At 37.3% G+C, this 121,896-nt stretch overlaps 2 protein-coding genes, 1 non-coding gene and 1 pseudogene across 25 annotated transcripts; 3 read left to right on the top strand and 1 right to left on the bottom strand.

Moving 5' to 3' along the window:
* Positions 1 to 313: 313 nt before the first annotated feature.
* On the bottom strand, positions 314 to 22,963 carry RO60 (Ro60, Y RNA binding protein). 3 transcript variants are annotated; one of them, XM_033199022.1, is made up of 9 exons: positions 22,614 to 22,963; positions 13,365 to 13,966; positions 9,481 to 9,701; positions 8,884 to 9,030; positions 8,472 to 8,609; positions 4,086 to 4,202; positions 3,267 to 3,380; positions 2,857 to 3,003; positions 314 to 993 (listed from the first exon to the last, which is right to left on the bottom strand). In XM_033199022.1, exons 2-9 carry the CDS (start codon positions 13,942 to 13,944, stop codon positions 841 to 843), a joined length of 1,617 nt encoding a protein of 538 aa, XP_033054913.1. In that variant the 5' UTR covers positions 13,945 to 13,966; positions 22,614 to 22,963; the 3' UTR covers positions 314 to 840. The 3 variants fall into 3 exon arrangements, with proteins under 3 accessions (XP_033054913.1, XP_033054914.1, XP_033054912.1); XM_033199023.1 differs by having other exon boundaries at positions 22,837 to 22,858; XM_033199021.1 differs by lacking the exon at positions 22,614 to 22,963 and adding an exon at positions 22,162 to 22,507 and having other exon boundaries at positions 665 to 993.
* UCHL5 (ubiquitin C-terminal hydrolase L5) lies at positions 22,276 to 79,156 on the top strand. Of its 21 annotated transcripts, none has more exons than XR_004434219.1 (14): positions 22,302 to 22,756; positions 22,875 to 23,205; positions 30,707 to 30,770; positions 33,294 to 33,399; positions 54,054 to 54,179; positions 54,262 to 54,323; positions 54,402 to 54,532; positions 55,584 to 55,647; positions 55,778 to 55,858; positions 66,147 to 66,249; positions 67,062 to 67,172; positions 71,083 to 71,181; positions 71,904 to 71,976; positions 76,974 to 79,156. XR_004434219.1 is itself a non-coding variant. In XM_033199033.1 (13 exons), the coding sequence occupies exons 1-13, from the start codon at positions 22,604 to 22,606 to the stop codon at positions 77,016 to 77,018; spliced, it is 1,251 nt and encodes a 416-aa protein (XP_033054924.1). In that variant the 5' UTR covers positions 22,302 to 22,603; the 3' UTR covers positions 77,019 to 79,156. The 21 variants fall into 21 exon arrangements, 16 of the variants coding, with proteins under 16 accessions (XP_033054928.1, XP_033054924.1, XP_033054916.1 ...); XR_004434217.1 differs by having other exon boundaries at positions 67,059 to 67,172; XR_004434218.1 differs by lacking the exon at positions 76,974 to 79,156 and adding an exon at positions 74,609 to 75,016 and having other exon boundaries at positions 67,059 to 67,172.
* On the top strand, positions 24,968 to 25,102 carry LOC117077115. Its single transcript, XR_004434691.1, has one exon. It is a non-coding gene; the product is annotated as a small nucleolar RNA U109 (small nucleolar RNA).
* Positions 79,157 to 97,363: 18,207 nt separating the features above from the next.
* LOC117074285 lies at positions 97,364 to 98,664 on the top strand (annotated as a pseudogene).
* The last annotated feature ends 23,232 nt before the right edge of the window (positions 98,665 to 121,896 follow it).

Genomic DNA, 121,896 nt, shown 5'->3' with positions numbered 1-121,896 from the left:
AAAAAGTGTGAGACTACAACTGGCTACGTTATAATTCAGAGGAAATCATTATATCATTATCAAGTCACACCCCTTGTGGCAATAAAATATAACAAAGCAAAAAAAAAAAAAAAAAAAGCAAACCAAACAGATTTCCTCAGCCAACACAAACTTAGTCTATTCTTAGGGGTTGCCATGATGTTTCTGATTAATGGTAACATGTTCTACAAGTCCAAATAAAACATCAGAAAGAAAATATTTTTTTCACTGAATAAGAAAGCTGTTATTTGTGTGATCTTAGTAAAACTCTGACAGGAATTTGTAAAACTCATTCATAATTTAATCAAATGTCTTTTTTTTTTTTTTTTTTTTTACCCCCTTGGTATAAAAGTTTACAGAGAGTTTCATATTCCATCACAGTTACATGGTCTAGTGCATTTCAGAGTATTTGGACATTATCAAAGCTGTCCTTTCCCAATGGAAACGTTTAAGAAAACATTAAGCACTTCTCAAGTGACATGATGTGGAATTATACTTTTTGCTCTTACCTCTTTTAAATACACATGTATTATTCAACAAAGCAAAACTATTTTACAGTGTCTATTAACAAAAAGTTCTCTATCAGATAGAGGAAACTACAGTATCCTGAAGCTATTTCCCCAAGAGCTAGTTTAGTAGACAGACCTTTGGGCCCATCTTATTTTTCCTTCTTTTTTTTTTTTTTTCCGGTAAGGTAACTTTCCATTATGCACATACTATACTATCATCATTCATTGGGTGGGGATTAGCTGGGAAGTAGCTGTATATTTTTAGTGAGATCACTGATGGCAATGGATCTCTGGATTGTGCTGCTGCTTATGGTTAAATCATATCTAACGTGAAATTTCGAATTACATCCAAAGCTCCAGTATCAAAGCCACACATATCCAACATGCCTCTATCATCTGGGTCTGCAATGGTAAAACCATTTGATGTCATTCCACAAACAATCAGTTTAGCTGGAATATCCATTTTCTGTAGAAAAATACCAAAATACGTATTAGAAACATGTATGTAAGGAAACACAAAATACCTCCAAAATTAAATCACTTTAACATTTCTCTACCAGAGCTTTTTAATTACAAAGTCCATTTTTTTGGGGGGGGGGAGTCAATCTTTTAAGGCTAGAATATGGGAATTTTAGAAGAATGGACAATAAAATTGTATTAGACTCTGCCTGAAATTTCTACTTCTCTCATCAATTACTTTACTTGTTCTATGGGCTGCAGCATACATTATTGAGCAGCCTAGGCACTTTGTACTTACGAAACTTGTCAGGGTATTAAGGGTGCCAGATATTTTTATCAACATATCAAGTGCTGGGGCAGTGTGTATGAGTATATATAAATATAAGGACATAGCTCTCTGGGATGATCAACTTTTGGCTGATGACTGATATGTGCGATATATACATGTTCCATGTAAGAACCTGTCCTCTACAGCTACATGTAAGATTAAAATAATTGAGTTTTTGAGAAAAACCTACAATTGCTGAATGTATACACGTGAGAAACTACAATGAACTCTTTAAATAATACATCTAACGTAATTGTTAAAACAAATGTTAAGAGGTAAGGACTATAACTTACTATGATGTAGATCAGTAATAATTTGCTCAGGTCCACACAGAGTAAGAGAAAGACTCGGGACTCATACCCAAACAGTCTTTACATTCTATCCTGGTTGGGCAGTGCCTCATGGCTGTAATCTCAGTGCTTTGGGAGGCCAGGATTTCAAGTTACAGTAAGCTATGATAGCACCATTGCACTCCAGTGATGGAGATCCCATTTCTTAAAAAAAAAAAAAAAAAAATTCTACTCCCTCACCTGTAGCTTTCAAACTTAGGCCTGCATCAGAATGCTCCAGAGGGCTTGTTAAAACACAGTCCCAATGTCAGAGTTTCTGATTCAGCAGATCTCTGTTGGGCCTCAGGAATTTGCATTTCTATTAAGGTCGCAGGTGAGGCTAAGACTGCTGGTAGGGAAACCACACTTTGAGAACCACTGCTCTTCATCAACAAGTTCTATTTCTACTAGTCACACCAGCCATATTTTAAGTGCTCAAAAGTCCCATGTGACTAGTGGCAACACATATTGGAGAATGACGATTTATGTCATTTCAGAAAGCTCAACAGGAGTATACTGATTAGAACACAGATATGTCCATAAAACGTAGAGCATAGATTATAGCTTTAATTTTATGTAATCCTTTTCGAAAACTCACTAATACTTTCAATTTTTCAAGGAGCACACTGAATTATTAAAAAAAACTTACAGCTAAGGTAAAACAAATATTCTGATTATTACCAAAAATACTGTTTGCAAAGGATATTCTTGGTAATGTTTAGCAATGGAAACTGGTTAAATTATATATGTGTAACCAATACTTTTTCTTATTGTAAGTACTGCTGAGTCTATAACGGACATTGGCTCCTATATAAGATACAGAACTACTTGTAGTAACATTTTTTGAAAACCTTAAGTGAATAAGACTCAAGAATGGCCAGGTGTGGTGGCTGTAATCCCAGCACTTTGGGAAGCCGAGGCTGGAGAATCACTTGAGCCTAGGAGTTTGAGACCAGCCTGGGCAACATGGTGAAACCCCATCCCCACAAAAAATTAAGTAGGCATGGTGGCACGCTCCTGTAGTCCCAGCTACTTGGGAGGCTGTGGTGGGGCAATCACTTAAGCTTGGGAGGTTGAGGTTGCAGTGAGCTATGACTGAGCCACTGCACTCCAGCCTGGGCAACAGAATGAGGTCCTGTCTCAAAAAAAAAAAAAAAAAAATCAAGTATTAAAATATTATTTGGATGAGGAACCATATTAGAATTTGTTTTACCTTTCGATACTCCCTCAGAGCAATAGCAGGATGGACACCTCCAGCAAAGGTCTCATTATCAGTGAATACAATGAAGACATCAGCAGGTGTGTTTGTCTTCTGAGCCCAGATCATTGGAAGAGAGCAATCAGTTCCACCTGCTGGGATCTAATTCGGAACAAAAGCATGAATAAATAAGTAAATAAGTCCTTAAAAATACTAGTTTTTGCAGTCTCATTTTGTTTAGCACCAATATATACAGCCTTCCCAAAGCCTGCATATATATTTTCGGTTTTTGTACTTGTCATGAGAAATTTAAGACAAAAAAATTTTTGTTCTCACAGATTAATACCATACATGACATCAATATAAAATCATTCTACATGTTATGTAAACTTAACTAAGTAAACTTAAAAAACACAGTTTCTTACCTGACTCATAGCCATTAAAACCTGTTGTAAGGTCATATCTGTAGTCACTGGACATGGTACCATTTCATCAGAAAAAGCAACTACGTAAGAATCTTTTTCTGTTCTTGTGACAACCTGAAAAATTCAATGGCAGTAATTTTCAGCAAATTTGGCAGAAAATAACAGTATTTTGAATTTTATCCAACTTCATGTTTAAAAGAAACACTGATTTTATTTCTTAACTTTTTATTAGTGTGTTTTAGAACTATACAGTAACTGTAGTACAGCTTTCAAAGTACTTTCACAAAAAACTGGCTGTCATGACTATCCTTTGAAGCAAATACAGTAAATATTCTTCTCATTTTATTAGGTAAGAAATAAAGCCCCAGTAAAGAAGCTAAAAAGTCTGCCTGCTATTCATCTGTTTGTTATTCACTGACAGTCAAGATAGAACTAAAGTCTCCTAGACACTCTATTAGTTCCCAGATCTTTTAAGTTTCATATCATTAATTTAAGCATTATTTTTAAAATAAATTTTAAAAAATTTTTGTCTTTTTTTCATTTTATCTAAGCATTATCTACTTCCTAAAAAATCCATTAATATTTCATCTTTTGTTGTAAAAATTAAAATTTCTATTCTGCTTATTCTCTAGACATACTTTTTCAACATACTTAACACTTTGGCTTTACACCATTATCTTTAAATATAAAATAAAAAATGTGACAAGCTGAAAGGACAGAAGAAAGTGAAAATGTAATTCTTAATCACTATTTAACTTATAGTTTTGTTCTACAGTAAACATGTTTTTAGAGTGGCAAAATTGTCTTAGGTGTTCTCACCATGCACATTGCTGCAGCAACTGTACTAGCGTTGAGTATACTACCCAAAACTCTTTGGTTCATAGAAGCACTGACATCAACAGCTAGTAAGAAACGTTTTCCAGTTGGTTCAACTGTCTACAGAGAAAACAAAACAATCATTAAAAGCATAATAGAAATTATGAGTAGATTAAATTTCTAAATCATATTTACTATCTTACATTAAAAAGACTATAATAAAAGGCCTTCAGATTTGTGATATACCAATTGACAACTACTTAAAAATGCTCATCTGGCATAGCAGCTATGATTGAAAATTTAAAAAATAATAAAAATGCTTAGCTTTTACAGGTAAAACAAACGAAGAACCTATTCAATAATTTTAAATAAGTTACCATCCTATTTTTAAAATCTTTCCTCATTGAAGTAAAATCAGAGTTTTTAGTAAGAAATTTTTATTGTGGTAAAATGTAACATAAATTTGACCTTTTTAACCATTTTTAGATGTATAATTCAGTGGCATTAAGCACATTCACAATGTTGTATAACTATCACCTCTATCTATTTCTAGAACTTTTTCATCATCCCAAATAGAACTTGTACCAATTAGGTAATAACTCCCCAGTGCCATGTCTCTCCCTAGCCCCTAACAACTTCTATTCCACATTCTGTCTCTATAAATTTGCCTACTGTAGATACCTCGTATAATGCAATCATACAATACTTGTCCTTGTTTGTCTGGCTTATTTTACTTACTGTAATCTTTTCAAGATTTATCCATGGTATAGCATGTATCAAATGTAATTCTTTTCTAAGGCTGAATAATATTCCATTATATATACCACATTTTGCTTATCCATCTGCTGATGAACATTTGGTTGTTCATCAAAATCAGTTGTATTTCTATATACTAGCAATGAACAATTCAAAAAAGAAAATTAAGAAAATATTTGTTCACAATAGCATCAAAAATAAAAGACAAGAATACATTTAACTCTTGGCTATTGTGAATAATGCTACTGTGAATATTGGTAAACAAATATCTGTTTAATACCTGTTTTCAATTCTTTTGGGTATATACCTAGAAATGGAATTGCTGGATGGTATGGTAATTCTACGTTTAACCTTTTGAGAACTGCCAAATTGTTTTCCACAGGGGCTACACCATTTTACATTCCCACCATACACTATGTTTCCAATTTCTCCACATCTTCCCCAATTCTTGTTTTCTGCTTTTTTGGTATTAGCTATCCAACTAGATGTGAAGTGGTATCACACTGTCATCTTGATTTGCATTTCTCTGATTGTTAATGATGTTGAGTATTTTTCATGTTTTTTTTTGAGATGGAGTTTCGCTCTTGTTGCCCAGGCTGGAGTGCAATAGCACAATCTCAGCTCACTGCAACCTCTGCCTCCTGGGTTCAAGAGATTCTCCTGCCTCAACCTCATGAGTACCTGGGATTACAGGCGCCCGCCACCACATCCAGCTAATTTTTTTTTTTTTTTTTTGTAGAGATGGGGTGTCACCATATTGGCCAGGCTGGTCTCGAACTCCTGACCTCAGGTGATCAACCCATCTTGGCCTCCCAAAGTGCTGGGATTATAGGGCACCTGGCCCTTTTCATATTCTTATTACTCATTTGTATATCATTAGAAAAATGTCTATTCAAGTATTTTGCCCATTTTTAAACTGGGTTGTTTGTACTTTTGCTGAATTTGTAGTTTTCAGTATTCTGGATATTAGGCACTTATCGGATATATGGTCTGCAAATATTTTCTCCCATTGTGTAGATTATCTTTTAGCTTTCTCAGTAGTATCCTTTAATACACAAAATTTTTAAGTTTGATGAAGTTCAATTTATTTTTTCTTCTGCTGCCTGTGTTTTTGGTGTTTTCTAGTTTTAGCTCTTAAATTTAGGTCACTGATCCACTTTGAACTAATTCTTGTATTGGTGTAAGATAATGGTCCAACTTCATTCTTTTGTATTTGAATATGCAGTTTTCCCAACACCATTTGTTGAAGATTGTCCTTTTCCCAGTGAATCATCTTGGCACCCTCATCAAAAGTCAACTGACATCCTGGTGCAGTGGCTCACGCCTGTAATCCTAGCAGTTTGGGAGGCCAAGGTGGGTGGATCACTTGAGGCAAGGAGTTCAAGACGAGCCTGGCTAACACAGTGAAACCCTGTCCCAACTAAAAATGGAATAAATTAGCTGAGTGTGATGGTGCATGCCTGTAATCCCAGCTACTTGGGAGGCTGAGGCATGAGAATCACTTGAACTCAGGAGGCGGAGGTTGCAGTGAACTGATTGCACCACTGCACTTCAAACTGGGTGGCACAGTGAGACTCTGTCTCAAAAAAAAAAAAAGTCAACTGAACATATACGCAAGGTTTTAACTCTGGACTCTCTATTTCATTGGTCTATATGTTTATTCTTTTGCCAGTGCCACACTGTTTCAATTACTGCAGGTTTGTAGTAACTGAAAGAGTTACCGAAGAGTCCTCCAGACTTTGTTCTTTTTTTAAAGATTGTTTTGGCTATTTGGGGTCACTTGAAATTTCTTAGGAATTTTAGAATGGGTGTTCCTATTTCTGTAAAACATGCCATTGGGATTTTGAAAGAGATTGCATTAAATCTGTAGATTGGCTGCTTTGGATAGTATTGTCATCTTAACAATATTAAGTCTTCCAATCTGCAAACACAGATGTGTTTCTATTTATTCATGACTTAATTTCTTTTAGCTGTGTTTTGTAGTTCTCAGTGTATAAGTCTTGCAGCTTCTTAAATTTACTCCTTTTATTTTTTGATGATATTGTAAATGGAAATGTTTTCTTAATTTCTTTTTTTGGATTGTTCATTGCTAGTATATAGAAATACAACTGATTTTTTATGTGTTGGTTTTATACCCTGTAACTTTGTTGAATTCATTTTTTAACTTTAGAGTTTTTGGTGGATTCTTTAGCATTTTTTCTAAATACAAGATCATGGCATCTGAGGATAATTTTACTTCTTTATTTCCAATTGAGATGTCTTTCATTATTTCATTTTCTTGCCTTACTCTTACTAGAACTTCCAATACTATGTGGAATTAAAGTGGAAAAACTGGGCATCCTTGTCTTTTTCTTGATTTTAGGGGAAAACATTACAATCATTCACCATTATGACATTAGCTATGGGGTTTAAACATTTTTGTTTTTTAAATCTCTGGCCTTTATCATGTTGAGGGAGTTAATTTCAGGTTTATATAGTGGTTTTCTTTTTATCACGAAGGAATGTTGAAATTTGTGAAATGCTTTTTCTGCATCAATAAGATGATCATGTGGTTTTTATCACTTCATTCTACTAATGTGATGTATTACATTGATTGGCTGTCATATGTTGTACTATCCTTGTATGCCACGGATAAATATCACTTGGTTATGGTATGTAATCCTTTTATTTTGCTGCTGAATTTGGTTGCATTTTGTTATACAGCAAGACTTTTTAGCTTCTGTCTTTGATGTGAGATTTCCATGACTAAAAACCTCATTTTTTATCAAGACTGATGAGATGTATCTACCAATTAATGGGGAAAACAGAGGACCAAGTCATAGGACCTGATAGGAAGGCAAATTTCTAAAGTTAGTAACACGGGTTGGATTTGTGTCTCCACACAAATCTTATGTGCACTGTAATCCCCAGTGTTGAAGGTGGGACCTGGGGGGAGGCGATTGGATCATGGGGGCAGTCTAATAGCTTAGCACCATATCCCCCCTTCTGCCATGATTGTTGATATGGTTTGGCTGTGTCCCCACCCAAATCTCATCTTGAATTATAGTTCCCATAATCCCCACGTGTTCAAGGGTGGGATCAGGTAGAGATAACTGAATCATGGGGGTGATTTCCCCTATACTGTTCTTGTGATAGTGAATGAGTTCAGACGAGATCTGAAGGAGCTTCCCCCACTTTTGCTCATCACTTCTTCCTGCCGCCATGTGAAGAAGAACGTGTTTGCTTCCCCTTCTGCCATGATTTTAAGTTTCCCAAGGCATCCTCAGAAGCAAGGCAGTAGCCACTGTGCTTCCTATAAAACCTGTGGAACCATGAGCCAATTAAATCTCTCTTGTTTACAAACTGCTCAGTCTCAGGTACTTCTTTATAGCACTGCAAGAACAAACTAATACAGTTAGTAACTTAAGTTACCAAAATGATCTTAGAATAATTAGTTGCTACCCAAAGGTAAAGAGAAATACTTTACTCATAAACTTACACGATATTAATTATATACCCACCTCATATGAACTAAAAAAAAATGAATACCTAATTAAAAAATGATTAAACTATTAATACTACCTTTAAAATGTATTATTACAAAAGATACTAAGTCTTGAGTCATTTGTTTTAAAACAAAAATCATATCACTACCTTAAATGTTTTATAAAAAGCAGCATCCAATGCTTTCAAAATTTCTTCATCAGGGCGCCACTTCAGTTTTCCTCTCAGCCCATGACCTGTCTTGTAAGTTTCTAATGCGATCAAAATATGAAATGGATGTATACGAGCCTAGAAACAAAACAAAGTATAAGGAAAATTTTAGCAAAAAATAGTGATTATGTATACTCCTTAGATTTTTGTGTTACTGTAGCTAATAACTACATTTCATACAGCAAAGAGAAAAATGAAAATGTATTAAACTTACTTACACTTAAGAGCCATAATGCAATTTGGTATAATGAACATCTCGAAATACCTTAAAAATGCACTGACTACATTTCTAAAATTTAGGAGCCACTTTTTCAGTTAGTAGTAGCTAACAAAGAACACTGATAATGCTTACCTTTTTTAATAGTTTTTCATTACACAGTTTTTCACATACTAAAGATACTTCTGAATTTCCTGGTTCAAGTACTGAATTAGCAGTCATCTTTCCTAGATTCCTTAGTAATGCAGTAAGAGGCATTTCTTGTAACAAAGCCTTCCATACCTATTGCAATAACAGGTAGAAATACCAGGAATTAAGGGAAAATAAATCAGTATAACACACCTATATCAATAAATATTCATAATATAGTCTCAGGCTTTCATCTGGGGTTCAGAGTGCTTTCAGAATGAAAATGTCTAAGTCAAAGGCTTATCAAATAAGCTAAGTTTTTTTACTAGAAAAAGGAAGTGAAGTATATTTTATGAAGGAAATGCATAGATGATTTTTTTTTTAATTAGCAAGGCAGATTTTCTGGAGTGAAACTAACACAAATGCCACCTACATCATGTTGAACATCATGGTAGGTGTTTTAAATAGACATTAATTTCAAGATATATTTTAAATAATTTCTTTTTAGAAGTATAAATATATAGCTACCCCAAGTTTATCCTTTTAGCACCTACAGTAAATTACTCATGTTTAATCACATGCTGTAACATGTAATTCACTCACCTCTTTCGACTTTAAGTGATTTGTTAAAAGATGTTCTCTAACTAATCTATGTTCTTCTATTAGATGAATGACTTCTAGCTCATCTCTTGTGCGCTTCACTTTCTCTACAGCCTCCAGATACTTTAATAATTTTTCAGTCTCCACAGAGAGTGCTTTTTCTTTATACAATTCATGAACTTCTTTCCAGCCCTTTGTAATATATTTGGTCACAATTGCAAGTCCTTTAACAAGATAAAGAATTGAAAAAGCATGCAGGATTACCAAGTAAAAAAATAGAACATGTTTCCTCAAAATGCATTCTATAACTAGACACACAAGAGTTAATGCCCTTACACTGGGATGCTGCTTTTCATGATATAACAATTAAGCAAATGGGGTGAATTAATTTTCTTATTCAGTTATTACTATTTAAATATGAGACTTTGGAGTAAAAAAATCTGTATCCTGAGTAATTTTGTTACAGAGGCTTTTCTTTCTTTTCAAAGACACCAGCATTAGAAAGTTTCAGGTCCATAATCTCAGAACAACTCACAAGAGTACAGATGTATCTCAATTAATATTGTATTATATTAATTATATTCATTTGTCTCTCTTTGCTTTTGAATAAAATATGTCTATTTACGAACAGCAGAAGTAAGTAGAAGTGGACAGGTAGGTAGGTTCTTTTACACTGTGTTTTAATAGCTGAGAAGTATTACTGGTCCAAAGAAAAAAAAAAGAAGAAGAAAACAGTAACTTGTTGATTCCCTCCACAATTTCTTCTAACAGAAGAAAGAGCCTTGGATCGGGGGTGAGAAAATCTGGGTTCTAGGTTCTAGCCTATACTCTGCCAATAAATGGTGGTCTTTCTAGGTCTTAGTTTCACCACTTCTGTAACACAGCAGGGACTGGATTACAACATTAAAATGTCTATGAGGGAAGGGCAAATAAAATAAAGAAATAAAACCAGCACAGTGAGGCCGAGCGCCATGGCTCACACCTGTAATCCTAGTACTTTGGGAGGTCAAGGTGTGTGAATCACCTGAGGTCAGGGGTTCGAGAACAGACTGCCCAACATGGCAAAACTCCGTCTCTACTAAAAATTTAAAAATTAGCTGGCCGTGGTGGCGCATGCCTGTAATACCAGCTACTCAGGAGGCTGAGGCAGGAAAATCACTTGAACCCAGGAGGCAGAGGTTGCAGTGCGCCAAGATCACGCCACTGTACTTCAGCCCAGGCAACAGAGTGAGACTCTGTCTCAAAAAAAAAAAACAAAAAACAAAAAAACAAAACACCACCACAGTGATGTAATAGACAGTTGTGAGGGTGTGGTGACTGAACAGCGTGCGCCCTGACAAGTGGTGTAGCCATGTATCGACTTCGTGCTGCCAAAATAAAAAAAAAATTACTTTCAAGAGAAGCCAGAATATGAGTTTTTATGTTTTCTGATTTTTAAAGATGATGACAAAGAATTCATTTTTACCCTAAAATACTGTATAGGCCATATGAAACACATCTCTATGCCAATTGAGCCTATTATGTTATTTTTGAATTCTAAATAACTTGATCAAAAGTTAACACTAACATGCAGGAACTTCTCAAGTATTGTGACTCTTGCTATCTTCCAGATTTTGGTACAAAATCATCTTAAATGAGTAAATGTTTCATGTGAGTATATCTTCTATTTTGTTTTTCCAATGAAAATAAAAATTCCTTAAAGCAGTTTTATCCTACCCAGTTATGTAATTGTGCTGGCCCCACAGTGGGTGCACAATAAAAATACCATACCTGATTACTTGAATCACATTGTGACTTGTTTTATCGGTTATAAATACACATTACAGTTAAGATATTAAAATACTATTAATTCTGTTGCTTACAGTTTTTCCAAATTTTTAAACTTCGAAATGCTAGGGATTCTCCATGTCCAATGTGATATTACTATTACTAACATGGTTTCAATTACGAGTTCTGCCCTCGACAGTTTCAAATTAAAGAATCCTATGTGTGGAAGTAAGTTTAGGGAACATGTACTAATTCCTCATTATATAGACCAAAAAAACAAAGCACAGAATAATTATTTTCACAAGTTCAGAAACTGGTCCAATTAGACTAGTAATGGGCAGTCTTTCTCTTAGTCTATAGAACTTGCTCCACACTTCCAAGACACATCTCAACAAACGAATAAATAAAGCTGGATGCCTAAGTCCTTCTTAACGCTGGATCAAATATTTGGATAAAAAATTTAAATGTAAAAAACAATGTTTCTTAACCATGAAAATGTTAGGAAAAAACCACAGATAAATATTTTAGGTTGGAAAAGGCCCTTCTAATCCTAACACAAAACATAAACCTATGAAGACACTGATAAGTTTGACTACATTAAAATTCCAAACTTTTAGTGTGCCAGAAATGTCTCCCAACCAAAAAAAAAAAAAAGACAAAGGAAAAAAAAGAAGAAAAAATGCATGCACTGTACATAATAATCAACTCCTGTAATATGAACCCCAAGTTCTTAGAACAGTGTCTATCCCTAGTAGGTGCTCAATAAATATTTGCTGAGGGCCAGGCACCGTGGTTCATGCCTGTAATCCCAGCACTTTGGGGAGGCCAAGGCAGGCGGATCAACTGATGTCAGGAGTTTGAGACCAGCATTACCAACATGGTGAAATCCTGTCTCTACTAAAAATACAAAATATATATATAATATTTTTATATATAAAAATACAAAAAACATTTCATTTGAAAAATTCCACTTATAATTAAAATGGTAAGTTAGGAATTACTGAAGAGATTCTGTACATAAAGATATGTGTGGAAGGGAGAAAGAGAGAACCAAAGTATACTTCTGCTATATGTTAGGTGCTGGGACATTTAGTCTCAATAATTGTAAGCTTATTCTCCTTACCCTCCTTTTTAGATGAAGGTACAGAAACTCAGCTTGTTACTTGGCTTAGGGCCACAGAACTGAAATGTGAACCCACCCTTCTGAGTGGCTGTCTTTTCAAGTTTCACTTCCGGTTGAAAAAAAAAAAAGTCAAATTTTGTACATGTTGATTTTTGTGGAACTTCACACTTCAAATTACTCTTGCCCAAGAGTTTTTCTTATTTCTTTCCTTGAAAGGACTAGTAATTATTATGGAGTCAACTAACTTTTCAAAAGTCGACTTCTTCCCATAGATACAGAAAAACTGCTCCAAGTTATCAGGTCCCCTGACTGACTGCCTGAAAACAATTAACTTCCTTTAAGTTCAGCACTATATAAGGTATAAACACATGTCCTAGGAAGATGGGGAGGAAAAAAAAAGAATGGGCTAGAGAAGTGGGTACAGCATGGCCATCTGTCACCTACTGGCAAGGAGCTGTTTTGCTTATTGCAACTTTTTTTTTTTTTACTTTTCTACTTAGCATTTCATTGGTTACAGAGCAGTTTTCTATATATGATCTTATGGAATAGCTGTGTACAGTTACCTAAGTTTTACAAACGATTATACTGAGACCAAATTTGAATATCTGCTGAGTAACTGGCAAAGCTGGAACTCAAAAGCAGTTCCTTCTAATGATCGTACCCATATCCAAGGATTATTGCAACTTTTAATCTGTCCATGCTACTTACACAGTCCATAATCACTTGGGTGAGCATTCCAGTTAGGACAGTGGCACTTTAAGATTCAGATTATTAATCTATAAACCCATCATTTGATTCTTGATTATTAATGTCTGGATCGCCTGTGGTAGGTGTGTAATCCCAGGAAGGCATTAAACATATTTGAATTAATGCATGTTTTGAGAATGAAAGGCTATTTCTAGAAAATATTACACACTTGTCTTATGTTAAATAAAAATTTGCTATTTATTGGATATCCCTTACCCACCCTTCTTCCCAATGAAGATCTTATGCTTACCTTCACTGGAAGGTTTAAGATGTGACAATCTTAATAGATCTTTGTGAGACCAGCCATTTCTCTGTTTATATTTTGTAACTGCCAGAGCAAGGGCCATGCCACCTTTCTCGTTGTACCAGTCCGCTATAGCCTTCCGGAGGGCACGACCCCACATGCCACATTTCATGCTTTCCTTCAGATCTTTCTTAAACTGGATAAAAGTAAAGAGATGGGTAGGAATGCGGCAAACTTCAGAAACAGCTTTAAATGCTGCTTGTTTTGTGCTTATGTCGGAGCACTGGGAACAAATGGCAAGTGCAAAGAGCATAGGCTCTTGCTTTGTGGTTCTGCCTTCTTGACTGAATGACTTTATTTCTTGTATCACTTCACATCCTCTGCCATCTTCAATCAATCTAATTAAAGCTTCAGCATTTTCAAGGCCCAACTTCTGTTCTTTGATATAATAAGTCCCACCTTCAGAACCGAAACATAAGAACCGGTGTAGTCGATTCATGTCAGTGACTTGCCATACATATCCATCCTGAGAATTGGCTATCTGCTTCTCATTCAATGGCTGCATTTGGTTTACGGATTCCTCCATTTTTTTTTTGTCTTTAGGAAACCTATCAAAAAGGCAAAATGTTACTACAACTAGATGGGCACAATAACATTAAGAAAGGAAAACAAAATGTAGGTTTACTGAAATGTTATTAACTCTTTTAACAATATCTTTTAAGTTTGATAGTTTTTCCCTTAGTACAAAATCAATATAAATGTCCTGAAGAAAAATCAGGAAAGGCAGAAAATGAAAGAAAAAAACCATATCTGAATATTTTGAAATGACTACTGGTAATATCTTAAGTTTTTAAAATGTTTTTGTTTTATATTCCTATTTTTATAATCTAAAGAAACTAAAAGCCCTTCACAGCAAACAAACAAGATTATAGCCACAGTGGTGTGATAATCAGAAGCAACTGAGGAGTCATCTTTTTGAGATACAGTGTGCTGCTTCAGAGATTAAGCAGGCAGGTCAGTATGGCGTCTTGAGGCCCACACAGAGAATAAAAGAAGGGAGGGCAGCAATAGTAGCGGGTACTAAGAAAGATCGTACTCCCTGAAGAATTATGTAAACATTTTTGGTTGCTGATCTAACATTCATTCTTCCCCCTTCTCCTCTTGTTGGCCTCATATCCTTCAAAGGAGGCTAGGTCTTTCCCTAGCCCCAAGGGATGGATCTTTATTGCTCTAAGCCAGTGGTCCTCAAACTCAGTGTACATCAAAATTACTAGAAGTACTAACTGAAACACAGATTGCTGGGTCAGCCATCCCAGGCACTGCCCGAGTTTCTTCTATAATTTATAGGTCTCCAGTGAGGCCTAAGCATGTATACTTATCACAAGTTCTCAGGTGATGCTGCTGCTGCTGCTCGACCCAGGCCCAATAATCATGGTGCTCTCCTTGCCGCATGACTGGTATAGGGAGTTGGGCATGTGTCATGACTCTGGCCAGTACAACATGGTAAATCAGGTGAGAACACTTTCGAGGTTTTCTTCATTCTCAAAAGGGGGCTCAGGCTCTTAAAAAAAAAGAAATGTTCCCTTTTCTGCCTTCTGACATTTTCATTTGCAAGTCATGCCTGGAGTGGTAACAAACATCTTGAGACTTTGAGATAAGCCAGCTTAAAATGGCACACCAATATATAAAGATGGCAGAACAGAAAAAAACAAAGTACCTAGGTCCTTGATATTGGGTTACCTGAAACTGCCCTGCTTATACATTTCCTATTATGTCATAAATGTATCTTACTCTTTAAGCCATTTTTAGGTTTATTGTTTTATGTCATCTGTAACTACCCTCAGTCTACTCCTTCCATTAGCTCTAAAACTCCTAGAACTAGCTATCTGGAAACAATATCCCTCTTTATCCTTCTAGTGGAGGACCCACAATTGTCACTTCATCATCAGTCCACCACTATTCTTAGTACAGTATCACTGTTTATTGAGGTCCTTCAATCTGTCATGTTATTTCGGTGCACTGGGCTTCTGTCCATGGCAAACAAAACAGCACAACCAGCAAAAACTTCAACCAGCATTTACTGAATAGATACTATGTATAAGACATGAAGGCAATTTCTCTGCCATTAAAGAAACTGAAAAAAAAAATTGTTCTCCTGATTGCAGGGAAATCACACTCATTTGTGGAGACAGAATCACAATGCAAACTGTAATTAAGTGCTGTAGTAGAAAAGTATTATGAGTGAGCAAGGGAGTATAAAATAATACTGTCTAAATAATCCAGAAAGATTTGAGCCGAGAAGGCAAACTAAAAAACTGATAAAGTTTAGGGAAGGCGCTCCAGGAAGAGGTTTCTGAAATCCTGATCTGTCTTTATATTCTAGAAAAGAAACTAAGCATCCTGTAGAGCCATACAGACATGTTGACAGATATGGCCATAACTTAAAGAGGAACACAAGGTAAAATAAGTTTTGTTTTGAAGACCATCCTTACTTGACCATCTTTATATATTATGAGGAAGGCTAAGGATAAAATCTTGGTGAATATTAACAACTAAGAACTAATGAGAGAGAAGGGCTTTTTAAAGAGAGACAGAAAAGGAGGTGCACAGAGTTGAAGAAAACTAATGGACCACGAGGAAGAGAACTTCAAAAGAGTGAATGGTTGGTAATTTTAAATGGTCAGAGGAAAAGTAAATAAAAGGCTAGCAAATGATCACTGGATTTAGCAAGTAGGAGTGACTAGTGAGAGTAAGCAGTAGAGTGGTACAAGAAGTAGCTTGATTACAGTGAGATCAGGAGGATATGCAGTGAGGAGGAAACTTCACAGCTAGACTACTCTTGTACACAAAAACTATGAATGAAAGTAAGAGAAAGGATGGGACTTAGAGGAAAAATCTTTTTACCTTTTTCAACGGGAAGATGCTAAGATTGAAAGATTCAATTTGGAGAGCTGAAGATACAGTAGAGAAGGGGGACAACTGAAGGAAGTAGATTCCTGAAAGAAATGAGACAGAATGAGCTTAGAGCATCCAGGTTGAGACTGGCCTACTAACAGCAAAAGAGATACTTCTTTTATCTTTTAAGGGTAAAGAGTATAGGTAAAGATAGATTTGAGGGAGTGAGGGATAAGGAAATTGAAGACATTCCCCTCTGACAGGAGATGTAGAATGCCAAATAGTATGTGGAGAAATTTGGTAGAGATGGGAGGAATGAAAGACTGGGTCTCAGAGAGGGGAACACATAGTGGTGTAGGGGGATAAGTGCATGGAAGAATGAAGAACCTCACATTGTGAATGTGACTGAGGTGTACAGTGATCTGAATTGTGTTGGGAATATTAGTGTCAATATTCCAACTAAGATTCTAGTACAAATTTGCTTATGTTAGTGGAAGCCTGGGTCTCAGGTGGTATCAGAGATGTAATGATCATATTAGTCATTAGGCACAAATTTATAGTTACTGAATACAGCACAGGCTGAAACTCCTGGTGCAGTGGATGCCTCTTCTCCTATTCATTATTATCCTCTTTTCAATTTGGCTTTTATTTCTACCTTTTGATCCAAAACACTTTAAGAAGACTAACATGCTTCACAAAGACTGATACCTTAATTGCCAATTCCAGTAGAAAATACTATGTTTTTCTGATCTTCACATTGCATAGACTCTGCTAGTCTCTCCCTTAGCTTTCATAAAAACAGTCTCTGGTGGCATTTCAACCTGTGTACTTCTGCTTATTAGTTATATTTGTTAGATGAGTAACACTGAAATGACATCTAATATCAGATAATTCTACTACACCTGCTTTCCTGTACCAAGGACCAACTGGTGGGATTTAAAAGGTCCCAAACCAAACCTCAAAATTCCCTCTCCCTTCAAATTCTTTTCTTTGTATTATTCATTGTGACCACATGTAGCTACATTATTGGTTCCCTTGAGAGTAGAAACCAAATCTTATCATTTTTGTCTCCTCTTTTGTATTGCTTTTATGTAATTAGTAATACATACTTAAAGCCAAATATCATTAAAGTTGACTTTCTGAATCATTTCCCAAATAATCATGCACAATTGGTTTCTCTTTCCCATAACACATTTTGAGAATAAAAGCCTCAATATGTGTAATGCAATATATAATACAAGTCTTTAAGATAAATTCTGTAATCAGAATGATAAATGTACTATATGTACTAAATGTCATCTTAGAACAATATTTCTGTTTTTCCAATATATTTAATACAAGGTATTCAAGTACTTTTCTAGAGCAAGCAGCAAAATGAACTTCTAAATCTATAAAGGATGTCTAAGAGGTAATCTCTAAGTGTAATCCTTATAATCCCTATTAGAAGAAATCAAGTTATTTATTCACAGACTCTTCCTTTTGCATATTATGATATAAATGACAACCCTGAGGACATACCCTTTCAGTTTTTTTGCAGCAGAAAATGCTTAGCTTTTCCTATGCTTCTGCGACTGTACTTTCCAGAGTGCAACATAAAACAGTGGAACAGATAACATTATTAGCAGCCAGGACACCTTTCTACTTTATTGTATAAATTTACCAGAGTCATATTCATATTTTTAAAGACAGAAAAGAGAATAACATGTCTCAGGCTACTCTCCTTCTTGTCACTGAGTGTGATACACAAATAAACTCAAAATTTGGCAAAGTGATAGGATACTGTGGCATCTTATAAGAGAGAGTATCTGGTCTTTGTACATAATAAGCAGAAAGTTTCAAAAACCCTTGGTATTTCCTGAGAAACAGGAGTGTCTTTGTTACATTAATGAGGCAACATGGGCCCCTAGGTAGCTTCAGGATGGGGGCTAGTCACTAGAAAGACCAACTATATGTTTAGAGGAATAAACTGGTCAGGCTAACCTTCTAGGAAAGGAAGAGGACTTGAGATCGAATTCAGTTACGCAGCTAATGATTTAATCAATCATGCCCATGTGACAAAACCTCATAAAAACTCTGTTCATCAATACTCAGTGGAGCATCCTTGGTGAACAAAAACTGATGTGCTGGGAAAGTGATGTGCCCACATTTCACAAGGATGGCATGGAAGTTCTGCATCCTTTCCTTGCCCCAAACCTTGCCATATGTGTCTACTTCCTGTTTGGCTGTTCCTGAGTTGTATCTCTTATAATAAAACTGTAATTGCAAGTAAAGCACTTTCAGTGAGTTATGTGACTCATTCTAGCGAATTATCAGCCTTGAGGGGATTATGGGGAGTCTTGAAATTGTTATGCACAGGGCAGAAGTGTGAGTAGCCTAGGGACCCCATTTACAGCTGGCGTCCAAATTAACGGCATTCTTAGTGGGGACCTTGTCCTTTAATTTGTGGGATCTGATGCCAACCCTGGGTAGCTAGTGTCAGAACTAAACGGAAGTGGGGGACACCCAGCTGGTGTTACAGAATTAGTGTTGGAACGTAGACACCAAAGGCAAAAGTGACAAAATAAAAAAATAAACTGGACTTTATAAAAATTTAAAACTTGTATTTCCAAGGACACCATCAAGAAAATGAAAAGACAATCCAAGAATAGAGAAGATATTTGCAAATCATACATACGATAAGGGACTTGTATCTAGAATATACTAAGAACACTTACAACTTAATAAAATGATAAATAACCCAAGTAAAAATAGGCAAAAGATGTGAATATTACTCCAAAGACACACAAATGGGTAAAGAATCTGAAAAGGTGTTTTTCCAAAGAAAATTATCCAATGGCCAGTAAACACATAAAAAGACGATAAACGTCATTAGTTATCAGGGAAATGCAAATCAAAACCACAATAAGATACCACTTCACATCCACTAGGATGGCTATAATCAAAACAATAATATTAAGTGTTGGTGAGGATTTAGAGAAAATGAAACGCTCATATACTGCTGGTGGGAATGTAAAATAACACAGCCACTTTGGGAAACAGTCTGGCAGTTTCTCAAAAGGTTAAATATAGTTAGTATATGACCCAGGAATTCCACCACACACCTAAGAAAAATGAATACATGTATCTATACCAAAAGTTGTACACAGATGTTTTTATCAACATTATTCATAACAGTCAAAAAGTAGAAGCAACCCAAATGTCCATCGACTGATGAAGGGATGAAAAAATATGGTATATCCACACAATGGACTATTATTAGACAATAAAAAGGGATGAAGTACTGATACATGACACAATGTAAACAAACGTTGAAAACATTACGCCAAGTGAAAGAAGCCAGTCACAAGAGGCCACATATTGTATTACAATTCCATTTATATGAATTTTCCAGAGTAGGTAAATTCAGAGAAATAAGTACATTAGTCTAAGGTTGTCAGAGGCCATGGGGAAGAAACACTGGGAAGTGACTGCTAATGGGTAGGAGATTTCTTTCTGGGTGATGAAAATGTTCTGAAATTAGTGGTGATGACTGCACAACTCTGTGAATATACTAGAAACCAATGCACTGGATACTTTAAAATGGTAAACTTCATGATATGTGAATTATATTCTAAAAATCTATTATTAAAAACACAAAAACTGGCCAGGCAAAATATATTTGGAAAGTTATTTAAATAAACAAGCACTTAAATAACCCTGCTATTATCTATATCATAACGGAGAGCACCAATACAATGGATTACACGAAAATTATATTTAGCCCTACAATTTTTATATTTGACTTTTAAAAGCAATTTGAGATACACACAGACATACACAGCAACTTAATTTCTTCTTTCTCCAACTGCCATCATCTCCTGCCTCAAAGCTTAAGCTCCATTATCAGTGGTTTAGAAGGCAAGTGGGCAGTGAGTGAGGTCAGAACCTGGTCATCAGTTAATCCATTCCTGGATAATCAAGTGTTGTAAATCCAGATTAACAACAAAAAATATATAGTTAATTCTTTGGATGGGCCTGACCTATCTATCTAGTGCTCTTAAAACACACCATACAACTAATGTTGTATTAAATCTCTATAAATTAAATTCTTGAGAACTTAAATATTACAATACTATAATATTAAAAGCATGGCCACATTTGTCTTTTTTTTTTTTTTTGAAACGGAGTCTCACTCTGTCGCCCAGGCTGGAGTGCAGTAGCGTAATCTTGTCTCACTGTAACCGCCGCCCTCCAAGTTCAAGCGATTCTCCTGTCTCAGCCTCCCAGTAGCTGGGATTACAGGCACCTGCCACTGTGCCCGGCTAATTTTTTGTATGTTTAGTAGAGACTGGGTTTCACCATGTTGGCCAGGCGGGTCTTGAACTCCTGACCTCGTGATCCACCTGCCTGGGCCTCCCAAAGTGCTCGGATTACAGGTGTGAGCCACTGCACCCAGCCAAGCATGGCCACATTTTAAATTGGTTGTGGATATTTTATGCATTGTTCATTTCTCTACTTTTAAAATTTAATTTAGAATGCAAATCATGCTAATAACACACATTATATAATAGCACTTGTTTCACAATTATCAGAACTACAGCATGTACAGTATCTTCTATCAGTACTAATACGTTATTTCCAAGGAACCCTACATTTTTCTTGAACTTACACATCTCAACATCTTTCCAAAGTCTCTTGATAATTTGAAAATGCTGCCTTTCATCTCAAGAAGTCAAAGACATTTGCAGATTATTCCTTTTTAAACGAAGTCAAAGATTTGTCAATCTATGAGAGTGCACGACAAATGTAAAGAAACAATACTACAAAAATGGGCCCATGATAGAGGTTTGCTTACCCATGATACAGCTATTTGAATCCACTGATCAATGTGACGCTATAAAAACTGATGAGGAAGGAACTGTGGCAAAAATGACAGCATGCTAGTCTGAGGGGAGCTGCCAACCGGTTGCCACGTGGTATGGAACTAGTAGTTGCCAGATCTCATTTTTCTCAAAGATCCAGAAATCTGGCTTTTTATGGAAACTCTCAGGTTCAAATGTTAACATAATGAAAGACATTTTAACCCCCTCCTCTGCTTCTAGATTGTGCCAAAGGCTAAATTTTCAGTTTGGTCTGCAATAGGTCATGTTAATTAAGTTGGGTATCAAATAAATTTTAGTTTTGATACATTCTGCACAGAAAACAGTTTCAAGTTCATAGCAATATTACAGATTTAAAAAAATACCACAAACTACTTCGGGCTCTGATGCCAATCATTCTGGACTCTTGTGCCTCTTAAACCTTTCCAATTAAGTGTCTCAAGGAAATACACTGAACAGAATCCCCCCACTCTCCAAGTTGAGGGCAGAGTTTCCGGAGATAAACTTCAAGAAAGTTACAAAAAAAAATTTTTTTAAACCAATACTTCATACAAATTTTGGCTTCTACCCCATAACGTACTCAGACTTCTTTCAACACAAAAGCTGCTCTGTTGCTTCCCTCATAAAATTTACCATGTTTGTTTCGAGGCTTCACATAATCCGTAGCACAAGGCTCCCTAACTCCAGGGCACAGGTCACCTATTTGAGAAGGAAGGAGTCAGAGTTTTATCCACTAAAACTTTTTTTTTTTTTTTTTCTGGAAGCCAAAAGTTTTTCTTGGAATATGCAGCTTTTAAGGAGTAAATATACACTTAAAGACTTTAACAAATACACTCTTAAAAACTTCAATCTTAACACTATAGTACTCTGTGAAAGCTTGTTGAATGAGGGCAATTTAGTAAATGTTGGGTTTTAACACATCATCCAATTTTAGAATCATTCCAAATGTTTTTAGATTAATACACGACATTTGTTTTCAACCTAATTTTCCCTTGATGCATCGCATCCCCTTCCACCAGTCTAGCAGCCCCATGGATTGTAGGACAGACCTTTCTCCTCTCCCTCGTTATTCCCTCTGTGATAAATTCGCCTTGTCTTCCCACAAAGATCCTTCTTCCAAAACCCAGATCCCGGGCGACGCCTCTCCGCGCAGAAGCCGCGGGAGGAGGAGAAAGAGGAGGAGTAAAGCAGGCCCTCTCGACGTCGGCCTGCGGGGAGCGACGCCGACAAGCAGGAGCGGTCCGGCTTCGGAAAGGGCCCACCCTCAGGAATGGTCCGGCCAGGCCTAGCGAGGATGTCCCTACCGCGATGCTGGTTCCGTTTCCCAGGGTGGGCAGGCGCGGAAGCGAGGCGGGGAAGAGCGATAGTTTCGCGGCGTTTGCCCAGCCTCAGCCCCTGGGATGCGGGTGAGAGACATGGAGGACTGGTCAGACTTTGCGCGTTCCTGGGGCCGCTCACACAGCACAAAAGGCTCCCAGCCGGCTTCCCGCAATGTCCTCACCTGTGCCTGGCAGCCGACCCCCCACCTGGACCCGCAGCGCCGCCAGGAGAAGTCCTGCGCAGCGCTGGGAAACGACAAGAGACGGCAGACCGATAGGCAGCAACAGCGACAGCAACCGCCCCACTGCCGCCGGGGAATTCCAGGTTCGGTTACCGGGAACGAGTCCCGCCCCTCTTCTTTTGCCCCGCCTCCGCCCCAGTGGGGCGAGGATCCCGGATGTTACCTCCCTCGGCGCTCTGAATCTCCGCCCTTTCTTCTCAGGCCCCAGCCCTTCCGAATCCGCTACGGGTGCTGCAAGGCCTGGGAAGAGTTTCGATGTCTCTAGGGTGGCTAGAGCGTCCTCGCGCGCTCCGTCGCGCTGCAGGTGACGGCGCCCGGAGGCTGTCGGGAAGTAGGCGGGGTGACGTGTGGTGGACGAGCTCGGCGGCGGGTTTGCTGAGATCTGTTTCTGGCCGCAGCTGGTGCGGGGGGCGGCCAAGAGCGAGAGGTGGATCGGGGCGGTGTGTGGCCGGGGCCATGACGGGCAATGCCGGGGAGTGGTGCCTCATGGAAAGCGACCCCGGGGTCTTCACCGAGCTCATTAAAGGATTCGGTGAGAACCAAGGGGACCGTCCTGGGCCTGGGGTCATGGGAGGAGGCCCAAGCTGGGCATGGAGTGGTTCCCTGCGGCCACCGCCGCCTCGCATCTGGAGAGGTGACTTCAGGAACCTGGAGTCCGGGTGGGGGAAATGTAGGTTTTCTGCCCTCAGCTCGAGACAGTCGTTTCCACAGTAATTTGAAGAGCCACACCACGAGGGCAAGGATCGTGTCTGTCTTGTGCCTGCTGTATCCTCAGGACCTGGCACCCAAATCCTGTAATTGACTTGAGGACCCTCGCTCCCCAAGCTCTTAAAGCACATACTGTCCTTTCCACTGCCCCTTCTCTGCGGCGCGCACCTTATCCCGGGCTGGTGTGGTCAAGTGCATTGCTCAGGCCATTAGTCCTGCAGAAGCCACCCTAGGGTGTGCCTTCTCAAGGGTGAGGTGTCTGCGGCCTAAGCCGCCCAGGAACTCGAGATTCTGGTTACTCAAAGCAGAACGCCCTGAATGTGTGAATAGCTCTTCGGGACATCCACACACGCCGACTGCGTGGGCCTGAAAGGCCACTTCACTGGTTCCGCTCTCTGCTCATTTCTGGCTTCCGGTGAAGTGAGTTTTCTTGAGCTAGTGTTCTAGACTAGAGGCCACATGCTTTCCTCACAGTTTCTCTCTGGCTGTGTTTAATGCCTTCCGTCCTAAATAATCAGCACATTTGACTTTTTATCCTTCCCTATTTATCTTCTTAGTCTCTTCTTTGGACAGTACGTTTTTATCTGTTACATTTCCCAAGTATTACTGATTCTACGATGTTAAAACTTTCACGCGGGATAGCAAACGCTGATGTAGATATTGCCTATTGTACATAGCTTAATATTTGGAATGTCATTTATCAAGCATATGTTGTTCATCTGTATCTCAGGCACAGTAGTAAGGATTGGGAAATTTTCTTTTCTTTTCTTTTTTTTTTTTTTGAGACAGAATCTCACTCTGTCGCCCAGGCTGGAGTGCAGTGGCGCGATCTTGGCTCACTGCAAACTCCATCTCTCGGGGTCAAGCGATTTTTCTACCTCAGCCTCCCGAGTAGCTGGGATTACAGGCACGCGCCACCAGGCCGGGTAATTTTTTTCTATTTTTAGTAGAGACAGGGTTTCACCATGCTGGCCACGCTGGTCTCGAGCTCCTGACCTCGTGATCCACCCAACTCGGCCTCCCAAAGTGCTGGGATTACAGGCGTCAGCCTCTGCTCCCAGCCAAGGATTGGATAATTTCCATGTGAATAAACTATAACTGCTGTTTTGAAGAATTGATAGACTATAATATGGTGTGTTAATTGCTATATTAGAGTATATACAAAATGTTATAAGTACACAGGTCGTGGAGGAGCACAGGCAGAAGGATAAACATAAACAGTCGTGATGTTAAAGTATATGCTTAGCGAACAGCTAGCAAAGTGACTAGAACATAATGTAACAGACTGGAGGAATATTTATTTGGATCTGAAACTGAAAAGATAAACCGAGGCCAGATTGTATCTCATGTTGTATAGTTTGAATTACCCTGTAGTGACTGGGGATTTACCTATCAAATATATTTTAATGCTGAAATGACATTCATAATTAAGGTTTATTGTGCTTGTAAGTGTGCAGGGCAGGTTGGAATAAAGTGAGGGAAGCTAGACATCTCTTAAAATGGTTGGAGTCCGAGATGACTGTCTAAACTAGTGGGTTAGGAAGGAGGAGTTAGATTCAATAAGTTTGCTATATTTAAATCAGTAGTTGCATGTGGAAATGTCTGCTCTTCATTCCTTTGGGAGCAGAAATACATCCATAACATGCTAAATTAAAAAAGGAGTTCTCAGGGCTGCCAACCTTACAGTAGAGGTTGAGTGGTAGTATATTACTCCTACATGAGAGAAAAAAAATCAAAAGGACTGCTTACTAGACGTTGGGGAAAAAAGAGGCAAAAATAACTCCCTGGTTTCTAGGCTGGTGAAACGCAATTACAAGTGAAAAGCAGGCTTGATGGACAAGAAAATGGATTCAGATTTGGACAGACACTGAGTTTGACATGTCTGCAGATTTAGCAATATATTTCACCCTCAAAACCTTAACAATATGTTAAAGTTAACTTTCAGAAATGTTGTACTAGGTAAGTTTGTTTACTCCTTCAATTTCATATGTGCAGAAAAATTGGAGATCATGCACGAAAGAATGATATATAAAATCATCTTCTGTACATGCACATATGAAAAAGCAGTAGCTATTAATTGGCTTCATTAGCAGAAGAACCTGCAAAAAGTTAAATGATGGTAGTTTTATGTCACCATCGGATGCTTCAAAGAGAAAATCAATTTATTCCAATTATTTCCATCATTTTCATTTTTTTCACTCAATTTATACATTTAAAAAAGCTTTTGGCTGTTGATTCTTTCAAAAGTGAAATATCTGTATTGTGAATGCTGTCATAAATTCATTTCAAAAGTTCCATCATTGAAAGGGAAATGAATTGTAGATGCAGTAAGTATGTAAATACAGAGTTTGGTGGAATATAGTATCTTTAAATTAAGAAACTGGTGGAGCAGAACTGTACTTTTAATTGGTATGGTCCATACATAATAACAAATGTGTGCCAAAACAAACTGTGATGGTCTGTTAATAAAAACAGAAGCTATAAACATTTGGTTACAGTCAAGATAGAGTGATGGGGACTGGATTCATTTTTCTTACAACAAACCAATGATCCCAGCTTTCATTTTATTATAAGAAAGTAGAAGACGAGAGCACACTAAACCTAAAGTAAGCAGATGATAAAGTAAGGAAATAATAAAGATCGCAGTTGAAATTAGTGGAACAGAAAAGAGGGAAAAAATGGAGAAAATACATGAAACTAAGAGCTGTTTTTTGGGGAAGATCAATAGAATCACTGTAACCAGACTGAGCAGAAAAAAGAAATGTTCCTGTATTTCAGTGTAGGAATGAGAGAGGTGACATCATTACAGATGCTACAGATACTAAAAATAATATTATGAACAATTTTATGCCAATAAATTTGACAATTTAGATGAAATGTACAAATTCCTTTAAAGACACAAATTGCCAATGTTCACTTAAGAAATAGATAACCAGTATATGCCCTGTATTTATTAAAGAAATGGAAATTGTAGTTTAAAATTTTCCCACAAAGAAATTCTAGCCAAGGTGGATTCACTGGTAAATTCTATCAAATATTTAATAATATCAATAACACCAATTCTACACAAACTCTTCCAAACTAATTGGAGAGGAAGGAATGCTTCCCAATTCATTTTCTGAGGACCAGCATTATCCTGACACCAAACCAGACAAAGATATTACTAGAAAAGAAAATTACAGACCTATATCCATCATTAATTTAAATGTACAAATTTTAAACCATTTTACGAAATTGAATTTAATAATTCATTCAGTGGACAATACATGACTAAGTGGGATTTACCCCAGGAATTTACCAGGAATTTAGGATTGGTTTAACATTTAAAAATCAATGTAATGCACATATTAATAAGCCAAAAAAATCAAAAATATGATTATGTCAATAGATGGAAAAGGCATTTGACAAAATCTAACATCTATTAAGAATTATGAAGTGTTAGATTTTATCCTGCTTGCCAGCAAATAAGTTGGCTTGCCAGTTTCATAGATGCTAGCAGACAACTTTTGGTTTAAAGATAAGGGTTGTATTACTCATAGCATAATAGGCAGCAGGAGATTCATTTTCACATTGGTTCCCATTTCCTCCGAGTCCATGAGGATGGAGGTGGGCTCTGGTGGATGCTGCATAAGTAGTGAGGCTGTATTACAGCTGAGGAACTCTTGAGATAGAGAACTAATCTTACAAGGAAGCTGCTAGCAAACCTGCTCAACTTTTGCCTTTAGGGACATATTATCTTTATTATCCTGAACAGCAAATCAGCCTTCCCTCTGCCTCAAAAAAAGGTGCTATCTCTGTCTTCCAACTCTGTTTACTGTATGAACATCCTTGAAAAGATGGTCCAGAGCAAAACTGCTAATTCCTGGCAGAAGATGTGCAGAAACAGGAGAAACTCATTGGAAGACGATTCTTCCAACAATATCCAGCCTTCTTTCTACACTGAATAGCCATTCCCTCAGCCATTCAGCTCAGTATGACCTGACCAACAGGGTTGGTGCCAACTCTGTTTAATTTGTGTCTTTATAATGTTTACAGTAAAAAACCAGATGACTTTCTTGGATTTTTGTATTGACATTTCCTCTTGGCTCAAAGCTTTAATCCCGGGACAGCAAGATATGTAAGTGATTTTGCAGACTCCACCTTGTCATGCAAGGAGGAAGAGTAATTCCGTCATCTATAACAACTCTGACCCGTGAGTTAGGGCAGATTTGAATGACTTTTGGGTCCAACATGGTGTTTCCTTAACATGAAGGTCTATTATGACTGCTCCTAAGGTGCATTTCACCTTGTTTTGAGGAGAGAGATAATGCCTGGCTTTCACACAGGAAGTCTTGGGGTGCACATGGTGCCCCTGGAAGCAAGTGTTGCTTACAATTGTTACAGCCCCTAAAATGGTACCAGCTAAGTTTAGGGGTACAAGGTAACAGTGCCTGCAATTTAGGGCTCCCACTTTAGTTAAAATAATTGGGTATAGTCTTTGTTTAAGGAGAGACTACCTGAGTGCTGTCAATCCAGTTTTTCCTATTTGGTCACATCATCAGCCAAATGGAGTTTATCTGTACCATGGAATGACTGAGAGTGGGATTGTGGAAGACATATAGGAGTGTTTTTTTGCAGAGGTGCAGAAGCTGGGGCCATTCTTGCTGCTTCTGATAGATTTATCGGTAGAGTTAGGGGAATGACAAATTGTCAAAATTGTCTGTTGGAAGATAGCATACCTAGCAGTCAGTTAAATGTAACATATTGACAACAGTTTGGGAGAACTCCACGAGCGTTTTCCTTGGGGCTCCAGGTTGATTTTTAAGACAGTTATTTTTGAAATTTGTTTCTGAATTGAACGATTTTATAGACCCATCGATATAATGCAGATGTGTTAGTTAATAAATAAATATTTCAAAGCATTTTAACATTAGCATCCCCTTTCGCTTTGGAGCAGTGTTCTGGTTTAGATGACAAATCATATGATCATTTTTTAAAAGACCTAGTTCATTTATCCATGACCTTTTTTTTTTTTTTTTTTTTTTTTGTAACCAGTACAGGTAGTAATGATCTCTCTTACCTCCGAACTTCCAGAACATGTTCTATGTATGCTTCATATGTAATTTATGCATACTATACAGTTTTTGCATTGTATGTGCTTGTCTCCTACCAGATTGTGACTTTTTAAGTATTGTGACAATATTAATTTCTGTCCTTGCCAGGGCCTGGTAGCATGCTTGGCACACAAAAAATATTTGGTAAATACCGTTTTAAAACCTTCCCCCCTCCTCAACTTTTTATTTAATATATATTATTGGGGAGTCTGTATTAAGTGATTCTTGGTGTTTACTGTTTGATAATCTCATATACCTCACAAGAATTTTGTGGCTTGGATGAAGCAGGTAAATATCCTTGTTTTATGTATACATGGCAAAAGTTGAGGCTCAAAGAAATCGTGTTCTTTCTCAAGGTTAAGACCTTTACAACAGTTCTGGGATCAGAATGTAGGTCTCTGGAATCATCGCTTATTTCTCTTTCCATTATACCATGCTGTATTAGATATTTAATTTATATAAGGAGATAGATGCTAAATTGAGTATTATGTTTTCCTTACATGAAGAGATGTGTTTGTGTTTAATGTGAGATTATTTAAGCAGTGTCGCTACTTGAAATTCTACCTGTGCAGAAGGCTTTGAGGCACTTTTATTCAGTGTACTTTTTTTTTGTTGTGGTATGATGTAGAATGGTTTAATGTTTGGCCTGTTTTTTTATTTCCAATAGAAGTAACCAGTGTTAACAGTTACATTAACATCCTTCCATGCCCTTCTTGACACTGATAGAAACATAGGTTTACATTTATAAGGTTTTTATCTAATTTGATATGTGTGAATGTCTATTATTCTTAATCTGTTGCTAGATATTCAGATTTTTTTCTGGTTCTCCTCTACCACAAACCATGTAGTAACTCTCTTTATACATATATCTTTAATACCAGAATGGGCACTTCATAGATATTTGCTGAATAGAGCAAACTGAGGCACAGAATGGCATGAATGCCCAGTAACATTGTTAGTTTACCCAACTTTTTTTTTCTTTTGTAATCACTGTTTTTTGCAGGAGTCTAAAGGCTTCTCTAGCTTTCACTTGAAAATAATCTGAAAAATTAGAAAGCACCCAGACTTTGAAACCTGATGTGGGTTTTAGTTAGTTTTCTGGCACACACTAGCTATAGTGAATGAATATAGACAAACTGATTTATATCCAAAGCCTCTTGCATTAAATTCTTACCTTGCAGAGATTAGAGAAAAGACATTTAAAGCACTTTATGTAGAGGACGTAAAAAACTTTGGTAAATATGGTTGTTTTTTGTATTGTGATAATAATACTGGCTAATAGTTAGTGGACCGTTAAAGTGTGCTGGGCACTGAATTAAATTTATCTTCTACATTATCTCATTAATTCCTCCAAACAACTCTATGAGGGTGAGGAATGGAGAGGTTAAATGGCTATATTCCTAGTAAATGTAGGAGCCAGGATTCAAACTCTGGCAGTTTGGAGGCCAAACTCTTAACCACTACACTATTACTACCATATGCTAGAGCAGATTCTGAACCTTGGCACTGTTGATATTTTGGGCCAGGTATTCCTTTGTTGTCAGGGGTTGTCCTGTGCAATGCAGGATATCTATCAGCATCCCTGGCCTCTACCAAATAGATGCTAGTAGCATGTCCCCTACCCCCCACACCAGTGAAAATAATGACAATTTAAAAAAAAAAAAAAGGCCTATCATTGCCAAATGTTCCCTGGGGAGCAAAATCACCCTAGTTGAGAACTGCTGTCCTAGAAAGACATTTGGGAGGGGAGGAGGAGACGTGACTCTGAAGTAGTTGAAAATATACAGTTGGAATTCAGGATAAGGATCAGAACTAAAGATGTATTTGAAATATTTGACAGTTACTCTTAAGTGGTATTTACTTTCCCAGAAAAAAAAATACACAGTAAGAAAAAAATAATAATAATACAGGGCTAAAGACAGAGCTGGAGAAATGGAACAGTTGAGTGAAAAGAGTGGATAGAGGAGCCAGAGATTGAGAGAGAGAGAAGGAACCGTCATAGAGTGGTAATTCAATGAAAATAAACTCTTGAAATTTTTTAAATTATAAATATACTCCCACTATAAATAATTGGGATATATTAAAGGAAGTAATGAGATTTGGCTGTGAGCTTTATTGGTTTTACCATTTTGTTTTGTCATGTCTTGCATTTCCTTTAGTTAATATTTTATTTCATGTTGAAGGAAAAAATGAATTATTCTGTTTACTGAAGAGAATAATTTATTATTTCAGGTTGCCGAGGAGCCCAAGTAGAAGAAATATGGAGTTTAGAGCCTGAGAATTTTGAAAAATTAAAGTAAGTATAATTTTAGTTGTGTTAATAATATGTATATTCTTTAGCAAACTTAAAGGATATTCAGATTTGTTTGTTTATTTTACTTGAATTACTCTAGGTTTAATAAGTTATGTCCTTTAAGTCTGTTCAATCCTGTGAGATAGATATTATTATTCTCTTTTTATAACCAAGAACCTGAGGCTGATAGGTAACTTGCAAGGGAGTCAAACCTAAGTCTCTGTAGTTCCATATCCACAAAGTACTGGTTGGCTGATTTTTTTTTTTTTTTAACAAAATTCCGTCATATATCAATAGTGTTAGAACATGGAACACATTTAACATAAAAAGCAAGAACAATAGGTCAGTGTACTAAAGCATATTTAGTACATAATGTATATTTATAATAATCCAGAACTTGCCTACACACTATCACATTGCCTCTTGGGAAAGTTATATTTAAAGTTCCAAATGTTGATGCCAGAAACAGCTTTTATCCTTCCCCCATCTTTCTGACCAGAATCACCTCTCTTAACTTCTCCTTACCCCTGACCACCATGCCCTCAAACATTGACCCTTTGTCTGCAAATAGAGGGCTAGAGGAATTTTCACTGCTGGGAGACTTGGAGTCTCGGAATAGGGTCAAGGAATAATCTTTTTTTTTTTTTTTTTTTTTTTGAGGCGGAGTCTCGCTTTGTCGCCCGGACTGGAGTGCAGTGGCCGGATCTCAGCTCACTGCAAGCTCCGCCTCCCGGGTTTACGCCATTCTCCTGCCTCAGCCTCCCGAGTAGCTGGGACTACAGGCGCCTGCCACCTCGCCCGGCTAGTTTTTTTTTTGTATTTTTAGTAGAGACGGGGTTTCACCGTGTTAGCCAGGATGGTCTCGATCTCCTGACCTCGTGATCCACCCGTCTCGGCCTCCCAAAGTGCTGGGATTACAGGCTTGAGCCACCGCGCCCGGCCAGGAATAATCTTTTAAAAGGGAAAATAGGGGCCGGGTGCGGTGGCTCAAGCCTGTAATCCCAGCACTTTGGGAGGCCGAGACGGGCGGATCACGAGGTCAGGAGATCGAGACCATCCTGGCTAACACTGTGAAACCCCGTCTCTACTAAAAAATACAAAAAACTAGCCGGGCGAGGTGGCGGGCGCCTGTAGTCCCAGCTACTCGGGAGGCTGAGGCAGGAGAATGGCGTGAACCGGGAGGCGGAGCTTGCAGTGAGCTGAGATCCGGCCACTGCACTCCAGCCCGGGCGACAGAGCAAGACTCCATCTCAAAAAAAAAAAAAAAAAGAAAAGCGAAAATAGGAACTTAGGGATATGCCAACTGTTGTTAATAGAAGGAGATAGGTAGTTTTCTTCTTCCTACCTTTCTCCTCCCCGTAAAAAGAGCAGTCACTTTAGATGAAATGAGATCATTTGTGGCTAACATCAGGGAAGGTTAATTAAAAATGCATCATTTGAACTGTCTTTAAAAAGATAGGAGCCCCACATGGTGGCATATGCTTGTAGTTGTAGCTACCCAGGAGGTTGAGGCGGGGAGATCACTTGAGCCCTGGGCTCAAGTCCAGCCCAGGCAACATAGTGAGAACCCGTGTCTAAAATAAAATTGAATCAAATAAAAAGGAGGAAGTTTTGGTTTTTGTTTGTTTGTTTGTTTTAAACTGTCTCACTGTGTCACCTATGTTGGAGTGCAGTGGTGTGATCTCAGCTCACTGCAACCTCTGCCTCCCGGGTTCAAGTGATTTTTCTGCCTCAGCCTCCCAAGTATCTGGGATTACAGGCACGCTTTGCCAGGCCTGGCTAATTTCTTTGCTTGGTTTTGTTTTTTTTTTTTTTAGTAGAGATGTGGTTTCACTATGTTGTCCAGGCTGGTCTCAAACTCCTGGCCTCAAGTAATCTGCCCGCCTTAGCCTCCCAAAGTGCTGGAATTACAGGCTTGAGACAAAACACCCAGCCCTGAGGACAGGAAAAGTTTTTTTGTGGGGTGGGAGGCAGTTGTGATAGATAGACTAGAAGGAATTTCAAAGTAGTGATTTAATGTTTTGTGCTCAAAAACAGTTTCTTTAGGAAAGTGGATGATTTCATTATGTATGAGATGGTAGCATCAATTCATACTGCAATATGAGGATTTTTCATGAATAATATATGAAGGTTACTTCCTATATTTAATATAGAGAATATATGCTATCAGCCATTTATCTATAAACATGTTACATGAACTTTATATATTTTGGAGTTCAACCAGCTTCTGGTTTTACTATATTCTTATTTTTTTAATTGAGGTGATATTGGGTAGAAATGAATAGTCTACAGATTTGAGAGTAAACCTTTCACTATGATTTTATTTTAACTGATATAATTTTAAGTTGTATTAGCGTCTTCTAAGGCAACAGTCTAGTGACTATGAATGGCAATAGTGATCTTTTAAAATTTCCCATATTTACTTCATTTGCATTATATTTGTTAAATAACTGACAACATTTTATAGATTAACAATGTATTATGAAAGGAGCAGGGTTTGTCACTAATTTGTATTTTGTTTTGTAGGCCAGTTCATGGGTTAATTTTTCTTTTCAAGTGGCAGCCAGGAGAAGAACCAGCAGGCTCTGTGGTTCAGGACTCCCGACTTGACACGATATTTTTTGCTAAGCAGGTATGGTCCTTGGATACTCTGAAAAGTCTCAAGAGCAACCCTTTTTATAAACAAGACTCTAGTTTACTACTATTTGCTACTAGTATAGTAGTCTTCAAACTCTTACACTCTTAAAAATTATTGACATCTCCACTTACACTCTTAAAAATTATTGACATCCCAAAAGAGCTTTTGTTTCTAGGATTATCTATCAATATTTGCCATATTAGACATTAAAACCGAAACATTTTATTAATATTTAGGCCAGGAATAGTGGCTTATAACTGTAATCCCAGCACTTTGGGAGGCCAAGGCAGGAGGATCCCTTGAGCCCAGGAATTTGTTTTTTCTGTTTCTGAGATGGAGTCTTGCTCTGTCGCCCATGCTCAAGTGCAATGGTGCAAGGCTCGCTGCAACCTCCACCTCCCAGGTTCAAGCAGTCCTCCTGCCTCAGCCTCCCAAGAAGCTAGGATTACAGGCACACGCCACCACACCAGGCTATTTTGTGTTTTTGGAGAGACGGGGTTTCACCATGTTGGCCAGGCTGGTCTCAAACTCCTGATCTCTCAGGTGATCCACCCGCCTTGGCCTCCCAAAGTGCTAGGATTACAGACGTGTGCCACTGTGCCCAGCCAAGCCCAGGAATTTGACACCAGCCTGGGAAACATGAAGAGACCCATCTCTGTAAAATGAAAACAAAAAAATAAATTAGCTGGGCATGGTGGTGGCATGCCTGTGGTCCCAGCTACTTGGGAGGCTGAGGTGGGAGGACTGCATGAGCCCAGGATATAGAGGCTGAGTCAGCTATGTTCACATCACTACACTCCAGCCTGGGCAATAGATCTTGACCCTGTCTCAAAAAAAAAAAAAAAAAGAAAATAAGAATTATGAATAGATTTGAAAGTAACAATAATAAACTTGTTATATGTTAACATAATCACATTTTTTAATGAAAAATAACTATAGTTAGCCAAAAAAGTTAGCTAGTAGATTGCATTGTTTTACATTTTTGCAAATCTTTTAAATGTCTGCCTTAATAGCACAGATGGATCCTACATGCTTCTTCATTCAATCTGTTGCAATGTTTTTGTTTTGTTTTGCTTTTGGTTGAAATCAATGAAAAAAGTTCTGTCTCACACATATGTGTAGTTGGAAAAGGAGAAATATTGTATTTTTCAGGTAAATATGATATTCTTTGACAATATGTCAAAACTTTAAAAGTATTGCTTTCTCAAAGGTTAGTTGTAATGTTAAATTTGTACTTTGTTATGGTCAAATCCTTTGGACCCCTTCAAATGGATCTTTTATTCCTGTATGATTTTGTAACATTATACATTTACTGATTTGTGAATGTCTAAGTGTTGACACATTAGATATGATATTATCAGAGAAGTTAAGTTACCTACGGCAAACCTTTTAAGCTCACAGTGGCAGATCTAAGTTTTACAAAATTTTAATTTTTAAATTTGCACTTGAAAATTCAAATTTTATCAACAACAACAAATATTATTAGGTGTTTGTTCACAAAGCCACAGACTGATTTAACTCATTTTTAAGAAAATATCTGCCAGATATGCTTATCTGGAAAATCACATTTGTCTCTCATTTGTTATTTCAAGCAAAAATGATGTTCCAAGGAAAAAAGCTAACAATTTAGCTTACAAATCAATTGCTGAAGTACTTTCTTCAAGATAACTAGCATATTTTGGTATACAGCAGTAGTTCTTTATTTGTACTTCCTGTTTCATTCCACAGAATATTAAAGACTTGTACTCCAAAGTCAAAGTTTGATAAAAATAAGTTTTACTGCTTTGTCAAAGACTTTTTTTTAGTAAAACTTGCTCTTATTTTATTTCTTTTTTTTGAAATTCTTATGTATGTCAGTGAAATAGTTTAATGTCATTGCCTAGATTCATGCTAAAATACCAGCAGTTTTACACACTGTTGCTTTTATGCCAACAGTGCAGATGGAAAAGAAGAGGAAAAGGTGAAAACTATCTTAGAATTACGATGGAAACCATTTTGAGCTCACAAACTCCTTGAAAAGGGTCTTAGGGATTCTTAGAGAGCCATAGATAATACTTTGATTGCATTTGTTTGAAAATTGCACTTGTTTCTGAGACCCAAAAAATTGCTTAGAATAATCTGAATAACCTTTGGAAAGGTGGAAAATAAAACTGCTTATTCTCATTACTGCCCTTGAGATAAAGCCTTTGCTTAAAGTAGCTTGTTTTCCTTTTTCTTTTATTTTATTGCTGCTTTCCATTTTCCTCTGACTTTTTTGAATTGAGCATTCTTAGAGAAATTAGAACTTCTTGCTTTTACTTTAAGGAAAATAAGGTTTTTTTATAGTGTAGTTAAAAATGTATCATTTGGTTTTTTTTCTGATAGCAGAACTTACCATTACAGAAATACATAGTGATGAACATGAATATCCTTGTAATCCCATACCCATCTCTACTAACCATTTAACAGTTTGACTCATTCATTTAATCAACAAGTAATCATTGAGCACCTACTTTGCTAGGCATTGTTTTAGATACTGCATATATAATAGTTGACAAGAGAGGCATGCTCAACAACTATAATAATAATAATAATAGTAATAATACAACAGTAGGCAACATTTACTGCTCTTGTTGTGTGCCAGATATTGTAATTTAGGTATATTATTTAATCTTTGCAACAACCCCATGAGGTTGTCTTTATCTCACAAATGAAGAAATTGAGGCCTAGAAAAATTATTTGCCTGAGATCACACAGATAATATTTAGTAGATCTAGAACTTAAATCCAAGTATAAAACCCAGGTTTGTGATTTTATATGTCATACTTCCTCCCGTTTTCTATTCATATGTTAACATGTTTTCCTTATAATTTTGTTTGCTAAAATTGGATTATTATGCAAAATATTTTGTTTTTTTTTTACTTAGTAATGAAAGTTTGACTGTTTCATTTCAATACACATAATAAATATTACTTAACATTTATTGAAGGTTTACTAAGTACTTTTATATATTTTAAATTTTAAATTTATATTATTTATATATTCTATAAATAAATTATTATATTTAAATATATTTAATATTTAAAATTATTAATCTGATCCCTTACAACAGTTATCTGGTTTTGCAGTTTCCTCATCATTTTACAGATGTAGAAACCGAGTCCTAGAGAGGATAAGAAACTTGATCATGTTATGTAGTTAGTCAGTGGCAGAGCTAGGGTGCAAACCCAGGCACTGTGGCTCTGAGGTCTGTACTGTTAACCTTATTACAGCACTGCCTCCTTTAGTGTTCTTGATATAGATATCCTATAATTTGATTAATCTTTTAGTAGTCAACATTTTGAGTTTCTAATTATTTCCCTAATCTAAATAATCTGGTCGGGCATGGTGGCTCATGTTTGTAATCCTATCATTTTGGAAGGCTGAGGTGGGAGGATCACTTGAGTCCAGGAGTTTGAGACCAGCCTGGGCAATGTAGGCAACCCTGTCTCTAAAAAAAGTAAAAAGCCAGACTTGTTAGCATACGCCTACCAAGTCTTAGCTAGTCTGGAGACTGTCCAGACTAGCTTGAGCCCAGGAGGTTGAGGCTGCAGTAAGCTATGGTCATGCCACTGCACGCCAGCCTGGAGAGCAGAGCAAGACCTGTCTCAAAAACAAAACAAAAAGTCCAAATAGTCCATTTATATAATATTTTTGTACTTATGTATCATTATATATATAGCAACTATAATTTTGAAATCCACAGTTGTTTGTGAATTTTAAGATCTAGGTAGTAGAGAAAAGCTAGGGGATAGATGAGTTTAAAAGTCTGTCAGGTGATTTTTCTCCTTTTTAAAAATGTTATTATTTTTTCAATGTATATAAGTATATATGCCATTATAAAAATTGTAAACATTATAAAACAGATGCTGTAGAAAATAAAAATGTCTTGTAATTTCTGCTTTAGACATAACCACTGAAAACAATTTATATTTTTACAGATTTTTTTCCCATGTATGTTTTTGTATATTTGCGTTAGGTTATTCTTATATTGCTATAAAGAAATACCAGAGACTGGGTAATTTATAAAGAAAAGATTTAATTGACTAGAGTTCTCCAGGCTTTATAGGAAGCCTGGTGGTGACATCTGGTCAGCTTCTTGGGAGGCCTCAGGAAGCTTTTACTCATGGTGGTAAGCAAAGCAGGAAGAGACATCTCACATGGCTGAGCTGGAGCGAGAGAGAAAGAGAGAATGGGGGACACACTTTTGAATGATCAGATTTTGAGCAAGAGCTCACTTAACATCAAGGGGATGGCCTAAGCCATTCATAAAGGATCTACCCTCTTGATCCAAACACCTCCCACCAGGCCCCACCTTCGGCATTGAGGATTACATTTCACCATGAGGTTTGGTCAGGGACAGATTTACAAACTGTATCAGTAAATTAATTAATTGTGTTTCTTCCACACTAAATTGTAAACCTGGGAGTTAGGGATTTTGTTTTTATATTCAGTACTTGGTACATGAAAGGTATCCAATAAATGCAGACCAAACTGTTCATCTCTAAGAATATTATTGTTAAAGAGTGCTAGAATTTACTAACACTGGGATACTAATGATGTCTGATTTATGGAGACCTAGCAATTTTTAAGGTATAAGAAAGTACTCTAGACACAAAGAAAAAAATGATAGTAGAGTATGACTTTATAATTTCTGGAGTCCCTTGATATTTTTTAGTTCTGTGTTACATTTTTCTCTTACAGAGTTTTATTTGTATTATTCCAGTTGTGTTTATGAAAGTGTCAGATTAGTGATTCCCCATATCATTGTTGGTACTTTATTTTGCTAACAGTTCATATTAAATTGACAGGTTAATAATTCCCTATTAATATGTCAGTCTTTTTAGTATATGCCTCCTATAAGCCTATGCTAGGAGAGTTATAATATATATTACATCAATATGTAATAGTTGATTTTAGGTTTCAAGGACTTACAGTAATAATTTCCAATCCAGGATGTCTGGAGTATTTTCAGAAATTTGAAAAAATTTAATGAAATCATATTTATTTGATAAGGTTATACAGATTAACTAAATGGCATTTATAATGGGATTACCTCAATATAGAGAGGTATTTTGTGCTGATCATATACTCTAATTTCAAGGGGGTTGTGTGTCTGTGTGTCTGTGTATCATTGGTTAATAAAATATTGAGGAAAGAAATATATCCTAGTAATCGCAATTTGTATATAAGGATCCAGAAATGAAATTTAGATAACTGTTCTCCCTCCACAAAATATTGTAGTCTTGTTATTTCACTGATGAGAGAACTGAGGTGTGATTTACTTGCTTAAAATCATGCTGCAGTGGTACTGAATTTGTGTGACTCCATCTGTTCAGTCTTTCAGAAAAGAATGATTGAATACCTACAATGTGCCAGATACTGTGGTGCTTCGAGAATGCAAAAGTACCATGATTCCTGCCCTCAAATGTGCTTAAAGTGTAGTGGAAGCAACTGATATGAATCAATTAAATATAAAATTACAATGATGATAAGTGCTGAATGGAGTGAAATGAGAACTATATTACGAAGTTTAGGAACTATCCACGAAACTACCCTCACTTTGAACACCAACTGTAGAGTTCGGGATCCTCAGGACCACCTTCATTTCTGACAGCATTGCAGCCTTGTGATGGGGGGGTCCCCAGATCATCCTCAGATTCTATAATTGGTTAGAAGGCTCATAGATGTCACTGAAAGCTGCTATACTCGTGATTATGGCTTACTACAACAAAAGAATGTAGATTAAAATTAGCCAAGTGAAGAGCCACGTGGGGCAGAGTTCAGGAAAGTTCCATGTGCAGAGCTTCCAGTTGTCTTCTCCCAGTAGTGTCACAGACAGTGCACTATTCTGGCAATGCTGTGTGACAATATGCAGAGTATTGCCATCCAAGGAACCTCATCCGATTCTTGGTGTCCAAAGTTTTTATTGGGCCTTGGTCACATAGACCTGGTTGGCCACCCATGTGGCTGACCTTAGTCTCCAGCCCCACAGGAGGTTGAGCTGATAATCTTGACCCAATATGGCCCCCCGGCCCAAGTCACATTGTTAGACTATCAGTGTGGCCCAAAGCTCCCAGGTAAACAAAGACACTCTTAGGCATGACTTTTCAAGGACTTAGAGCTCATCTCCCAGAAACCAAGGGCAAAGCCATGACCTCTCTTTGGGCAAGGTTAATTTCTTTACTATATTCATAAAAGTGGGACTTCACCTTGTCAGAGAGAAAGCCTCTCTGAGTAAGTGACAGTTCAGCTGAAATCTAAAGGTTAAGTAGGTATTAACTAGGGGAGAGAGGTTCAGGATCATTCCAGATTAATTACAGCTTTATAGCAAAAGTGAATAAGACTAGTAAAAGGTACTGGAAGAAGACCAATGTAGCTGAACTGTGCACAGCAAAGGGGAGATGTCATGAGATATGAAGCGAACAGGAAATATGTTAGCCAGGATTAGGTACAGTTAGGCATAGGCATAGAGAAAAAAATATAAGACATAGTTTTGTTGGTTTTTTTTTTAAGTAATATTTAAGAGCTGTCAAGGCTCCAGGCACTTTTGTTTTGCTCCTATGTGTATGTTTTCTGTTCCAAAGGTTATCTCATGGTCCAAGATGATCTCTGGAGCTTCAGCCATTCTTTCTCAATTCTGTATTCAGACAGGAGGAAGGGGAAAGCACACTCCCTTCCCTTTTATAGAATTTGCCCATGTCACATGCATACTTGTCTCTGGCCAAAAGTCAGTCATTTGAGTTAGCAGTAGAAGACACTAAGAAAGTTGTCTTCATTCCAGGTGGTCATGAGCCTAGATAAAATTTATATACTCTAGCCTACAGATGCAGAGGCCAGATCTTACAGGGCATTTTAGGCTGTGATTGAGACTTTTGTTTGTATCTTTAGAGTAATAGAAAGTTACTGAAGTGAGTGTCATGAACAGATTTTCACTTAGAAGAGGCCATTTTGGCTCCAGCGTTGGGATTGCATTTGAGAAGTAGTGTAGGACATGAGTAGATGTAAGTTAGGAGACTTTTGCAGAAGTCCATGTGATAGTAAACAAAAAATTGGAATAGATTTGAATAATATTTAGAGATCAAGTATTAGCACCTTTAATGTGTAATAGATTAGATGTGAGGACGGAGGAGGAAGACATTATGATGATGGCTGTTTTTCTTTTTTCCTAAAAAGTTGCTCTTAAGGTACCCAGAATGGGATTATAAGAATCCTTGGTTAATAACACATATATATGATTGGTTTACTCACAGGCTCCTTTTATTTATTTGATTATTTTAAGAAACAAAGTAAGTGCCTAAGAACCTACCACTGAAATAAACTTTATCTATGTGATTTCCTTCTGTCCCACCCATCGTTCAGTGTACTTCTCATTTTCCCTCTTTCCATCCAGTGTAAGTAACCTTTATGTTGAATTCTGTTTACCATTTCCTCTTTATGTATATTTTTTGTAATCCTGAAAAAGGTGTTTGTAAATAAAATTTTAACTTGATAAAAGTATCGTGCTCTATATAAATTTTGGGAGTGTTTTTTGTTTGTTTGTTTGTTTTTGGAGACAGGATCTCAGTCACCCAGGCTGGAGTGCAGTGGTGTGATCGCAGCTCATTGTAGCCTTAACCTCCTGCTTTAGGCTTCTGAGTAGCTGGGACTATGGATGCACACCACCATGCCCTGCTAATTTTTTATATTTTTTGTAGAGACAGAATCTCATTATGTTACCCAGGCTGGTCTCTAACTCCTAGAATCAAATGATTCTCCCACCTTTGCCCTCACAGAGTGCTGGGATTACAGATGTGTACCATTATGCCTAGCCTACTTTTTTCACTTAATATTATATTGTTAAGATTCATCCGTAAGTTTATTATGATAGTTAATTTATTTTGCATGCTGTATGATACCAACTGCACTAACATGCTACGGTTTACTTACTCTTCTGTAGTTTGTTCTTTGGGTTTTCAATTTGAGTTACTGTGAATTGTGTTGCTGTAAACATTTTTTGTACATTTGCAAGTTTCTCCTGGTATATACCTAGAAGTAGAATGACTATTTCATCTAATATGTAAATGTGCAACTTTTGGAGGAAATATCTAAACGTTTTCTGAAGTAGCTGTTCAAATTTGCACTTCCACTAGCAATATGTAAGAGTTGTTACAAAGCCACATATTACAACACGTGGCATTGCTAGGGTTTTAAATTTTTGTCAGCTAATTGGTTTCAAAATGCTGCTTCATTTTTGTCTTGGCTTATGTCTCCCTGAACACTAATCATGTTGAAATGATCTTCATGTGCTTAGTGGCCAATATGTATTTCCTCTGTGAAATTCTTGTTTATTTTATTTTTCAGTGGGGTTAATCTTGCTTTTTTAAAAAAAAAAAATTTTGTTGATACATAGTAGATGTACATATTTTGGGGATACATGTGATAATTTAATACATTTATATAATTTATAAAGATCAAATTAGTGTAATTGGGATATCAATCCCTTAAATATTTGTCTTTATGCTAGAAACATTCAAATTATCCTCTTATAGCTATTTTGAAATATATGATAGATGATTGTAAACAATAGGCACCTTACTGATTTGTCAAACATTAGGTCTTCTTTCTTCTATCAAACTATATATTTGTACCCATTAATCAAACTCCCTTCATCCCCTTCACCACCCCACCCTTCCCAGCCTCTGGCAACCATTAGTCTACTTTCTATCCTGAAGATTCGCTGTTTTAGCTTTCACATGTGAGTGAGAACATGAGATATTTGTCTTTCTGTACTTGGCTTATTTCATTTAACGTAATGACCTCCATTTCCATATTGCTCCAAATAACAGGATTTCATTCTTTTTTATGGCTGAATAATCTCACATTGTGTGTGTGTGTGTGTATGTATATATGTGTGTGTGTGTGTGTGTATATATATACTACATTTTCTTTATCCATTCATCCATTGATGGACACTTAAGTTGATTATATATTTTGGCTATTATTAATAGTGCCATAATAAAAACATAGGAGTGCAGATATCTCTTTGATATATTTATTTCCCTTCTTTTGGATCTGTATACCCAGTAGTGGATTGCTGGATTATACAGTAGTTCTCTTTTTAGTTTTTAATAACCTCCAGACAGTTTTCCACGGTAGCTATACTAATTTACATTTCTACCAATAGTGTTTATGAGGGTTCCCCTTTCTCCACATCCTCACTACTTACCTGTCATTCCCTTTTTGTTAAAAGCCATTTTAACTTGGGTGAGATGATAACATTGTAGTTTTGATTTGCATTGCTCTGATGATTAATGCTGTTGAGCATTTTTTTTTATATACCTGCTGGCCATTTGTATGTCTTTTGGGAAATGTCTATTCAGATTTTCTGCCCATTTTTAAATCTGATTTTTTAATATTTTCCTATTGAGTTGCTTGAGCTTCTTATATATCCTGGTTGTTAATCCCTTGTAAAATGGGTAGTTTGCACATATTTTCTCCCATTCTGTGGGTTGTCTCTTTACTTTGTTGATTGGTTCCTTTGTTATGCAGAAGCTTCTTAGTTTGGTATAATCCTATTCATTTATTTTTGATTTTGTTGTTTGTGTTTTTTTGAGGTCTTACTAAAAATTTTTTGCCCTGACCAACGTCCTGGAAATTTTCCCCAATGCTTTCTTGTAGTAGTTTCATAGTTTCAAGTCTTATGTTTAAGTCTTTAATCCACTTTGATTTGATTTTTGTGTATAGTGGGGTAGTGGGATCTAGTTTGTTTTTTCTGCAATGGTTATCCAGTTTTCCCAGAACCATTTATTGGAGAGGCTACCCTTTCTCTATTGTATATTCTTGGCACCTTTGTTGAAAATGATTCATCTGTAAATGTATGGATTTATATCTGGATTCTCTATTCTGTTCCATTGTTCTATGTGTCTATTTATGCTACAATCCTGTTGATTTGGTTATCACAGCTTTGTAGTCTATTTTGAAGTCAGATAATGTGATTCTTCTAATTTTGTTCTTTTTGCTCAGGATTGCTTTGGCCATCCTGGGTCTTTTGTGTTCCGTATAAATTTTGGAATTGCTTTTTCTGTTTCTGTGAAGAATGCCGTTGATATTTTGATAGGGAGTGCATTGAATCTGTCCATTGCTTTCAGTAGAATTGTCATTTTAACAATATTAATTCTTCCAGTTCATGGGCATGGAATATCCAGTTTTTGGTAAACTCTTCATTAGTACTTTATACTTGTCCTTGTGTAGATCTTGTACTTCTTAGGTTAAATTGATTCCTAGGTATTTTATATTCTTCTTTTTTTTTGAGACATAATCTCACTCAATCACCCACACTGGAGTGTAGTGACACAATCTTGGCTCATCTCTGCCTCACCTCCCAAGTTCAAGCTATTCTCGTGCCTCAGCCTCCTGAGTAGCTGGGATTACAGGCATGTGCCACATGCCAGGCTAATTTTTGTATTTTTAGTAGAGACAGGATGTTGCCATATTGGCCAGGTTGGTCTCAAACTCCTGGCCTCAAGTGATCTGCCTGCCTTGGGCTCCCAAAGTACTGGGATTATAGGCTTGAGCCACTGCACCTGGCCTATTTTGTGGTCTTTGTAGGTCTTTTAAATAGGATTTTTTTTCTTAATTTCTTTTTCGGATTCACTGTTTGTATATATGATAGCAGCTGATTTTTGTATGCTGACTTTATATCCTGCAACTTTTTGTTTTTGAGACAGGGTCTTGCTCTGTCATTCAGGCTGGAGTAAAGTAGCACAGTCATAGCTCACTATAACCGCCTGCTCCTGGGCTCAAGCCATCCTCCTGCCTCAGCATCCTGAGTAGCTAGGACTACAAGTGTTCACTAGCACATGTGGCTAATTTTTAGAATCGTAGAGACAGGGTCTCATTATGTTGCCCAGCTGGTCTTAAACTCCTGGGCTCAAGCATTCCTCCTGCCTCAGCCTTCCAAAGTGCTGGGATTACAGGTGTGAGCTACTGTGCTTGGTTATATCCTGCAACTTTACTGAACTCGTTTATCAGTTCCAAGAGTTTTTTGGTGGTCTTTAGATTTTTCTAAGATTATGTCAGCTATGAACAGTGCTAGTTTGACTTCTTCCTTTCCAGTTTGGATGCCCTTTATTTCCTTCTCTTGCCTGGTTGCTCTAGGCAGGACTTGCAGTATTACGTTGAATAAAATGGTAAAAATGATCATCCTTGTCTTGTTCCTGATCTTAAAGAAAAGACTTCCTTTTTTTTTTTTTTTTTTTTTTTTGAGACAGAGTCTTGCTCTGTCACCCAGACTGGACTGCAGTGGCATGATCTCAGCTCACTGCAAGCTCTGCCTTGCTGGTTCATGCCATTAGCCTCCTAAGTTCCTGCCTTAGCCTCCTAAGTAGCTGGGACCTTAGGTGTCCGCCACCATACCCAGCTAATTTTTTGTATTTTGAATGGAGACAGCCAGGAAGGTCTCGATCTCCTGACCTCGTGATCCACCTGCCACGGCTTTCCAAAGTGTTAGGATTACAGGCGTGAGCCACCACACCTGGCCTAAGACTTTCATTTTTTTTTTTTGGTATGATATTAGCTGTGAATCTGTTTTATGTGGCTTTTATTGTATTGAGGTATGTACCTTCCATATCCAGTGTATTGAGGATTTTTGTCATAAAGAGATGTTAAATTTTATCAAATGCTTTTTCAGCAACTGTTGAAATAATTAGGTAGTTTTTTTCTTGGTATCACATTTCTTGATTAGCGTATACTGAAGCATCTTGCATCCCTGGATGACTCTTACTTAATCATGGTAAATGATCTTTTTAATGTGGTACTATCAAATTTGGTTTGTTACTATTTAATTTGGTTTGTTACTATTTAGTTGAAGATTTTTGCATCTGTTATCATCAGTGATATTTGTCTGTAGTTTTTTTGTTGTGGCCTTGCCTGGTTTTGGTATCAGAATAATACTGGTTTTGTAGAATGGGTTTGAAAGCATTCCTCCTTCTTCAATTTTTTTGAAGAGTTTGAGTAAAATTAGCATTCATTCTTTAAATGTTGGGTAGAATTTAGTAATGAAGTTGTCAAGTCCTGGGCTTTGCTTTACTTTTAATTATGGCTCTGATCTCATTACTTATTAGTTTGTTGAGATTTTTTATCCCCTCCTGGTTCAGTCTTGGTAGGTTGTGTGTGTCTAGGAATTTATCCATTTCTAGGTTTTCCAAATTTTTTTTGTATATGGCTGTTCATAATAGTTTCTAATTCTTCTTTGTATTTCTGTGATCTCAGATATTATGTGTCCTGTTTTGTTTCTGATTTTATGTATTTGGATCTTCTTTCTTTTTTCTTAGCCTGGGTAAAGGTGTGTCAATTTTGTTTACCTTTCCTGAAAATGTTCCATTTCCTTGATCTTCATATTGTTTTTTTAGGTCTCAATTTCATTGATTTCTGCTCTGCTCTTTATTATTTCTTTCCTTCTAATAATTTTGGGTTTGGTTTGTTCCTGCTTTTCTAGTTCCTTGGGGTATATAATTAAGTGGTTTATTTGGAGTCTTTCTACTTTTTTGATATTTTCGCTATGAATTTCCCTCTTAGTATGCTTTTGCCGTGTCTCACAGATTTTGGTATGCTGTATTTCCATTTTTATTTGTTTCAATGCATTTTAACAATTTTTTTCTTATTTTCTTTATTGGCCTATTCATTATTCAGTAGCATGTTGTTTAATCTCTATGTGTTTGTGTATTTTCCAAGGTTTCTTTTATTAATTCCTAGTTTTATTCCATCGTGGTCTGAAAAGAAACTTGGTATTTTTTTTTTTTTTTACTATAAATCATACCATTCAGTGATTTATTGAGACTTGTTTTGTGGACTAACATGGTCTATCCTGGATATATGCTGGATATCCATATGCTGATGAAAATAATGAAAATAATGTGTATTTTGCAGCAGCTGGGTGAAACGTTCTATAAATGTCAGGTTTATTTGGTTTAGTCTGTAGTTAAATTCTGATGTTTATTTTTTGGTTTTCTGTCTGCATGATCTGTCAGAGTAGATATTATTTGCTTTAGATCTATAAACGCTTGCTTTGTATTTATACACTTGGGAACTCAGGTGTTACATGTATACATATTTATAATAGTTATATTCTCTTGCTAGATTGACCCCTTTATCATTATGTAGTGACCTTCTCTGTCTGTTTTTATAGTCTTTGATTTGTAGTCTGTTTTATCTGATACAAGGATAGGTACTCCTGTTCTTTTTTTTTTCTTTTTTTTTGGTTTCCAGTTGCACAGAATATCTTCTTCCACCCTTTCCCTTTTGGTCTATATATCTTTATAGGTGAAGTGGGTTATTTGTAGGCACCATATTATGGAGTTTTATATCCTTATGAACTGAGAGACTCTATGCCTTTTAATTGAAGAATTGAGCCCGTTTACATTCAGTGTTACTATTGATAAGCGAGGACTTATTACTGCCATTTTGTTGCTTGTTTTCTGGTTGTTTTGTAATTGGTCTCTTCCTTTCTTACAGTCTTCCTTTGTTGTTAAGAAATTTTCTCAGGTACTATGTTTTAATTTGTTATTTTTTATTTTTAGTGAATCTATTACAAGTTTTTGCATTGCACTTACCATGAAGCTTACAAAACATATACATATAACATGTTATTATAAAGAGATAACAACTTAGATTATAAAGAAAAGAATAGAAGCAAAGTAAAAAACTCTATGCTTTAACTTTTTACCCCCTATATTTTGACTTTCTGTTTTGTCAATATACATATTTCTTATATTGTCTGTTTCAACAGGTTGCTATTGGTATTATTATTTGTCTTTTGGGCTTTATACCAGAGTTATGAGCAGACTGCATACCACAGTGACAATATTATTCTAGATTTGTTTGTGATTTACTTTTACCAGTGGATTTTAGACCTTAAAATGTTTTGGTTTTGCACATTAGTGTTTTTTTCTGTTCAGATTGAAGAACTGCCCTTAGCATTTCTTGTAAGACAGGTCTCGTGGTGTCCACTTCTCTCAGCTCTTGTATGGGAAAGACTTTACTTCTCCTTCATATTTGAAGGATAGCTTTGCTGGAGAGAGTATTCTTGAGTGGCCTTTTTTTTTTCTTTTAGAATTTGAAAATTTTATCCCGCTCCCTCCTGGCCTATATGGTTTCTGTTGAGAACCCCGTTGCTAGATGAATTGAAGCACCTTTATATTTTGTTTGCTTGTTTTACCTTACTGCCTTTAGGATCCTCTCTTTGTCTTTAACCTTTGAGAGTTTGATTATTATATGACTTGGAGTAGTTTTCTTTGGGTAGTTTTATTTTTTTTAGGTTGTTGCCTTTGGCATAAAGACAGGCAATTCACTTTCGTCTATTAATATTATATTTAGCCATCCTGCTAAACTTTTCTATTATCACTAATAATTTGTTTTTTTTCTTGAGTGGGTGTGTTTTTATCAAAATGACCATATCAGGTATAAATAATGATAGTTTTATTTCTTCCTTTATAATCCTTTTGACTCTAATTTATTTTTCTTGTTTTAGTTCCTGGCTAAGACTCTGCAGTAAAACCATTTGCAACTTAAAAGGGAATGCCTTTTACGATTTCTCCATTTAGGATGATGTTTACTCCAGCTTTTTTATTTTTAATGTTCTGTTATTAATTAGTGTGTTTATTATGAAAGTATATTAAATTTTTTCAATTCCTTTTTCTGCCTCTATTGAGATGATCTTCTGTATTTTCTTCCTTTTCTAGGTTAATGCAGTTAATTATGTTTGGATTTTTCTAATATTAAATTATTCTTCCAAACCTAGGATAAGCCCACTTGGTCAAGGTGTATTCTCTTTTTATGCACTGTTGAGTTAAATATAGTAGTATTTTGTTTAGTTTTTGCATTTAAATTTTTGAATGAAATGTATCTTAATTTTTCCTCTTGAGTAATGGCTTTGACTTGTTTTAGTATTAAGGTTATCCTGGCTTCATGAAATGAGTTGGAATTTTCTCTTATTTTTGTCTTGAAGAATTCGTATAAAATTAAGGTGATATATTTCTTCAAAATTTTTGTAGAATTGACCTGTATATCCATGTAGGCCTGGTATTTTCTTTGTGAGAATGTTTTGAAATACTGCTTCAGTTCAATAGTTAAGGGACTATTGTGGTTCTTTATTTCTTCTTGAGTTGGTTCTGGTAAGATGTATTTTTTAAAAAGTTTTCTTCATTTCAGCTTAAATTTTCAAAATCATTTCATATGGTTGTTATTAATAGTCTTTTGTTTTTAATCTTATTTTATTTTCAGTTATATTTCTTATTCCTAGATTTCTCACTTACATGTTTGTGTGATAGTGGTTTTATGTATTATATTAACCTACCACTCTTTATTATTTCATACTTTTATTAGGGTAGGAACCTGGCTGATCTTGTTTCTCCTTTTTGCCACCTTCAGTCCTTCCTGTAAATTGACTTAAACTGAATCTTTCTGAACCACTGTTTTGATTATTTTATTTCTGTATTCAAAATGTCTTACTCTTTGGGTAAACTAATTCCTCAAGGCCAGTGACTTAACAAGGTAAATAGTAACCCCCACTGTGACTATAACCACACTAGTACAAATGACCAATGTGCTCATTGTCTCTTGAACAACAAGCACATCAAACATCTTAATTTGTTCTTTTGTTCAAACTGTTCTCACTTTTTAAAATGAATTTACTTCTCTATTCTCTAGTTCCTACCAAACTTTCAAACCCCTATTAAAATTTCACATTCGTAAAAAACTTTCTCTGATACTCCAGTATAAAATGATTTTTTCCTTTACTATTTTATTTTTGTGGTGTTCATCTCTTTTTTCTGTGTATCTTTCTTTATAGAGTCTTCATGAGCAAAACATTTATTTTTTTTTCAGTATCACTTTCTTGTGGGAAAGCTACTGTTACAATCTCAAACTTTTTCCTTGACTATTAAAAAAATTAAAAATTTATGAATTTATATTGCAGTAGCTATGACTCAATGAAGATTGACAATAATTTTTTTGTGTTTAACTTAATATATATGTATATATTTTATATACTTTAAGTTATGGGATACATGTGCAGAATGTGCAGGTTTGTTACACAGGTATACATGTGCCATGGTGGTTTACTGCACTCATCAACCCATCATCTACATTAGGTATTTCTCCTAATGCTATCCCTCCCCTAGCCCCTCACCCACCTCCCTGTGCCCATATGTTCTCATTGTTCAACTCCCACTTACAAGTGAGAACATGCGGTGTTTGGTTTTCTATTCCTCAGTGTTCTCACTGAGTGGTTCGCACTCAGTGGTTCGCACTCAGTGGTTCTCAGTGTTCAACTCCCACTTACGAGTGAGAACATGCAGTGTTTGGTTTTCTATTCCTGTGTTAGTTTACTGAGAATTCCTGTGTTAGTTTACTGAGAATGTTTGGTTTTCTATTCCTGTGTTAGTTTACTGAGAATGATGGTTTCCAGCTTCCTCCATGTCCCCACAAAGGACATGAACTCATCCTTTTTTATGGCTGCATAGTAGTCCATGGTATATAAGTGGTCTAACATTGATGGACATTTGGGTTGGTTCCAAGTCTTTGCTATTGTGAATAGTGCTGCAATAAACATATGTGTGCATGTGTCTTTATAGTAATGATTTGTAATGCTTTGGGTATATACCCAGTAATGGGATTGGTGGGTCAAATGGTATTTCTAGTTCCAGATCCTTGAGGAATTGCCACACTGTCTTCCACAATGGTTGAAGTAATTTACACTCCCACCAACAATGTAAAAGCTTTCCTATTTCTCCACATCCTCTTCAGTATCTGTTGTTTCCTGACTTTAAATGATCACCATTCTAACTGGCGTGAGATGGTATCTCATTGTGGTTTTGATTTGCATGTCTCTAATGACTAGAGATGATGAGCTTTCTTTCATATGTTTTTTGGCCGCATAAATGTCTTCTTTTGAAAAGTGTCTGTTCATATACTTCGTCTACTTTCTGATGGGGTTGTTTTTTTCTTCTATATTTGTTTAAGTTCCTTGTATATTCTGGATATTAGCCCTTTTTCAGATGGATAGATTGCAAAAATTTTCTTCCATTCTGTAGGTTGCCCGTTCACTCCAATGATAGTTTCTTTTGCTGTGCAGAAGCTCTTCAGTTTAATTGGATCCCCATTTGTCAATTTTGTTTTTTGTTGCAATTGCTTTTGGTGTTTTAGTCATGAAGTCTGCCCATGCCTGTGTCCTGAATCGTATTGCCTAGGTTTTCTTCTAGGGTTTTTATGGTTTTAGGTCTTACTCTTAAAATTTTAATCCGTCTTGAGTTAATTTTTGTATATGGTGTAAGGAAGGGGTCCAGTTTCAGTTTTCTGCATATGGCTAGCCAGTTTTTCCAACATAATTTATTAAATAGGGAATCCTTTCCCCTTGCTTGTTTTTTGATTGACTATAATTTATATAGGCAGTACTGTAAGCTATTTTTGTATTATCCCTCCGGACATCTACTCTTCTTTTGTATAAGCTTTGAAAAGAAATTATTCTCTAGTCTGGGGATTACAAAATCAAATGCCTTCAATATCAGATTGTCATCATGAATGTGTGAATTGGATTGTGTGTAAGAAATAGGGAGTAGAAGTGTCCTGATTAACTAAAGACTATATATCCTGGCAAAGGAATTCAAACCAAACTCTTAAGGTTCTGGGTCAGTCCTCCTTGAGACCCTGTGCTGTATAGCCTCATTTCTTTTTTTTTTTTTTTTTTTTTTTTTGAGACGGAGTCTCGCTCTGTCGCCCATGCTGGAGTGCAGTGGCCGGATCTCAGCTCACTGCAAGCTCCGCCTCCCGGGTTCACGCCATTCTCCTGCCTCAGCCTCCGGAGTAGCTGGGACTACAGGCGCCCGCCACCGCGCCCGGCTAGTTTTTTGTATTTTTTTAGTAGAGACGGGGTTTCACCGTGTTAGCCAGGATGGTCTCGATCTCCTGACCTCGTGATCCGCCCGTCTCGGCCTCCCAAAGTGCTGGGATTACAGGCTTGAGCCACCGCGCCCGGCCTGTAGCCTCATTTCTATTGAACTCTACTGCTTTATTTTAAAATACCTTAAAAGCGAGAGTTAAAATAGGACACTTAGAATAAGCTAAAGATTTTTAAAGTTGGCCGGGCGAGGTGGCTCAAGCCTGTAATCCCAGCACTTTGGGAGGCCGAGACGGGCGGATCACGAGGTCAGGAGATCGAGACCATCCTGGCTAACACGGGGAAACCTCGTCTCTACTAAAAAATACAAAAAACTATCTGGGCGAGGTGGCGGGTGCTTGTAGTCCCAGCTACTCGGGAGGCTGAGGCAGGAGAATGGCGTAAACCCGGGAGGCGGAGCTTGCAGTGAGCTGAGATCCGGCCACTGCACTCCAGCCTGAGAGACAAAGCTAGACTCCGTCTCAAAAAAAAAAAAACATGATTTTTAAAGTTGAGAACTACCTAAATAGTTCATACTGCAATAGATTTTTTGTGACATGAGTTAAAGTTATTTCAAATAGAACTTTATTTGACTATATATAAGATTATTTTTATGTGAGATTTATGAGGACAAGGACCACATCTTTCTTATCCACTATTCAGCATTTATTACAATGTCCGGCACATAGTAGTTGCTCAGTTAAGTATTATTTGAATGAATGAATGAATGGCTATACACTTTAAAATTTTTTTTTCTGTTTTTTATTAATTTTGTACTATGTATAGCATAACCACTTGGTGGCACTAAACTCATTTTAAAACTTGAAGACAATATTCTCATACGCTTGTACATTGTAACTTTTCTTCTCACACACACATACAAAATGAGCTTTGATATATCATGGACAGTGTAAATTATTATTGACATCAAAAAAGCAAATAACCACAAGAATTTTTTCTACTTCTTAAAATCCTAAAATAATGGATTACAGATTCAAAGTCCTTAGATTATAGAAATGTTTGATAATATTTTTTGCTGTAGCCTCACTGCCTAGTTTAACATTGGGTATATATTATATCTTTAAGGTGTCTTGATTTTGAAAGAATGTGTTAATAAGTATAAATTGTAACTTCTAACTTGACTCCTCCCACTGTGCTATCCTCAGATAATTTCACCTAAGATAAGGGAGTACTAAGTGTTACAGTGTTTTAGTTAACCACATTTATGAAGTCCTCTTTCATCATTAAAGTTTCCATCCAAATTTACTGAAAAACTGTGATTCAGGTCAAAATATTTACTCGTATAAATCAGCAGCAATGTTAATTGGATTCTGGATCTATCACTACTTTTTCCTGATTTATCAATTTTAAGACAGTTTTGAATACAAAATGCTTAAAGAGAAGAATTATAGAAGCATGGTGATGTTATTATAGTTATTGAGAAGTAGGAGTACGAGACTGTTCTGTACTGTGGAGAGTGCAGTCTTATCAAGGAATTTCTCAAATATACTTCAGTCAGCAGTTCAGGAACTCGTAGATAGTCATAAGACCTTAAAAACCTCTACCAACATGGGAAATAGAGAATTATAAGAATTAAAGAAGGAAAATAACTGAATTTTTTTCTTCTGAAATCAGGCAGGATAAAAAGAGATAATTTACTAAAATGTAAAATCATAAGCTAATTAGCATTATTGGAAAGACTAATTACAATGTAGTAACATAATACTGTAGTAGGACTAAGCTGTAATTTAAAAAATTATTCAGCTCTATGATTAACCTTGCTGGTGTTCACACTGATCATCTGAGGTTCTTTCCAGCTTCATGATCAGTACTGTAGTTACTTAGGCAATGTGGAAGAAACTGCTGTTCATAAAGTGGTTTATAATCTTGTTGGAGAGACCACATGTATGTGCAGAGACAGCCTAGCATGATGGCTACGTACACAAATTCTGGAACCAGATTGGCTGTGTGCCCCTGGGCACTTAACTTCTGTGCCTCAGCTTCTAGAAATTTAAAATGAAGATGATAATATTACTCCTTCTTCATAAGTCGTTGACAGGATTAAAAGAAATAATACATGTGAAGTGCCTAGAAAAGTAACTGGCACATAGTAAATGCTATCTAAATGTTTTTTCCTTTGGCTAGAATGTAAGATCCAGATAATTTGTTAAATGAACAATTAACAGCTAGATGATAGCAATGTAAGGACTGTACATGATTGAGTGAAAAAAATATGTGGACATTATATACCCTGTTTGGGAATTCAAATGAGGGTAGAAACTAATGTGAGTTGTTTCAGAATTTCTCTAAAATCACATAGGTGACTTGAAGCTTATGCTCAGTAATAAAATACGAATTGAATTTGAATAGGTAGAAATGAGTCTAGGAAGAAATGAATAGGAGAGGAGGACAAGCTCTGTTGGCTTAATCAGCTATGTTTTCGATCAGGATGATTGGTCTTGTTACCCTAACTGGATTGGTTTTTGGTAATGAGTTCATTGAGTTCATTTGGTTTCCTAGAATCTTCAACTCCAGAATTGCAGCAAATTTCTGAAAATAGATTAGGATAGACATTAAACATATTTATTCTGTTTATGCTGAGACTTTATAAAATATAATTTGAAAACTGTTCATGTTTTGGGATCATTGTCACCGGTTAAAAACCATTTTTTGTTTTTTTTAAACACATTGATATCTTCACTTTTATATTTTCTAGGTAATTAATAATGCTTGTGCTACTCAAGCCATAGTGAGTGTGTTATTGAACTGCACCCACCAGGATGTCCATTTAGGCGAGACATTATCGGAGTTTAAAGAATTTTCACAAAGTTTTGATGCAGCTGTGAGTACAACCTTTTTATTCCTAAAATGTCATATTTGTGAAAGTTTGTATATTAATAGGCTACTTTAAAAAATTATTTTAGATGAAAGGCTTGGCACTGAGCAATTCAGATGTGATTCGACAAGTACACAACAGTTTCGCCAGGTAAAGAGACTTTATGTTAAATAAATACTGTTTCTTTCTTTGCTTCTTTGAGTCTCACTATTTTTTTATTTACTGTAGACAGCAAATGTTTGAATTTGATACGAAGACATCAGCAAAAGAAGAAGATGCTTTTCATTTTGTCAGTTATGTTCCTGTTAATGGAAGACTGTATGAATTAGATGGATTAAGAGAAGGACCGATTGATTTAGGTAATGCAGTTCCTGTCCCTCATGTTTCACTTTTGACAGAGGAAAATCTGTTGGGTATTTACCCTCATTTTAGTCACAGTGCTGCTTAAATTTTCAAGGTAAAAGTGACTATGAGGCAACATAAAATAATGAAGGCCTTAAGGTCTTCAGTATGTTATATTAATATACAGGAAGGACATGTTGACTACCATAGTTCAGTTGAGGCCTTTGAATTTTTCCCAAGTAAAATTAGTTTTTAACCTATAGGTTACATAATTTATATTTTATTTTCCATTTAGCATTTAAAAACTACCCTTAGTGAACTTAAATAGTTATTCTTGTCATTTTTAACCCATTCATAAAGGATAGCAAACATTTCTTGTCATCTGTATTGAAGTATTTTCCTTTGGAAGTGGATAAGGTTTATTGTTTTGCAATCAAGAAAATATTTTTCTTAAAAGTTCTCTATTTAAATAGTGCGTGAATGTGTTATCCTTTGTGCCAAAGCATAGATTTGTTCTGATCCCACCCCATCTCTAATGCTGAGCAAAAAATGATAAACACTTATCAAAGTTGAGGGTACAATCTGTGGCTCTGAAAGATTACTGAAATAATAGGTTCACAAAATAATTTTAACTCCTTGTTTTGACTTCGTTAAATTTTGTTTTTCTTTTTTTAATATTAGGTTTGAAGTCCAACACAACTTGTTTTAGTTGAATCTAATGTTACAGGCTCTTCATAAAACTGTTCGATTTTAAAACTGTTTTAGATTTTTAAAAAATTAACATGGGTTCATTTTGTTTGTACTTTTTGCCATTCCACATGTGTGGAACCAATAGTTTATCTAACGCAGATTTACCTGCTGCCTCTATATTTTCAAATGCCTTCTTTTCTATGTCTGTTATAAAAATTTATTTATGGAATTGAAACAACATAATTATACTAAGAAGAGTTTTACTGCTCTAAATTTGTTAAAATATTTGTAGAAAAATATTTGGGGCCAAACTTCTGCATGTTAAAGTTGATTGTTCTTATTTTTATTTGTGTTAACTGTTTTAAAATTTCTTTCTAGGTGCATGCAATCAAGATGATTGGATCAGTGCAGTAAGGCCTGTCATAGAAAAAAGGATACAAAAGTAAATGCTCAGCTAATCTTATTGGCATAATATTCTGTTTTTTAAGTATTTTTTAAACTTGTATTTTATTGTTATTTTAGCAGTGTGCATTGAACATCTACTTTTTTTTTTTTTTTTTAATTTTTTGTAGAGACGGGTTTTCACCATGTTGCCCAGGCTGGTCTCAGACTCCTGAGCTCAAGCCATCCGCATGCCTCGACCTCCCAAAGTGGTAGGATTACAGGCGTGAGCCACTGTGCCCAGCCAAACATCTACTTTTGATTGGGTTAATGCGTTTAAGAAGTCTATTTCAGAAAATCTCTAAATTTCATGTAGTAGTATGTCATCTTGTCTTTAGAGAAGTTAAACATACAGATTTCCATTAAGTTAAATAATTATTTATTTATTTTTTTTATTTTTTGAGACAGTATCTCACTCGGTTGCCCAGGCTGGAGGGCAGTGGTGCAATCTCGGCTTACTGCAACCTCTGCCTCCCGGGTTCAAGCGATTCTCGTGTCTCAGCATCCCGAGTAGCTGGGATTATGGGCATATGCCACCACACCCAGCTAATTTTTGTATTTTCAGTAGAGATGGGGTTTCACCATGTTGTCCAGGCTTGTCTCAAACTCCTGACCTCAAGTGATCTGCCAGCCTTGGCCTCCCAAAGTGCTGAGATTACAGGCATGAGCCGCTGTACCCGGCTAGATATTTTGTACTGTTGGATAATTGTATAGCTATTTTGTAGAGTTTTGTTTTTGAGGGTTTATTTTTAATATTAAGCTCTTTATTTTTGGGTAATTATATATTCAATTTCAGATGATTATATACATTCAGTTGTAAGAAATAATACAGAGACATGATGTGTGTTTTTTATCTTTCAATGACAACATCTTGCAAAACTATAGTATAATATCACAGCCAAGATACTGGCATTGATGTAGTCAAGATACAGCAAAATTTGCTCTCCACAAAGATCCCTTATGTTGTTCTTTTTAGGCACAACCACTTGTCTCCCCTACTGCCTTTCCCTTTCCTTCACTCCTTAATCCCTAATTCTATAATTTTTGTGATTTAAAGAAAGCTATATACGAATTTTACAATATGTAACCTTTTTGCATTAGCTTTTTTGCTCAGTTTAATTCTCTGGAGATTCATCCAAGTTATTAAGTGTATCAGTAGTTCATTTTTTATTCATAAATGGTATTCTGTGATATGGATATACCATTTTTTTGCCTGTTCATCCATTGAAGGACATCTGGATTGTTTTCTATTTTTTGGCTACTGCGAATAAAACTACAAGAAACGTTTTTGTGCAGATTTTTTGTGACTACAGATTTTCATTTCTCTGGGATAAATGCCTATGAGTGTCATTGCTGGGTTGCATCGTAAATGGGTATTTATTTTTTTAAGGAACTACCACATTCTTTTCCGGAGTGATTGGATCATTTTATATTTCTACCAGCAATATATTAATGGTCTAGTTCCTCTGCGTCCTTTTTAGCATTTGATGCTATCACCATTTTTATTTTAACCATTCTGACAGATGTATAGTGATACTTTATTGTGGTTTTAATCTGCATTTCCCCAGTGACTAATGATGTTGAAAATCTTTTTGTGCCTTTAGCTCATTCTCTGATTGGATTGTTTTTTTGACTCTTGAGCCTGAAGTTCTTTACGTATTTTAGATACTAATCCTTCATCAAACACATTGCCTGCAAATATTTTTTCCCAGTCTGTAGCCCATCCCCTCGTACTCCCAAAATGGTCTTTCACAGAGCAAAAGATCTTAATCATGATGAAGTACAGTTTATCAATATTTCACACAATGAATTATGTTTTTGTTGTCAAGTCTAAGAATTCTTTGTCTCGATGTAGAGACCAAATATTTTTTTCCTGTGTTATTTTCTTAAAAGTTTATAGTTTAATGTTTTACGTGTAAGTCTATGATGTATTTTGAGTTAATTTTTGTATATGGTATGACATTTAGGTCAAGGGTCATTTTTTTTTTTTGCCTGTGCATATTCAATTACTCAGGCACCAATAGTTGAAAAGGCTATCCATCCTCCACTGAATTCCTCCTGCACCTTTGCAAAAATGGAGCATATTTGTGTGGGTCTATTTCTGGGCTCACTGTTCTGTCCATTGTTCCATTTATCTGTTCCTCTGCAAGTACTACATTGTGTAGATTACTGTAACTATAAGTCTTGAAATCAGGTAGATGGATGCCTTTCATTGTATTCTTCTCTAGAAAATTGTTTTAACTATTATAGTTCCTCTGCCTTCCCATATAAATTTTATTATAATTTTCTCTATATCTATAAAAGTAAGACTTTGGATCTTTTTTTTTTTTTCATACTTTAAATTCTAGGGTACATATGCACAACATGCAGGTTTGTTAGATATGTATACATGTGCCATGTTGGTGTGCTGCACCCATTAATTTGTCATTTACATTAGGTATATCTCCTAATGCTATCCCTCCCCGCTACCCCATCCCCATAATGGGCCCCGGTGTGTGATATTCCCCTTCCTGTGTCCAAGTGATCTCGTTCAATTCCCACCTATGAGTGAGAACATGCGATGTTTGGTTTTCTGTTCTTGCCATAGTTTGCTGAGAATGATGGTTTCCAGCTGCATCCATGTCCCTACAAAGGACACGAACTCATCCTTTTTTATGGCTGCATAGTATTCCATGGTGTATATGTGCCACATTTTCTTAATCCAGTCTGTCACTGATGGACATTTGGGTTGATTCCACGTCTTTGCTATTGTGAATAGTGCTGCAATAAACATATGTGTGCATGTATCTTTATAGCAGGATGATTTATAATCCTTTGGGTACATACCCAGTAATGGGATGACTGGGTCAAATGGTATTTCTAGTTCTAGATCCTTGAGGAATCACCACACTGTTTTCCACAATGGTTGAACTACTTTACAGTCCCACCAACAGTGTAAAAGTGTTCTTATTTCTCTACATCCTCTCCAGCACCTGTTGTTTCCTGATTTTTTAATGATTGCCATTCTCACTGGTGTGAGATGGTATCTCATTGTGGTTTTGATTTGCATTTCTCTGATGGCGAGTGATGATGAGCATTTTTTCATGTGTCTGTTGGCTATATGAATGTCTTTTGAGAAGTGTCTGTTCATATCCTTTGCCCACTTTTTGATGGGTTGTTTTTTTTCTTGTAAATTTATTTGAGTTCTTTGTAGGTTCTGGATATTAGATGGATATTAGCCCTTTTGCAGATGAGTAGATTGCAAAAATTTTCTCCCATTCTGTAGGTTGCCTCTTCACTCTGATGATAGTTTCTTTTGCTGTACAGAAGCTCTTTAGTTTAATTAGATCCCATTTGTCAATTTTGACTTTTGTTGCCATTGCTTTTGGTGTTTTAGACATGAAGTCCTTGTCCATGCCTATGTCCTGAATGGTATTACCTAGGTTTTCTTCTAGGGTTTTTATGGTTTTAGGTCTAACATTTAAGTCTGTAATCCATCTTGAATTAATTTTCGTATAAGGAGTAAGGAAGGGATCCAGTTTCAGCTTTCTACTTATGGCTAGCCAGTTTTCCCAGCACCATTTATTAAATGGGGAATCCTTTCCCCATTTCTTGTTTTTGTCAGGTCTGTCAAAGATCAGATGGCTGTAGATGTGTGGTATTATTTCTGAGGACTCTGTTCTGTTCCATTGGTCTATATCTCTGTTTTGGTACCACTACCATGCTGTTTTGGTTACAATAGCCTTGTAGTATAGTTTGAAGTCAGGTAGCATGATGCCTCTAGCTTTGTTCTTTTGGCTTAGGATCGTCTTGGCAATGCGGGGTCTTTTTTGGTTCCATATGAACTTTAAAGCAGTTTTTTCCAATTCTGTGAAGAAAGTCATTGGTAGCTTAATGGGGATGGCATTGAATCTATAAATTACCTGATTTTTTAATGATTGCCATTCTAACTGGTGTGAGATGGTATCTCATTGTGGTTTTGATTTGCATTTCTCTGATGGCGATTGATGATGAGCATTTTTTCATGTCTGTTGGCGATATAAATGTCTTTTGAGAAGTGTCTGTTCATATCCTTTGCCCACTTTTTGATGGGGTTGTTTTTTTTGAATCTATAAATGGCAGCATGAATTGAATCTATAAATGGCAGCATGGCCATTTTCACAATATTGATTCTTCCTATCCATGACCATGGTATGTTCTTCCATTTCTTTGTGTCCTCTTTGATTTCATTGAGCAGTGGTTTGTAGTTTTCCTTGAAGAGGTCCTTTACATCCCTTGTAAGTTGGATTCCTAGGTATTTTATTCTCTTTGAAGCTATTGTGAATGGGAGTTCATTCATGATTTGGCTCTCTGTTTGTCTGTTACTGGTGTATAAGAATGCTTGTGATTTTTGCACATTGATTTTGTATCCTGAGACTTTGCTGAAGTTGCTTGAGATTTTGGACTGAGACGATGGGGTTTTCTAAATATACAATCATGTCATCTGCAAACAGGAACAATTTGACTTCTTCTTTTCCTAATTGAATACCCTTTATTTCTTTCTCTTGCCTGATTGCCCTAGCTAGAACTTCCAACACTATATTGAGTAAGAGTGGTGAGAGAGGGCATCCCTGTCTTGTGCCAGTTTTCAAAGGGAATGCTTCCAGTTTTTGCCCATTCAGTATGATATTGGCTGTGGGTTTGTCATAAATAGCTCTTATTATTTTGAGATACGTTCCATCAATACCGAATTTGTTGAGAATTTTTAGCATGAAGGACTGTTGAATTTTGTCAGAGGCCTTTTCTGCATCTATTGAGATAATCATGTGTTTTTTGTCTTTGGTTCTGTTTATGTGCTGGATTATGTTTATTGATTTGCGTATGTTGAACCAGCCTTGCATCCCAGGGATGAAGCCCACTGGATCATGGTGGATAAGCTTTTTGATGTTCTGCTGGATTTGGTTTGCCAGTATTTTATTGAGTATTTTTGTGTCGCTGTTCATCAGGGATATTGGTCAAAAATTCTTTTTTTTTGTTGTATCTCTGCCAGGCTTTGGTATCAGGATGACGTTGTCCTCATACAATGAGTTAGGAAGGATTCCCTCTTTTTCTATTGATTGGAATAGTTTCAGAAGGAATGGTACCAGCCCCTCCTTGTACCTCGGTAGAATTCGGCTGTGAATCCATCTGGTCCTGGACTTTTTTTGGTTGGTAGCCTATTGATTATTGCTTCAATTTCAGAGCCTGCTATTGGTCTATTCAGGGATTCAAGTTCTTCCTGGTTTAGTCTTGGGAGAGTGTAAGTGTCCCAGAAATTATCCATTTCTTCTAGGTTTTCTAGTTTATTTGCTTAGAGGTGTTTATAGTATTCTCTGATGGTAGTTTGTATTTCTGTGGGGTTGGTGGTGATTTCCCCTTATCGTTTTTTATTGCATCTTCTCTCTTTTCTTCTTTATTAGTCTTGCTAGTGGTCTATCAATTTTGTTGATCTTTTCAGAAAACCAGCTCCTGGATTCATTGATTTTTTTGGAGGGGTTTTGTGTCTCTCTCTTCTTCAGTTCTGCTCTGATCTTAGTTATTTCTTGCCTTCTGCTTTTGAATGTGTTTGCTCTTGCTTCTCTAGTTCTTTTAATTGTGATGTTAGGGTGTCAATTTTAGATCTTTCCTGCTTTCTTTTGTGGGCATTTAGTGCTATAAATTTCCCTCTACACACTGTTTTAAATGTGTCCCAGAGATTCTGGTATGTTGTATCTTTGTTCTCATTGGTTTCAAAGAACATCTTTATTTCTGCCTTCATTTCGTTATGTACCCAGTAGTCATTCAGGAGCAGGTTGTTCAGTTTCCATGTAGTTGAGCGGTTTTGATTGAGTTTCTTAGTCCTGAGTTCTAGTTTGATTGGACTGTGGTCTGTGAGACAGTTTGTTATAATTTCTGTTGTTTAACATTTGCTGAGGAGTGCTTTACTTCCAACTATGTGGTCAATTTTGGAATAAGTGTGATGTGGTGCTAAGAAGAATGTATATTCTATTGATTTGGGGTGGAGAGTTCTGTAGATGTCTATTATGTCCGCTTGGTGCAGAGCTGAGTTCAATTCTTGGATATCCTTGTTAACTTTCTGCCTCGTTGATCTGTCTAATGTTGACAGTGAGGTGTTAAAGTCTCCCATTATTATTGTATGGGAGTCTAGGTCTCTTTGTAAGTCTCTAGGGACTTGCTTTATGAATCTGGGTGCTCCTGTATTGGGTGCGTATATATTTAGGATAGTTAGCTCTTCCTGATGAATTGATCCCTTTACCATTATATAATGGCCTTCTTTGTCTCTTTTGATCTTTGATGGTTTAAAAGTCTGTGTTATCAGAGACTAGGATTGCAACCCCTGCTTTTTTTTGTTTTTAATTTGCTTGGTAGATCTTCCTTCATCCCTTTATTTTGAGCCTATGTGTGTCTCTGCATGTGCGATGGATCTCCTGAATACAGCACACTGATGTGTCTTGACTCTTTTTCCAGTTTGCCAGTCTGTGTCTTTTAATTGGAGCATTTAGTCCATTTACATTTAAGGTTAATATTGTTATGTGTGAACTTGATCCTGTCATTATGATATTAGCTGGTTATTTTGCTCGCTAGTTGATGCAGTTTCTTCCTACCATCGATGGACTTTACATTTTGACATGTTTTTTCAACGGCTGGGACCCTTTGTTCCTTTCCATGTTTAGTGCTTCCTTCAGGATCTCTTGTAGGGCAGGCCTGGTGTTGACAAAATCTCTAAGCATTTGCTTATCTGTGAAGGATTTTATTTCTCCTTCACTTATGAAACTTCGTTTGGCTGGATATGAAATTCTGGATGAAAATTCTTTTCTTTAGGAATGTTGAATATTGGTCCCCACTCTTCTGGCTTGGAGAGTTTCTGCTGAGAGATCTGCTGTTAGTCTGATGGGCTTCCCTTTGTGTGTAACCTGACCTTTCTCTCTGGCTGCCCTTAACATTTTTTCCTTCATTTCAACTTTGGTGAATCTGACAATTATGTGTCTTGGAGTTGCTCTTCTCGAGGAGTATCTTTGTGGCATTCTCTGTATTTCCTGAATTTGAATGTTGGCCTGCCTTACTAGGTTGGGGAAGTTCTCCTGGATGATATCCTGCAGAGTGTTTTCCAACTTGATTCCATTGTCCCCGTCACTTTCAGGCATACCAGTCAGATGTAGATTTGGTCTTTTCACATAATCCCATATTACTTGAAGGCTTTGTTCATTTCTTTTTACTCTTTTTTCTCTACACTTCTCTTCTCGCTTCTTTTCATTCATGTGATCTTCACTCACTGATACTCTTTCTTACAGTTCATTGAGTCGGTTACTGAAGCTTGTGCATTTGTCACGTAGTTCTTGTGTCATGGTTTTCATCTCTATCAGTTCTTTTATGGTCTTCTCTGCATTGATTATTCTAGTTATCCATTCATCCATTCTTTTTTCAAGGTTTTTAGTTTCTTTGCCCTGGGTACATAGTTCCTCCTTTAGCTTTGAGAAGTTTGATGGACTGAAGCCTTCTGTCAGCTTGTCAAAGTCATTCTCCGTCCATCTTTGTTCCGTTGCTGGCGATGAGCTGCATTCCTTTGGAGGGGGAGATGTGCTCTGATTTTTTGAATTTCCAGCTTTTCTGCCCTGCTTTTTCCCCATCTTTGTGGTTTTATCTGCCTTTGGTCTTTGATGATGGTGAAGTATTGATGGGGTTTTGGTGTGGGTGTCCTTTCTGTTTGTTAGTTTTCCTTCTAACAGTGAGGACCCTCAGCTGCAGGTCTGTTGGAGTTTGCTTGAGGTCCACTCCAGACCCTGTTTGCCTGGGTATCAGCAGCAGAGGCTGCAGAAAATAGAATATTGCTGAACAGCGAGTGTTGCTGTCTGAATCTTGCTTTGAAAGCTTCGTCTCAGAGGTGTACCCAGCCGTGTGAGGTGTGAGGTGTCGGTCTGCACCTAGTGGGGGATGTCTCCCAGTTAGGCTACTCGGGTTAGGGACCCACTTGAGCAGGCAGTCTGTCCGTTCTCAGATCTCAACCTCCATGCTGGGAGAACCACTGCTCTCTTCATAGCTGTCAGACAGGGACATTTACATCTGCAGAAGTTTCTGCTGCTTTTTTTTTTGCCTATGTCCTGTCCCCAGAGGTAGAGTCTACAGAGGCAGACAGGCCTCCTTGAGCTGTGGTGGGCACCCAATTCAAGCTTCTGAGAGGCTTTGTTTACCTACTTAAGCCTCCGAAATGGTGGGCGCCCCTCCCCCAGCCTCACTGCCAGCTTGCAGTTAGATCTCAGACTGCTGTGCTACCTATGAGGAAGTCTCCGTGGGCGTGGGACCCTCCGGGCCAGGTGTGGGATGTAATCTCCTGGTGTGCCGTTTGCTAAGACCCTTGGTAAAGCATAGTATTAGGGTGGGAGTTACCTGATTTTCCAGGTGTTGTGTGTCTCAGTTTCCCTTGGCTAGGAAAAGGAATTCCCTTCCCCCTTGCGCTTCCCAGGTGAGGCGATGTCTTGCCCTGCTTCAGCTCTCACTGGTCAGGCTGCACCCGCTGACCAGCATCTACTCTCTGACACGCCCCAGTGAGATGAACCTGGTACCTCACTTGAAAATGCAGAAATCACCCGTCTTCTGTGTTGCTCACGCTGGGAGCTGGAGGCTGGAGTTGTTCTATTCATCCATCTTGTGCGCCCCCCTCGACTTTGGATCTTATTTAAAATTTCTGTGTGAGCTGGTTTTTATGGACATGGCTCTGACAGGGTAAATTGTGGGTGCCACCTCATTACTTCCAGATGAGAGTAGAAGTCCAGCTTCCCTACTAGGCCTTCAGTGACAACTGAAATGGAATAAGGCTTCTTGTTATTGCTGGGCAGAGATAGGAGTTCTAGCCCCCAGCAAGGTTTCTATTGATACCACTCTGGCTGAGAGGGGTAGAAGTGCCTTGCTATTGCTTTCCACTCATACTGAAGTGGGAGAGGCTACTTTGCCACTGGATGGTAGTGGCAGTTTTAGCTTCCCATTCTGTGTCCTCTGATACCACAAATGGGTGTTGTCATTATCACATGGCGGGGATAAAAGTCCCCATTCCCTACCCAGCCTTTTTTAATACCAACCTAGGAGTCTTGTTAAAGGTTGGAAACAAGGTTGGAAGTCCAGGCTCTCTATTCGACTTTTACTGGTTTTGAGTAGGGGTGAGGTCACAGATTTTTCAGTCATATTTGGCTATAGTAGAATGATTATTGTCTTAAAGTTTTCTGTCTTCTGAGGCTGCGCCTTTTCTATTTGGCTAGAGAGAGCAGACTTTTGTTGGGGCTTTTTTGTCTGTGTCTGTTGGTATTTCTGGGTTTCTGGTTTCTTCAGCTCCAAGTCTGGGATATATGAGGCAGAAAAAAACTTCAGGGAATTCACTATTGTATCATTCTTGGTTCCTGAGTTCCCCACCTTGTCTGCCTTTTTCTGTCTTTCAGAATGTTCTTGCTTGCTTGCTCTTTTTAAAAAACATATTATGTCCAGGGTTTTTAGTTGTACTTAATGTCAGGAATAGGAACATGAGGTCCCACAATCAGTGTTTTAAAAACATTTTTACATAGTTCAAAGCACTATAGTTATATTCTTTTCAGTGAATAGAGCTGTGTATGAGAAACTCTTAGAGATAAACCAATGCAAAATGGGCTTACATTTTCTATATATTTTCATCTTAATGCCATTTACATAGTGTTGCAAATAATGCTTTTAACGTCAGTTACTACCATGAAACAAGCTTATGTTATGAGATGCTTCATGATATCAGAGTAGTGAAAATCAAACATTTGAAAGTTTTACTATACGATATAATTATACATTATATTAAAATATGTTATATTTATTTACATATGATAAGATAGAATTTAAAACATGTAAATTAAAAATAGAAAGTTCATCATGACTTGGAAAAAATTATATAAAGGAGCATAGTTAATTCCGATCAAGATGCCAGTCTAATTAATTTAACAAATGTGGAGTATTCATTTGTGTTTTTCTGAGCTCTTAAGTTAATGAGTTGCCATATTTCTTATAAAGGTAGGGAAACTGATTAAAGTATTTTTTATTTTACATGTTTTAAGTGATACTAACATTATTTTAGAACATTTGAAAAACATTTGTGATTGATGAAATTTAACTAAGTTTTTTTTTTTTTTTTTTTTTTTTTTTGCTATAGTTGTCTTTCCTATATGAAAGCTTTTTTTTTTTTTTTTTTAGAGACAGAGTCTTGTTCTGTTCCCCAGGCTGGAGTATAGTGCTCTATCATAGCTCACTGCAGCCTCCAACTTCTAAACTCAAAGGATCCTCCCCGTTTCTGAGCCTCCCAAGTAGCTGGGACCACAGATGCACACCTATGTGCCTGACCTGAAAGCTTTTTAAAAGTGTCCATTTTTATTGTTAGCCAATTGATAGATTTTTGTTTATACTAGAAAATCAAGAGGGGAATCACAATGGATTATCTTAATGGTAATAGTTGTACAATTCTTTATTACATTATAAACTTAAATAATTTTCTTCTAGGTACAGTGAAGGTGAAATTCGATTTAATTTAATGGCCATTGTGTCTGACAGAAAAATGATATATGAACAGAAGATAGCAGAGTTACAAAGACAACTTGCAGAGGTTCGTGGCCATGTTTCTAAGTACAAAGTTCTAGCTTGGTTATTCTCTCAGGAATAGTATTTGCTTTAAATATATATATAGAATGAAGTGGTCTGAATGGCGGTTAAGCGAATACACACTCTGGAATCAGGCTGCCTAGATTCATTCGGTTCCTCACTTTGCACTTAGTGGATATAGGAATTTGAGTATATTTCCTTGTGCCTCAGTTTCTTCATATAGCATAAAGATAATAAGTAGTATTTACTTTATAAGACTGTCATGAGGAGTAAATGAGGTATTATATGTGAATCACTTAATGACTAACAAATGGTAAATGCTAAATAAGTGTTAGGAATGAACTATTTTAACTATTTTCTGTGATTTCATTATATAATTAAGCAAGTTAATTCTCAAAGAGTTAACTGAGTACATTTAGAGTCACATGTAGTCTTTACTAGTCTATGGTTATCTTTCCTTAGTAAATGTCATTGGAGAAGAGATTTAGTAGACAAAAGTTTATTTACCATCCTTTAATCACATTTTCTTAAGAGTATATTTAAGAAAATTTATTTTATAGTGTATTAGGAGAATATGGCAATATAGTATATTACAGTGTAAGTTGTTTTTAGATGAAAATTCATATTATTAAAACAAATATGGAAGGTACGATTTTGGAGCTTTTATCCTTTAATGCTGCTGTTAGGCTGGCATGCTGCTATCAATATGAAGAGTAGAAATTCGAAAATAGTCATACTGTGTTTATTATTTTAAAGTATTCTGAATGTAAGCCTCAATTATTAGGGTGTGCTATTTCTTTTCCTTCCCCCAAGGAGGAACCCATGGATACAGATCAAGGTAATAGTATGTTAAGTGCTATTCAGTCAGAAGTTGCCAAAAATCAGATGCTTATTGAAGAAGAAGTACAGAAATTAAAAAGATACAAGGTATGTTTTTAAAAATGTGTTCTTTTAATGTTTTAATATAGAGCAGTATATTTCAAGATGAAGGTACATTGAATATCTGATGGCTTTCCCTCCTATCTTTTACCAGATTTCAAATAATATGTTGATTCTCTGATACCCTGCAAAGATAAGTAGTGAGATGTCTTTCATTTTTGTTTTCATAAAGTATTACTAGGAACAGAATTTTAACCTATTTGATGTTTCAGTTCACTGTAGTTATTCTTCTTTTTTTTTTTTTTTTTGGACGGAGTCTCGCCCTGTCGCCAGGACTGGAATGCAGTGGTGCAGTCTTGGCTCACTGCAACCTCCACCTCCCAGGTTCAAGCAATTCTCCTGCCTCAGCCTCCCAAGTAGCTGGGATTACAGGTGTGCACCACCATGCCTGGCTACGCTAATTTTTGTATTTTTAGTAGAGGCAGGGTTTTGCTATGTTGGCCAGGCTGATCTTGAACTCCTGACCTCAAGTGATCTGCCCGCCTCGGCCTCCCAAAGTGCTTGGATTACAGGCATGAGCCACTGCACCAAGCCTGTTATTATTCTTATTGATTAGTTTCTGGATAGCTTCTTTGCTTTTTTTTTTTTTTTTGAGATGAAGTCTCACTTTGTCGCCCAAGCTGGAGTGCAGTGAGGCAATCTTGGCTCACTGCAACCTCTGCCTCCCAGTTCAAGCAATTCTCCTGCCTCAGCCTCCCGAGTAGGTAGGATTACTGGCCCACGCCAGCACACCCAGCTAATTTTTGTATTTTTAGTAGAGATAGAGTTTCACCATGTTGTCCAGGCTGGTCTTGATCTCCTGGCCTCAAATGAATCTCCCGCCTTGGCTTCCCAAAGTGCTGGGATTACAGATGTGAGCCACTATGCCCAGCCAGCTTCTTTGCTTTCTAGTATAAGATGTTTCAGACTTTTTTTTTCTAGAGACAGAGTCTTGCTGTGTTGCCCAGGCTGGAGTACAGGGCATGATGTGGGCTCAGTGCAGCCTCCTTCTCCTGGGTTCAAGCAATTCCCCTCTCAGCCTCCCAAGAAGCTGAGATTATAGGCACCTGCCTGCATGCCTGGCTGATTTTTGTATTTTTAGTAGAGATGGGTTTCATCATGTTGTCCAGGCTGATCTCGAACTCCTGACCTCAAGTGATCCACCTGTCTTGGCTTCCCAAAGTGCTGGGATTATAGGCATGAGCCGCTGCACTCAGCCCGTTATCATTCTGATTGATGCTCAAATTATCCTATTTGTGGCCAATGGGAGCCACTTCAGGCTGTCTCCTAAGTCCTTTTGACATAACCCCCTTAGTTTCTGATAGCTTCCTTGCTTTCTTTTTTTTTTTTTTTTTTTGAGATGGAGTCTCACTTTGTTGCCCAAGCTGGAGTGTAGTAAGGCGAATTTGGCTGACTGCAACCTCTGCCTCCCGGGTTCAAGCTATTCTGCTGCCTCAATCTCCCGAGTTGCTGGGATTACAGGCCTGGCTAATTTTTGTATTTTTAGTAGAGACGGGATTTCACTATGTTAGCCAGGCTGGTCTCAAACTCCTGGCCTCAAATGATCCTCCTGCCTTGGCTTCCCAAAGTGGTAGAATTACAGGTGTGAGCCACTATGCCCAGCCAGCTTCCTTGCTTTCTGTGATAAAATGTTTCAGACCCCCCCCTTTTTTTTTGTGAGACAGAGTCTTGCTCTGTTGCTCAGGCTGGAGTGCAGGGCACTATCTTGGCTCACTGCAACCTCTGCCTCCTGGGTTAAAGCAGTTCTCCTGCCTCAGCCTTCCAAATAGCTGGGATTACAGGTGCCTGCCTCCACGCCCAGCTAATTTTTGTATTTTTAGTAGAGACAGGGTTTCACCATGTTGTCCAGGCTGGTTTCGAACTCCTGTCCTCAAGCGATCTGCCTACCGTGGCCTCCCAGAGTGTTCGGATTACAGGTGTGAGCTACCATGCCTGGCTTAGACTTTTTTTGTACATTTCTTGCTTAAACTTGGAATCAGCCATTTTATAAATAAGCCATTTGTTCCTTTGGTGCAAAATAGTGTTTAGAAACCACTATCTGGGCACTCGGGCTCAGTGCTGCTGATTGATCATTGTTTCTAGGCCTTTGTAGCACTGCAAATACACTTTTGTTTGTTTCGTATTTTATTTTTGAAGAGGAAATACATCATGTATTCATATTAATACTCAAATTTAGGATTAAAGGGCTTTGTGCATAAGGAAGTTAATAATTTGCATTTCTTCTATTAAGTTGAAAATCTTGGGTTCATAACAAAATTAATGTAATTACTTATTTGTTTTATGCCATATACATGTAGTATGTATATAATGTATTTGTGTATATATGTATATGCATCTATATAAAAAGGTTCAGAATAATAGCCAATAGTATAACAACAAGTGAACACTTTTTTTCTTAAGTTTTTCTTGTTCCTTAGGGTATATCCTATTTTGAATATATAATCAAATCACTGTATTTTAAATTCACTTAAAACTTTTTCCTGTTGATTTTGCTTTCAGATTTTTTAGAGTTAAAAATTCTGATTTAATTTTATTTAATCATGACAAGCATTTATGTAATTCAGAATCAAATATAAACAGTTATTTTTTATAATGTGTTATCTTTCACTTGCAATCCGTCTGGTAACCTTTTTTTCAGAAAAGCGGAAAGAGTGGAGGAAAGTTTGAATTTTGTGTTAACTTTGGATGTGGAATGTATGTCATTTGTCATGTGTCATGGTAGTAAAAGGATTGTTTTTCATTTGAACCTCAGTGTAAGGCAAGAACTGTCCTTTTTGTTGCTTCCCACAGTGTCAGTAAAGTGTTTTGCATCATACTTAACAGACAACAGATACTTTGCATCATACTTATCAGACAGCAGATGATTGTTAAATGAAATGAATGGGTTAAACTAGTAGAATTTCTTCAGGTGAAAGTGGTAAGGGCAGGCAGGCAGGCTCTAGGGTATTCCAGGCAGGAAAGAGGGAGGGCCAACTTCGTGGAGATAGGAAAGGAAGAAATAATAGCATTACCAATTATTTTCCATTTCACATGATATTAAAAAAGTAAATTACCCATCTTTATATATAGTTATGTAGTTATTATGTAATTAACTTTTAATATCCGCCCAAAATGCAACACAGAGTTTCCATAACTTCCATAAAGTTTCCTGCTTTATTATTTGGGAATGGTTTGTTTAAAAAAAGATCAAATGATTCTCATACTGCTATAAAACAAACGTGTTAAGCTTTAATTTAGTTAATTAACTGAAGGAACTCTAGTTAAAGAAGAAGTCAGAGAAGCTCAAATTTATATGAAGTTGAAATAAATTTATAAGAGATGGAAACTTTCTATGGAAGAAGGGCAATCAATTATACTTCTACCAGGCAGAATATATAACAGCTCAGTGGCAGTGAGAGCCTAGAATCACATAACTTGAGAGGATGTTATCTAGACAGTCCATAGTTTTCCACTGAAGTATAAATTTTTTCCTGCAGTGTACCTTCTTTCAATAAAAAATAATCTGAAGGAAAGATTGTGCTTAATCACAAAATAAAGCTGATCTCATTAGACTTTGCCTGATTAGTTGCAAAGGTGAAGTAGCAAATGTTAATTTAGCATGTAGACCTTTGGTTGTTTTTATAAATGACATTTTTATAAGTAATCTTAGATTGGACTTTTAAAGGCCTCTATTATTTGCTAAGTCAGGGGCAGGAAGCCCTGCCCAAGAAACTCCCTCCACGTGTTTTATTGTGTTAATCTTTATTCTCAGTGGGAATGGAGTCTTATTATTTCTAAAATTATTTTCTTATGAGAGTGGATATTTTATACCATTTCTATTTTGAGTTGGATGCAAAGAATAAAATACCAAAATTAGCATAAATGTAGTTAGTGTGGATTGATGTTGTTTTATTTTCAGATTGAGAATATCAGAAGGAAGCATAATTATCTGCCTTTCATTATGGAATTGTTAAAGACTTTAGCAGAACACCAGCAGTTAATACCACTAGTAGAAAAGGTAAGTATTTTATTTGTAGATACTTAAATGAGGTTTAGATTCTCCAAAAACGTAAAATATATCTTTTTTTTCTTTTGCATGAGTAGAGGTAAAATTTTTGGAAGCTTGTACATTTTTATTCTTTTGCTTTTGCTTCTTGTTTTATATTCTATAAGAATTAGTTCAACTGAGACTGTAAAACAAAAATAAAGAATTACCCCACTGCTTTAGCCTTCCAGATTCTTAGTGTCAAGACCTCAGGTTGTACTGTATTAAAATAAAATTTAAAACACTATTCTTTCTTTAAGCAAAAATAGATTTTTAATGCTAATACTTGAAATAATAGATATTTTCCTATTTAGCAAAAATTTGAGTTGATAGAATTTAAAAGGAGAATGGACATTGTTGGATTAAAAAAAAAAATGGCCTGTACTACAAAATAGGTTTTCTTATTTCTAATCTAGCATCCATTCCACTGAGGGAAAACTAGCATAAGTTAGTGAAAAATTCTGATTTTTATTATTTTTTTCATAAGTAACAATAAAATATTTGTTGAATAAGTAAAATGCAGTTAAATTGCTTTTAAGTTCATACTGTAAATCAGTGTTTCTGAAAGTGAACATCAGTGGATAATTCTTTAAAATACGTGTTACCTGGCCCCTCCCCAGATACTCTGATATAGGGGAAGGATTCTTTAATAAGTTCCCCAAGTGATTCTAATGCAACTGGTCTGTGTACCACAGTTTGAGAAACACTGAGAAGACACTACTAGGCAAATAAAATTTTGGACCATTAACTTAAAGACGAGCATACATGGTAGGTATATTTTCCTTATTAATTTTAAAGTTTACAAAGCAAAGATAATTTCTACCAAGCTGTTTCATGTTATACATTCTAAATAATATGAGATGTGAGCTAATAAGTTTTTTGTGTATATACCTTATTGATTGAAACATGTGACCCAAGTTTTAGCATTACATGTAAAAATTATTGCAGAAGACTGCTAAATCTCTTTTCCACTATAGGTTTTTTTCTGTTCATGCATCTCAGGTTGTATTCCAAGTTTTAGATTAATACAGGGTCCTGTGGTTCTCAAAATTGCTTGATTAACAAGAATACCTAGATAGGATGTTACTAACCCTATCAAATATGTTTCTGTTAAAAATATTAAAATAACTATACAATGTGCTAAATATGTGATGCATCAGATTTCAAGTTAGATAAATGTTACTAGGGACCAGGATCCTTAGACAAATTTTAAATGTATAAATTTTGCATTAAAATTGATCTGTGAACAGAATTTTTTGTGTATGCAAATTAGTAAGTAAAAGGACCACTGTTGTTTGATTTTTAATTACACTATATCCCCAGATTTTTTTTGAGAGCATAGTTAGAAAGCAACAGCTTGTCAGCTTAACATTAGAATCTTTATTCCTTAGTTCACATTTTTTGGACACAAGGTGGCAGCATATGAATACCTGATGTTAGTGGAACACCAACTCTGTTGTGTTTGCCTTTGTTTTCTTAGGGAAAGTAGTTATTGACCTTCTAGTGGCTTATTTCTCCAAGTTGTTCTTTTATTAATATTCCAGAAACAATATTGAGATAGATTTATTTCTTGTATGCATGCAATAACTATTATTCTCCTAGGTTCTGAAGGAGCTTAGACTCATTTAATTGGAATTGTTGAAATGTTTTAAATTATTCATCAAACATTTATCTAGCTGCAAGGATATTCCAGGCACTCTGTTAAGGTCTAGGGATGTATATATAATTGAGACGTGTTATTTTCTCTTAAGCAACTCATGATACGATTTAGGAAAGGAATAAATGAACAATTATGGTACTGTGCTAAATAGTATTATTTTGATGAATGCCAGGATAAAGTCAGGCTGAAGATCCCCAGCAAGCACAGGGTAGCTCCTAAATAACTTTATAGCCACTTAAAATTTCACGTCCATAAAGTTTTCAGTACGTGGTTGGAATGGAATACTTAATCTGTAGCAATCTATCAGTTTCCTTTGCAAGAATATATTTTTGTTCATCTTATTTTGTCATATTAAAATACCATTTTCTGCAGATAAATGCAAATTTAAAAATAAAATATGTTAAAAGACTGTTAAATATTAGCTTTTTTTTTATTATTAGACTTTAAGTTCTAGGGTACATGTGCATAACGTGCAGGTTTGTTACATATGTATACTTATACCATGTTGGTGTACTGCACCCATCAACTCGTCAGCACCCATCAATTCATCATTTATATCATGTATAACTCCCCAATGCAATCCCTCCCTCCTCGCCCCTCCCCATGATAGGCCCTAGTGTGTGACGTTCCCCTTCCCGAGTCCAAGTGATCTCATTGTTCAGTTCCCACCTATGAGTGAGAACATGCGGTGTTTGGTTTTCTGTTCTTGTGATAGTTTGTTAAGAATGATGGTTTCCAGCTGCATCCATGTCCCTACAAAGGACGCACACTCATCCTTTTTTATGGCTGCATAGTATTCCATGGTGTATATGTGCCACATTTTCTTAATCCAGTCTGTCACAGATGGACATTTGGGTTGATTCCAAGTCTTTGCTGTTGTGAATAGTGCCGCAATAAACATACGTGTGCATGTGTCTTTGTAGTAGAATAATTTATAATCCTTTGGGTATATACCCAGTAGTGGGATGGCTGGGTCATATGGTACATCTAGTTCTAGATCCTTGAGGAATTGCCATACTGTTTTCCATAATGGTTGAACTAGTTTACAATCCCACTAACAGTGTAAAAGTGTTCCTATTTCTCCACATCCTCTCCAACACCTGTTGTTTCCTGACTTCTTAATGATTGATCAACAGAATTGACAGACCGCTAGCAAGACTAATAAAGAAGAAAAGAGAGAGGAATCAAATAGACGCAATAAAAAATGATAAAGGGGATATCACCACCAACCCCACAGAAATACAAACAACCATCAGAGAATACTATAAATGCCCCTACGCAAATCAACTAGAAAATCTAGAAGAAATGGATAATTTCCTGGACACTTACACTCTCCCAAGACTAAACCAGGAAGAACTTGAATCCCTGAATAGACCAATAGCAGGCTCTGAAATTGAGGCAACAATTAATAGCCTACCCACCAAAAAAAGTCCAGGACCAGATGGATTCACAGCTGAATTCTACCAGAGGTACAAGGAGGAGCTGGTACCATTCCTTCTGAAACTATTCCAATCAATAGAAAAAGAGGGAATCCTCCCTAATTCATTTTATGAGGCCAACATCATCCTGATACCAAAGCCTGGCAGAGACACAACAAAAAAAGAGAATTTTAGCTTTTATAATTATATAAAATCTTGACCAGTGATGGTTACTTAATAGTAATACTGCTAAGAAAAATTACCTATAGAATTCAGAAATAGATAAGTTGGAGTAGTGGATCTTATTATGTTTTGTTTTCAGGGAAAATAGGATAAAAGAACAAGGTGTGAGAAGGAATAGAAGGAAACAAACAGGAAAGATGTGGCTACCCCATGCAGTGCTACTATATGCCGAGATTCTACAGGATCAGATTTTTGAATAGCTGAGGCAGTTGCCTATAGTCTATGATGACATAAAAGTATTTGAGCTAAAATCTTTTTATTTGCAAAATAATAAATAAAAAGTGATTCTCCCTTGGCATGGCTGTAATGAACTTGGACTATAAATGTTTTTGTTATATGAGACTTTTTAACTAATGAATTCATTGAATATATACCACATTGAAAAACTGCATAGGAGGTAATCCAAAAATATATAGTTGTAAAACTTCTTGTGTTGTGTACCAAATCTCTTTCTTAAAATATAAAATAAAATTATCAGTTTAATATTTGTGAGACTTCCATTTATTTGGGTATATTTATGATTAAAAAATTGTCTACACATTTGTATGTAATTATGAATCATTGTCTATCTTAAGTTTTTAACTATCAATAACTTAACATGATATAAAATCATAAATTCCATTGCTATGGGGGAATCCACAGAAACTTCACAATATTGAATTTTGTCCACATTTTACTATGACTTTATGATTCAGTTGCTAGTAAGTAAGCTTCAGATCTTTTTCTATTTCTTAATAGAAATAAGGTAGAAGAATAGTTAAGGCTAATCACAACAATATCTACATTAATATCTATTAATGCAGAATTATCTGATTTAAGTCAGTACTTTTTAATATCATTGGTACACTGTATAGAAGGAAAGTATTTTTAACAGTATATATTTTTCCATGCTATTTGTAATTTTTTTTTTTAACAAAAGCAGACCAAAATACAGGCTTTGAATTTAAATCTTATATATGTTACTTATTAGCTGGTGCTTTTAGGCACTTACTTACTTTCTTATAACCTCTTTCTCATCTGTAAACTGGGAATCATACCTACTTCACATTCTTGATGAATAAATGAGATCATATCTGTAAAGTATATAAATTAGTGCTCAATTAATGATGATAACTATTTTAAATTTTAATAAATGTATGAACACTCTGCCTTATATGTTTACTCATTTAATTACATTGTAAAGTTTATATCAGAAACCAGTAAATTTATTTCTTATTAATCCTTCTCAGTATTCTACTAAGTATACTCCGAGATCAATAAGGAAAGAAGCACATACTTTTATTTTAAATTATGCCTAAAACCAAATTATATATATTATTTGAGGAAATAAAACTTTGTATGAGATGCGATACAGATATCAAATTACAAATTATGTTTGTTAACTGAAAACATTGATGTTGGCAATTAATTTTATAATTTTTAATATGGCACGCAGACTATTTGCTCTTATTCTAAGGCACAGTACTCAGTTTTATCTTACTGTTAGTAATAATTATAGTACCTAATACATCACAAAAAGAGACTCTAATTGTTTTAATTGCTCTATTTTTTATTTAAGGAAGTTTTAAAAAGTTGTATAATGTAGAAGTCTAATTTATTGACTCTTCTGAAGTGGCACAGTGGAAAATACTGTGTTGTAGTACTCTAAAATCTTGCTTTAGAAATGTCTTCTGAACAACAGCAGAACTGGCATCATTTGAGAGTTTGTTAGAAATACAGAATCTCAGGCATTTTACTAAATCAGTCTGCATTTTAACAGGGTCTCTAAGTCTTTGGTATATACATTGAGAAGCAATGCTATAAAGCATATGTCTTTGATCTGTGTTGAGGACTTACTGTATACTAGCTGTGGGACTTTGGTCAAGCCTGATAACATCTATAAGCTCTGGCTTCATTTGCTAAAGAATAAGACAGAAGTACTGTGTCCAAGCTATATAATTGTCATGAAGAACATTGTTTTAAGTCATATAAATAAAGTTTGTTGACACCAGGGATACATAATCCTTTAGTGACATTCTGTTAAACTCACTTAAACTGTTAGGTTAAACTCATTTATTCACATTTGCAGAAGCTAATGTAAGATTTTTCTTATATTCATTTGAATCGGAAATGGGCAAATATGTGTATATATATTGTTTTGGAATACTCATGAATGAGTTTGACTTTATGGAATTTTTAAATTATTACAATTATAATAATTCATTTCACCTTCAGATAGGAAAGAACTGCAAACCAAACGTGATCCTTTCTTAGAGCAAAGAATAACTATGTAATTGTCCAGGAAAAGTTTAAGTCTCAAGTTATAAAATATAATGCTTTAGAAATCTTAGAAACAATGTATTTCAAGCCTTTCATCTTGAGAATACCCTCTTACGCACATTTTATTTTAATATAGTCTAAAACTGACTTTTAAAATTTTGTGACATACTATGTTTAATTTTTAGGCAAAAGAAAAACAGAACGCAAAGAAAGCTCAGGAAACCAAATGAAGAGGATGTTTTGGGATGTGTACACATTTCTGCTTCTGCACATATTTTCATGGAAATCATTATGTATAAAGAACTTTGAGCAACATCCTAATTGGCTCAGTGCACGTTTGGCGGTAGTGCCAGCCTGTCTTGTCTTTAATGCATGGATTCATAAACTTCTTCCCTACCTGCATCATGTGCATGTAGTGCATATTAAATGAAAGCGATATTAAGAGTGCTTGCCCAAATTCCATTATTTGACATTGAATCTGAGAACTGTTAGTTTTCTGGATGTGTAACTACCATATGAACCTAGAAAATTCACAAATGATACTCCTTATCTGTAATTTAAATCCTTAAAATTTGCAATTGTCAGATCTTAATGAAACTAGATGTCTTATTTCTTCTCATCATTAATGGAAAAAAAATCAGTATTTCTATCTTTGATATCTGAGTGTTTTGAGGATTTTAAAACTGAATTTTATCTGCTATACCAGTTATTTGAAAAAGTATGATTTAAATGTAAATCATTTAAAAGGGACAAAAGTATAATTTCCAGTGATTTTCACTGCTGTCAGTAGAAAAGTAATAAACATCTCAATTTTATTTTAGTAATTTTTCTTCAAGTGTTTGGGGTTATTTGTTTATGTAGTAGAGAATTGTTTCAGGAAGGTCTTGAGTATATTATGTTTCAAAGCAAAATTTCAGGTTAAGAAGAAATTGTAAATCTTAAAGAATGTTGGTATTACTTTCAATGGAATACTTTTTCAAGCTCATAAGCTGTATATAAAAAAATTGGAGGTTTGACAGTTCATGCTCTCTGCTTTTTTAAAAAGATAGTAGTGGTGATGGGGGATCTTTCTATGCCAATTTGAATAAATTTCGTACAGCCTGCAGTTTCCAAGAGCCATATACAATTTGCTCACAATTAATTTTTTAAAATTGATTTTGGGAGTTACTTTGTAATAATCTTCTTACTTTTAATCTTCCTTTGCAAGTCAGACTTTAAAGAAGACTTTATAAAACTTTCTTTTTTAAATGAAGTAATCTACTTTTTTCTTTATCAAGAATATTTCTGAGGTTGATACATGACTTTTAAACATTATTTATTGTAAAATAAATTTAGCATAATTTATTTGATTAGGGAGAACGTGTACCCATCTTCCAGTTTCAGCACATGAATTTTTAAGGATTGTTTTTAAGCTTAGTAATTGTGGTATTAAATGACTTAGAATAATGGAGAAAAACCTGATGGGAAATTGATAGAAAAACTAATGAAATATTTTTCATACATAATTTCAGTTGGAGGTAATGAAAAATGTAGTTTCTCAGTTATTTGTGGTAAATATGTTTTGCTCTTGATACAGTAATAATTATGGAGTGTTTTCAAAGCCATGATATAATTTTTAAAAATGAATTTTTAAGGAAGGCTCATCTTGATCCCATTCATTTATTTCAGCTTAATTTATATATCCTTTCCTATTGAGGCTTAAATTTTGTTAAGCAATGTGAGGATTATTGTGGTAAGTTGTATTTAGTAATCAATACAATGTGATACTAGCACTAGGATTGCCAAATAAATCAATGGAATAGAAGAGAGAGCCTGAAAACAGATCAACATTTATATGATCACTTGATTTCGACAAAGATGGCAAAACAATTCAACAGAGAAGGAAAGTCTTTTCAACAAATGGAGCCAGAATAGCTGAATATCCATATAGAAGAAAATGAACATGACCCCCTACCTCACAAAAATGACTTTGAGATGGATCATAGACCTAAATGTAATATTTTAAGAGTATGAAGCTTTTTAACTGAAAACATGGTTGATTATTTTAGTGACTTGGGGGGTTAGTCAAAGGTTTCTTAGGTCACAGAAAGCAGTAGCCATAAAAGATCCAAAATTAGAGCTCATCAAAATTGTCACTGAAAATGTTAACAAAAGTAATATCAAATGACATTTGAAAAATATCTTTGTAAAACGACCATGTTAATAGATATAAGGATTTTTTCGTATTAATCTAACAAAATTCCTTAATAGGAATTTCCATAGCTTAAGAATGGTTTATTTTATCTGCATCTTCTTGGATGATTGCAAATCCCTTGTGATACTTCATGATTACTTCTGTCTGTGAATAAAGAAGTATGACTTGTCTTTGTCTGGGTGCCATATATTGCTGGTTTGAAACTAAGTCATGAAGCTAGTGGGTAGAGAAAATGGAAGAATAAAGAGCAACCCATAAATAGATAAATGCTATGTGGAAAGTTTTTTAAATGACATTTTATAGAAAGTCTTGCTCGTTTCATATTTAGTCTTTTCTAAAATTTTATTTAATTATTGGGTAGGTGAAGGCACTTCCATTCTATTTTATGCCTTTCAAAATGACCAGTTCTAAGGGATGTACTTCTGGTATTATCAACAAAAAGCTTGCCAACAGCTGCAGCACTGGCTACTCTCACCTTATATGTTTAGTTTCCAAGATAGCTGCCCTTTTTCTAACAGCAGTCAGCTGTGCCACTAGAATAGACAAATATTTGCTCGGGAGTCACAACCACGGGGACTTGCTTCCCTAGTTAGGACCATGATACATATTTGTGTGTATATTATGGTATTATATGCAGATTAATACTTTCAATTAATCCTCCTAATTGCCTCTAACATTAACATTTCAAGATACATTTAGATATTTTTATCCTGTAGGATTTTGTGTATTTGAAATAATTTTTAAAAAGGCTTTTGATGTATTCTCAAAAAACGTTTAGAGAAAACAGATAAGTAAAAACAAAATTTAATTACCGTATTTCTGTTAACAGGGATGAGCACATTAACATTTTGGTGTATTTAGGGATCCTTTTTCCTCATGTGTACACATATGTTTTTGTGTGTTAGTCTTGCTTGCCCTCCCCATAGTCTGAAATAGTTCTATGTAGTTTATATTATTTTTAAACTTGATCATATACAAATTTTCAGGAAACAAACCACTCTAGCTATTTGAAGAGGAATGCAGATTTATATTGGCAGTTTTGAAATTACATAGTTTCTTACAAAATCATTGGAAGGTTTGGAGGAGTGATTTCAAGCTTGAGTCTCCAGAAATTACTCCCATCTAAACATACAGTATTGGGGTACCTAGGGAACTGCTCACCTTTGCAGCAGTCAGTCCACTTTTGGAACTATTGATGTTACAACATGTTGCAGTAGTTCAAGGAATGAGGAACCTGCTGTAACACCCAATGACTGTGCACTGGAATGCAGAAAAGTTAAACCTTCTATGCCTAAACGCCTAAAATAGACAAACTGGATAGTTATATTTTTAGAGTGATACTTCATTTTTTTAGAGTGGTATGAATTCCTAGATCAGTCAGACACGCATGTTATTTAGTTTGTTCTTTAGTACCTTGTTAACTGGCCTAAATCCAATGGCTGACGTGGTAAAGATTCACCACTTCTAGCATACTGGGCACTTTGTGGTTTTGACTTGATTACATTAACTTTTTGAAACTATTCAGTGATTTATTCAGCCAATCTTATGAGGTACATCTGAGTTGTTCTAGATGCTAGAAGATAGTATAATAGGAAAAAGACCCAGCTCTCATGGTGAGACATACAGTAAGTATATAATACAACTTTACAAATAGTAGTATGAATGGTAAAAAATAAAGTAGGGAAAAGGGTGGGAGGAGCTGAGGTTTGATAGAATGGCCACAGTGGTATATGCAGATTAATACTTTCAGTTAATCCTCCTAGTTGCCTATAACATTAACATTTCAAGATACATTCTTCAATGTATCTTGATTATTAATGAGTTGTGCTTTAAGTAGAGACCTAAATGAAGATAATTTTTTCTCTAGTACTCAACTAGCACTATACAAGTGGATTGCGTATGGGCAGAACCAATGTACAATAATTAAGAATATTAATTTGCAATTATTTTTGATAGTTAAATGGTTTATAAATGTTGATCTGGAGTGTCAATATGAAAATATGTTGAAAAAAGATATATGGAAAAGGCTAGGACTACTGGTCTATGTACTTTTTAGCTTATCCATATATTTTATGTAATATGTTTCTTTGATTCTTCCTTGTAGCAATGATAATAGAATATTGAATAAACCATAAAACCAGTGGGGAAAGTCTCATGTAGGTGTATTTTAAAAAACATTTTGAACTCTCCCCCGCCTTCCCATCATAACCATTAAGACTAAAACAGGCTGGGTGTGGTGGCTTATGCCTGTTATACTAGCACTTTGGGAGGCTGAGGCAGGAGGATTGGTTAAGCTCAGAAGTTCAAGCCTAGTGTGCACAAGATGGCAAGACCCTGTCTCTTAAAAAATAAATAAATAAAAAATAAAATAATCAGCTGGGTATGGAGGTGGTACATGCCAATAGTCCCATTACCCAAAAGGCTGAGGCTGGAAGGTCCCTTGAGCCAGGAGTTTGAGAATGCAGTGAGTTGTGATCAGCCACTGTACTCCATCCTGGATGAGAGAGTGAGACCCTATCTCAGAACAAAACAAAAACAATGAAATTATTTGAAAAAATTTGGGAGAATATTTTATTATTTAGGGACAGGGAAAAGCTTCCTAAGCTCCAAAGAAAACAAAAGAACCCAGAAGAGAAATACTTGACTGTATAAAAATTAAAAATTTCTGTAAGGCAACAGACACTGTAAAACTTTAAGAGATAGCAAGCCAACAAATAAAATTTTGTCATACATAATATGTAATATGCGTATTACAATCATTAGACAAATTAATGTCTAATACACAGCTCCTCTGTATATTACATATTATATGAGTAATATATTTATTGTGCAATCCTGCAATAAAGCAATAAAATATTATTGTAGGGTGTTCCCCATTGATGGCTATTCTAACATTTTAGATACATTTCACTTTGTCTTCACACCAATCTTATGAGGTAAGTATTAACTTCATTTTACAAATAATATCTACTTTTTTCCTTCTGTGTATTTTTTCCCTTTGAATCAAACCATCTGTATCCTGAGCACTCAGTGGGTGATGTGCAGACAAGCAGCAATGAACATAACCTGAGAACTTGTTAGAAATGCAGTCTGAAGTCCCACCCCAGACCATTGGAATCAGAATCTGCATTTTAACAAGATGCCCAGTTGATTACATTTATGCACATTAAAATTTGACAAACATAATCTCATTGGTTATGTTTATGGAAATAAGTATCTCCATAATCAATAGGCATTGTGCTTAATTTTCTGACTTTAAAAAATTGGTTTTAGGACGTCCACAATTTCGGTAGCAAGATGCAAAAACAATCAATTAGAAAAAGTTATTAGAAATAAAATAGAAAACTATTCACAATGTGCCAAACATTGCCCTAAGTACTTTTTTTTCTTTTTTTCTTTTGAGACAGAGTTTTGCTATTGTTGCCCAGGCTGGAGTGCAAGGGTGCCATCTCGGCTCACCACAGTCTCCGCCTCCGGATTCAAGCAATTCTCCTGCTTCAACCTCCCTAGTAGCTGGGATTACAGGCATGTGCCGCCACGCCTGGCTAATTTTGCATTTTTAGTAGAGGGGGTTTCTCCATGTTGGTCAGGGTGGTCTCGAACTCCCAACTTCAGATGATCCTCCCACCTTGGCGTTTCAAAGTCCTGGGATTATAGGCATGAGCCACTATGCCCAGCGTCCTCAGTACTTTTGCACATTAACTCCAAACTTCACAGATACGAAATAAGTTACATTATCCCCATTTTTCAGATGAGGGGCACTAAAGCACAGCAAAAGACAATGGGTACATTAGTTACGTTGTACTGGAATACTAGGCAGTCATTGAAAAGAATATGAATGGCTATTAACATGGAAGGATGTATGTGACTTATTTTTAAGGAAAATGAAAGTATAAGTGACTTGCCCAAGTTCATACAGCTAGTAAGTAGTAGATCTAGAATTCAAACTTGAACTACTACTTGTACTTCTCTTTCACTTCTTCCCTGCCTCCATTCCTTCATTCCTTCCTCCCCCATCCCATTTCCATTCTTCATCCTTCCCTTCTTTCTTCTTTTTTTTCTTTTTTTTGAGATAGAGTCTCATTCTGTCACCCAAGCTGGAGTGCAGTGGCATGATCTCGGCTCACTGCAACCTCTGCCTCCCGGGTTCAACTGATTCTCCTGCCTCAGCCTCCCGAGTAGCTAGGATTACAGGTGCACACCACCGTGGCTAATTTTTGTATTTTTAGTAGAGACAGGGTTTCACCATGTTAGCCAGGCTGGTAAACTCCTGGCCTCAAGTGATCCGCCTGCCTTAGCCTCCCAAAGTGTTGCGATTGCGATTACAGGTGTCAGCCACAGCACCCTGCCTTCCTTTCTTCCTTATAGTAATTTCTTGTGATGCTCACCTGCACACCTCCTTTATATGCTTCCACCAATTCTTCTCATAAAAATGATTGTTAGAGGTAAAAGTTCCATTATGGACAGAATTGTACAATGGAGGTGTTTACGTGAAAAAACGATCTCCGGATTTATTAGGAGCTTTGTAGGAGACATTGATGACCTTTGCTGAGTTATTAAGGAATGCCAAGAGTAAGTGATAACTGTGAGATCTGAGATCCAGTGGCTCCCTGAGGGCTGGTAATTATAATGATTTTGATTAGAGGCTAACAAGCGATCCAGGTTGGGCCTCCCAGGCTGTCTCCAAGTGAGGTTACCAAGGTCCAAGATCTGCCCTTTCAGCTTATGATTTGAGTACACTCATTGAAGGCGATAAGGACTTTGGGTAGTTAAGCCAACTTAATAAAACTTGCAGGAGACTAACGTACACCTGAAAAACAATCTATTAATTTACTTTACAATTATAACTGCCAGCAGACCAGACATTTCTATCAGCCTATTGATACATTGTCTCCCTGGTAGATAAATTTACCAAGGAAACCAAATTAAGACCAGAAGGTTAGTTGACTATAGAACTGGACTGAAGGAAATTATTTGTTGTTTAAATATACTTGCTATGATAGCCTGTGACATGGTTTGCCATATTAGCCAACAACCAAATCTGCCTGTAGATAGGTTGAAAGCTAGGCCTCTTGTGCCAAACAGCCAAGTTTTGAGTAAAGGAAAAGATCTTGAAAGAAATTAAAAATGCTACTCTAATGGGCACATGAATGATAAGAAAATGAAACAGTCCTATTACTGATATGGAGAAAATGTGAGTGGTCTGGATAGAAGATCAAGCCTGCTACATTACACACCTCCTTGATCAAATTGTTACTGCATGCTGCTTCTACTGCAAGAGACACACTGACAAAATTTTAAACTTCATAATTATCACTTTTCTGGTTGACATTTCCCTGCTTCCTTTCTTCTGTCAAGTGTTTTCAAATGTATTGTAATTTAAGTTTAAATTTATTTGACTTGGCCTGGTGCAGTCGTTCACTCCTGTAATCCCAGCACTTTGGGAGGCCGAGGCAGTTGGAACACTAGGTCAGGAGTTCAAGACCAGCCTGGCCAAGATGGTGAAACCCTGTCTCTACTAAAAATACAAAAATTAGCCAGGAGTAGTGGCGTGTGCCTGTAATCCCAGCTACTCGGGAGGCTGAAGCAGAGAATTGCTTGAACGCGGGAGGTGGAGGTTCCAGTGACCCGAGATTGCACCACTGCACTCCAGCCTGTGCAACAGGGCAAGACTCTGTTATTTGATTTTAATTTTTTTCTAATCTGGCCTTTTACTGACATCTGGAGAGACTGCTTAACCTAATTTTTCAGACTGTCTGTAGATGAGGGGACTATTTCCTATAACCTATGTAATACCAGTGTATGAGGAATCAGTATTTCTATTCTAATAATGTCAATATGACCTTTCCTAATATCTTATGCCTGAAATAGTCTATATCTAACTTACATGTTTGGAGTGCTCTGCACACTGGTACAACGTAAGAAGTTTTTCTCTCAGGGCACATAGAATAGTTATATGCATTGCATGTACAGTGAACACGGTGATGCTGTTACTCTTTCAGATTTCAGGCAGAAATTTACTTGAATTAATGTTTGTAATCAAAAACAATGGTGTGCCAACTTAAGTACCCTCATTACATCTTCCATGAGTAACTTGCTCACTCTAGCCTCTATGGCCATTCTGAAAACTATACTTTCTTGCCAATTTTATTAAGGTTGGTAAACACTGCTTCACAGATAGGACAGTGGACTTTGTGCATATTCTTTTATTCTAAAGTTGTAACCCTATCTTGTAGTAAGTTGGAGAACAGACTACTGGATTGGGACTTAGGGGACCTGGGATTCTAGTCCTGCTAGTCTATTAACTATTGTGTGATGTTGGTTTATATTCTATTATCTGCTAAAATGCACTTTGTCCTTTCCTTTGTTATAATTTTCAAATAGCACTTATAGAGCAAACAGGTGGCTTTCACATCTGTTTGTACAACTAAACCTTAAAACAAATATTGCTCTATTAAAGCTTCATTGTATTAGACTCTGTCTGTCTCTCTCTCTCTCTGTCTCTCTCTCTCTCTGTCTTTTGGACCTCTCTTTTTCTGTTATGGTTGAATCCAAATATAAGAAATCAGGCTTATAAAACTTTTTTAAAAAGCACATTTGAAGTTTGGGAAAAGTTTTGCCATATTTCCTTAGCTATTTTGAGAAAAAGTTGGGAATCTATTTTCCCTCCAATAACAATTTCATAAGCTCATAAATGTAATTTATACTACTGTCTTGATGTGATCCTTTTTGCTAATTCTAACTTCCAAGATGATATAGAGTATAAGCTAGTGTAAACAGTATTTATTCTGGCCGAGCATCTGCAACTTGGTATCTAATCATCTGTACACACAATCTTTATAGCGTCTTTCCAAATGTATCCACAAAAAGGAAAATTAACTCTTTTCTAGATATGTCTTTAAATAAATGTAGGCAATTCTGGAGCCTAGTGATAGGATTACCATTTTAAAAGTTTTGAATTACATATTTTAGCATCAGTAAATATCAGGAGAAAAGAAGTATTAGAAATACCACATGAATCCTTTTATTATAATAGAAGAGGCAAGATTGAAGATAGGCTGAACATCTGCTTGTTCATTCATTAATTCATTCAATCAAAAAGTATTTATTAGCTACTCTGAGTCATGCTCAATGCTATGTATTTGGGTTACATGGGTGAAAAGACATATCTTGCTCTCTATCATGTTTTCTCATCTATTCTGCAGCCTTGGGCTAGGTTTTAACCTATGGGATTGTAATGTGCACTGGGAATAACTTCCCTACACAATAGGTACTAGTAACTGTTACCAGCGTATTAGACAAAACAGTCTAAAATAGGAGTAGTTTGTCCCCATACGCTGTAATAATGTTCATCTATGAGCATACCTTGTTTTACTGTACTTCACTTTGTTGTACTTCATAGATACTGTGTTTTTCACAAACTGAAGATTTGTGGCTACCCTTCAATAGGCAAGTCTACAGGTGCCATTTTCCCAACAGCATGTGTTCGCTTCATGTCCCTGTATCACATTTTGGTAATTCTTGTACTATTTCAAACTTTTCCCCAACTATATCTTTTATGGAGATCAGTGATCAGTGATCTTTGATGTTACTATTGTAATTGTTTTGGGGTGCCATGAACCATGCCCATGTAAGACAACAGACTTAATTGATTAATGTTGTGTGTATTTTGACTGCTCCACTGACGGGTCTCTCTCTCTCTTCTTGGGTTTCCCTATTCCCTGAGACACAACAATATTGAAATTAGGCTAATTAATAACCATTGTACAATGGCCTCTAAGTGTTCAAATGAAAGGAAGAATCACATCTCTCTCACTTTAAACCAAAAGCAGCAATGATTAAGCTTAGTAACGCAGGCATGTCAAAAGCCAAGATGGGCTGAAAGCTAGGCCTCTTGTGTCAAACAGCCAAGTTTTGAATGCAAAGGAAGAGATCTTGAAAGAAATTAAAAGTGCTGCTCCAAGGGACACATGAATGATAAGAAAATGAAACAGTGCTATTACTGATATGGAGAAAATGTGAGTGGTCTGGATGGAAGATCAAGCCGACTACAGCATTCTTTTATTTTTTGTGTATTTATTTATTTTTTAACTTTTAGTTTAGGTTCAGGGGTGCATGTGAAAGCTTGTTACACAGGTAAACTTATGTCACAGGGAATTGTTTTACAGATTATTTCATCATCTAGGGATTAAGTCCAGTACCCAATAGTTATATTTCCTGCTCTGCTTTCATCCTCCCACACTTTACCCTCAAGTAGACCCCTGTGTTTGTTGTTTCCTTCTTTGTGTTCATAAGTTCGTATCATTTAGTTCCCACTTATAAGTGAGAACATATGGTATTTGGTTTTCTGTTTCTGCATTAGTTTGCTAAGGATAGTAGCCTCCAGCTTCATACATGTTCCTGCAAAAGACATGATCTCATTCTTTTCTACGGCTACATGGTATTCCATGGTATAGATGTACCACATTTTCTCTATCCAATCAGTCATTGATGGGCATTTAGGCTGATTTCGTGTCTTTACTATTGCGAATAGCACTGCAGTGATCACTCATGTGCACGTGTCTTCATGATAGAATTATTTATATTTTGCTGGGTATTGCTAGGTCGAATGGTAGTTTTGCTTTTAGCTCTGTGAGCAAATGCTTTCCAAAATGTTTGAACTAATTTACACTCCCACCAACAGTGTATAAGTGTTCCTCTTTTTCTGCAACCTCACCAGCATCTGTTATTTTTTGACTATTTAATAATAGCCATTCTGACTAGCATGAGATGGTATTTCATTGTGATTTTGATTTGCATTTCTCTAATGATCAATGATATTGAGCTTTGTTTCATATGTTTGTTGGCCTCATGTATCTCTTCTTTTGAGAAGTGTCTGTTCATGTCCTTTGCCTACTTTTTAATGGGATTGTCTGTTTTTCTCTTGTAAATTTGTTTAAGTTCCTTATAGATGCTGGATATTAGACTTTTGTCTGATGCATAGTTTGAAAATATTTTCTCCCATTCTGTAGGTTGTCTGTCTACTCTGTTGATAGTTTCTTTTGCTATGCAGAAGTTCTTGTTTAATTAGATCCCATTTGTGAATTTTTGCTTTAGTTGTGATTGCTTTCGGCATCATTGTCATGAAGTCTTTTCCAGTTCCTATGTCCAGGATGGTATTGCCTAGGTTGTCTTCTAGGGTTTTTGTAGTTTTGGGTTCTTTCATTTAAGTCTTCAATCCATCTTGAGTTGAATTTCATATGTGATGTAAGGAAGGGGTCCAGCTTCAATTTTCTGCATATGGCTAGCCAGATCTTTCACCTTCATGGTTAGCTGTATTCCTAAGTATTTTCTTCTTGTTGTGGCACTTGTGAATGGTATTGCTTTTCTGATTTGGCTCTTGGTTTGCCTGTTGTTAGTGTGTAGGAATGCTAGTGATTTTTGTACATTGACTTGTATCCTGGAACTTTGCTCAAGTTGTTTGCCAGCTGAAGGAGTTTTTGGGCTGAGACTATGGGATTTTCTAGATATAGAATCATGTCATCTGCAAACAGAAATAGTTTTGACTTCCTCGTTCTATTTTGATGTCCTTTATTTCTTTCTCTTGCCTGATTGCTCTGGCTAGGACTTCCAATACTATGTTGAGTAGAAGTGGTGAAGAGGGCATCCTTGTCTTGTGCTGGTTTTCAAGGGGAATGCTTCTGGCTTTTGCCCATTTAGTATGTTAGCTGTGGGTTTGTTATAAACAGCTCTTACTATTTTAGGTATGTTCCTTTAACATCTAGTTTATTGAGAGTTTTTAACATGAAGGGGTGTTGAATTTCAATGAAAGCCTTTTATGCATCTGTTGAGATAATCATGTGGTTTTTGTCTTTAGTTCTGTTTATGTGATGAATCACACTTGTTTGATTTGGTATGTTGAACCAACCTTGCATCCTGGGGATAAAGCCTGCTAGATCGTGGTAGATACGTTTTTTAATGTGCTGCTGGATTTGGTTTGTCAATATTTCATTGAGAATTTTTGCATCAATATTCATCAAAGGTATTGGCTTGAAGTTTTCCTTTTTTTTTTTTTTTTTTTTTTTGTTTGTTTGTTTGTTTTTGTATCTCTGCCAGGGTTTGGTTTCAGGATGATGCTGGCCTCATAGAATGAGTTAGGGAGGAGTCCCTCCTTTTCAATTATTTGGAATAGTTTCAGTAGGAATAGTACCAGTTCTTCTTTGCACCTCTGGCAGAATTCAGAAAGCAGCCTTATACTGAAAAAAGATGTCATCTAGGACTTTCATAGCTAGACAGGAGAAGTCAATGCCTGGCTTCAAAGCTTCAAATGACAGGCTATCTCTCTTGTTAGGGGTGAATGCAACTGGTGACTGTAAGTTGAAGCCAATGCTCATTTACCATTCTGAAAAATCCTAGGAATCTTAAGAATTATGTTAGATCTGATATGCCTGTGCTCTAGAAATGGAAGAAAACAGAACACATCTGTCTACAGCATGGTTTGTTGAATATCTTAAATCCACTTTTGGACTACTGCTCAGAAAAAAGAAAAATTCGTTTCAAAATATTCCTGCTCATTGACAACGCACCTGGTCACCCAAGAGTTCTCATGGAGATGTACGAGGATATTAATTTTTTTAAATGCCTACTAACATAGCCAACTCTGTAGCCAATGGATGAAGGAGCAATTTCAACTTTCAAGTCTTACAGTTTAAGAAATAAATTTTGTAAAGCTATAGCTGCCATAGAAAGTGATTCTTTTGATGGAACTGGACAAATTAAATCAAACTCCTCATGGGAAGAATTTACCATTCTATTTGCCATTAAGAACATTCATGATTCATTGCAGAAGGCCAAAATGTCAACATTAACAGGAGTGTGGAAGCAGTTGATTCCAACCTTCATGGATAACATTGAAGGATTCAAGAATTCTGAGGTGGAAGTAACTGCAGATGTGGTAGAAATAGCAAGAAAGCTAGAATTAAAAGTGGATCCTGAAGATGTGAGTGACTTACTGCATACTTATGATAAAACTTGAATGGATGAGGAGTTGCTTCTTATGGATGAACAGAGAAAGCAGTTTCTTGAGATACAATCTATTCCTGGTAAAGAGGCTGTGAACATTGTTGAAATGACAAGAAAGTATTGAGAATATTACAGAAACTTAATTGATAAAACAGAAGTAGGGTTTAGAAGGACTGCAGTTTTGAAAGAAGTTCTACTGTGGATAAAATACTAGCAAACAGCACTGCATGCTACAGAGAAATCTTTTGTGAAAGGAAGAGTCAACTGATGTGACAAACTTAACTGTTGTCTTATTTTAAGAAATTGCCAGCGCCACTACTACCTTCATCGAACGTCACACTGATTAGTCAGCAGCTGTCCACATCCATGTAAAACCTTCCACCAGCAAAAAGATTCTGACTCATTGAAGGCTCAGATGATTGCTAAGCTTTTTTTTTTTTTTGAGAGGGAGTCTAGCTCTGTCGCCCAGGCTGGAGTGCAGTGGCCGGATCTCTGCTCACTGCAAGCTCCGCCTCCAGGGTTCACACCATTCTCCTACCTCAGCCTCCCGAGTAGCTGGGACTACAGGTGCCTGCCACCATGCCTGGCTAATTTTTTTTGTATTTTTAGTAGAGACGAGGTTTCGCCATGTTAGCCAGGATGGTCTCGATATCCTCACCTCGTGATCCACCCGCCTGGGCCTCCCAAAGTGCTGGGATTACAGGCGTGAGCCACCGCGCCTGGCCAACATTTTTTTTTTTTTTTTTAAGCATTAAAGTATTTGTTAATTAAGGTATCTATCTTTTTTAGACATAATTCTATTGCACACTTAATAGACTGCAGTATAGTGTAAACATAACTTTTGTATGTTCTGGAAAGCCAAAAAAAATTATGTAATTCACCTTATTCTGATATTCGCTTTACTGTGGTAGTCTGCAACTGAACTTGCAATATCTCTGAGGTATGCCTGTAGTTTGAACAAAGGTTTATGAGGATCAGCTTCAACTTGAGACCCCAGCTTACTATTAGATGTTGTGAACACAATATAAAAATTTCTGTTCATGGCCGGGCACTGTGGCTGATGCCTGTAATCCTAGAACTTTGGGAGGTTGACGCGGGCAGATCACAAGGTCAAGAGATGGAGACCATACTGGCCAACATGGTGAAAACCCGTCTCTACTAAAAATACAAAAATTAGCTGGGCGTGGTGGCCTGCGCCTTAGTCCCAGCTATTTGGGAGACTGAGGCAGGAGAATCACTTGAGCCCGAGAGGTGGAGGTTGCGGAGCCGATGTTGTGCCACTGCGCTCCAGCCTGGCAACAGAGCGAGACTCCGTCTCAAAAAAAAAAAAAAAAAAAAAAAAAAAAAAAAAAATTCTGTTTATGTTTTTTCTTTTTTCATATTCAGTAACAGCTTATTTCAGGGAAAAGGACAAGGGAAGGAAAAAAAGAACAAAGGTATTAACTGAATTTCAGTTTAGGCTCAACTTTTTAAAAAATGGATTTAGGAATACAAGTGGGATTTTATTACATGGATATTTCGCTTACTGGTAAAATCCGGTCTTTTAGTGTAACCATCACCTGAATAGTGTACATTGTCCTCTGTAAGTAATTTCTCATCCCTCCCACCTCCCTATTCTCCAGTGTCTATTATTCTACAGTCTAGGTCCACATATACACATTATTTAGCTCTCGCTTATAATTCAGAACATGTGGTATTTTACTGTTTTTGAGTTATTTCACTTAAGATAATAGCCTCCAGTTTCATCCATGTTGCTGCAAAAGGCATCATTTCATTCTGTTTTATGACTAAGCAGTATTCCATGGTGTATACATGGCATATTTTCTTCAACCAGTCGTCTCCATTGATGGACACTTAGGGTAGTTCCATATCTTTGCTATTTTGAACAGTGCTGCAGTAAACATACAAATGCAGATACCTTTTGGATGTAGTGGTTTCCTTTGTGTAGATACCCAGTAGCAGTAGTGCTGGATTGAATGATAGTTCTATTTTTACTTGGAGAAATATCCACATTGTTTTTCGTAGAGGTTGTACTAATTTACATTTTCACCAATAGTATGTAAGTGTTCCCTTTTCTCTGTATCCTCACTAATGTCTATTATTTTTTGGATTTTTAGTAATAGCCGTCTGGACTAGTGTGAGATGGTATCTCATTGTGGTTTTAATTTGCATTTCTCTGATGATTAGTGATGTGCATCTTTTCATATGCTTGTTGGACATTTGTATGCCTTCCTTTGGAAAATGTCGGTTCATATCATTTGCCCAGTTTTTAATGGTGTTATTTTATTTGCTTTTTCTTTTCTTTTCTTTTATTTCTTTCTTTCTTTCTTTTTCTTTTTTTTTTTTTTTTTTTGAGATGGAGGTTCACTCTTGTTGCCCAAGCTGGAGTGCAACGGCGAGATCTGGGCTCACCACAACTTCTGCCTCCCGGGTTCAAGCTATTCTCCTGCCCCAGCCTCCTGAGTAGCTAGGATTACAGTTGCATGCCACTATGCCCGGCTAATTTTGTGTATTTTCAGTAGAAATGGGGTTTCACCATGTTAGCCAGGCTGGTCTCAAACTCCCGACCTCAGGTGATCCGCCCGCGTCAGCCTTCCAAAGTGCTGGGATTACAGGCGTGACCCACCGTGCCTGGCTATTCGCTTTTTTGTTGTTGTTGAGTTGTTTGAGTTCCCTGTAGCTTCTGGATATTAGTCCTTTGTTGGCTGCATCGTTTACAAATATTTTCTCCCATCCCGTAGGTTGTGCGTTTGCTCGGTTCATACTTTTTTTTTTTTTTTCTGCTGTGCAGCAGCTTTTTAGTATAATAAAGTCCTTTTTGTCTATTTTTGTTTTTGTTACATTGACCTAAGTCAATGTCCAAAAGAAGTTTTCTAGGTTTTCTTCTAGAATTTTTATAGTTTCAGGTAGTATATTTAAGTCTTTATTCCATCTTAAGTTAATTTTTGTGTATAGTGAGAGATACGGATCTAGTTTCATTCTTCCGCATACGGCGGCCAGTTTTCTCAGAACTATTTATTGAATAGGTATCCTTCCCTCATTTTAAATTTGTGTTGATTTTGTTGAAGATCAGTTTTGTGTAGGTATGTGGCTTTATTTATGGGTTCTCTATTCTGTTGTATAGATCTATGTGTCTATTTTTATATCAATTACATGCTTTTTTTGGTTACTGTAGCCTTGTAGTATAATTTGAAGTCAAGTACTATGATGTCTCCAACTTTGTTCTTTTTGCTTAAGAGTGCTTTGGCTATTTGGGCTCTTTTTTGATATGAACGTTAGGATTGTTTTTTCTAACTCTGTGAATAATGACAATGGTATTTTGATAGGAATTACAATGAAGCTATAAATTCAATGTTTTATAGTTCTTGTGTAGATCTTCCACCCCCTTAGTTAAATGGATTTTTATAGCTATTGTAAATGGAATTGACTTATTGATTTATTTCTTAGTTTGATCATTATTGTTGTATAGAAAAGCTACTTATTTTTCTGTGTTGATATTTTATCCTGAAACTTTTCTGGATTCATTTATCAAACCTAGGATTCTTTTGGAAGAGTCTTTAGGGTTTTCTAGGTTCAAGTTTATATTGTCAGCAAAGAAATAATTCAACTTCTTTTCCAGTTTGGATGTCTTTTATTTCTTTCTCTTGTCTGATTCCTCTGGCTAGAACTTCCAGTACTATGTTGAATAGAAGTGGTGAAAGTGGGCATCTTTGTTTTGTGCCAGTGCTTAGGAGGAATACTTTTCACTTTTCCCCATTCAGTATGATGTTGGCTGTGTGTGTGATGTAGATGGCTCTTATTATTATTGTTATTATTAATTTATTTTACTTTAAGTTCCAGGATACAAGTGCAGAACGTGCAGGTTTATTACATAGGTATATGTATGCCATGGTGGTTTGCTGTACCTATCAGCCCGTCATCTAGGTTTTAAGCCCTGCATGCATAGCTATTTGTCCTAGTGCTCTCCCTCCCCTTCCCCCGCAACCCTCTACTGGCACCAATGTGTGCTATTCCCCTCCCTGTGTCCATGTGTTCTCATTGTTCAGCTCCCACTTATGAGTGAGAACATGTGGTGTTTGGTTTTCTGTTCCTGTGTTAGTTTGCTGAGGCTGATGGTTTCCAGGTTCATCCATGTCCCTGCAAAGGACATGATCTCATTCCTTTATATGGTTGCATAGTATTCCATGGTGTATATGTACCACTTTTTTTTTTTTTTTTTTTTTTTTGAGATAGAGTCTTGCTGTGTCACCCAGGCTGGAGTGCAGTGACACAATCTCAGCTCACTGCAAGCTCTGCCTCCTGGCTTCACACCATTCTCCTGCCCCAGCCTCCCAAGTAGCTGGGACAACAGAGGCTCGCCACCACACCTGGCTAATTTTTAAAAAATATTTTTAGTAGAGACGGGGTTTCACCATGTTAGCCAGGATGATCTCCATCTCCTGACCTCATGATTCGCCTGCCTCGGCCTCCCAAAGTGCTGGGTTTACAGGCGTGAGCCACCATGCCCGGCACCACATTTTCTTTACCCAGTTTATCACTGATGGGATTTGAGTTGGTTCCATGTCTTCGTTACTGTAAATAGTACTGCAATAAACATACGTGTGCATGTGTCTTTATAGTAGAATGATTTATATTCCTTTGGGTATATACCCAGTGATGGAATTGCTGGGTCAAATGATATTTCTGGTTCCACATCCTTGAGGAATCTCCACAATGTCTTCTACAATAGTTGAACTAATTTACATTCCCACCAACAGTGTAAAAACATTTCTATTTCTCTACAGCCTCACCAGCATCTATTGTTTCTTGACTTTTTAATAATTGCCATTCTGACTGGCATGAGGTGGTATCTCATTGTGGTTTTGATTTCCATTTCTCTAACGATTAGTGATGATGAGCTTTTTTTTCATATGTTTGTTGGCTGCATAAATGTCTTCTTTTGTGAAGTGTCTGTTCATATCCTTTGCCCACTTTTTGAGGGGGTTGTTTTTTTTTTCTTGTAAATTTGTTTGAGTTCCTTGTTGATTCTGGATATTAGACCTTTGTCCGATGGGTAGATTGTAAAAATTTTCTTCCATTCTGTAGGTTGCCTGTTCACTCTGATGATAGTTTCTTTTGCTTGTGGGTGCTGTCAGGTGGCAAATACTCTGTATGAGTTCCTTGCTTATAGATAGCCTCAATGTGGTTGTTTTCTCAAATGCTAGTTGTAGTAACAGTGTACTGGATAGGTAAGTAGAGTCTTGGCCACCTGCAGAGATGGGAAGGTGAGGGTCTTGAGAAACTTATCTCATTCCCAACATTCCCAAGCACCGTGCATGGTGTCAGCTGATTTTTGTATTGTGTTGTGCAGTTTGACCTCCAGGCCAGTAGGTGGCACTGGCAGGTAAGAGTCAGCTGCAGTGGTAGCAGTAGGGTGTGTGTTTGATCTTTTTTCACCTGAAGGCTCTCTCTTGATGCCTCAGGCCATGACCACACTGTGGCATTCCACAATGGCCTGGGCTCTGCTCTCAGAGCTAGGCAAAACTGGGTGAAGATACACTAGGCTCATTTGCTCTTAGGTCCATCAATGGCAGGTGCAGACAACAGCTCTGACTGGGGTAGTCAGAGAGTGATGTAGGTTCTGTGAGATTTCATTTGTTACAAATGGCCTTAGTGTGGTGGCTTTCTCAAATGCGAGCTATAGTAGTAACGTACTAAGTAGGTGAATGAACTCAAGGCCTCCTGAGTAGCCAGGATGGTGTGGGCAATGGTGGTAGTTGAGGTCCCACAAAGGATTTCCTCTTCCTGAGCTTTGTGTGATTGTGTCAGTAGATGTTATAATGGGCTGTGCAGGTTGACCTCCTGGCTAGTAGGTGGCACTTGTAGGAAAGAGACAGCTGTGACAGTGGCCATGGGATTTATGTTTGACCTTTGTTAGCCAGAAGTACTCAGAAGTCCCAGCATATCACGTGGGCCGTGGAACTCCTAGAGGTCCCTGTCCCATGTTCTGCCACCAAGGTGGGTAGGCGGGCAAAGCTGGGTCAGGTGAGTCTGCATTCAGGTTTCCCAATGGTGAGCACAGTAGCAGCCCCAACGGGGGTGTGAGGGCAGTTTCCTGTTTGCTGGGGCAGTGTTCCAAGGGAGGCGTGGAATCACCTCTGCTGCACAAAAGAGGCTGCATAAAGAGAGAGTGGAGCCCAGGCTTCACAGCCCAGCAGGCAGTAGTGGGACTCCAGTAGCTTTCAGGCCTTGACCTGGTGGGTCTCCCGCCAACAGCCCATTGCTGGCAGGAAGCTGAAAAAGTCATCTGAGTCCCAAGCAGTTTGTGCTCAGTTTGTAAAATTGCCCCAGGCTGCAAGACTCTCTGCTCTGGACAGAAACTGGCTCCCAGGCAACACCTTGGCTGGTCTGGGCCTGCGAAGTGAGGGTTTCCCCAGCTCCTGCACCTGCAGCAAGAGCCTATTACCACTTGACTCTCAGTTCTGTCCATGAGGGTTTGTCCTCACTTTAGATTGGCGATCCCAGCTAGGATTCTCTCCCAACCTGTGACCACTGCTTAAGTTACCTGGCAAATTTCTGCAAGGCTCCCTATGAATTAGGATCAGGAATGGCATGGACTGCTTTCAAAGTATTTGAAGTTTCTTTCATTTTTTTCTGTTGTGCTCCTATGTTCCTTTCTGAATAAAAATTCACACTGTGAATCTCTCTCTACACACTGTTTTGCTCTTTCTAAGAAAGTGAAATGTGCTAACAAAACCTCCAATCCACCATCTTGGAAAGATCCCTGCTACTTTGAAGTTTTATCAGCGTTTGGGGGGTAGTAAAGTGCTTCCTGGAACTTGGGAATTAAGGAAATGAGACTACATTCTGAAAATTAAATTGAGATTTAGTTGGCTACTGGGCCAGCATTACTAGACACTGAAATTTCTTCTCTGTTCATTTCTACAGTGTAAAAACTTTCAAGTTTTACTAGTGGTTAACAATTATTTTTTAAAAATACAAATTTCAAGAAAAATAGAAGAATAAAATGTAGTTGTTATCACAATAGTAGTAGTATTCTTTGTGTTTTCATGTTCCTTGATTACTATTGGATTTAATCTTTTGTGTCTTTAGTGGCCAATTATATTTCTTTTTTAATGAAGTATCTGTGATATACTTAGCTTATTTTTCTGTTGGTGTGTTAATATTTTTGTTATTCATTTGTAATAGTTTCTGATACTAACAAATATTGGTGTCTAAGGAAAGCTGAAATCGTATTTCTAATGATTTTCTACCATCCAATTTTCCTATCAATAAGAAGGAGGAGCAGTGATATAGATGGGGTAAAAATAAGGATATTTAGGTGTGGGCCCCACTCGGGTCTGAGTTTCAGTTCCTTGGGGAGGCCCCTGGTGTCCAGATACCACAGCTTCTGTCACGTGGAACCTGCTGTGGCTGCTCCAGCCCCAGGGAGGACCCAGGACACCCAGAAGCTGGAAATGGACTCAGTGGCCTTTGAGGATGTGACTATGAACTTCACCCAGGGGGAGTGGACTTTGCTGAGTCCTTCCCAGAAGAATCTCTACAGAGATGTGATGCTGGAAACCCTTGGGAACCTGGCCTCTGTCAAAGTCTGGGTGAGAGATTCTGTGGACATAGAGAAGGGATTCAATGTGGTGAACCCTTCAGCCAGATTCCTGATTGTCATCTGAAGAAGAAAAGTCATACTGGGGTAAAACCACTCAAATGCTGCGTGTGTGGGAAAGTCTTCCTTCCTCATTCATTCCTGGACAGGCACATGACAGCTCACGCCAGACAGAAACTATACGATTATGATGGGGAATGGGGAGAGAAGCCCCGTAAACAGAAACAATGTGGGAAAGCCTCCATTTCCCCCAGTAGTGGTCCAAGGCGCACAGTAACACCAATTCGAAAGAGACCTTATGAATGCAGGGTGTGCAGGAAAGCCCTTAATTCTCCTAATTTATTTCAAATTCATGAAAGAATTCACACTGGAGAGAGGTCCTACAAATGTAGGGAAATCATGAGAGCCTTTACTATTTCCATTTTCTTTCGAAAACATGGACAAATGCACACTGGAGAAAAACGCTATGAATGTAAATACTGTGGAAAACTTTTGATCATCCCAGTTTATTTCAAACTCATGTTACACTGGAGAAAAACCCCACAAATGTAAGCAATGTAGTACAACTTCATTCGGACACATGAAATCAGAACTCACACGCTGGAGAAATCCCACCAATGTCAGGAAGGTGGGAAGATACTCAGTCGTTCCAGTTCCCTTTGCAGACATTAAAGGTCTAACAGTGGAGGAAAACTCTACAAACATCAAAAATGTGACCAAGTCTTAGATGTCCCACGTCCCTTCCAGCACATGAAAGAGCTCACACTGGAGAGAGACCTTGTGAATGTAATAAATGTGGTAAAAACGTCAATTATCCCAGTTGTTTTCGAAGACACGAACAAACTCATAGTGGAGAAAAGCCATATGACTAAAAGGTGCGATATGGTCTTCGGAGGTGGCAATTCCCTAAGGAGACATGAAATGACACACTAGAGAAAAACCCTTTGACTCTAAACAATGTGGTAAAGTCTTTACTTTTTAAAATTGCCTTCGACAACATGAAAAAACTCATTTAGCTGGGCGCAGACAGTGCTTCTGGAGGCTGAGGCAGGGGGATCACCTGAGCCCAGGAGTTTGAGACCAGCCTGGGCAACATAAGAAGGCTGGGTATCATGGAGATGGACGACATAAATTGAAGAATGCACACTGGATGGAAATGTTAGTAGTTTGGAAAATACAGGAACATTTTCAATTTTAACAATTACTCTATGTTTTTTTATTATTATTTTTGAGATGGAATCTTGCTTTGTCCCCCAGACTGGAGTGCAGTGCCAGGCTGGAATGCAGTGGTGTGAACTTGGCTCATTGAAACCGCTGCCTCCCGAGTTCAGGTGATTCTCCTTCCACAGCCTCCCAGGTGATTGGGATTACAGGTGTGCACCACCATGCCCATGCCCAGCTAATTTTTACATTTTTAGTAGAGATGGAGTTTCACCATGTTGGTCGGGCTGGTCTCAGACTCCTGGCCTCGAGTGGTCTGCCCGCGTCCGCCTCCAGAGATGCTGGGATTGCAGACATGAGCCACCATGCCCGGCCTAGATACATGTTTTACATGTCTTTTTACAGAATATATAACATGCAGCACCGTGAAGCACAGTCTTCATATCCCTTAAGAAAATCTGTGACCTGGGAATGGTGGCTCACGCCTGTAATCCCAGCACTTTGGGAGGCTGAGGTGGGAGGATCACTTGAGCCCGGGAGTTTGAGTCCAGTCTGGGCAACATGGCAAGACCCCATGTCTATGAAGGAATGCAAACAAATTAGCTAGGTGTGGTGTGGTGGTGGGTGCTTGTGGTCCCAGCTGCTTGGGAAACTGGGGCCAGAGGATCGCTTGGGCCTGGGAATTCAAGACTACAGTGAGCTATGATCCTGCCACTCCAGCCTGGGCAACAGAGCAGGACCCTGTTTCTAAAAAAAAAAAAAAAAAAAAAAAAATATATATATATATATATATATACACACACACACATATATATATATACACATATATATGTGTGTCTATATATATGTGTGTATATATATAAAGTCTGTGAAGTTTGTACTTAGACAAAGACTTGTTTGGATTGCCTCCTGGAGAAAGGGTTTATGAATTTGACAGTGTTCGTATGGCAGAACCTTAAATTGACTCTGTGGGTGAGAGACTTTTTCAGGTGAAAATGAAAGTCTTGAAGTCTTGAAGGAGGGGGTATTTCCATACTGTGAGGGACAGGTGAGTATGTTGACCTCCCAGAATTAAATTCTTACATGTCCCTGCCTTGGCAATGGGGCTGGATCCACTGTGGGGCTCCATTTCAGCAGTCAGAGTCTGACTTCCAAGCTTGGGAATGTGTTTTGCCTTCTGAATGCTAGTTTTCCTTGTGAACTGTGGGTGCGCCAGCTGCTTATCTGAGGGAGTTCAAATCTCTGTAGGCAGACAGGTAGAGTCTCCGGGGATTATAGGAATTCAATCAACTTGAGCAATCAGTGTGGGTTACAGCCTCCTGCCGGGCAGCCTGTTCTTCCCCAAATCCTGGGTAAAATGTGGTGACCTTCTTTCTTTAAACCAGCTCTTTGTTCGTTTGTTTGTTTGTTTGTTTGAGATGCAGTCTCACTCTGTCACCCAGGCTGGAGTGCAGTGGCATGATCTTGGCTCACTGTAACTCCGCCTCCTAGGTTCAAGCAATTCACCAGCCTCAGCCTCCCGAGTAGCTGAGATTACAGGCATGCACCACCACACCCAGCTAAATTTTTGTATTTTTAGTAGAAATGGAGTTTCACAATGTTGGCTAGGCTGGTCTCAAACGCCTGACCTCAAGTGATCTGCCTGCCTCAGCCTCTCAAAGTGCTGGGATTACAGGCACGAGCCACGGCACTGGCTTTTTTTTTTTTTTTTTGTAGACATAGTCTCACTCTGTCACCTAGGCTGGAGTGCAGTGGCACGATCTCAGCTCACTGCAACCTCCACCTCCTGAGTTCAAGCGATCCTCCTGCCTCAGCCTCCCAAGAGCTGGGACTATAAGTGTGCCACCATGCCCAGCTACATTTTTGTAGTTTTAGTGGAGATGGGGTTTCACCATGTTGCCTAGGCTGGTCTTGAAATCCTGGCCTCAAGTGATCCACCTGCCTCAACCTCCCAAAGTTCTAGAATTGCAGATGTGAGCCACCATGTCCAGCCTGGATACTTATAGTTATTTCTTGATTATATGGTAAACAAGGGGAGGATTATTCGTGAGTTTTCCAGGGAAGGGGGACAATTCCCAGAATTGAGGGTTCCTCACCTTTTTAGACCATATAGGGTAACTTCCTGACATTGCCATGGCATCTGTAAAGTGTGGTGGTGATCCTGGGAGTGTCCTTTAGCATGCTAATGTATTATAATTAGTGCATAATCTGCATTGAGGACAACCAGATGTCACTTGCATCAACCGGATGTCACTTGTCAAAACCATCTTGGTTTTGGTGGGATTTGGCCGGCTTCTTTAACCACAACCTGTTTTATCAGCAAGGTCTCTATAACTTGTATCTGTGCTGACCTCCTATAACTTAAAATACTTCACCTCCCGGAAATACAGCCCAGTAGGTCTCAGCCTCAGTTTACTCAGCCCCTATTCAAGATGGGAGTTGCGCTGGTTCAAAGGCCTCTGACATGACCATGCTAAAATCTCCACTCAGGGAGGAGCTATGACCATCTCATGGGAGCTTATGCTGGCAGAATGGCTCAGTGCATGTGTGCCACTGAAACTCCCTCCTCTACATGTCATGATGCACCCTCTCCCTTCTCCATGGCCTCAGAAAACCCTCCTGTCACTTTCCATCAGAGAGACACTGCTTTAGAGAATACTCTCCATGGCATCCTTACTTGAGTCAAGTAATAAAACCTCTATTGATGAAAAAAAATAATAATAAGGATATTTATCTGATTGTGGTGACGAGGACAATATCCTGTGGATCAGGTCATTTAATAAATATTATTACCAAGTAATGTTTATTACCCGAGACCAAGTGTCGGGTACTCAGTGAGTTTCTGGACATATAATGGTAAAAACAACAGATGTGTTTTTTGTATTCATGGAGCTTACCATTCAGTAAATTCAGTAAACTAGGTGAGATTGAGATACATGAGTCATAGTCACAGACACATAATTACAAGCCAGTGTAAGTATATGAAAATAGGGTTCTGGCCGGGCGCGGTGGCTCAAGCCTGTAATCCCAGCACTTTGGGAGGCCGAGACGGGCGGATCACGAGGTCAGGAGATCGAGACCATCCTGGCTAACACAGTGAAACCCCGTCTCTACTAAAAATACAAAAACTAGCCGGGCGAGGTGGCGGGCACCTGTAGTCCCAGCTACTCGGGAGGCTGAGGCAGGAGAATGGCGTGAACCCGGGAGGCGGAGCTTGCAGTGAGCTGAGATCCGGCCACTGCACTCCAGTCCGGGCGACAGAGCGAGACTCCGCCTCAAAAAAAAAAAAAAAAAAAAAAAAAAAGAAAATAGGGTTCTGTGATCTGGTCAACAAGAGAACCTGACCTATTTGGGGACAGTTTGAGTTGAGATCTGAAAGACAAGTGGGGTTAAGTAGACAAAACCTGGGGGTTGTGTGTGGAGGAAGGTATTTTAGGCAGAAGGAAGTAGAAAGGCTGTGAGAGGGGAAAGTTTGATGCTTTGGAAACATTAAAAAGGCCAACATGACCGGATGTACAAAGCAAATGCATGTATTGAGCTGGAGAGGTAGCCAGACTATGCAGGTTTTTGTGAATTATACCAAGGATGTTGGTCTTTATACTAAGATCAATAGAAGCCATTGAAGGGGTTTAAGCAGCAGAATGATGTGGTCAGATTTGCATTTTTATGAGATCACACTTTCTGTAATGGAGAACTGACAGGTGGAAGGCAAATGTGGATATGAGGTGGAATGGACAAATGAAGAATTGAGTTCATTATGCTCTTTATACATAGTTATGTACCATGAAACACCACAGGCTTCCAGCTTATCTCTTATCCTCCTCATTCTAATTACTCTTAGACTCCTTGTATCCTTCTCCATCTCTCCTCTACTCTGGCAACTCTTCTACAGCATCCACAGTGTAATTTACGGCCTATTATCAGTAAAATCTCTTGCCTCCGCAACCTAGTTTTTAAATGATTCTTTCTCCTAGTTCTAATGAAAATATGACTCTTCCCTGATGACATTGCCCAGTCATCTGAAGTAGTGGCTATTTTTTCCTCCCACTGAGCTTGGAAATTGGAGAGGTCTTGTCCTCTTTGCTCACTGTGGCTTCTTTCATTCTCCCTCTTTTCCTTTTAAAAACTTGCTGATTTTGTGCTAGTGAGAATGTGAAGAAAAGAGAACTCTTATACACTGTTGGTGGGAATGTAAAGTAGTATAACCACTATGGGGAACAGTATAGAGTTTCCTTAAAAGAATACAACTAGAACTACCATATGATCCAGCAATCCCACTCCTGAGAATCTATCCACAGGAAAGGAAATTAGTGTATTGAAGAGACATCTGCATTCCCATTTTCATTGCAGCCCTCTTCACAATAGGCAAGATATGGAATCAACCTAGGTGAATATGTATAATTATTATTTGTCTGTTAAAAAACATTAAAAAAATTTTAAACTTACTGATTTTGAGTCTCATGTAATCAAATTATATGACTCATCATTGTTAACACTCCTTATTTCTTTATACTTTTAACTTCAAATTGTATAATTTAATCTAGCACAACTCTTGTCACTAGTTGTTGATGATTTCAATAACAAAGAACTGGTTACTCAGTTCTTTGATGTCTTCTCTTTCAGTCAGTGATGCTCCTTGTATGAATCCTCATGACTTTTATCATCACCAATAACTGCATCTTGTGTACAACCTGAATTTCATGTCTTTCACTCTAAACACCATCTCTTCTCTTCTCCCACCTCACTCTTTCCAGCTTCCTAATCCCAGCAATATTTTGACCCCTCTGGAACTCTCATCTCCATTGATCACACTATTTTTTCACGGTTTCTCTCTTTTCATACACCCTTAATTCTTTGGCCTTTCTCTCACTTTTTACCATTCTTTTGGCAAAACTATTACTACTTTTTAGTAAAGTCCAGCTCTCTATTATTCTGAACCTGTACCTGATCACCTAAAGTGGAGACTAGAGGAAAACACTCAACCAAGTTTCTTGATCTCATTTGAAATTCATGATCACGAATCTCAAGTAGGCCCTTAATGCTGTCAGGTAAGCCTTCTCTATGTCCTTAGTCCATCTGTCTCTTGCCTTCAGGATGGTTATTTCAGACTTTTTCCATTTTGCTGAAACTCCAACATGTCTCTTATGCTCAGCTGATGACCATGCTTTCTTCCTGACTGAGGAAATGGAAGCAATCAGAAGAAAACTTGTACAGATGCCCATCAAAACATCTACTTACTTAAAAGCACTGGTACCTCCCTCTGCCTTCCTACCTGTTACCTCAGATGAACTAACCATATTCCTATCCAAAGCCAGTTTCTCTACTTGCTCATTATTTGCTATCTCTACTTGTCTACTCAAAGAGCATTCTAGCAATTCTTTCCTCTTTTTCCTTCATTATCATTTTTTCACTTTCTACTGGATCATTCCAATTACCTTACACAAAAGTATCTTGACTCTACTTCCCTCAACAAATACCATTCAATGTTTTTGCTTCCCTTTGCAACATACCTCCTAAAAGGATTGTCTGTACTTATTGTCTCCAAATTCTCTCCTTCCCTTTTCTCTTAAAACCATGCCAACAGGTATTTGACATCACTGCATGGAAACTGCTCTCTTCAAGATCACTGGTAACTTCATGATGCTAACCTTGGTGGTCAATCTTTGTTTTCATCTTACTCGACTCTGTCATCAGTATTTGCCATATGATCACTCCTACTGCTTTGGTAAGTTTTCTTCACATGGCTTCCAGAATTTTCTTTTGCTCTGCTAGCCACTCATTCCTTTGCAGGGTTTTCCTTTCCCCATACTTTTAGTGTACGAATGCTCCGCAGTTGAGCCCTTATTCCTCTTCTCAACTGTATCTACGTTATATACTGTGGTGATCTTATGTTCACACATGGCTTTAAATATTTATTTGCCAGCGACCCCCACATTTATATCTCTGGCTCAGATTCCTTTCTTCAACTCCAACTCATATATTCAACTGTCAACTAATTATTCCAGTTGAATGTCTTATAGACATCTCAAACTCAACATGTCCTACACAAACTCCTGCTTTCTCTCTTTCTCTCTCTCTCTCTCACATACACACACACACACACACACACACACACACACACAAACCTGCTGTATCAGTAGCCTTTTCCATTGCAGCTGAGCAATTACAGGTTATCAGCTCATCCCAGTTGCTCAATCCAAGAAACCTTGAGTCATTTCAGACGGTTCCTTATTCATACCCCACATCCAATCCATTAAGACAGCCTGGCAGCCCTACTTTCAAAATATACCTGGGATCTGAATTACTTCTCACTGCCTACATTGCTGATTGCTAGGTACCACCACATCTCTTTCCTGATTACTTCAATTTTTTTCTAATAGGTCTCCCTACTTCTCTACTCATACAAAATTATTTTCAGATAATTAGCCACAGTGATACATTGAAAAAGTGAGTCTGATTATATATTCCTACAGCTTAAAACACTGTAGCAATTGCCCGTTTCATCAGAATAAAGCCAAAATCCTCTTAATGTCCTACAATATCCCACATAAACTGCTTTACCTATCATTACCTTTCTTTCTTTTTCTTTAACCTGTCACTCAACTTCAACTACTCTGGCCTCCTTGCTATTCCTTAAACTCACCATGCATAACTCAGAATTAAGAAATTTGCTCTTGATGTTTTCTTCCTGGAATACTATTTTTTCAGGTATTTTCTCTGTTAATTCTCTGAACTCCTTCAAGTCTTTGCTAATAAGGCCTAGGCTCACCATTCAATTTCAGATGGCAATTTCCCCAGCCCCCAGCACCTCCAATATTCCATTGCTCTCATTATCTTTTTTCTTTTCATTTCATAACAATGATCATTTTCTAACATATCAGGTAAATTACTTAGCTATTATGCTTATTGTGTATTATTTGTCTTCCCCTGCTATAATATAAGCTTGAATGAGGACAGGGATCTTTTTATTCACTGATGTATCCAGGCACCTGAAACAGCACGAGGCACATTGTAGGAAATCAATTAATGTTTGTCGAATGAAAGCAAAACAGAAAACAGAGTGAAGAATTCAGAACCTGATCAACACATATGTGAAATAAAGTAAATGATAAAGGAGGCATCCCATTTAATAGGAAATTGGATTATTCAACAGGTGGTGGTTTGTTATTCATTTGGAGGGGAGAAAAAGTTAGATTTATACGTATAAAAATGAATTTCCTAACATACGAATTAGGCTCAGAAAAAAACATTTCAGTGGAAGTTGGGGTTGGAGGAGAGATTTGAATAAATCTTGGTGTAATTTTTTTTCAACCATTGTTTTGGTATTCTTCTACTTGAATTATCTGCTTCTTTGGTATTTTGAGATATAATATGATGGAAAGAGTGTAATTTCCATGATCTCTGTCAACTAGGGTATTTCTTTTATATTCACAATGACATTAGTTTCATGGAGCTTCACATCTCAGAAAGTATGCTGTCACTACTTATTCCCCACTATTTTCTGTCAACTGAATTTCTGGATTAATTTTCTGGATTGCCTGATTATAGAAGGATGGAGAGAAGAAACATAATTGGTTGATGGGTGTGGGGAGGGAGTAGAGGGAGGCAAATGGGAAGATTAGTGCTTGGGCTCATTGGATCCAGATTCATTCCCAAATGGTAGAGAAGGACTTTAGCCTTTCTGTTGGTACTGAACCTGGGTAGCAGAATCATAGATAAAGAATATAAAAATATGAGTACTTCTCATATTTTTTTATTCAGTTCATCTCTTTTTCAGGAAGTGGCCAGGGTGTACTGGGAGTTAAGGATAGAATATTTTCACTCAGCTCAGCTTCATTAGACCTATAATTGGAATCAAACTCTCTAAGATTCCAACATCAACTTACTTTTACTCTCATAGAATGTTTCACTTATTCTGCATCACATAGACATTTAAAAATAAATTAGGACAGGCTTCATGTGGTCATCAGATTAACAACCCCTAAAGCAATCTCCTCAAACTTCTTTCTAGAATGTTTTCACATAAAATGATACAACAAAGTTGTGAAACAGGTAACATGGCTATTGTAACACCCCCATATATTTCCCCATATTTTTCCTCCCCCCTGGGTTTTTCCCCAACTGAAGGTGACTCTGGTCCACTTATGTCTTCATCTGTGGCTTTTTGGTGACATCTTCCTGCCATAGTTGAGTGATGACTTAGTTGTCTTCTGAATCATGGCTTTCAGCCTACCTGTTCTTCCCACAGTGTCCTTGGGACCACTCTGTTATCCTCTCACATTCTGCCCACACACAGGAATGAGACATCTTCAGAAACATGTTAACCTATTTTCCACAGATCCTGGAAGCAAATTTCCTTTCAGTAACAGACTGCGCATAATTGTATTCAGGAAGAATCTAGGTTCTCATACAAGTCACTGGGCAAATGATAAAAGAAATGTTTTTCTACACTTGTGCTGTCTTTTCTGCCTCCCATTCACACATCTTCACTGAATTATCTACCTTCGGTCCTCTCCCACACACATAATAAGAAGTAGCAAGGCTTTAATCCTGTGTGGATGAAAATAAGAAAAAATTATATGACATTTAAGGAGCATAACATTGCTTCCTTTCTAGTGATGTTCTATTTTCTTTATTAGACACTTCCATTCTCATACAGGTTTAACTCACACATTTACCTGTGTGATGACCGTGAAGGTCTGGTTTCTCTCCCAAGTTCCTGTCCGACCACCTATTGAACTTTTCTATCCAGATATTTTTAAATCTACTGTGGCCCAAAATATGCTCACACCTTTCCTCCTGACTTACCTGTTCCCTTTCTGGTAATAGTCACCAAACACTAAATGTTGTAGTCATCTTTGAGTCGTCCTCTGCCTTCTCCTCCTACACTCTGGCTGTCTTGGGGGGTTAATTTACCTCTATGATGATTCATCATCACCTTATTTGCATTTCCATTGCTGCCACCCTAACCCTGGCAGGGCTATATTAAAACTTTAAGGTTCCTTCTTCTCCTATATATTATTCAAATTTAAAACTGTGCTGTTTATATTTACTGAAAGTGAATTTTTAAATTTTCTTTGTGACTTGGCTTCACTGTTTTGGAACTCAGAATACAGCTTCCTTTGGAACTAATTTCCTAAATAGAAATTATGTTCCCAAATGCTTATTTAATCCTTAACACAATGAGATAATAGAAAACTCAACCCAGGGGCATAACAATGATTCTATAGGGATGTGAATTCAGACTTCCAATATGGGACTTTTCTCATTCTCTGCCCCACAGACTTGATCTAGAAGATGTGTCTGGATGACTAAAACTCTGATTTGCAATAAACTTCAGGTGTGGATGCCTATGCCCTGGGGCAAGAACTCTGAAAGAGTGAAGGAGCAGAGAGTGCCCTAGGATGAGAACTGTGAGCTTATGGCCAAAATGCTATTTTAAGGGTAAGGGTATGGGTAAGCATATTTAGAACCCCTTTTTGTTTCTCCTCTTTACCTTGTTATTTGCCTCTCCTTCCATGACCCTTTGTAAATGTACTCTTAGATTCACAACCATGTAAAACTATCAGGAAGAGGTCCCCATGACCATCTCATGCTTTCATTTTCAATTTGAAAAGTGAACAAAAAGGTCCAGTACCCTTGGGAGTGAGTGCCACAGAAATTGTGTTCAAATCTTAAATTCATCTTCGATTTCTAATTAGATTCCCACTTTCGGTGAGAATATATGGTATTCAATTTCCTCAGAATCAGAGGGTCTAACAGTGCTTCCTGACTGTGGGCATATGACCAAGTCCTCCTTATAGAAGAGGTATCTATTAGGCAAGCTAAGTTATGTCAAAACAAGCATCATAAAATAAGAAAAATATTAAAAGCAATATTTATGTGGAAAAATTGGATTATCATGGGTTTTTTCTTCATGTAGTATGATATGGTATTTTTGAAGGTGGGTAGAGCAGGGAACCATAAAGTTTTCATTGCTCCAGGATCTAAAGATCTGGCCCTGATCTCTGTTAACCCAGATTTACAGTGACCCGGTGACCCATTGTGAGCTCCCACATTGACACATCTGAGGCTATTCTCATCTTTCAGTCCAGAGAGGGTCATGTTCCTCCTTTCCCCCAAATTTGATCTTTTCCTTGGTTTGTAATCTATATTTGATTAGATGTCTGCCTATCTTTTAAAATTATAATCAATACTTTTCTTCTTCTTTCTACCCTTTATGTTTTATTGCAGTTATTTACTGAGTTAGTATCCAGTTTACAGGCTGTTAACTCTAATGTTAAAGACTTGGGCTGGTCTCCATTGGCAGATTGGGGCTAATGATATCATTAATCACGAATGTAGATTATAGCATTTCCCATCCAATATCTGCTCTACCTTCCAAGATACTATAGGATTCTAGCACCTCATCCTTTGTAAAAAGTGAGGTGATGAGAACTGTAGTGCTTGGATCAAATAAATAAAAGGAACTTTAAAAAAATCCTACACCCTGCTAGCAACAACTGGATAATTTGATGGTGATTAAAAGGACTTAAGAAAGTCAGCAGTCTCCAACCTTTTTGGCACCAGGGACCAGTTTCGTTAAAGACAACTTTTCCATGAACGAGGTAGGGAGATGGCTTAGGGATGATTCAAGGGCATTATGTTTATTGTGAGCTTTATTTCTATGATTATTACATTGTAATGTATAATGAAATAATTATACAACTCACCATAAGGTAGAATCAGTGGGAGCCTTAAGCTTATAGTCCTGCAACTAGATAGTCCCATCTAGGGGTGGCATATGGGACACTGTCAGGAGACAGTAACATCCAAAATGTGTTGCTATGTATCGTCTACTCTGGAATCTCATTTTGGTTGCTATCACTCAAAAAACACTGCCTCACAAAGATAGGAGGTTGGAAATGGAAGCAGGCTTTTCAGTGATTTTGTGGCAATTCCAGGATATTCCATCTTGACTTTAATCCAGAACATATGGAGATTTAAAGTCTCAAACATACTTCTAAGGCCACAGTCATTTGCGATCTCAAGCAGTTTATCCTCTTCTAGCACAGACAAAGTCGGTTCACCTGGCTTATTCACAAATGGATTGCAGATCCATTCCTTTTCATTTCGGGGGTCTTTTGTGGTTAGGAAGTAATGCTCAAACTCTTTTAAAAGCTGAGATAGGAGATCATGAACCAGGTGGGAGAAAGAAGGCCCTGGTTCAGTCTCTTTCAAAATCTCTGCTAACGTTTGAAATATGTCAAAAATCCCAATGTTCACTCGTTGCCCCCATAATTCCAATTTAGCTTTGAATGTAGCCCCTTTATCTGCTGACTTGAACACGGTGGTTGTTCTCCCCTGAACTGGCAGATTGGGTTTATTAAGCAGGTTCAATGTGTCACACAAGTAAGCAAGTTTTGTGATCCATTCTGTGTCACTGAAATGTGCTACCAGTGGAGATCGTTTTTCTAAAAGAAATCTCTGGAGTGGCTCTCATAACTGAGAAACTCTGTTCAGTGATCTACTTTTAGAAAGCCATCTCACTTCTGTATATAAGAAAAGATGCTTGTGCTCTGCATCCATCTCCTCACAGAGCTGCATGAACAGATGTGAGTTAAGGACATGTACTTTAATGTGGTTGATAATTTTAATCACATCTTGCAAAGCTTAGTTAAGTTCAGATGACATTTTTTGGCTAGCCAAAATTTCTCTATGGGAAGATGCAGTGCGTAGACTCACATTTAGAAGCGACCTCTTTGGTCTGGGTAGTGAAACTAAAAAGCCATCCAGTCATGGCAGCCACTTCGTCCGTGCTATACCAATGCAAAATGACCAATTCAGTTTTCCTGATATGTAATCATATAAAGACTTGAATAGTTCTGCAGCTGTGGTGTTGGTTGGCAACAAAAGTTAACACAACATATCTATCAGGCCTCTGAGCCCAAGCTAGCATGTATAGATCCAGATGGCCTGAAGCAACTGAAAAATCACAAAAGAAGTTTCTGCCTTAACTGATGACATTACCTCTTGAAATTCCTTCTCCTGGCTCAGAAGCTCCTGCACTGAACACCTTGTGACCCCCGCACCTGCCCACCAGAGAACAATCCCCTTTGACTGTAATTTTCCACTACCTACCCAAATCCTATAAAAAGGCCCCACCCCTATCTCCCTTTGCTGACTCTCTTTTCAGACTCAGCCCCTGCCTGCACCCAGGTGATTAAAAAACTTAATTGCTCACACAAAGCCTGTTTGGTGGTCTCTTCACATGGATGTGCGTGACATTTGGTGCCATGACTCGGACTGGGGGACCTCCCTTGGGAGATCAGTCCCCTGTCCTCCTGCTCTTTGCTCCATGAGAAAGATCCACCTATGATCTCTGGTCTTCAGACAAACCAGCCCAAGGAACATTTCACCAATTTCAAATTGGGTAAGTGGGCTCTTTTCACTCTCTTCTCCAGCCTCTCTCGCTACCCTTCAATCTCCCTCTCTCACTACCCTTCAATCTCCCTGTCCTTCCAATTCCAGTTCTTTTTCCTCTCTCGTAGAGACAAGGAGACCCATTTTATCCATGGACCCAAAACTCTTCGCCGGTCACGGACTCGGGAAGACAGTCTTCCCTTGGTGTTTAATCACTGCGGGGACGCCTGCCTGATTATTCACCCACACTCCATTGGTGTCTGATCACCGCAGGGATGCCTGTCTTGGTCATTCACCCACATTCCCTTGGTGGCAAGTCAATTGTGGGGATGCATATTTTGGCTACTCACCCACATTGCAGCCCAGGGTTGCTCACCACTCCCCTCCTCTGTGTCTTTTTCCTCTCTTTTCTCTGGGCTTGTTTCCTTTACTATGGGCAACCTTCCACCCTCCATTCCTCCTTCTTCTCCCTTAGCCTGTGTCAACTCACACCTGACCTAAAACCTAAATGCCTTGTTTTCTTCTGCAATGCCACTTGACCCCAATACAAACTTGACAATTGTTCCAAAGAGTCAGAAAATGGCACTTTCAATTTCTCCATCCTACAAGATCTAGATAATTCTTGTCATAAAATGGGCAACTGCTCTGAGGTGTCTGACTTCCAGGCATTCTTTTACACATTGATCACTCCCTAGTCTCTGTTCCCAATGTGACTTGTCCATAATCCTCCTTCCTTCCCTCTCGCCTGTCCCCTCAGTCCCAATCACAAAGCGTCACTGAGTCTTTTCAATCTTCCTTTTCTACCAACCCATTTGACCTCTTCCCCTCCTCCCCAGACTGCTCCTCCTCAGGTCACTCCCCGCCAGTCTGAATCAGGCTCCAATTCTTCCTCAGCCTCTGCTTCCCCACCCTATAATCCTTCACCACCTCCCCTCCTTACACCCAGACCAGCTTACAGTTTCATTCCGCGACTAGCCCTCCCCGACCTGCCCAACAATTTCTTCTTAAAGAGGTGGCTGGAGCTAAAGGCATAGTCAAGGTTAATGCTCCTTTTTCTTTATCCGACCTCTCCCAAATCAGTTAGTGTTTAGGCTCTTTTTCATCAAATATAAAAACCCAGCCCAGTTCATGGCTTGTTTGGCAGCAACCCTGAGACGCTTTACAGCCATAGACGGCAAAAGGTCAGAAGGCCATCTTATTCTCAATATGTATTTTATTACCCAATCTGCTCCTGACATTAAATAAAACTCTGAAAATTAGATTCTGACCCTCAAACCCCACAACAGGACTTAATTAACCTCGTCTTCAAGGTGTACAATAATAGAGAAGAGGCAGCCAAGCGGCAACACAAACCCCTTTGACTGTAATTTTCCACTACCTACCCAAATCCCATAAAACGGCCCCACCCCTGTCTCCCTTTGCTGACTCTTTTTGGACTCAGCCCGCCTGCACCCGGGTGATTAAAAAGCTTTAATGCTCACACAAAGCCTGCTTGGTGGTCTCTTTACATGGATGCGCATGACAATATCTTCATGCACATGCTCCTGAAAAAATATATCACACAAAAAGAAGCATTGTTGCCTTGTTGTCAACATTGACAGACTCCTCAACTTGGATTGCATACCACAGTGACTCAATAATCCTAACTGTGGTGTCTCAGTGTCCTCTGCTATTTCATCAATTCATCTAGATATGGTGCTGGCCCAAAGAGGAACACGTGCCACCTTTTTAACTGCAGCCTCTCCTAAAAGTTAATGACAAACGTCCTTAGCAGCAGGCAGAATCAACTCTTCACCAATAGTAAAGGGTTTCTTAGCTTTAGCAATGCCGTTAGCCACTGAGAATGATGCTCTCAGCGCAGACACATTTGGTGAAGTGGTGGCCTTCAATAATTGCTACTGTTCTTCATGTTCACATTATTTTTCTTTTGAAAAACTCAAAGGTTTTGTCTTTTAATGCAGGGTGCTTGGTATCCATGTGGTGAAGAAGTTTCGAGGGTTTCATGGCTTCATTGGGTAGCCAGTCACCACATATACAAAGCCAGGTTGAAGAATGTGAATCAACTGTTGGAATGAACCCATAATTTAAGTCTTGGTATTTTCTTTTAAATGCAACTTTCTTTTTGTTGGCAGTCTTAGAGTCTTCTGCTGTCTCATCATTGGGTCTTACCCCCTTTTCCAAGAAGCTCTCCAGTGATGTTTGTTTTTTACTCACTGTGGCTAGGGTTAGCTTGTGGGCTTACCAAAACTGTGACTGAGACAAGTGTGCAGTGTGGGAAAGAGGCACGAATGGAAGTGGTACATAAAACAATGGGCGAGCCATGAGCGGACTAAAATGTGTCTGATTCTGACCTAAAGCCTGCCATTAGATGCAACTGTACAATTGAAGTACATCAATTCACTGGTCACTATAAAGCCTGCCACCAGATGCAGCTTAATTTGTCACTTGCCACTCACTGATAGGGTTTTGATATGAGCCTGAAAGCAGTTGATTTATTATGGTCTCTATGCAGTCAAACCTCGCTGCTAATGTTGATCCGTGTTTGCAGCTGCTCCCCAGTGCTAACATCAGCACTTCAGCTCCACTTCAGATCGTCAGGCATCAGATTCTCATAAGGAGCATGCAACTTAGATCTCTCGCATACACAGTTCACAATAGGGTTTGTGCTCCTATGAGAACCTAATGCCTGCTGCTGACCTGACAGGAGGTGGAATTCAGCAGGTAATGCTTACTCACCTCTTGCTGTGCCGCATGGTTGCTAATGGGCCACAGACCCTGGTACCAGTCTGTGGCCCAGGGGGTTGGGGACCCCTGTAAATTCATCATAAAAAGTGTCCCAAATATTCTTTGAAATGTAAATAAAGCTGGATGCTAACTTTGTCTAAACTTGAAGGATACAACTCTGACCTAGGCTTTTGATTCTTTCTATTTTGAATTCTGCTAACCAGAGTCTTCTCTTCCTACATGCTATCAAATTTAAAACTAATGGGCCCCTTATTCATAAACACTTATAAAAATATTGAATTTTTCAGGAGAATCTTGGAAGTGCCCAGCGAATTAGGGGGCGTGAATGAGATTAATTTGCATCATACTAAGCAGCTCAAAACCTATTTTTGGGTTCTCCTTTTCCTAATTAACTTAAAATGATAAGTGGAGAGTATTTCTTCACCTGTCCTATGATATATTTTTTTTCTTCGTTTTCTTTCCCTTCTTATCTCACTTGCCTTCGTTTCAATGCTCTTTATCTCTGCCAACAACTCCAGAGCCTGTCCCAACTCTCAAGCCCAAACACATTCCCTTAGGGCTGAGAGTGAGAATTGGTGAAAGACTGGGGAAGGGGAAAGTCAAAGGTGAAACAATTTGGAACCCACCTCTGTTGGGTGCATGAGCATTCCTCTTCTTGCTGGAGAGAAAAAAAAACAGATTTTTTAAAGAGTGAGAGTATTTTTGCAGCGCACCAGCTGCTAAGTGTTAGCCAAAGTCTCCCAGTAGTTATCAATATTGTTCATAGCATGTGCAGTTTTAGGCGTATTGTGCCTATCTCTGAGGAATTCAGTAGTATTCAAAAATTATCTCATGTTTATCATTTAAAATTTATATTTTTAATATCTCTATTTGACTTGTAGGATAGGAGAAAAATAGTTTTTAAGTATACTGTGTGAATGGAGAACATGGAGAAAGGTGCATGTATATCAGTTTCCCAAAGTTATGTAGATACATGTTAAGCTAAGTTTATTCTATCATTTCTTAAATATTTTTGGATTTTATATTATCTCAGAGGAGTCAATAAATCCCATTTGCTACTGCAGAAGATAAAACACTTAATACCTCCTGTCTCAACTCAACAGAATTGAATAATCCTTTCTGTGTAACACAAATGTTCAGAAACTTTGGCAATTATATCACTTTATTCATTTTCCTCTGTGTTTGGCATCATATAGGTGCAACCCAAGCTAGCTCTTCTGTTTTCTGATGGGAGGTTGAAAGATTTCATAAGAATTGTGTAGTGGGAATATTGATTGTGTATGTCCCAGGCATTGTATAAATATTTTATATGTTTTATCTCATTTTATTCCTTATAACAGTTTATGAGGTCAGTATTATCATTCTCATTTTACGCATGTGGAAATGAAGCTAATTGGAAGCTAAATGAAGATAATCAGTGGATTATCCAAGTCACACAGCAAGAAAGTGGCAAAATCAGAATTTTACCCAGGCTAATCTATTCTCAAAACTCCTACTGCTTTTAGTTCTTGTTTAAGATCAATGAATTGTCTGTATGTAATATGTGACTTTCTGAAAATCCACAGTCCTACATGCGTGACGATTAGGGCCGTGAGTGTAACCAGATAGGTCACACAGGCTGTGTCCACGGAGGGCTTTTGTACCGAGGAAGAGGCTTTGGAAATGGACAAAGAATCCTAATGATCAAATAAGCCTCAATGAAATAAACTAAAAAATGAAGTATCAGGCCAGCACCAAGTATTTGGTGTTTGTAGTTTTTTTTTTTTTTTTTTTCGTATAAATACATTTAGAATTTTCAAAACTTTAGGAAAAGTCAATGACATCAAGATGCATTCTCGGACTGGGGGATATTTTTCTGGCCATGGAATTACTACCATGGATTCAAATAAAGGTAGATTTTCCTGTTATAAGAGTAATATTTGTCCACTAGAAAAAGTTTAAAATTGTAGAAAATATAAAATATGTTTTTCGATTGTCCCAGTTCCTAAAGACCACTGTTCATATTTTGGTTATTTCATAAATTTTAAAATTAAAGAATTATTTAGAGATTAACTGGACTAATTTTTAAGATGAGAAAACTGAGGACTGAGAATGCTTAAGTGCCTTACCAAGGGATACTAATGATTAAAAACAGGTATCACTTTGATCACGATGAGGCACTTTTGTTGGAATTACTCCCTGTAAATGACTCAAGTCATTTGTTTCATCTGTAGACTTCACATGCAAATGATTAACTATCCCTGAGAATAACACTTGAAATGGCTTGCTTCACACTACATGAATTCATATTTTAAAAATTCTTAGTTAAGTTTTAATTAGTGCCATGACTCATAACAAAGGAACTACATTAAGCAAAGTCTAATGTGAGTCTTCTTCCCTTATGCAACTGTGAGTGATTGGAATAAGTGGATTTGGTTAAGCAAGATCAGGTTTGGGAGTGGAAGTAAGCTTATCAAAGAATAGAAGGTGATTGCCTTGGTACCGTGGGCAATTTGGTTTACTTAGTCCTTGGGGCTGCAGCAGACTCTTCCATCAATGCCCAAGGATCTTTTGGACTGGAATCTGAACAGATGGTGCCTGAGAGCTCATCTGTCTTGTTTCCCCTTCCCTGACCAACTTCTCCTTCTTCCGTCTTTCTCAACTCTCTTTTCCTGGAACCTCCATAAGTTAGAATACAGAAATAACCGCTGTGATGTTGTCAGGTTGAAACACGTTCCCCATTGATTGGTGGTCTCTTACACTGGACACAGTTGCATAGCTTCTTTTTGCCTGTGGACCCAATGTCAGCTGCATCCTCCTAATCTCACTTTTCAGTTTATTTTGGAAACAAAGATTGGAAGAAGATTTTGCTCTTCGTTTTCATTTCCATTATTTAGCTGATATTTTTCACTCATTTTTTTTACTCGTAATTGATTCCTTATCTAAGGATTAAAAAGTAATTTCCTCAGCTCTACTCACAGTCTTGTATCATTGTAAAGGTTTTACTACTGATTTTTTTTTTTAAAGGCAGAGATAGATGAATAAAAATAAGGATTTTTACAAACTGCAACCATGGGTAAATTACTTAACGTTGAGTCAAGGGGGATCAGTGTTCTCACCTGAATCACAGGAGTAATAATAGCACCTGACTCACTGGGTTGTTGTGGGGATGGAATGAAGGGCATTATGTAAAGCAATTAGCACCTTGCTAGAAGTAGTAAGTGCTCAGTAGAAGGTAGCTATTATTATAATTGCTTTATATTAGATTCTGATTCAGTAGGTCAGGGTGGAGGCTGAGAACCAGTACCTTGGGTGATTCTGAAGCAATCCATTTCTGCTCTAGGCATTATTCCCTATCTTTTTTAATATTAATAAAGTAAAAAAGATTCATAGACTTAAATATGATAGTGGTTATGCTTTTCATATCCATTGATTTGGAAACACGTAATGGCAAAGTTGCCCTGAATGTATTAATGCTTTGAAATAAATTTGTATCTTTTAGTTCAGTATAATAGTTATACTTGAGGCTGCGCGTGGTGGCTCACGCCTGTAATCCCAGCACTTTGGGAGGCCGAGGCGGGCGGATCACGAGGTCAGGAGATTGAGACCATCCTGGCTAACACAGTGAAACCCCGCCTCTACTAAAAATACAAAGAAAAGAATTAGCCGGGCATGGGGGTGGGTGCCTGTAGTCCCAGCTACTCGGGAGGCTGAGGCAGGAGAATGGCATCGCGCCACTGCACTCCAGCCTGGGCGACAGAGCGAGACTTGGTCTCAAAAAAAAAAAAAAAAAAAAAAGTTACGCTTGAAAAGAGTAGTAGGTATATGTCATGGATATTGTATATTTAGCCCAAAGACAATGCCCATTTGGTATTTACAATCTATTTTCATAATGTATCCAGAGATTCCTTTTGGGCCCTATGCTTGCCAGGTCAGAAGTCAGACTACTTCATTCCCAAAGAATTCTGTGGAACAAGACAGATCCTTTGCAAAAAAAAAAAAAAATTTTTTTGGTATAAAGTTAATATTTACCCAACAGAAATGAAAACATATGTCCACAGAGAAACTGGTACTTGAATGTTTACAGCAGCTTTATTCGTAAGGGCCCCAAATTTGAAAGAACACAAATGTCCATTAACTGGTGAGTAGATAAACAAATTGTGCTACAAGCATTTAGTGGACACTATTCAGTAATAAAAAGAAAATAAATTATTGAGACAATACAGATATATCTCAAAGACATTTACTAGGTAAAAGAAGTAAACACAAACCATAAAAAGGAATGAGATAATGTCTTTTGCAGCAACTTCGATGAAGCAGGAGGCCATTATCCTAAGTGAAGTAACACAGGAGTGGAAAAACCAAAAACTGTATGTTCTCACTTATAAGTGGGAAATAAGCTATGAGTATGCAAAGGCATAGAGTGACATAATGGACTTTGTGGATTCAGAAGGGTGAGAGTGGTGGGGGTAGGAATAAAAAAGCTACACATTGGGTACAATATACACTACTCAGGTGACAGGTGCACTAAAACCTCATAATTCAACACTGTATAATTCATCTATGTAAAAAAACCATGTGTACCCCAAAAGCTACTGAAATAAAAATTAAAAAAGGAAGTAAACACAAAATCTTGCCTACTATGTAATTCCATTTATATAACATGCTGGAAAAAAAAAATAGAGAAATAATCAGATCAGTGGTTTTCAGGGGTGGAGTTGGGTAAGGGGATTCACTACACAGAAGCCCGAGGAAAACTTTTGGAGTGATCAAACTATTACATTTGTTTATGGTGATGGTTACATGACTGTACACATTTCTTAAACCTCATTGTACTGTACAATTAAAGATCTGAAATTTACTGTTTGTATATTATATCTCAGTAAATCTGACTAAAATAACTAAACTGAAAAACCCAAGTAAAGCAAATGAAAAAAATTCTGAGTGGCCATATCCCTATGTAAAGATATATTTTATTTGTAAAATATAAAATGTCTATAAATATATAAAATATATAGATTTAAAATCCGTATTAAATATTACATATTTAATATATTTATATAGTAAATACAATTATGTAAATTATATAAATATAATTAAATATATATTAAATATATAAAAATCTACATATTTTATATATAAGCTATATAATATATTAAATATATCTATGTTTTCTTTTTTGCTAGATTTCTTCATTCTGTGATTTCAATATCAATCTATATTGACATATATAGATCAAATTCATTCATTTTTAATTGCTATATGGTATTATATTGCATTTACATGTTATTAATATATAATGTATAGTATTTAAGTTACCACAATTTATTCAGCTACTTCCTTATAGACAGATATTTGGACCGTACCTAAATTTTCCCATTACAATACCATAGCGAAGAGCCAAGTTTGTATCTTTTTGTGCATATATGCAAGCATTTCTCTAAGGTTATAAACCTAAAAGTAAATTCTTGAGCCAAAAGTATGTGCATCTTCAACTTTAGTATTGACAATTTACTGTTCAAATTTGTTGACCTATTGTATTTTCCTTTTTCTTTTTGTTTTGGAGACGAAGTCTCACTTACTCTGTTGCCCAGGCTGGACTGCAGTGGTGTGATCTTGGCTCACTGCAATCTCTGCCTCCTGGTTTTAGGCTATTCTTCTGCTTCAGCCTCCCTGGTAGCTGGAATTACAGACATGTGCCACCATGCCAGGCTAATTTTTGTATTTTTAGTAGAAACAGGGTTTCATCACGTTGGCCAATCTGGTCTTGAACTCCTGACCTCGAGTAATCCACCCCCATCGGACTTCCAAAGTGCTGAGATTACAGGCGTGAGCCACTGTGCCCCTCCAACCCATAGTATTTTCTATTTGGGGCATTTTCTCTTCAATTTTTTCCGTTTCTTTTCTTTTTATGCTGTTTCCTAAAGTCATTGATTCTCAACCCAAAGGGTTTTGAAGTATATAATGCCTAGGTCCTACTCCTGTGATTCTGACTTAGTTGATCAAAAATCTAGTGCACAGCTGGGTTTGAGAACCACTGCACTGGTTCATCTTATCCAAACCCATGGCCTTCAATATCATGAATACATCATGGGTCTCAAACATTCACCTCTTGCCCAGATTGCTCTTCTGAACTTCCGTCTCCTATATCCATACTCTCTGATGTCAAATTTAACATGTCCAAGGCTGAATTCTTGAACCACATCCCCTCCCACTCCCCCAGGAATCCTCTGCTTCTCCCCTAGTGTTCACAAACTCAGTAGAGCAACTACATCCTTGCTGGCTCAGGACAGAAAACCCTGGAGTCATCTTTACTCCTTTATTTATCTTACTCCCCACAACTACTCCAATGGCAAATTCTGTGGGCTACATTTTGGAAATGTATCCAGAATTACACCAATTTTTTTTTTTATATCACCTCCACTGCCTACTCTTATTGAAGGCATGGTATTTGATTTATTAATATGCTATTAATAGATAATATGTGACATTTTGTATATCACAATTTATTTAACTACTTCCTCATAGACAGATAACTGGGTTGTTTCTAAATTTTCCATGTTACAATACCAGAATGAACAGCTAAGTTCATACCTTTTTGTACATATATGCAAGTATTTCTCTAGGGTCTATCTACCTGGATATTGCAGCATATACCACTTTGGTCTCCTTTTAGCAATCTTTGTCCCTCTGTTATGATTTATTTCCTACAGAGCAGCTGGAGGAACCTTTACAAATCTGTATTAAATAATATCCATCCTCTGCTCAAAGTCCTGCAAGATCTTTCAGATAAGAGCGGCACGTTCAGGGTGGTATGGCTGTAAACCCTGCTAGACTTTTCAGTCGAATTTGGGTAAAAGCCAATCCTTTACCATTGGCTACAAAGCCTTTTATGACCGTAAGACCCTACTATTCCTATCTCTTTCTCTCCGCCCATTCTTCATTGTGCTTACTTTTCTCCAGATCCTTTGGCTTTATTGTCCTTCTTCAAATGCTTCAAGCATGCCCCTGCCTTGGGACCTCTGTATTTGTTTTCCGTTACCTAGAAGCCCAATTCTTCATCAGCATGGCTGGCTTACGCATGTTTTTCTTATCTTTACATAAATATTGTATTCTACAGCATCCTTTCTGAACCATTCTGTAAAAAATAGTGTCCTACCATCATTCTCTGTCTACTTTTATCTCCTTTATTCTTCCTAAGAACATTTATCACACATGAGCTATTATCTAATTATTTGTTTATTGTCTGCCTCTGTCTGCCTGGAATATATGCTACATGGGAACAAAATATGTGTGTTTTAGATCATTGCTATATCCCAACTCTTTAAAGCTTGGTATATTGTATGCATATATGTATGCGGGTATGTATTTTTCACAAACATTTATTATATATTTACTGTGCATACATATAATCCTCACATCAACTCATTTTGTGCTCACAGTAGCTCTTGGAAGTATACTACTATTATCTTGATTTACAAATGAGAAAATGGAGGGTCAGAAAGACTAAGTGACTTGACCAAGGTCAAAGAGCCAACTGAAAGAGGAGCCAGGATTTGAAATGTCGTCTGTGCTCCTGACCATTACACGGTACTGCTTCTCATTGTAAGTGTGTTGAATGAATAAAACAATGATGGAGGACAGATTTAAATGACAATGAAAATAGGCATAGTTTATTAGATGTCTTTAAAGTCCAAGTCCTCATTTAAAGCCATGATTTTTTATTACACAAGTAAAGAGTCATGTGCTAATTTACATGACTTCACTGCAAAGATTAGGATGCAATTTATTACCATTAATAAATTTATTGCCCTGTTTTAATATTCAGACAAGTTGTGAAACTTATACAGAACACTCCCAAGTATTTTCCTTTCTAAGTAATAAAAGCAGTTAGCATTTAGGATCTTCCAAGAATACTGAAAAATGAGAAATTCCAAGTAGAATCTCAAATAACAGAAACAGTGGCAGCAGGGCTATTTTAGTGGCCCAGGTGGTTGTGTTTTAGTCTCAACCTTCAACATTT

Source organism: Trachypithecus francoisi, unplaced genomic scaffold (genome assembly GCF_009764315.1).
Source record: "Trachypithecus francoisi isolate TF-2019V2 unplaced genomic scaffold, Tfra_2.0 Lachesis_group5, whole genome shotgun sequence".
Taxonomy (NCBI): domain Eukaryota; kingdom Metazoa; phylum Chordata; class Mammalia; order Primates; family Cercopithecidae; genus Trachypithecus; species Trachypithecus francoisi.
The sequence above is the reverse complement of the archived record's forward strand: the minus strand, read 5'-3'. Positions and strand labels throughout refer to the sequence as shown.

Coding starts and splice junctions, on each gene's coding strand:
- RO60 (XM_033199022.1), bottom strand. CDS start 13,944: ATGGAGGAATCCGTAAACCAAATGCAGCCATTGAATGAGAAGCAGATA. Junction 9,702..13,364: donor TCTTAAACCTTCCAGTGAAG/GTAAGCATAAGA, acceptor ATCTTGTTAAAG/GACTTGCAATTGTGACCAAA. Junction 3,004..3,266: donor TTTTAATGGCTATGAGTCAG/GTAAGAAACTGT, acceptor GTTCCGAATTAG/ATCCCAGCAGGTGGAACTGA.
- UCHL5 (XM_033199024.1), top strand. CDS start 22,604: ATGTCCTCACCTGTGCCTGGCAGCCGACCCCCCACCTGGACCCGCAGC. Junction 33,400..54,053: donor CGATATTTTTTGCTAAGCAG/GTATGGTCCTTG, acceptor TATATTTTCTAG/GTAATTAATAATGCTTGTGC. Junction 54,533..55,583: donor AGAAGGACCGATTGATTTAG/GTAATGCAGTTC, acceptor ATTTCTTTCTAG/GTGCATGCAATCAAGATGAT.